The following is a 121,402-nucleotide window of genomic DNA, read 5'->3' as shown; positions in this document are numbered from 1 at the left end:
CTTTCAGCTTCACTCAGCACGACTCAGCAAGAAACAGGCAGGGTAAAACTCTCCAGTTTTCTAAAAAAAAAAAAACATTTTGACAGTTTAAAGGTATTTGGGGAAAATATTCTATGAACTAATAAATCCAAAGCTGATCTTTTTGGATTGTATGTGGAGTTTTTATCTTTTTAAATTAAACCTTTATCTGGCCAGATAAAACACTCATTGATAGCAGGGCCTCTTTCACAAGACTGACTTGGCCAAGAAAAGGCAGCAACACACGAGACAGTGGACAACAATAACAAAAACAGACAATAAAAACTAAAGTTTGAGCCATTTGACAAAATCCAGGAGTTATTGATTTATATATATATAAAAAAACAACTAAAAACAGTTACAAGATTTAAAAAAACAGGCACTGTTTGGAGGATATCCATTGTTGGTTTCTAGACAGATCAGAAGACTTTCAGTGATACCAGTTCTGAAAGTTTCAGTTCAGATTGGAAGGTTCTCCAATCTGTGTGGCAAGAAAAGCTGAAAGCTTTCTTTCCTGTTTCAGTTTGAACACGAGAGAAATTCAAAATGTCAGTTATCTGGAGAAAACCGCAAAATAAGTAGGAACCAACTCAATATGAACCTTTAAACCAGAGTCATCCAGTGAGTATTTCACTTTACACTCAATGAAGGCAAACCAGCTTTAGCATACAGTTCACCGCGGTGGGTGAAATGTATGCTAATTTTTTCATAATGATGGGCCAGGCTGCTTTGGATAGCTTTTTTTTGGATAGATCAGGAATGAGTTCATCAGAGGGACAGCTCATGTTAGACGTTTTGAAGATAAAGCCAGAGAGGCCAGACTGAGTAGATCGGTAGAAGGATGCTGAGGCTGAAACTGCCTTGCAGGAGGGTTTGAGAAGGACCAAAGAGGAGATTTATGGATGGAGTGAAAGACTGCATGAAGGTAGTTAGTGTGAGAAGAAGATGTAGCAAATAGGGTGGAAAGATGGAATCAGATGACTTGCTGTGCTGACCCCTGAAAGGAAATGGAAAAGCTGGGTTTTCTGCAAAAACTGAAGATATCTGTAAAATACCTAATATGTTTTTTTAACAACACTGTGTGGATTTTTTTGAAAACCTAGTAGTTGTGCACAGAATAGAAAAATGTTTCGTCATGACTTGAGAAGTAGGAGTTGGACCAAAACTCAGACAGAAACTTTGGAGCCGCAGGATGAAAATGAAAATTTAATTAAATAAAGGAAACAAATGAGCTTACGGAGGAAGGCAGGGCATGGGGGAAGTAAGGAGTGAACATGAGGTTAGGGTCCTAAGATGATAGGTACGGGCAGTCAGCTTATATGCAGCACAAGTGAACGGAGAAAAAAAAATGGAGAGCAGGTGAAAGTTATCAGATGATTAGCATTGGCAACAGCTGGGAACAATAAAGGCTGAGGGAGAAGGAGAATAATCGGCAGGGCAGACAGGGCGGAAACGCATAAATCTAACATGATGCCAAGAATGAGTTAACAGAATTCACTCACTAAATCACGAGGTAAAAACAAGCTGACATTAAAGGATGAAAAACTTAAAAGAATCAGTCCAAAATAAACACAAATCACTGGAGATCGTGACATTGTTCCAAATCATGTTGGGTAAAACTGGACTAATCTCACTTACATCTGTTTTAAAAAAAAAAAAAAAGAAATGCTGATTAAATTTCTGTATAACAGTAGGAAGCGAAATAAAACTTTACATTATTTTACGGCCATATTGTACACCTGTTGCAGTATGATGAGCCATCCTCTTAGTTTGGTTTAAGGCTTTACGTGCTAAACCTTGGAAACCACTTACTATGTGACAGCTTAACACACCAAGAGAGGTTATTTTACACGTAGTAGGATGCATCAATACAGTCTGGCTTTGATACATTCCTTAACATTATATGAGGCTGGCTTTTGACACATTGGCTAGAGATTTGTTTCCGGCAAACTAAATGAATGATTGAAGGGGGAGGCCTGAGCTTTGCTGCTTGAATGACAACAACATTAAGAGATGCAAAGAGGTTATTGAGATGCATGATGTGTGAGGACGGATGAAATGGTGTCTCCTGCAAAATGGGATAATTCAGGGGGGAAAAAAAACAAGAGCAGGAAAGAAAAAACAGACAAATGTGTACAGATTTCAGTTCTAGAGCCAAGAATTATGTTAAATGGACATATCCAGTTTATTACACAGACTGTTGCATAAACACAAACTCTAGAAGGCACACACAGGCTCAAATATTAATGTTTCTTTAGTCTCTGTGTTGAGGATTTCCAGGACATTAGAGGCCAACCATGTTCCCTGGTTGAGTGAACATGACCGGTTATGGTCTGTGATCTGCGTCAGTGAGACAGAAAGCACAAAATGGAGATACAAGACGACTACACATCCAACAAACAACGCATAAAAATGCATAATCATCTCTATTACTCCTGCATGTTGCTGCCTGCAGTAATGCAATCACATCCAGACGAGGAAATACCAAGCTATACGCACAATTCCGCATGTCCAGAAAGCGATTAAAGCTTTTATTATTCATTATTATCTAATTAACCTGCGCTATTTGCGGAAGTCCAGACCACAGGAAGATTACATTGTGCAGGTAAAGGATGCTCGGAGGAAGGTAGAGGAAAATTATCAATTTATGTGTGCTCAGGATTTAATATTTGTCACCCAGCTAATATTATTACTTCGTTTCCATACCTAGGCCATAAGTACACATCTGCGCATTATTCTCAGTTAATAATAACACAAATATTCCTTACCTCTTTGCTGTTAGCTCATCTTTTTATTCATATAGGGCCTTGCGAAAAAAGTATCCATGCTGGTTGAACTTGTTCAGATTTTCCAATAAGCCATAACGTTTGTTGTATTATATCAGGATTTTACGTGGTAGATCAGCACCAAGTAGTGCATCACCATGTGAAGCGTAATTTTGAAATATTTTTAATTCAAAATCTGAATTGCTTGATATGCATTTGTATTCAGCTCCCCATGAGCGAGTCATTTGGAGATCCAACTTTTCCAGATGTTGACTCATTCTTCAATGCAAAGCGGGTCAAACTCCGCCGATTGGATCGAAAGTGTCAGAGGGTTCTAATTGGATTTAGGCTGGATCATTCTAACATTAATATACTTAAATCAATTTCATTGTTGCTTTGGATGCATAATTATTGTTGACGTCCTACTAGAAACTGATAGTTTTCCCTCGCTGCAAGCCTTTGGCACCCACTAACAAATTTTCATCCATTATTTTTCTGGATGTATCCATCCATGTTTCCCATCAACTTCTCCATCCTTGCAGGAAAGAGGATTCCCGCAGGATGATTCTGCCTCACAGTGGGAGTGGTCGGTTCAGGGTGATGTGCACTTTCACCACACAAAGCTTTTTGCATTTACGCCATAAAAAGTTCCATTTTGGTCACATTTGAGCAGAGCGCCTTCCTCTACATGTTTGCTGCGTCTCCCACATGGACTGTGGCAAACTGCAGAAGGGACTTCTTATTCAATTAACCAATCAATCAATCAATCAATCAATCAATCAATCAATCAATCAATCAATCAATCAATTAATCAATCCATACAGATTTGATTAAAATTGACTTTAGGAAGTGCCTTGAGATGACATGTATCATGAATTGGGGCTATATAAATAAAATAAAATTGAATTGAACTTCTCATTGCTTTCTTTCAACTATTCAACAGTTTTGGTGCTCTTTCATATACGGCAGCGCGCTTTTCAGATTTTTGAGTAAACACAATCTCAAAAAGAATGCTTCCTTTTCCTCTCCACTAATACGTGCACTACTGTGTTGGCGAGGGGCATGAATACTTTTGCAAGACGCTGAGTTAATTTCTTTCTTTGCCTTTGTTGTTAATCCGCAAACAGTTTCTGCACACGTATTGTATAAATCTCTGGCTTTTGTGCATGATGACTGTAGTAACAATTAGGAGTACATAATTGCCCAACGATTGATTAATAGTCCTGAAATTGCACATTTATCGACTCAGGGCTGATAGTTTCCAAACCGCAGAATCTCATCACTCACCCTTCACCAACAGAGAGTGCGAGCAGATCATCCTTTTAGAAGATTGTTGTGGTTAGCTGAAGTGTCATTGTGAGAAGGAGGGAGAGAAGTAAGAAGATAAAAATCTCTTCTCCCATTAAAGCAGATAACAGAACGATCTTATCTTCGCTCTAAGGAGAAAGGCTTTCTGTTCTCCTCTTGTCATTTTCAAAGGAACGATCAATAAAAGAACTCAACACGATGAGAATGAGCTAAGTGAATTAAAAGAAATCAACAAATATTGAGTGCAACTAAACACAACACAGACTGGAAAGCCCAAGTTCAGTCAGAATGGATGCAGAGCATGTGTTAATATTTTAATTTTCGACTCATGCGATTGTTTCTCAGTTGGGTTAAGGTCTAGGGTTTCGACTGAGCCGTTCTAACACACATTTGCAAAATAATCTCAAAACGTCCTTTTTGTACCTTTGGCCTCTAAAAGGGTTTTTGACCAGCGTCCATGTCCTAAATGAGAAGAAAAACATCCCCAGAGAATGATGCTGTCATCTCCATAGTTTTCTTTCAACAACAGCTTCCTTCCTTCAGCTTTTACACGATGGACAAGTACTAAATTCCAAAAAAGTTAAAAAACAAAACAACTGTTTTGTTAGATAACAATCAAATTGAACCGAAACAGGTTCACCCCCTTAGTAATGGGGAGTCGTTAAGGTCATTGTTGGCCTTCAAATTAAACCGAAACTGGTCCTTGCCTCTGCAATGGGGAGTCGTTAGACTTCGGAAAAAAAAGTCCAGTTGTTTTTTTTTTTTTTTACTTTTTTAGAATGACCCTGACCTGGATGACTGAGAACCTTCACCAACAAGTAATAGATGTTTCTAGCTTTACCACGAAGCCTGTGGATCTCTGAATCTCACCCAGAATTACCACAGGTAACCATCATTTCCAGCTGATGGTTTCTACAATGCTCTGGTAGATGTTCAAAGCTTTAAATGCTATTTTACAACCAAACAATGCTTTAAAATGCTTTACAGTTTTCTCCCTAATTTGTCTGTTACGCTCATTTAATTGAAAATTTTGAATATTTCAATACTAACATGTATCATTCACTGCCAGTGAATGATACATGACATCCTCATGGCAAGGAGGGTTCTTCGAATTTGATCAAAAATCCACCTTCTTTTCAAGATGATTAAATTGGGTTTAAAGCCATGAATCCTTTATTGTCGTCAAGGGCCGTTGATTGGATGTGTCTGTATGTTTCTGGAAAGAAGCGATTTATGGGTGACAAACAAAAAAAAATAATACACAAGAAGACTTTTAAAACCTAAAAGCAACCAAAACACACACGTCTGACACAAAACCATACAACCCCTTGATGTTATTACTTTGCCCTCCAGCAGGTTATATGTTTGTGCTACTACCACATAATGTGTAAGGGGGTGTCATTTGCCACGTGGGTCTATTTGTTTGTTATTTTAAAATAAGGAAATCCACATTATCTAGAATCATGGGAATGGGTGATCAGAGAATTTCACAGATTGCTCCGGCTCCTCATCGTGGAAGACTAAATTCGTGTTTGGTCGTGCATTTTTCTGCAAGCCTGTGCAAAAATGTTTGCTATTCTGCCATGAGAAGGCATATGGATCTGTTTTTTCCATCGTGTTCAGCATATCTTTCATGGAGACACTGTTACAGCTCTGAGGGACTGGCTAAAATATGCATTTTTTTTTCTTTTAGTTTCAGAAGAAAAAAAGATTGTCAAAATACATAATTAACAGGAAGTGTACTGCTGTGCTTGACAGTCCACAGAGTATCTTTGGAGTATCTGTGCAAGGGTCAAACGTAATATGGGTTTAATGACGTAAAGAGTAAAACTGATCCAAATAGTCAATCACTTCTTGGCTCAGGTTCACATCCTGAATCCACGAATAAGACAAATAGAGCACAGGTTACCACCATTTTGTTTGAAACATGGCTCGAGATCTGAGAAAATGTGTAAGTGTTCAAGCTGAGTCTGTATAAAACACAGATGTCGTAGACACGGAGACAGCAAGGCAAGAGGGCTGCTCGGCTGGAGCTTCGAGACAGCATGACCCCGGTATTATGTTGTAACCGTTCAGCCGTTCCTTATTTTTATACTGCCGGGGTGACAGATTGAGTCTCGTGTCACCGGACAGAGCCGTAACACAGCGTGTTTTGGAGAAACTGCAGAAAGAGGGCGTACCGGGAAAGTGCACCACATGTTTTATAGCAGAAATCCAGGCAGGGATTAGCACACCTGTGACTGGTTACACATCTAAAAACTGGAATTACTGTTGCTATTCAGCACAGAGGATGGGATGCAGTCAACCTTCACAAATCATTTCTAGGATTTAAACCCCAAAATGTGCACGCTGAAGGCTGGACAAGGGGAAAAGCTGCAGAAGAATATACCGTTTTTTTTTTTTTTTTTGTTGGTAAACTGTCTTTGCTCTGTTATATATGTCCTCCTCTTTTACCTAACATTAAATGTGAAATACTGCATGATGTACTTAGATATTGGAGGCTCAAATCATACAGTATCCTTGCACCTTAAGAGTCATTTAAAATACCTTGTTTGAGTGTTTCACTGAATTCCTGTTTTTTTTTTTTTTACACAGTCCTGAACAAATGTTCAAGCTTCCACTAAGAAAAAAAGACTACAACTGATTATATGAGCCATGTGATTTACCTCAGCATACATTAACTCGCAACTTCCTTCATTGGATTAATTATGATGATCTATAGAGAGCATAATAAACCTTAATTCCTGCTCCGCTTACATCCATGTGTTGCTTGGCCAGTTTCTGTGCTTGCGGAGTAAACTGCTCCCTCAGGATTCGTGTTTGCAATCCACATTCATAAAGCCTGATCTTTCCATTTGAGTTCAGGAGCTCTTTATTGGAAACACACAAACTTTGTCCAAAAATCAAAGCGCAGGGTCCAGATTGACGACTTTTCATCCTGCAGCTTGCCTCTTTGTTCTCAGCTGTAAACCTCCAGCGCGGCTTCACATTCCTGAGCGACGGCTCGGGAGCGCTGGCCTGCCGCCGACGGCTCACATGGGATGCCAAAAATGAGGCAGACATGTAATATTTTCAAAAGTCCTGCACGTTTTACAAGGAATCAAACACATTCCTGAGCAGGTTGACAGCAACAATTAGGAAAAAAACCCAAGAAATGACCATCGGTAACAAAGTGTTTTGGTAAATAATGGATCTATTTATGCAGATTTCTCCTTCATACACGCACAATCTGTTTACATCTTTGGCGGCTTTTGTAAGAACTGATAAACACCAGATGATTTTACAAAATATTCCGCTAACATTTGAATAAACTTGAACAATTACAAACGAATACCGATTTCTGAGGCTATAGCAGACCAGCTATGTTCTCATGGCTTAGGTCATTGCATGGAGCATTTGGGATCCTATAGAAGACGTACTTTATTAGGATTAAAGCATAAAAATATGTGCATTTTCACACATTTTCATTTATAAATTTAATTCTGCACGATTTTTCATGTTGTGCATTTCTTATCTTCCATTCTAGAGACCTGGGTTTTGGTCTTGTGGTTTACTAAACATGTGGAATGGAGTGCAACATAAAACCATCCTCAAATATTTAGTATATCTCTCCTCTGAGGAATTGCATGTTGAACCACTTACATATATTACTTCATGCTGTGCAGTGAAAAACTATTTACCCCCTACGTATTTCTTCTGATTTAGCTTTTTTGTTGTTGTTTTTGTTGGTTACATGGAAATATTTCAAGTGATTTTTTTTCAGTTATCAGGCAGATAAGATAACTCGAGTAAGTAGAACAGTCAGTCGTTAAATTATGAGTTAATTTGCTAAGAGAAAAATTCTATCCAACCCAAGTATCTGCTTCCACATCTAACAACTGGTTGTGCAACAGTTCTGATTCTGATAATCAATCTAGAGGAACTTTGACCCACTCTTCTTTGCAGATTTGTTTGTGTTATTTCAGCCAAATCGAAGGGTTTTTGAACATGAATGACTTGTTTAAGTTCACAACAACAAATCATCATAATTGCATCAAAGTCCAATTCAGAGCATAACATGTTGCTGTCCCTTGGATCATTGTCCTGATGCATAACCCAAGTGTGCCTAAGAGGCCTTTTTCATCTTGGTTGTACAAAAACTGTTATTCTTCTGCAAAATGGTTCAGTAATTTTGTATTTGACCAAGATACGTCATTGTTGTATTTTAGTATAACCGTATTATTTGCTGTTTCATGTAGGGATAATTTAGCTCAGTTTGTTCTCTTAAGAAGATTTCTGCAGAAAAGTGTGGTTCTACAAAAAAAAAACTTTGGTAACCAATTTTTAATTTGTGGGTTTTCCATAACTTACAAAGGATCAAAAGTATACATACATGTTCAGATGTGTGTGATATGAAATCATGAGACCATGATAAATAATTTCAAAATTTGTCCACCTTCCATGTGACATGTTCCCTGTTAAATTTAAAAAAATCTGTAGAGACATGCAAGCAAACAGAAGCAGATCTGGTCGCAGAACTATCCTCACCCTTAAAAATGTAACTCTGTCTTCTTGAGCAAACAGTTAGCATTGAAATAAATAGAAGAAATAAGCAAATCAATCAATCAATCAATAAATAAACAGCAAAGAATTTACCCTCTGTATCAAACTTTACACATGCATTGCTCTTTGTGATGTAAGGCATCGTTATCTTACTCTGTTATTAGGAATCGCACCACCGTCTGGCTCAGAGTCGCTGTAGTTTCCCAATCGTTTCCACTTTGTTATGAAACCTCCAGATGTTGACGTTGATGTTGAGCTGTTCATGGTGGATTTTATACACCTGTGGTGATGAAATGAAACAAATGTACCTTTAAAAATGTTCAGCGTGTGTCAAACTGAAGGTAGGAGAAGTTATGAAATTATTTATCTGGACTTCATTTCTTGACGGGCCATTTTAAGAGGGCTATGGAGACCAGATCGGTCACTTCTGAAAAAAAGTTTGTAAGCGCAAAATATTTGGCATTTTCTAGGGAGTGCTGTTGCTCCTTTGGCTGCTTTCCTTGAGGATCGCCACGTTGGAGCATCTGTAGCATCCTCTGCCATCAACTTTCACCGTTTACTGTCATTTTGTTTGCCTAATGGTTAACCCCGTGTTGTTTTGGGGGTCTCGCCACAGTTGTTGTGTCGTGTTTGACTTCCCCCGCTTGTCTGCCGGTGTAATTGCCTTAATTGTTTCCACCTGTGTTTTGTCAGCACCATTCTACTTCCCTGTCACCCCTTCTCCCTAATGCATTGTCCAACGCTGATGTCCCTGCTTGACACGTTGCTGAGTCCTAAAAAAAAGAACATGTTTGACATTCATGATGGATTTTCATTTATCTGGGACCTTTTTTTTTAAATAACAAGCCTTAGTTTTAGGAAGTTAATTCACATTTTCTGTCCCTCTTTGTCTCCATGGTTCCCCACGTCTTGCATTTGGGTTTACCCTCTTACCACCATCTACCTATTTCATAAGAAGATTTCGTTCTGGTTCTGCAGGATTATATATTTTTTTGGTCAGAGACAGCTTTTATCCCTCTGCTGTGATGTGCGTGTCCAGGAGAGGGGAATGACATAATCAAATGGTCTCTTCCCACTAGAAATGGTCTTTTAAATATTTTGTCTGAAAATATTAATTAATCTTATGTGATCGCATGATTAGGATTGATATAATACTATTACTACCTGCTCTTGTCACAGTCGGCGCCCTGAAAGCATTCAGTGTCTGAGGCGACAACAAGCTTAGCCTGATCTGCACGGACAGCGCCGGGTTTCAAGTGTTTTTAATACTGCTTGAAGAGCTGCGCTGCACTTCACTGAGCATGGAAATAGTCGCATATCACAGCACTAAAGGAAACTAAAGTGGGAGAAAAACGTGTCTCCTTCCTCGCCCTGACACAGCTGGCCAATCTCAGCGTGAAGCTGGTGTGAATATCTGATTAAACGGTTTGGGAGGTATGAAAATGGCCAGACACAGAGCTGCAAATCCAAGACCATAAAGTTGCAGAGAGAGGACAGTGTCTGTTCTCTGTCTCTATTCCTATTTGTTATATAGCCACGCTGATGGACTTGTATGGCAGGAAGCACCATGAAATACTCTCTGGCTCTGTGAACCTGAGGAATAAACCTTTGTAAATTAACTATTTTCTTTCTTTATATGGTTTTGAGTTGATAGTTCTAAGTTAAATTAAATTATTTTAGTTTCCTTGCTGTGGAGGAATTTAGCTGCATTTTCTTCATTCCTCCACATCGATGAGATTTTAAGCAAGAATGGTGTGGTTGAGGTTAGGGTTAGGGCCACAATGTCTCGGTATAAATTAAGTCAAGAATTTGACTAGGCCACTCCAAAACCTTATTTATTTTTTTAGCCATTGTGAGATCAAGTGGTGTGCTTTGCATCATTTTCCTACTACATGACCCAAAAACCTTTCAGCTTAAGGCAGTGAACCAATAATAGTGCCCTTCATGCTTCATGTTCAAGTTAAGCATGTCCTTAAGCAGAACAAAACGTCTTCTCTAATATATTGGGGGGCATTTGGCTCAATGCATCCCTCTGGGTCCCTTACATAGGAAACTCTATACCGTTTACCCCAATAAACTACAATGTAATTACAACATAATAACTGGGATTGCGTCGGTACATCCGGTAATAACGAATGTCAATGTGGTTTGACCGCGTCCCGGAGAATCTAAATACTTTTGTAAGCCTTTCCAGACAGATATATGTCAGAGGCTTTGTTTCTCATTTGTTCTTGAAGTTTAGATTGGTGCATGGTGAGTTGCTTTTTTTGCTTTAAGTTATTTCTTGATTTTACAGGTTGGGTAGAAATTAAGCCTGCGTCTACCTACGAAACAAACCAAAAACAGGGATTATTCTCATTTATTTTAAGATTTTAGACAGTGTGTTTGTGTGTGACTTAGAGGGCTACATAAGTTTGGGGTACCGTGTACATTTTCCACACGTAGGTTGATTTCTGTTAAAAGCACTAAGTAGGCTGGTGCCACCCATGTAATGCTTTGAAGAGTATTTTTGTTAGATAAGGACGTCATGTTTTTCTTTTCGATGTTTTGAATTAGAATAGATGCCATTTAGGCCTTGTCTTTTGCTCCTTTCTTTGATTTGGCACAACCTAACGGTCTCATTCTTGCACATATTAAACAACCTGTTGAGTTTCTTTTGAAAGAGAAGAAATAAAATCTTTTTTTTTAAACTTTGAGGAGACTGAAAATGTTTTGTGGTTGTTATGTTACTGGCCGCCCTCCATATGCTTTCTTGGAAGGGGAATATCTCATGATATATATATATATATATATATATATATATATATATATATATATATATATATATATATATATATATATATATATATATGTCTTTTAATTGTTGGAATATAATTGTTTACCTTATAACATGATGAGGTTGATTGCGGTGCAGATCATCGACTGAGAAAATCTCCCATCTACAGGAACTGATTAGGTTCCATTTCATGGTTTGATTGAGCCATGGAGAGATTTTGCCGTTAGTCAGCAGTTTGGGTTAGCGCTGTGATAATCCTACATAAACTGATGAGGCTCAACAGGAGGAAAAATAAGTCTGACTTGATTGAGGAGGAAGCATTTCTCATTGATCAATCAAGATTACAAACTATACCACCTGGACTCCATTGAAGGGGGCTATATTGCCACACTGTGAGGCATTTAGATATATTTGGACCCATAAAGGGTTGAAGAAAAAAATTGACTGGTCTAAAAATACCCCAAAATAATGTGGCCTCTTGACTCCTGTGACAAACCGAAGCCTTTTAAACCAATAGATGGAGCGGTTGATGTTGTTTCTGAACATGAAATGCCTTATGTTCTAACAACAAAAGACTTGATCTAATAATATACTTTTATGACACAACAAAACATTTAACAATTAACCATACATGAACATTACATTGTAAGACCATATAATATTGGGTTGCTTTTTTCCCGTTAATAAATAAAATCATAATTTGAAATGTTTTACTACTGTGAAGCATTTTGTGACTGTGTCAGTGAAAAATGCTATAAATAAAATGTAAAGTTTACTTACTCACTTTTTATATGTACTGAGTTTACTTTTGGCTGATATCTGAAAAATTGAAGCCTGACAAGAAAAGAAAACAGAATAAATCTTTGAGGGGGACAGATACTTTTTCAGGGCAACATATCTGTGTTGAAGCAGAAACACTGTATTTAAAGGTATAGTTGGTAATCCTGTTCAGAAACACGTCTTGTTATACTGGGTAAAATCGTCCTTCCATCTTGAAAGTAGTCAATACGTTTTGTATGCAGAAAAAGGTTTTTAAAAAAATCAATCACTATGGGAGCTGGATGTCTGTAAAAATTTTGACCAATCCCTGCCGTTCAGTCCGCAGGGCAGGGATTGGTCAGAGTTTAGATTTTGCTCTGGTATAACCTTATCTACTGTTTTTTCATCATTCTGATGCACTCATTGAACACCAGTGTCCTTCCTTGGTAGTTTCAGCCTGCTGGCTGTGCATGCACACTTCTAGTGTTTATGTATCTGGTTAGCTTAGCGGTAGCTTAGCGATTAGCTTCAGTGTTAGCCGTTCATTGTAGCTCCACTGCTCACACCGTAGATTTTTAACATGGCTGGCTGCACCAAGAAGCAAACTGTGTACAAGTTTATGAGAAGAAGAGGAAGGCCTCAGTAGAAAGAAATAAGACCAGACTGGATTTGGGAGATTTTTTCACGTGATTCCCCTTGAGGATTGGAAGACGCAGGTAAGACCGTCTTGCGCCAAGGCAGTTACTCGAAAAGAGTACTTACTTGGGAAACTTCCAAAAAAAAAAAATCACAGACTCTACCTTTAAATTAATCCAGATAAGAGGCTCTTCAGGAGGCATCTCTAAAAGCATAAGAGTCCTCACAACTGTTGCGTATCTGCCACACGATTGCTAATTTACATTTGGGATTATAATGATTAATGTAGCAGTTCCAGCATAATCCTTTCAGGGCACTGTCTGTCACCCTGTTGCACATGTGCAGAGGGATCCGTTGTGATCAGAAAGCTCGTGTCCTGGGGGGGATTTCACAGACATCCAGACCATGGCTGCAGTAAAACATCTGAAAGCCCCTGAGCCGGTTCACTGTCTTCACCATGACCCATCCTGCACAGCCACTAAACACTCTTCATACCTGCTAAAACCATACAGAAACCACATGAAGAGGGAGCAGGTGCACCGTTTTATTTCAGGACGAAACAGAAAAGAAAAAGTCTCCTGTTTTTGTCTTTACATGGCTGGTGGTCAGAGCAGATCCCCTGCTGTCACCATGTGGGGAGGCAGCAGCATGAAAACCGCAGGCCGTAAAACAGGTGACCCCTCTCAGCATACCTGGGAACCAGAAGCCAAGAGGAGCAGTGCACAGGTTGTATTTACACAGGTGATGCTTCAGACATTTCAAACAAACTTCATCGATTTTTAAAGCTATTTCACGTCTTGCTTGAGTTTTTGATCCACTGTGGTTGCATATCATAGCATCCCTGTGACGTAAGATGACAAGAAGCATGATAAATCATCAGCAAGAAATGGCTGGCAATCAACGGGGTGTTTTGATGATTCAGTGTTTAAATGTGAAAAAGAAAAAAACAAATCTAAGGTTCAGAGAACAGTTTATCTGGATAGTACACAGTGATCAGAGACAGGTCTCTGGTTTATCTAGATATAGTGAGAGCAGATAAAACAGGAGCTGCAGAGATTAGCCTGAAGACGTAGAGATAACAGCTTTAGGCAGTAATAAGATCTAGTGTCCTGTCCACTGTAGCGTGCTGCACATCTACGACCATATGATGAACAGTTTAATCATTATCTGAACATGTATGACACAAAGAATAAAAACTGTGATGTTTTAAATACATTATAAACAAATATTATCAATTTAAGATCAATTTTCACTATTTGCAGAAAATGAACATCCATTATAGCAGAGAGTGCAGTCGTGGGAAATTCCATCCATCCATCCATCCATCCATCCATCCATCCATCCATCTACCCACTATTTCTCCTAAGCAACATTTTCCAGCTCACTCTGGGGGATTTCAATGGGTTTCCGGTTTCTCAAGCAAGTTTTAAAGCTAATTTGGGGTCTGTTCCCAGTTGCATGTCCCTAGAAATCAAACAAACAAAAAAAGAAGTTCCTATGTTGATCAGAAACTCTGGAAACTCTTTCCAAAAGCTATGGAGAAGCAGCTTTTACTTTGAGCAGGGGGAGTGGTGGCCTAGTGGTTAGAGCGCTTGCGCTCTGAGCAGGTTGCAAGTACCCGGTTCAATCCCCGCAGCCTGCACTCTGGGTCCCTGAGCAAGACCCTTAACCCCCAGTTGTGCCGCACAGTGCCAGCCCACTGCTCCCTAAGGGGATGGGTTAAGATACAGAAGTGAATTTCTCCATTGTGAGATCAATAAAGTTCAATTTATTATTATTATTATTATTATTATTATTATTATTATTATTATTATTATTATTATTATTATTATTCAAGTGTGCGCCCAGCCACCGGATGGAGGACGCTCACCACCGCTGCTTGTATCCAGAATGATCTTCTTTTGAGCCACATCTCGTGAATAAAGGTGAGAGTGGGAATGTAGGTGAGCCAGGATATTGAAAGCTTTGCTATTTGACTCAACTACCAAAGACTAAAGGACCTGCTTTATTCAGTCCCTCCAGGATGTTGTAATGTTTTTTGTGATTGTTGGGGCCTAAAATGACAGATTCTTGTGATTTTTTGCCATAACATGGTCTTACAAGAAAGTTGAAGTTGCTATACCTTCATGAAATAGCACCCTGAAAACCTTATTGTGCGTATAAGGTTAGGTTAAGGTTAAGGCGTATAAGGATAGTATGTGAGTGTTGGGAGGCACTCCCCCACCACTCTGCCACCGTTGTTGTGATTGGGAGTGTATGGATGAAATTATTTTTAACGGGTTGTGCTCAGCTGCAATGTTGGAGAACAACCCGTTGGGTTTTGTCTATCTGCATGCATCTCCACTCCACCCGCCCCGCCTCACACTTTGCCACCATCCCCTCCGAGCCACCCACTAGGCAGCAGCTCGGGGAGGACGTCAAATGAAAGGGGCCGTCTTTTATTCGTACATGGCGCCAGTCAATTTAAAACACGGACATTTTAGTCAATCAAAGTCCCCCGAATGCCCCGGAAAACACGTTAAAAGTGGAAATGAAAGAGAATGTTGGTGAGACTTGCAGAAAAGTTGCAATGACTGGTAGAAAAAATTGAAATTGTGCGGAAAAATTGCGAATTATTAATGAATTCAACTTAATAATTGCGATCCCAACATTGCAATTTCCTGAAGGGACGGTTTACTGCAGAACAGCCAACAATCTATCTCTACTCCCATCCTACTGTCACACGTGAGCAAGACACCAAGACCTTTGAACCCTGCTTGAGGCCAAGCCAGACCCCTGACCCTAGAATTAGTAACAAGTTTAAAAAACAGGTGATGACATAACATATGGGATCTAAAAAGAGTCGCACTCATGAAAGGTTTTGGCAATCAAATAAACGAGAATAGGATCAATTTTATCAACAAGTGCATTGGAAAAATAAACGCAAGTTGCCAAAAAAACCTTCAGTGAAGTAAATTTCCTATTTGAGGGTTCAATAAAATACACTTTTTAAATCCCAAAAATCAAAGTTCTGCAAAGACTGGGAAGGTTTCACATAGTTGAAAACAGTGATCCAGCCATATCAGTTGCTTTTGGGGTATCATCAGTAGTCACTTAACCAGTAGAAGGTACCAACAAGCCGGGAGCGCAGTTCCATAGTCATTCTGTTGGCTAAAACAAATCACCCCAAATGACTGAATGATTTTAGACTGGTGGTAGTCACAGAGAAACTGTGAGTATGAAATGCTATGGGCCATATGCTTGACTCCCACCAAATGTACCCTAGAACAAGGCGGGACCAAGACTGACCTTACAAAGTCACTAAATCATCATCCGCGCTTCCACAAACTGTTGATTATGTTGCTTTTATATGACATTATAACAGTAAACGTGTCCTTTCTGTGAGGAACAACTTCCAGCATAGGATCTTAATAAAAGTTGTTTTCCGTCCCAGAGCGTACGTATTGTCTTCCTGATCAATGCGCCGTTGCAATGTGATATGAACAGAGACAGTACATGTAACCCACCTGGAGCTTTGTCAGCACATGTCTATAAATCCGTCTTCACTGACCCCATGTTTTAAGGGCAGTTCTCTATATTCGACCGGTGGCTGGATACGCCTCCCGTGAGTGACTGATGTCTCTGTTACGCCGATGTTGGAGTCGAGCAGAATGTTTACATGACATTTATTTTGAATAACAGTACAAGAAAAGCTTATCGATGGAAATGCCAGAATCATCCGAATTGAGGTTCGTCAGGGATAATCTTAAAGGAGGACGGAAGCTGCGGGGTAAATTGATGTGCACCCAGATCAATAGTTGAGGGGATTCAGATCTCTACAGTGAAACCTAATCGCCGTGTTGCAGCTGCGCCGGGGACGTTGTTCCCTCGGCTGATAATCTGCGTGGAGACAGACGGAGAAATGTCGACATCAGGGCGTTTGAGAAGAAACAAGGAGAGTTTTGAAACAGTTTTTCTTGGAGACGTCAGCTGCCTTATCGCCCTTACATCTCAGTGGTGGTGTTGTGCTCTCAGGGAGCTGGAGCCAAATTTAGTTTTATCTTGAAACAAAACGCAATGAATAAATAGGCGGCTTTAAAGTTCAACAAACTTCAGGGAGGTTTCCCAAGAGCCTAAAACTGTGGGACACATGGACAGGAGATTATTTGACCAACATGGTTCAAATCACGATGAGGAAGAGTTCAAATTCAACCCAAGTTATATATTTTTCCACAATAAACCTAGAATCAGAGGACACTGTGATCTGTCAGTGAAAGGCTGAATATCATGACGGGAAGAGTTATGTGTGAGTTTCAGCTGTTTAAATCGACCCCTTGTGGCACATAGCGGATCTGCATGCTCTTAGAAGGAAAAATGAAACATAATATTGCTAAACAGATGGAAAAAAAAGACATGTTTGTGCTGAAAGAAAGATAAATAATTCATAATCCTAAACCTGGGAACACCTGCACATGCTTTGTTTGGAAATCAGATTGTGTCCGGCTATTTCTCTAGAAAGGTTTTGGGGCGATATTTGTGGTATACTAAATGGACAGGTGTTTCCAATACTAAGACCCCCCCCCCCCCACACACACACACACACACACACACCACCACCACCACCTTGATTTACATCCAGAAACATTGGAAACATATTTTCCTATAGTAAAGTCCAGCAGAGCCATGCCTCAATCTTCAGTGATCAAGTAGAAATGCCTTCTCTTTACAGTCACTGTCTGATCTCGTGTTAGTTGTTGTTCCGTTGGTTTCTCACTGGAATCATCTTATGTCTCATTTTGCATGAACTGTGGCTCTTTGTGGCCATTTTGCATCTGTTAGCGGTTGTTTTAGATCTTAACTCTGCATTTTTTTCTCTCTTTGAGGTTAATTATGTTTAACTTTGATCATTTGGAGTCACATGTTGCACATGTTGGTTCTGTTTCTAGTTCGGTTTTTAGGTCATTTGTCGTCACATTTGTTTTATTTTTAGCTTTTTGTCTCTTTATCTCATCATGCACAGCAATTGCAGATTGCATCTCCTGTTGTTATAGGAATACCCTTGATTTTTCTTCACATTTTGTCACATTACAATCACAAACTTTAGTATTTTTTATTTGGGACTTATGTGATAGACCTGCATAAGGTGGTGCAAGGAAAAGGAATAACTAGTTTTCACAACATTCACAAATTAAATGTTTTGCATATGTATACCTCCCTAAGTTAATATTATACAGAGCCAGCTTTTTTTGCAATTACAGCTGCATATCATATCCAGGCTTGGCCATGGAGAGGCTGACATTTTGGTCCATTCTTCAATGCAAAATAAACTAAGCTCAGTCAGATCGGATGGAAAGCGTCTGTCAACAGCAATGGTTTAAGTCTGCCCACAGTATCATAATTTGAACTAGGTCTTGGACATTCATACACATGAATAAACTTTGATCTAAACCATTTCTTTGCAGCTTTGATTGTATCTTTAGGGTCATTGTCCAGCTGGAAGGGGAACTCCTCCCCCAGGCTCAAGTTTTTTGCAGCCTCTAAGATAATTTCATCTGGCTTTTAGCTGTATTTACATACATACATCTCCCATCTTTCTTGTTCTACTGAAGAAAATAATTTCCATAGCATGATTCTGTCATCATTAATCTTTCCTCACGGGAATGGTGTGTTGAGGGGGATGAGCAATATTTGCTTTTACTTTCTGCCTCACAGAATTTTAATTTACCCCCCCCCCCCCCACCACAAAAAAAAATCTATCTCGGCCTGACCTCACCACCACCCATTCTTTCCCTGTCTGCAATAAATTTACTGGCTTGTGGCACCCTGTCAATAGATTATCCCTCCTGAGCTGTGGATCTGTGCAGCTCCTCCACACGAGGTATAGTTTACCTGAGCTCCCTCTAGTGGTAGATTGAGGTAATTGCAATAAAGACAACTGAAGCATGTTTGCTATATATATATATATAAACCAGTATTCAATATCCCACAAATTCCATGTAATTGAGAACCTTGTCAGATCATTAAGTTGGTGCGAACTGCACAGGAGAGGAAGAAGAGATGCATGCCTTTCTTGATGTATCATATATATTAAAAAAACATTAAATATCTTGATGGTTATGGTGTTAAAGTGTAGAAATGTAAAAAGGGATCCAAGAAAATGAAAACCTTGGATCCAAGCTTTAGGTTTTGTTTTTTTGTTTTTACTAAAGAAGCCCCTGCTCCTTGACCCCTGACCTGACGGATTCTCTCAGTAATCTGCGTAAAATTATTCCAAACAAGGCAGGCTCTTATCCTTCAGTGATGCAAAATAAGCACTTTTTTTAATAATATGGGCAAGCAAACAGCGATGGGGTTCCACTTTCATTAAAAAAAAAGGAGAACAGTGTAGTCCGGATGATGCAGGCTGGTTAATGCCGCTGTTGCAAAGAGGCAGAGTTTATGTGAGATCAGAGATGATGATGAGGGATCAGGTTCTACTGCAGAACCATCAGGAGGAATAAAGCGGAGGCTGGACGTGACTCCCTCCTCTCCGCTCCTCCTCTGGCTCCGCTCCTCCGCAGTGCACTTGCAGCTCAGCCGCACTTCGGACAGGACTGTCTCCTCAGCCCACACCTCCTCTTCCTCCTCCTCCTTCCTCCCTCCACCACCACCACCACCCCTCCTCTCCTCTTTATATCACTTGTGCGTGTGCGCTGGCCAGAGTAATAGTGGCACTGCTGGAGGCTGCAGAGACACTTTCATCCGACTCCACAGTGCGGAGGTTTCCTGGACAGACGAGTCACGGTGCGGAGTCTGAATAATAATAATAAAAAAACAACAACAATAATCCCTTCCTCCGGAATTAAGATGAGCACTTCTGCTGAGAGGCTCTCCTCCACATAGCACCGCATTTCTCTGCTCCAGATCTGTTTCATGAGACTCCTGCACACGAAGAAGGATGACTGCCTTACCGCTGGTGATTCTCTGCGCGCTGGTGAGTGGCTGCTTTCCCTTTAATCCTAGTTCCCGACTTCTGAAAGGACTTAGTTGTCCACCTTTGTCATGCATTTGTGAGAATTTATTGTAAGCGTGCATTTGCTGCCGTGCACCTATAAAACGCACCTAGGAGGGATGCAGTCAAAAAAAAAAAAAAACTTGCCACCAAAGTTTTGCGTAAACGTTTCCCTCCGCAGCAAGGACAGATCCTGCAGGTGTCTCATGCAGTTGGCCGTTCATTGAGTTCTGCAGCAGGGTAGTCATATCGCATTCGGCTGTTCGTGCGCACTCAAGCCTCGCCGCTGCGTTTTATCCAGGGAAGCAGAACGTAAACAGTGCTGCGGGGGTTTCTTGAGAATTGAAAATGATGCATGAAATGCTGGACTACATCCAAAACACCCAGTAGCAGCCCTGGCGTTTCACGCAGGAGCTTTGACACAGCAAGAATTTATATCTCTCCCCTGTACTGTAATTTTGGGAGAGCATGGGAAATGTTCCTGCTTTTTGCGTAAAAGTCCCCGGGCTTTCGGGATATAATGAAGAAAGTTAACAATGAAGCGTGTAATTGGGAGCACATCTTCCCCGCTCTCTGGCATGTCCACAGCAGCTGGTCTAATTGGGCTGCAAGGCTCAGTCATCATGTGAACAGCCCTGGGTGTGAGGGGACACTCTGTTATGACAGCTGGCGCAAAAGAGTGGCACCAGTCGGTGCACTTTGGTAGAATTAAATTTAGAAATAAACTCACAAATTGGCCATGAAATTGAGGAGAGTCCAAAGCAAGCACGTCCCAGCTGTGTGGCTTCGTGGCCTAATGCAGGTTGCTGCAGCTGGATGGCCAATTTTAGTTTATTTTTCAGCTGAATTTGACTCAAATTTTGTTTTTGACTGCCTGGAAATTCAAGTAGATGACTAAGAGCAAAGCCCGTGGGGGGAGGTGGACTGCATCTACGTTATCTCTTTCTATATTAAATTAAAAACTGAGACCTGTGCAGAACTGTTGGAGACTAACTAGCAGAGGCGCAACAGCGAATGGCGAGGTTAGAAAAAAAAAAAAGCGCAGAAAGAGGGAAACACGGAGCAAGAGAAGCAGAAATGAGAGACAGAAGGGGAGAGATGCTGGTTGCTTGGTACATCTGTTTCTGAATGAAAGCAGAGAGAGGAGGGGAGGGACCAATGAGAGACAGGGAGGGGGGGGGGGAGATGTCTCAGCAAATGTGAATTAAGTAGAAATGAGGCTTTACTTGTTACGTAATAAAAGCCGCAGACATGCAAGTGTTGTAGGATAATCAGACTTTTGGTTATACTTCAACTGGTTTCAAATTTTTTAAATTTATACTTTTTTTTTGAGTAAGCTCCAGTTGTTGTGCCAGTGAGCTGCGTGGTAAAACGGCAAGAACAAGACTAGACTTGGAGGAGTAAGACGCTAAATGATATTAGACAAGATCAGCGAGCGTGCAACAATTTTAATCTAAATGGTGCGTCAGTGCAGTTATCTGTCAGAATAAATATACAGGTAGAGTCAGTTCACCGACCATAATGCTCCAGCTTGACGTGTTCTCACACAGTTACAAACAGCTACTTGTTGTTGGAACTGAGCGATGGAGTTTACTACGTTTGTGTCATGCAACATCCGAAGGTGACAGAGGAGGAGAATGTACTTTTTTAATGAATGCTCCTCTAGAAATATTTAAAAAGTGTTTGTGTGCACCGGAGTTAATCAGAAGCAGAGGCTAACGTTCACAGCAGCTCTCACCTTTGGACATTAAATAGGATGGGCATGTGTATAATGTGCACACACGACTTTATGGCTCCTGCCCCGGCCTTAGTTTGTCTCAGGTTCATTATTAGAGCTGATGTGCCTTCGGGGGATCTATTAAGCTCTTCTAGATGGCAGGTTTGGGCAAAGTGTCTCCTGTGTAGGCAGAGGCGCAATGATTTACGACGAACCCCGATAGCTGTTAAATTTAAAGAACAAGTTGTCCACCTGGAAGCCATTTTTAAATCAGCGCTGCGAGTTTTTGCCCATGTGTGATAACAAACGACTGACCCTCTGTCCCCAACTGTGCCAGGCGGCGCTGATGCTGGCGTCCAAGACTGAACGGGCCTTGAATGTTGAGTGTGACTCGGGCCAGTTCACTGACAGCGGGGAGTGCTGCATGGAGTGTCCACCTGGAGAGGGAGTGGTGAAGGAATGTGGCGCCACTCAGACTGTCTGCGCTCAGTGTTTGGACAGTGAGTAATCATTTCTCCTGGTTTGCATCACTTTTGTACATGCATGTACGTCGGACTCATCCAACCCAACAGGTTTTCTGCCCTGTCGGCGATAAATCTGGTCCTTAAAAGCTCCCAACAGACTTATTGCTTAATGCTTGATCCTGGCTAACCGCTGCTTTTTGATCGGCTGCAAATCATTAGGACCCAAACAGGGATCGTGGGGCAGTACAGTTTCCGGCCTTTGTTCTTATTGCAAAGGTGAGATATGGGTGTCCCAAAGAAACCTAAAGTAAGGCGGCATGCAAATTCTTTACTGTAACTGCAACAAAAAACACTTCTAATACAATGCCTTTGAAAAATATCAATACACCTTGAACTTCAAATTTATTCTAATAAAATTCAAAGCCCAATGTTTTTTATTGCCAAAGAAAGTCAATACTTTCAGGAGGAGTGAATGCTGCTTGTCAAGACTTGATGCAATCTGCCGGGTTACCTTAGAGAGGAAATGTTTTTAACCAATCTGATTGACTTTGAATCAAAGTGCAAAGTGCCTTGAGATGACATGTGTTGTGAATTGGTGCTATAGAGATAAAATTAAATTGAATTGAACTTTAATTTGTTGCAATACAGCTGCAACCATTGAGGGTAAGTCTGCAAGCTTTGCACATCTTGAAACTGATTAGACACACAAGTCTTCTTTGCAAAAGTTCCGGTTTAGTCAGATTAGATGGAGAGTGAAACTGAAGTGAAAACATCAGTTTTGAAGTCTTACCACTCATACTCAACCTGGACTTTTCCTTGATCATTTTAACTTACATTTGTTTTCATCTAAACCATTTCATTGTAGCTCTGGCTGTATGTTTAGCGTTGTCCTGCTGGAAGGTCTTTTGCAGCCTCTAACAGCTTTTCTTCCAGGATTTTCCTAAATGTAGCTCCATCAACCATCCCTGTCCCTACTGAACAGAGGCATCGCTACTTTTTGTTTAAAAGGAACTCTGCATGAGTTTTGATCAACTCTACTGTATGTTTCTTCTGGCCACCCTTCCTCAATTGCCCAATTGGTGGTTTGGTTCCCTCCAATGCGATCTTTCCCAGAATAGAGGTGCTATTTTTATGATGTTCTTTGCACAAAGAGACCATGAAACAAAATATCCATGTTAGTGTCGTTTGAAAACATTCCCACCTACTTGTTGGAAAACTTGTTGTGTCCACTGTTGAATTTAGACTTTATTTTTAATTAAAACCATAGGCTTTTATAAATTTAGCCTGTCAATTATGATTCAGAAACGCAAGCAAACCGGAAAAGAACAACAAATGTCAAAAACAAAGATAAACTAAAAAACTACAAATACCAGGCATTTTAACTACTGCCGTATTTATTCAATAAGCAGTTAGCCAGTTTATTTTTAAGTGACTCTGACTGCTGACTAGTTGGTCAAATAAAGAAATATAGTTTTTCATTCAATGCAGTTTAGCAAAAATCTGATAAATTTGTAGGACATATGCTTTGGTGCAGAACTGGGGATATTCTTATTATCACTTCATTTTTTTATGGGATTTAAAACTAGTTCCTAGTTTATTGAACAAACACAATTTATTATGCTCAATATTTATTTATATTTAATTTCAGATCGAAACAAAATTTATGTTAATCAGTTTGTATTTGTTAGTCTGCCAAAATCTGCCAGATCAGACGTGAAAGAAAAGGGGAAATTAATACAAACTGAATGGTAATTTATATATATATATATATATATATATATATATATATATATATATATATATATATATATATATATATATATATATATATATATAGTTCCCTCCAATGTAAAGTACACAAACTTGGATTTTCTCACTGCGAGGAATCATGTATAAAAATACATGATTCAAAAGTCAACGGACATATCACCCTGCATGCTAAAGCAATTATCCATTGCCTGTTGGAGGATGTGGGTTTTCTGCAGCTGCTGACTAAGATTCAGCTTTTAATATGCTGTGATTGAAAAAAAAATTGCTTAAATTAAATCAAAGGCTAAATATTTTCAAAACAGAGCACATGTGCAGAATAAAAGGGTTACAGCAAAGCCGCTTCACACATTATGTTAAAGGTGTCTGTAGTTACAGAGTCTTTCTTCCAAATCAAATCCAAATTGTTTTTTCTGCCAGAGCCAAAACAAGTTAGTGCTGTCCAATTTTCTATTTGAGTGAAGGGAGACTTTTCTTTTATTAAAAATCTCAAGATAAAGTGCTCGGATTGTTTTAAGTGGGTCCAAATGTGCCGACAGCTCGACTTAAGATGCAAACCATCGGGTCTCACTGTATGGTCCAAAGCTGGGAAACCAGCCAGTTTCAAACACAAGTAAAAAAACGAAGAATCAGAGCTGCACATAAATGTTTTCTGCCCGATTCAGGAGTCACAGTGTTGCATCCCAGCAGCTATCTTTACCCTGTGTGCTGTTTCTGTCTAATTTTCAGTAAAACATTCAAGTTTTGGTCACAAACTTCTCTTCATAGAAATCAGTTCATGAATAAACACAGTTCCATGTCGTGCAAATAACAAAAGGTTTTTTTAGGATCCAACCCTGACTCAGTAATGTCAACACTGTTTCATTATGAGTCGAGCATTTCTTTCTTCCCTTTAAAATTATTTTTACATTTATTTTTTTTCTAAATCAGCCTCTATTTTCAGATTTTATTTCGCAAAACAGGCGTAACGCTCTTATTTCTCACTTGATGTATGTCAGCACTTGCAGCAAAAGGTTCAGGGATAGGCGTTTATTTCTCAGTGTGCCACGGGGTAAAAACTAAAAAGGATACAAACGCTGTGAGCCAATTTCACACAAAACAACCTCATCAAAGTCAATGTTAGAAAAGCGAGAGGCATGAAATTTAAACAAGAGCACTGCAGTGAAAGAAAAGGTTTAAATTAAAGCAACTCTTCTTATGCTTTTGCACCAGTGTGGCTGGAAACCTGGCTAAACGTTAACAGGCATCGTTAAACAACACGTGTGAAGATGTGCCTGGTCAATATCTTTGCTGTGTCATTAGACGTTCACTTTACTAGTGCACGACGATGAAAGCAATATAAAGATAAAACATTTTCACCCATTTTTCCTACGCTTTGGGGGCGCCTCTCAGGTATGCCCTCGATTTAAATTTTTCACACCGAACCCCGCCAACCCCTGTCACGTCTCCTTTCCTCTGCTGTACTCCCTCTTCACAGCCACCATCCCTTCCCCCCCCCCCTCCCTCCCATGCAGTAACTATGAGTCATCCTCTGTATTAGCGGATAAGACGGTATTAGAAAAGCCAGGCACCAAAGGGCACGATCCGCTCATTTATCATGCATACTGTTACATCAGTCTATCTTTACCCATTTGATCCAGTTAATTAAACCATATTGAAAAGCCTATTGTGCCTCCAATAGTGAACAATTATCCTGCTCTGCTGTACAGGAATGGCACTCACTTGCTGATAAACACTCAACAATTAAGCCAGAATACCCGCGAGGTTGTACCCAATTTCCGGCGTGAGCGCGTTTTTCTATACGGGTGTTGTTTCAGTTAAAGCAGATATAGTCTTAATGTGTGTGTGTGCGTGGCTCATAAGAGTGTGGACAATGCCAAAAAAAAGGTGGCTTTATGCTGAGGTTAAAAGCTGACCTACTCTAAAAAAAAAAAAAAGACGGACAACATAAATACATTATAGGATATACCAAAATGAATAAATAATGAGAAGAATTCGACAAATCCATTTCCTGTTTCATAGTAAGTATGAACATATCTGTATTTACCATGAGTCCCCCTTAATGTCCCACTTCCTGTTGGTTAGACCCCCCCTCCCCACCTAACAGTATTCTTCCTGGCTAGGGATGTGCATCAGTAGCCCTGAAATATTTATTAGTCTCCTCCACTTCTCTCTGCGGTGGAGAGAAGCAGGACGACTGGACCTGCCTCACTTAGTGAAGCATGCGGAGATGTTTGGGCTGAAAATGGGCCAGATTTCTAAGAGAAAAGCATGACGAGACTGTGGATCTCTGGGGATTTCAAGGGGAGGAAGGAAAGTGGAATCACAGGCATGTCTGGTTGAGGTCCGGAGCCGGGCATCAGGAATTGCTCTAAACTTTGGATGAAGATGAACGATGTGAGGAGAAACAGAAATTCTACTTCAAAGCCGAAGAAGCAGTTTCCATGCCCGGGAACAACATTATTAAAACAGGATGCAGACGTAAACGTTAGGAGTCTGAGAATGTCCAGGTCGTGAGACGAGACAATATCACTTTATTTTAAATCAGTCCCATTTTAATTCAGAATAATTTATTAATCCCAAAAGGGAAGTTAACCATTAAAGTCACTCAAAATCTACAAGTTTCCTGGAATAGTTGTTACAGAAGGTCATGGCCATGGGCAGGAAGGATCTCTTGTGGTTATTATTAATGTAGATTAATCAAGATTATTCAAAATGCTGATCATTTTATGAAGCTTCCTTCATTGCACAACCTCCAGAGGCCCGAGAACAGAACCAGTCTTTTTTTTCCTCAGCTTGTTGAGCTTTTTTTTTAAGTCCCTGGCTCTGGTGATACTGATCTCAGAAGAGATTGCACTCTCCACAGAGGATTAATAAAAATTCTGCAGCATCTTGTTACAAACACTGAAGGACCTAAGCTTCTCAAGGAAAGGCCGTCGGCTATGTCTCCTCTTGCAGACGGCCTCGCGGTTTTGTTTCCTGTTCGATTTGTTGTGTGGGTAAACACTGAGCCTCTTCCCCATTTCTGACAAACCCGATGACTTCAGAGTCATCGGACTATTTCTGAGCACGACAGGACTCTGGTTGGTACTGAATGTCTTCGCTGTGAAAAAGAAGTGGTGAGGGCACGGCTCCCTGTGGCGCTCCTGTGCTGCTGACAAGCTCTGCAGACACGTTACCTTTCAGCCTCTAAAGCTTTGGCCGTGTGTGTCAGATAGTCATTGATCCAAGCAACCGTGGAGGCCCCCAACTTGGTCTTCTGGAGTTCTGGACGTAGTAAATCAGGCATATTCTGTTTTTCTGTGTGCTTGAGAAATCAATTAACATAACACTCTTACTAGTGCCTGCTTTGTAAGTCTATTTTGTAACGCCTATAAAGCACAGTACTCAAGTTCTCAAGTAAGACAGCAAATAAAAACTAAACTAAACTAAAACAAAAAACAAATACATTATACAGGTAACAAAAGAAATATACAATAATATTTTTAAGTCACGGATGGGAGTGAGGTTGTTAAACCAGGTGTATGATGGGTTTTCAACACAATCTAATCAAACTGCAATGAAAATATTAGAACCCCCATTCGTTTATTTTCAAATATAGAGAATAAGGTTTTAATACATCTCAAACCTTGTTTTGAACAATATGTAATCAGCACAGAGTTATTAAGTCCAGGTTTTTAGCGGTCTAAATAATTTAGACTTTAAACTAGATGCAGTCCGTGTTCCTTGAAACAAAAGATATTGAAGTCGCCTTTCATCCGGTGCCAGCGAGAGGCTGCAAAGCAGATGCTAACTGGATTCAGCACTGCTAACAGCTAGCAATGCAGAATGCTACTTATGTAACATGGTGCTTTCAGCCAAGACGATGAACACTCTGTAGTTGTTAAAAATAATTGATTAAAATGTTTTTTTTTTCTATCCTTTGTGACATACGTGGTCATTCAGTTTTTAAATAATTAATCCCAACATCGATACTTATCTTAACTCTGGGGTTCATTTCCAGACCCATCATGTTCCATGACAGAGACTGGGAGCACAGAAGGATACAAGGAAACACATTTGCTAAACTCTCTATTACCCATTGGAAGTCTTGCTCTCTCTCACTGTCCAGCAGCCGAAATAAACAGTCGTTTCTTGACATGTCATAAAATAAGATAGAGCCTATTTTTGACATTATAAACACCTCACTAGCTTTATTTACATGCACAAAATCTATTGATTGGATTCAAATGTATTCGGACTAAAAAACTAAAAATAATCAGGCACACAATCAATTAATCCGTGTATGTGCACCTATTCAGAATAAAACCACTCTGACATGCGCAGTTATTAAATTTCCCTAAAAAAAGAACACAGAAGAACTCTTTGCTGAACAACAAAAAATGGCAAACAAAGCAGTTTTATATGAATTTGTTTGTCTTCCCAGCGCCCAGGCTGGACTTGCACCAGGTTCTAATTACGGTTGAAACGTTACTGAATAAATAATAATTTTGAGCTCTTTTAATGTTTCAAATAGAAAGGTTGTATCTGGAGCACAGATAGTTTTGCTTCCCGACATATTCCCACCCCTAAAAGCATAAATACGTTTACGTCGGGCGCACGTGCACACTCAGGTCAGTGTTTACATGTGTGCTGACTGGATTAGCAATCGGCATAAACCACTCCTCTTATTCGGATTGCAATTTACTTCCGATTGAGTTTAATCCAATCACAATATTCCAATTGCCGTGTTTACATGACCCATTTTTATTCCGATCAGCCCTTTATTGCAGTTACCTTTGTCCATGTAAACGTAGCTATTGCGACTTAAAATAACTAATAGTGAGTCTACTTCAAATCAGTAACAGCAACAACATGGTTGCACTTAGGTATGGTACGTTCAGAATAAAAATCAGATTTTTTTTGTTTGCATCCAACTGCTCTGTGCTCTGGGTCGATCAGTAGGAAGAACCGACATAGTCTGGTCACCAGACAATTTCTGTGCTTTCATCAGGGCAACTATACTGGTGACACTTTAAGCCATGCCTTCACCTCCATATCCAGAGCTAATATAGCCAAATAAAAAATGCTGGAAAAATCTAGATGGTACTTAACTAAACAGACTTGCCTTTGGAGATACCTTTTAGTAGCATTTTAGTGTTTCCTACTTAGTATTAATGATTAAATAAGAATCTACAGTCTTCTCTCCCCTGTTCATAAGTTTTTTATTCAAAAACACCTGTTTCAAATCTGGAAGGGGTCAACCAATGAGGTGGGATGATAATTATACACAGAAAAGTTTAAAAAGACGAAGTCAGCTGCCAAACAACTTTGCAGATGTTGATAATTTATCCTCTCTGAGCAAAAGGTCAGCAGTTCATGTGGGAAGAAAATGTTGCCACCTCTCCTCTATAACTCGGACCCTGACATTTTGCGGAGCGGCAGGAATGTCCAGCGTCACTAAAAGCTTCCACTCAGAAGAGCTGATTGTGAAGATCATTGAGCAGTTTCAAGGCCATCCACAGCTACATTATTAATGACACTAATGGGACCAAAAAAAAAAAAAAAAACACGAGTGTCAGAAGGGGAGGGTAGCAGTGGGCTGCTGAAGTGGCACATTTTAAGTGCAACACGCCCCCCCCCCCCCCCCCCCCCCCCCCACCCACAGCCACGTCTCGCTTTACCATCGGCCTTTTTCCCGGCTAAACATGAAAACTCTAAAACGCCGGGCAGCCCGGTTCATCACTCAGCTGGGGACAAATTAGAAAAAAAATCTCATATTTTATTAAAGAAGGCACTCCCCGTCTGAATCTTGATGGCCTTTAACTCTCTTCTTTTAGCTCCGGATTAAAGTGCTGACGCATAAATTGGGTAGCGCACACCTCCTCCGCCACTGCATATGGTCACATTTATAAATGTTTACACACATGCACTGTAAAGCGGGGGGGGGGGCTCATGCATGCGAGCTAAAACGAGCGAGGAAGCAGCCTGCACGCCGCGGGATAATTGATATGAATGAGAAAGGGAACTTTACCGGTTCAGCTCGACTGCAAAGAAAACAAAAGCTTTCAAGCTCGACTAATTCAAATAATCGTTTACCTTGGAGGTCTGTTGTTTATCTGGCTCTGGATCGTTCGGTCACTGTCACCCCCCCCCCCCCCCTACTGCTTCTGCCTCCTGATTGCAACGGGAGCAAGGCGTTGCGACGAAACAAAACACCGTATTTGACGGTACATCAGAGAGGGGAAACCGGAACTCGGAGAAGTCTCCAGTTAATCTATTTTTCCCCTTCCTGACCCTTCCTCCTGTAGCCGTCAGCGCTTTGATGACTAAATTATGATTTTTAGATTAGGCTTGGACTTTGAGCACCAGACCACCCTCAGAGACTGTTTCTGATTATGTCGCAGCGAGCTGCCCTCAGATGCATTCGAGCAAATCTAGCGGTTGCCTGTGCGTCGTCCCCTCTCCTGCCCACCTGCCTCGGAATCGTGACTCCCGTCTGCTCCTCTCCGTCTGCCCGTACGTTTTGACAGGACCAGGCTCTGCTGCTGTTTACAAGGCGTTTAAAACTTCAGCCGGTGCCAACGTTGAATTGCCAGGGAGGTTTACAATAGAAAAAAACCAAAGTGCTGGGACATTGCTGCAGGGGTTTTCACACTGACAATACGCTGTTGCTCAACGGCGCAACCTTCAAGCAAGTTCTCATGCAAAAAAAAGAAAAAGAGGGACAGAAACAGTACACTATGGAACATGTGCAAAGGCAGATAGGAGTTGTGCAAACGTCCCACACATCAGCGCAGTCATGTGCTTTCGTTTATGGCTCAGTAAATCTTGATGATTTATGTCACTGGGGACCAAACAATGAGATTTCAAACCAGTGTAAACGTAGCAGAGTCCTTGTTTTGTAACGTCAGAAATGAAATCCTGGTGCTAGTCGAATGGTTTAAATTGCTGTCTCATGGTGTCTTGCTGTGCAACTTTGACGCTGAACCTCTGGCTGCACGTATTTTCTCCGGGATCAAAGTGTCGTGCTTGGCACTGTTCCTCTCTGGACCGCAGCTTTCACAAGGTGACCGCTCTCATGATAAGCATGTCAGAGAAAAAGTAAAAAAGTAAAGTGAAGCCGCTCGTGTAATGAATCTGAGCTGCAGGTTTTTCTTTTCTCTTTCTTTTTTTTTTTTATCTCCCTCCCGTCAGCCTCTCGGCTCTCCTTGCATCTTATCCAACCACTAAAACACTCGTATGGGACACAAACACTTTCTCTCTGACTGTATGCATAATTCAGCAGGCATCCAATTATATCTGAAAATAATGCTATATGAACATGTAATATTAATAGAACCACGCAGTGCCCCGAGGAGCTCGTCAGCGTAAGACTAAGCTGACTCGAGGTCATCACTTCCTCAGTGATGAAATCTTCGAAATCCTTCTGACGCCAAATGTTCCTGGAGAGCAAATCTGAAGTGTGCGGAGTCGCTGAAAAAGCAGCAGGCAACTAGTCCCAGCAGCTTTTACAAAAAAAAATGAAAGTGAAGAAGTTGTGCTTCAGAATAAAGGTCTCTTGGACACATTCTAATTTTTTATTTCAGTGGTATGTCTTACAAAGGAAAGGAAAGCAGAGTCAGTAAATGTATGGCAATTGTTACGTAGTCCTTATAGCAGTTACAGAATGACATTCATTGACATTTTACGCAGGTATTAATAGTCCCCACAAGATACTCTCTGCTGGGTTAAGCTTTTACCGATGTATACTTAACACTATACCCCGCATGCATTATGCCAAGACTTTCCTGGATTGCAGTAAATGTTAGCTAATTACTGAAGTGCCACGCATTCAGACTCCAGATGCCTGTAATTTATGCGGAAACAATTTTTGTTTCATACAACATAACAAGTTTCTCATAACAAGCGACGATAAGGTGGCAAATCTTTTAACATTGTATTTTGCTGGTAAATATATCTAAGCAAAAATCTATGGTATTTCAAAGCTCGGGAACGTATAAATTGACTTATGTGGAATGACAAATTTACAAAAAAAGAACAAGTTCTTACTTCTTCCTAATATCAACAGTACCAAGTGATCTGAATTACTTTATTCCAATTTATGCTTTTCTAAACAACTTTTTTTTTTAGTGCAAATTACTACTGCTAAACATTTTTTTTGGCATAGCATTAGTTGTTGTCCCATTGTCTCATTTCTAGATTAGAAATTGTAATAAAACTTTTCATCACCGGAGCAAACTTTGACAGTTTCTAATGAAACGGTTCGTCCTTGTAGCCCAGTCTACTACAACCTGGATTAAAAGACAGCTTTCAGGCACGCAAAAGTACTTCCCAAGCAAATATGACGCAGTGATCTTTTGTTGGTTTTTAAGTTGTTAAAGAAGCAGTTCAGGGTCATTGGCTCTTACAATCCACTTCTCTGTTCGTTTTTTTTTAAATTTGCACACCTTGTAAACACTAAACAGTTTACAAACTGGAGGACGGTGAAACAATCAGGCTTTGCAGGAAGATGGCCTAACCTTGTATTTAAAATGTGGGTTTTATTCCAGATTTGAAGTCTCAGTGTTCACATACAGTATACTCGGCTTTACTTGCTGTTTATGACTGAGACTGTGGGTGTTTACTCGGCGCAGCACAAACACGTTGGGATCGATATCATAATGAGCACCACAGGCTTTTGACTCGTTACCCGACAAGAGCACCTTTCTTGTCCTGGAGCACAAATCATTGAGAACCCTGTGGATCAATGTGTCCTTCCTCTTAATAAATGTGCAGTAAACATGATTAATGCCATTAGAGTCACTCTTTATCTCCATTTTATCTTCTCATATTTCATTCGCCGTCCTCAGTCTTTCCCGCATCTCCCATTTCCTGCGACTGACCCACCTGTTCGGTCTCCTTTCACTCGTCCTCTGATCTGCAGGTGAGACGTACTCGGAGAACTACAGCCACACGGAGAAGTGCAAGCCGTGCACTCAGTGTACCGGCCTGATGCGGATGGATACGCCCTGCACCGACTCCAACGACGCCAAATGTGTCTGCAACTACAACTTCTACTTCAACGCAATCTCTGAACGGTGCGAGCCGTGCACGGTGTGCCCGTTGGGACAGGGCGTTTACTCCCACTGCAGCCACTACCACGACACGGTGTGTGAGGAGTGTGTGGACGATACCTTTTCTGACCGGGAAAGCTACCTGGAACCCTGCTTACCCTGCACCATCTGTGAGGAAGATATTGAGATTCAGACGGCTGAGTGTACGCCCACCAGTGACTCCGCCTGCCACAGTAAGTCTGACACCGCCTCTCTCCAAAACTATTAAAACAGTTGCAAACACTTTATATCATACGATTGCACTGGCTTATGTTGCCGTTTATAAGTGATTTAGATCCGAATTTTTGTCAGGTGTTTATTAAAGATTGTTGTTTATGGCTCTTTTGAAGGGATCTGGTGAATCCGTTCATTTCAAAGTGATTTTATATTCGTTTATTTTGAGGAAGAAAGACTGTGGTCTCAATAAGGGGGAGTGGTGGCCTACTTACTGGTCAGAGCAGCACGCTTGCGCTCTGAGAAGGTTGCGAGTACCCGGTTCGATCCCAACTGCCAGCACTCTGGGTCCCTAAGCAAGACCCTTAACCCCTGATTGCTCCCCAAGGGGATGGGTTAAGATGCAGAAGTGAATTTCTCCATTGTGAGATCAATAAAGTTAAATTATCATTAATTATATCCAGGGAACAACCCGTGGTCGCAATGATTGGGGATAGCAGGGGTATCAAGATTTGTATCAGAATTAACTATCTTAAACGGTATATTGAAATTATATCTTGACCCGGACTGGGATGAGTAAACTTTCTTGTAAATATTACACTTAGTTTGGCTGTTTTTAGCATCAGGAATGTGCTTCCAGATGCTGCTGAGTGTTCCTTAGCCTCAGATCAGCCAGCTTGAAGCGAGTTGCAAGCCAACCACCGAGAATTAATCTGATTTGACCTAAAAGCCGAAATAAAATCTGAAAATAACGTCACAACACAATCGGAACAAGTCTTACTCTTTAGCGCTGTTCGTTTTCTAGGGATGCATTGAGGTTTGCTGGAATTCCTTTTGTATTAAAAAGGAAAGCAGCAAGTGTAAGTAGTCTTTTTCTGATTTCAATGAAAGAAAGCAGAAACCGCCTCCTGTTGTTTAACTGCTGAATGTTGTTGTAGGGTCTCCGTAAGGCCTGAAAGACCGGACCAGAGCAGCCAGTTTGTTTTTAACGCACACCAGGCGTGACAGCACCTTCACCCAAAGCCATCGGACGTTTCCAGAACCACAAAGAGCTTCAAGCTATCACAGATCGGCTTAGGAAGCCTCGCGTAGCTCTGAAATCGCACTTAAACAAACCACCAGCGGCGACCTCCACATGCGCCAGTGTGATGATGCGTGGTTAAAGGTCGGGCTTGGTCAGCTGGAAGTTGAAAGATTTAGCATTGAAAGGTCAAAGACTGCTGCAGCAACAACACAGAGATGATCAATAACCAGCGCAGTCACGAAAACGGTGCCAAGCTTTTTGTGTCCAGCAATAAAAGGTGGCTCACAAACCCAGAAAGCTGTAAATTCACACGGGTCAGGGGAGGTGTGAAACTGACCTCAGGTTTGCCTTGGGTGGCAGTGCGGATGAAAAGAAGGGAACTATAAAAGATAACTCCCCCTTACTGAACGTTTCATGGATCGTATGCCACACTCGAGCCTGAGCTCGGCTCTGCTGAGGTAATAAAGCTTGAAAATCTTTCAACACTTCATTGTCGACCTGCGAAGGGCCACACGAATGGTTTAAATTCCGCTTTTAATTGACTGTAATGGCACTGAATGGATGTTGAGAAACGGCGCGTTGAAAGATAAGATCAGGAAATGGAGGGAGAGCAAATAAACATCCTGCAATCTGTGCCAACATTTAGCTTTATGTAACCTCTGGTTCACTTTTCACCGCATTTTATGCTGCACACCGCCCGATTCTACACATACAGTCAAACCTTCCCTCATGAAATAGCTATGTACATTAGCTACAATGCAGCGTTTTGCTGCCCATTTGGCGCCCACCCAGGCGGCTCAACTTTGACCTGCCGCATCCCGGGGTGATGGCATCACAGCAGCCGTGATGGTAGATGCTAGAGATGGCATCAGAAGCGACCTTATGAAAGGAAAGTCCTGTTTAATAGTGGGCGCGATCCCGTGGGGACAATGACTGCAGACACACATGGTGTGATGGTGTTACCAAGCCTTCATGGTGGTCCTTGATAGAAACAATTTTTTTCCTGCAACGAACAAAAAAAAAAGGAATGAGTTGCCCATCTGGGTCTCCCTTCCTGTCTCTGTCTTTTCATCTAATCTTGGAGTCTTTCTCAATCTTTGCACATGCTGCAATGAAGATGTGATGGGGTATGTTCACAATCCCCCCCCCCCCACACTTCATAACCAGCTGTCATCAAGTGTCGATTACACAATGCAGCGACGGGGACGGAGCGAGACAATGGAGCGGAGATGGGAAACGACCAAGAGATGCAGCGTATGCGCTGTGCTGGTATTCTACGCCGAGGAGTCGATACGAGTCCTGGGATTTCTTCTGCTCGTGCTCAGGTTTCGCTGAGTGACCTCTACGAGTGCACACACACACACACACACACACACACACACACACACACACACTGCTCGTACAAGCTTTAAACCCTTTGTGAGCGCTCAGAATCGATACAGTCGATAGCAGGCCGACACGACACAGAAACACGCGTGCTCTTCCTCCCGCCGAGTTTAATTTAACTGGTAGATTTTTCATTAAACCCGCAGGTGTTGCGCACATGTGAATCTTTTTTTGATCGGCGATGGAAAAAAAAAAAAGGGTCTCAGAAACTCACGGTGCCGTTCAGCCTTCAGTTTATGTTTCTTTGGAAACGTTTCTGCCTTCATGCGTTGGAGTGTTTGTCCCAAGGAGAGAGGGGGTGGGGGGGGAGATTGAACACACAGATAAGGCCAGACTTCTCTCTTTATTAGAGAGTCCATCACCTTCTCCCCTCCTCCCATCCCATCTCTTCCCACAGCGGCCCTCGAGTGGACAGGCAAGTGGAGTGATGGAAGCTGTCCAGTGTGCATTCAGTGTCTCCGCCGCAGCAGTATAATTACTCCTTCTAATCAGAGGACTTTACAGCAACTCCTCTGTTCATCTGCACCCCCTCCTCACGCTCTTCTAACACTCTGCCTCTCTGTCTGCGCTCCCCTCCGCTCCTTCTATTAACGCTCCCGAACAGAAGACAGAGCGCTCACTTGAATGATTTGTGGCAGGAGTGTGTGTGCGTGTGTGTGTGTGTGTGTGTGTGTACGGGTGTGTGATGCAGGCCGGCCAGGCAGTTGTGATAGAGGCCCGTCGGAGACAGAGGCAGAGTGTTTGGCGGCTGATAAAGAGGTCTTTGTACATTTGCTGCGCCTGATAGTTGCTCATCTCCACCCTGGACTGGCAGAAGCCAAGACCCTGGGGTTAAATTCACCATAAAGACCTCAGTGGCTCATAAAAATTAAATAATTTTCCTCTTCCCCTCTTGTGTCCACACCCCAGTGATAAACACATCCCCCCCCCCTCTGCCCACGTTAGCGGTAACGTCGTAAAATCCAGCGCTGGTTTTATTTTCTTTCATGAGAGTTTTAAATCCGCCGAAGCCAAGCTGGGATTGCTACAGGTCCGCCGCCTCCTTTAAGCCCCTCGCTCTGTTCCAGCTGAGGAGCGCCTGCCGCCTCCGGCCCGTGCTTTGCTCTGCGGCCAGCTGTGTTTTAGTCTTCAGAGCAGTGAGATATAAAAATGGACTGAGTAGCAATAAAAACGCAGCGTCCCGCGCTCTAACCTTCTGTGTTGACTCAAGCTTGTGTAAAACATGTTGGGAGGAGGTCAGTGGTTTTGGTCAAAAGGAGACGATGTGTGTGTCTTGATGCAAATATTTACAATAAGTACAAAAGTTTTAAACCATCTCTGAAGATTTCTTTATAGAGGTGATGCTTCATTTAGTCTTTTCAAATTCCTCTAATAAACAGTTAAATTTTTGCAATCCACATTTTAAATTGGTCAAAGCATTCTCACTCCAATTCATTCTTTGGACTTTTTGTCTCCCTAAGTGCCCCAGCCTTCTACCTTATTATGAAAGCACTTGAGTGTTTGCTGCTTTAGGTCAGAATAATCAATGTAATGTGGGTAAGGTCAACTTTTTTCTGACGTTTTCCTGTTTTAATGTTAATCTATGAACTCACAATGAATGAAATCCTGTCCATAAAGTCACAGGGAACAAACTGCACATGGATCTTTTAATCCAGACGTCCAAGCTTAAAAACTAACCTGGAAAGCCAGACTGCTGACGTGCAGCACTCTCTGTTCTGCACATCATCAGTCTGGGTCTCTTCCCATCGAATACGTCTGGGGAAAGGAGGGACATTCAGCAGAACTATCCGAGCTGATTGGACAAAGTGACACCTGGTGGAAACCGTGGATTTTCACTAAACAGATGTTATAGCAGCAGCAACGCGCGCATCCTTCTGCTCTGCCACGTTTATGTTGGTTCGGCTGTGGGCTCATCGCAGCTGGTATGTCCAGCCTTAAACCACACTGCAAAAAGAGAACTAAAAATAAGTAAAAGTTTCTTGAAATGAATGTATTTCTCCTTGATTTGAGCTGGTAAATAAGATTATTTGCCAATGAAATGAGTATTTTTACCCCTAAAATAAGATAATTAGATATACTGCACTTGAAATAAGATGATGGAGATGAATTGTTCCTATTGTAAGTGTAAAATTCTTATTCCATTGGCAAATTATCTTATTTACCTGCTCAAATCAAAGAAAAATACTCTCATTTCAAGAAATATTTTCTTATTTTTAGCTCTATTTCTGCAGTGTGGGCTCATCGCAGCTGGTATGTCCAGCCTTAAACCACACTGCAAAAAGGAACTTAAAGAAAGTAAAATGTTTTTGACATTGGTGTATTTTTACTTGATTTAAGCAGCTAAATACAACTATTTACCAGTGGAATGCAAAACTCTTATTCCATTGGCAAATAGTCTTATTTACTTGCTCAAATCAAGAAAAAATACACCCATTTTAAGAGAATTTTACTTACTTTTAGTTCCCTTTTAGCAGTGCATAACACTGCAACGTGATTGCTCCGAATCGTTTTTGGTTCGGTCTCAAACGGTTGAGGTCATAGCTGTGAAAGATAGATTCCCGTGTGTTCGTGAATGCATAAATACCGTGAGAATTCAGGTTGCAGTCAAGGCTGCCTAAAAACTATGCCGGTGCAAAAGTCCCAGAAACACACAAACTTATAATTCAACCAAAGCAGGCCTACAAAACACACCCTGTCCAAAATCTCTTACCTTTGGGAATGCAATTCAGCTTTCTATTGAAATAATACAATTTACAGTGATAAAGAGATAAATGGATGATTTTTTTATTTATATTTTTCAAGATAAAATAAGAGTATGAGAACTACGAATGGTCAAAAGAAGGATCTTGTGGGTGTCTTATCATTTTCAATAATGAAAATTATTAAAAAATTCATTAAAATCCTGTCGATATAGAACACGTTTGCAAACTGGACATATTTTCAGCATTTCCAATTTGCCAGCTTGTTCTATATTGACAGGATTTTAATGAGTGGCTTATTCTTATATAAATTATAACTGACACCCAATGAAGCACAATCTGGCTGCCTGTTCGCAATTAATAAATCCTCACGAATTATAAAGTAACAAACAATAACATTTATCTATTGTTTTGGTGCCAAGAGGCTACGAAAGGAAAATAATAAGGGCTCTGATCTGGAGAAAAGATATATTTATTGCTACCTGGGTTGCTAAAAGGATAATTTGTAATAAATATATTCTTACCCTGCCAGGTGTTCTCCTAGTGAAAGAATAAATACTGTTCAACAACCATTCACTTGGTTTAAATTCCAGTTTTAGCCTGAGACATATTACCTTTAAGTAGTAAAACTGTGAGCTGATGCAAAAACTAGGTTAGCCTTTAGGTAGCATTAATCCACATGTCACAACAGGAAATCAAGACTATCTAAAGAAACAAACTAATCTGAATTAATTTAGGTGTTAGTTTATCTACCTTTACTCTAATTAAGTGACAGGAGTCAAAGGTTTGGATAAAAAGCAAGTCTTTACAGGTTTGACTTCCTGATACAAGACTCAACCACACATATGTTTTAGATATATTGTAAATGTATAAATATTTTGCTGTTTACCTCCAACCTGTTAGTTTTTTTTTTGTTTTTACCTAGTGTGTTCAAGCCTATATTAGTGGGGCCAAAACCTTCTGTCCCCTATTGTAGTTCACACTATGATTGATGAAAGTTGAATAGTCATTCTCCTTAAAAAAAATACACTGCACTTAAAAACTTTTGAAAACTTTTTCAGAAAGCCAAAAATAATTGATGATGGAAATTGCTTTAAAGGTTTTTGGAGAATCAGGACATGAAGAAATAGGCGATGCATCCAGTCTTTTGCACAACAGAGCTGTGGGAGGAATACTCACTGAGTGCTTGCAGAAACACAGGATGAAGATAAGCCCGCGTGATAAAGCACATACAGTAACTATAGACAGGAACTTCTCTCACAAAGTCCGCATGAGATTTGACTCTCATGCACACCTTCACGTCCTTTTTTTTCACACCATCCATTCACAATTTATTCTATTTGCAAGCTCATGTTGCATTGCTAATACCATTACCCAAAGCGGCATTAGCTGGATGATGTATGGCAGAGCTGAGGAAACCTGACTACATCCGAGGAAAGGTCAAGAAACGCATGTAATACAGACGCCCGTGTTTCGACTTCTCTAAACAATCCCTCCTTTCAGACGGATTCAAATCAATAGCATAGCTGTAAATAGCTCTCTGCATTCTGCATGTTTCTAAGTATGGCATGCACATGTGCTGACTTATTGCCTTGTGAGAGATGTTTTCCACTCTGCAGGAAACCAAGCCACTTTATATGAGCAACGATTGCCCCGTCATCATGGCACTGACAGACTTTTCAACAACTTAATTACACGCAGAAACCTTAAAATACACGTCTATATAAACTATCCCATTGGAGTATTTAATGTGGAAGCATTTGTAAATTATGCAACGAATCAATGTGGAGAAGCTTTACTGTCTGTTATGTCAGTAAAAACAGAGAGTAAGTGCAGGCAGCAGCTGTAATGGTCCACTAAGTATATATATTTCCTATGCGCCACATAAGTCATCACAGTAATCATTTATACAGCGTTAGTAATCCTAAAATTGATTATTTTTCATGAGAAGGTCCACTCAAATTGTATAAAAGGATGATGGGGCTTTAATGTTGGACAAAACTTGGAGCAAAGCTCCTCTGTTGCCATTGCCTCGGTCTGCTAGTAGAAGACAGCGTTTCGTTCTAATGTGTAAACAGTGTGCTGATTCTTCCTTACGTGTTTTGGGTACAAGATCAGTGAAAACTGTCAAACATTTGATGTTTATTCAGGAAAAACTGGGACATTGTTTCTCAAAACGCAGTTTCTTCTTAATTATTTAGTGAGGAATAATGAAGAAAAAGCACAATGCCTAAACCAAATAAGTTTCTGCTCTCCCTGAAGTTAACATGAACTGACAGATCAACTTTATAATCTTGCAAGCTCTTGTTAAAATATGTGTTGTTGCTACATATTTTAATATGAATAAATGGGAGTATAAACATCCATCCATCCATTTTCCTACATGCTTATCCCTATTGGGGTCGCAAGGGTCGCTGGTGCCTATCTCCAGCTGTCAGTGGGCGAGAGGCGGAGTTCACCCTGGACAGGTCACCAGTCTGTCGCAGGGCGGATGTAAACATCCAACCAATAAAACTATTTAATTTGCAGCTATCATATTCAGCAAATAAAATCCACAAGTGGACTTGTTGGTGCTGAATTCAGGAAGGATTCATTCAAGAAAAGCATCACATATTATAATTCAATTCAGTCCAAATACATGCAATGTATAATCCAATGTACTATACACTTAGCTTGAAGTGTATAGATTGAATTATAATTATAATTTAATAAATCCTGGAAAATATTTTCTAGTAAACGAAACAAATTAGTTTGATCAATATTCCATTGTGATCTTGCATTTTGGTTGATGGGATATTGTGGAACTAGAACATATTGGTAACTAATAGTAAAAGTTGGTTAAAGTATTAGAAATATTGTCTAGTAACACAAAATGCATGTGTTGATTTAAAGGGACAATTCGACCTTATAGCAAGGTATCATCAGCATAAGATGATTTCAAATGTTTCTGCACAACTGCAACTGTTATGAGTTTTCTATGGTAAATGCCAGCATTTAAAAATTAGGATAACCATGTTTGATATCCCATTTTGGTTACTTCATTACCAAAATTGTACACTATTTTTATTTATTTATTTTTTACAAATGCATTTTTGCTTTTATGCCATTTTCAATTTTTTTTAGAAAAAGGCCTAATACTAATAGTATTTTTAGCGTTAGAATTTAACATCTAAGTCTCTGGGATTGTAACATTTATGTGGTAGTGGGCTGATCCTTACAGACTGTCTCTGTCTCACACAAAACCACAGAGACAGGGTTGCACCTTTTGCTAGTTGGAACTGGTAGGTCACTAAGCCACAGATGATGGAAGGCCTACCATTAATCCAGCTGTTTACAGAGGCTTTTGCTATGTTGACCCTGCACTGGAGTCTGCCTGTAGCATGTTGGATTGTCAACAGGCTGTAGTGTTGGATGTTTCACACTTTTAATACCTGCAAATATGTGCTGATAACGTAGGAACTTCTACAGGACTAAACGTTTTTTCATATGTCAACTCTAATATAAAATTGTTCTCAGAATTTGTCCATGCTCATTAGAAGAACATTAAATTGGAGAAATATGACTGTAAATAATTTTTGCTTCACAAGATGAGATTTAGTTATTAATATTCAGGTGAATAAAAAATTCACATACTCCACCCATGTGTACAGTTTTGAGGTTTCATTCAACTGGTGATGATATAACTACAACAGCAACATTGCATTTTATAAAGCAGATATTCAATCCTGATAGTCTTAACAATGCTCAACAACCCCAAAGGTATTGAGGCCAGGGTCTCCCGTTCTTCAGCCTTGAACGAAGCCCCGGGGGTCGCCACAGGGTTAAGGTGGTGAGGGCCCAGCACAAAGCTAATGAGGAGCAGCCTGGGGTTCTGCTGGGAGTTAAAGGCTCAGATCTGAACCAGGCTTCACATTCTCCTTCCCCAACTGTCAGCTGAGCTCAAAGAAGTTTGGGTTTCAATCTGCTTTACTATTCCCCGAGGGGACAGATGATCATGTGAACTTCTGGACCCATCTCAGAATCAACGCAGGGTTACTAACGCTGTTCCAGAAAATGTAAGCACCACAACATTACTGTAGGAGAGAACTGATTAGGACTAATGTCTATTGGTGTGGGTGGGATGCAACACTGAGATGGGAAATTACACTGAGTCATTAAAGGAGCACAGAGGGGAAGAGGAAATCTTTGAAACCGACTTCTTTGCAGTGTTTATTGTGATAGAAACCAGACCCCTTCAGTAGCAAAGTGATCTGCCAGTATCTCTGGTTTTAGCACAGGCTTCGACCAGAAAGATGACCTCCATAACGCCCCACAGTTTTTCAAGGATCCATATGGCCTTAATGCCACGCAACACGCAGACATCACACAGATCAGTATGTGATGAGAAGAAGCCTGGCGTGCATGGCCCATGCCAGGTCTGGTCCGGGCTGGTGGATATCATAAATTTGCCACCCCCCTCCTTCCCGTTGGTGCTGAGAAACATTCCTTCTTCCTGAGCACAGCAACTTTTCCAGAGCCCATCTGTGTATCAGAAGCAGCTGCTGCATGTGTGCAGTGCATCAGGCATCTGGTTGGGGACTAATCACACCCAAGTCAACAAGCTCTGCGCAAAGTGTCATCAAAAGAAGATTTAGACTTTCACAAGAACTGTTGAATTAAAATACATTTAAATATATTAGCGTGGGAGGCATTAATCTACTCTGGATGCTAAACTGCTGTTCTCTATAATGACAAGAAACATTCAAGGCGATGGCTCTTATGGCCTTTTGGGAACTCTTGACTTTCCTTTATGGGAAACAGAACGGTAGAAATTTGGAGATAATTGGACGTTTCAGTTTCATTTATTGGCATAACTGGTAAAGATGTGAAAAGAGCCTTGAAATAAATAAATAAATAAATAACCGACCCAGGGAAATTGTTGGAAAATTCAACCTTTAAGTTGAGTAATTTAGGTTAGAGGGAAAAATGTTCATTAAGAATTAATTGTTACTGAATCGATTGCTGGTGCCCTTGCTGTCAATACTTGTGGAACCCGGATTTTCCAAAAGGACACTTGGTCATCTTCCATAGCATTTCACAGAGAGAGGGATCTTTGACTATTTCATTTCCAGCCCAGTGTCCTAGATTTTCTATTCTCTAAACTTCAGCTGACAGCACAGGCTTTCCACAGGATTTAGGTGAAGGGATTCAGATAATCATATATGAAGGTTGACTTTTGGTCAGGTGAACCACGTGCTTGTTGATTTAACCGTATGTTTTGGATCCCTATAAAGTTGCTCTCCTTAATGACGACCGATTTTCAGGTTTCTACTAAAGGACACTAGAGTTTTATTCAAAGCATTCTGGTACTTCAAAGATGGCGTGAAGCCTTGAACTTTAACAAGGTTCCCAACGCCTTTGTGAGGGAAACAGACCCACAGCATCACAGATCCCTTTCCATGCTTAACAATGAGCATGAGATGCTTTTCCACATATTTATGTTTGTGTTCAAACTATCTAATTTAAACAAAGCCTATGGATTCAGTTACATTTGTGGTCAATGATTGGTCATGTTTGCGTCACACTGTGGTACAATTATAAAAGATTAATTCATTTTGAGGTATTTTATACATCTTTACAATAGGTCTCACTGCATATGATCCACTTGCACTAATTGGATGTCCTTGAAATCTGATCAACCCTTTTCAATGTGTTTTGTTTCATACAGATCCAAACCTTCCGACAGACACTACTACCTACGATCCATTTGTATCGTCCGTCCCTGATTACCCCATGCTGGATGGCTCGAACAGCCCGTTGCCAAACGGAGAAACAACCACGCCTAGTGGCGGTGCTCCACACTTTCTTGGCCGCGGCCTCAACGAAAACCTCATCCCGATTTACTGCTCGATCCTGGCTGCTGTGGTGGTCGGCCTGGTGGCGTACATTGTGTTTAAGAGGTCAGTGAAAAGCTTTTCTAAACTGAATAACTGTGACAAAATTGAATTTTGGCACCATAGGAACTAAATTATCTATGACAAAAAGGGTGTACAGTGATGGAAAGTATTGTATGGTAGTCCTCAAGGGCATCCGCATATTACCACAGATGTCACCCCAGGATATATTGAGTAAAAAAAACCTGTAAAGTGTTGAAATATTTGAATTTTACTGTGGCTGGATTGGCTTTGAACTGTTTTTTTTTTTTTTTAATGAACCCTAATTAAGTTTTTCTTTTTAAAGCCCCATTGTGTTAGATTTACACACTGGCGCACCATGTAGTGGCGTGCTAAATAAATTACAAATAATCTCGCCTTTAAGCACCAGTTAACTACAACAGAATGTCATAAATGTGACAATGTAAACATGTCCTCCATGTATTTGGTACCAGGCTACTGCTAATAGCTAATAGTTACAGTCATCGTGTGAAATGTTTTTTGGCACTGCTTGTCTGCTTGTTTTTTTCTAATGTTGCTTTTCTGTGAGTCACGTTTTTTTTTGGCTCGTTTCTGAAAATGCAGTCGCTTTTTTGCTGTCTAATATAAGCCACTATAAACACGAGTAAAGAGACAAGCTTCTGCTGTGTGAACGGGTTGGCTGATATCCCTCCGCATAAACACATACTCCCTGAGATGAAATGGAGACAACAAAACGAACAAACAAGCTGTCTCTGCCGGAAGGACAGAGTAGTTTCATCTGGGCCACACTGCCCTGTTTCTAACATAAAGCCAAAATAAATTTCACTGTTATATTGAATTAATTTACCTGTCCAGCAGAAAGCCTGCAACCACTGCATCCATTTTAAATCCCCCCTCCCTCATGAATTGTCAGCACTCCATAGCTGCGCCGATATAGACTCTTGTTTTCTCCCGGTTATTACTTATTTTTCTTTTCTTGGTTAATTTCTGTTTCCTCTCTCTGAGCAAAGACTACGGATGGTCCTCCATTTCAACAGAAAACAGTGAATAGAACAATCTACGATCGTCTTTGCTTGTTTACACTCCGCTGACAGCACCTCTTCATATAGAAGAGAGATAGGGATAACGCGTATGGCTGACAAGTTTGTCTCCTTTCATGCTGAAATCAGAAATAGTGACGCAACCTGGCGCCTCCCATTGGGTGGCACCAATGGGAGGCACCAGGCCCCATGCATTTATAAACTACTAATTCTTAGTTATGAGAACGGTTTGATTTTTAATTTAATGTTATTAGACTTTGCCAGAATATGTATTTATAACAGCAATACTTAATTTTTTTGCAAATTAAAAGCCAGATTAGTTACAGACTGTCCTTTTTAAAGGAAGGGAAAAAAATGAATACATCTCAGAGATCGCAGATTACCGCAGACGTGGAGCTACACAATCGATCCAGCCATAAGACGAATACATATTCAGGTTGAAGCCCATTCAAAGCTAGTAAACAAGCTGATTAGATGCATTGATTGTTTCAAACATGCCAACCAAGGGAAATTTAAGTGCCATATACATCTGCTCCATGTGCACCCTTTGTCACAGACAAACTAAAAACTCTGTGAGGTTGACAGATAGTCATTTAAAAGCAGAGGCGTTAACTGCACTAACCATAACCCTAACCGATTTAAAAAAAACAGTTAACACAAGTAACTGCAGAGAGCTGCTTAAGTTTAGTAATACACTGTAAAAGTTATATGATTGTAGTTTTCATTAAGTCTTAGATAAAACGTGAAAATATTCTGAATTGAAACTTTAAACTTTGTATGTATGAATCATTTTGATGCCACGTTGAAAGGGATCAACAAATTACAATATTACATTTATGTATAAAGATTTTCAGATAATTTTGGTTACTGGCATCACCTCAGTGACAACAAATTGATAACAAGCTTTTTTGTAGACTATGAGTGTCTGAACTGATCTTCCTTTGGTTGGGCAGGCTCTTTCGTAGAGCAAAGGTAAAGAGCTTTATCAGCAGTAGGCCGGCTCGGAGCCGAGCCACCGATCCTCTGCATCGACGGGAGTCAGTTGAGTTGGTTAACTCATCTGATGCCTGCTTTACGCCTACCACTGGAGGTTTTCCAGGCAACTCCATCTGAAGTTTAGACCACACTGGAAAGCCTTTACGCCCCACCTGGCCAGGGAACGCCTTGAGTTCCCCCTCCCCTCGAATGAGCTGAACAGTGTCTCTGAGGAAAGTGATGACAGTGACAAAAAAGCAAAGGCAGTTGCTGTTTCATGACAAATAACCTGAAATTAGTTTAACCCCCCCCCCCCAAAAAAAAAAAAACAACAACAACATCTGTGTTGTTTGTGAAAGTGCAAGTTATACTCTGTGTTCTTACAACCAATGCATTTTCTGACACACATAGCTGATGGTCGATATCTCCCAGAGTGCAGAGATAAATCATTCTTAAGTTAGTATTTAAGTATCTTTAATCACTACTTTTTTAAATGACGATGTAGATTTATGCCTTAAAAGGATGTTGTATTGACATTGAGGCCAAAAAATAACTAGATATACACTGAACTTGCTGTGCCTATAGATGTCTCTATAACAGAGTTATTGCTCCTTTAAAGGTATATCTAAATCATGCAAAATGCTTATTTTTACAATGATAAATTGCATTTAAAATACATTTCATGCCCATGAAAAGTTTATTTGTAAAGCTGAAAAAAAAACAAAGATTACTGATCTAGACAGCTTAAAAGGACCTTAATCAAATTTCATAATGAATTAAGTGCTATCTTGTTTTCTATTCATTCACAGGTGGAATAGCTGCAAGCAAAACAAGCAAGCAGCTAATAACCGTGCCGCTACAAACAACCAGATGGTAACGCCAGAGGGAGAGAAGCTGCACAGCGACAGCGGCATCTCAGTAGACACTCAGAGTCTGCAGGAGCAGCAGCAGCAGCAGCACGCGCAGGCTGAAGCCCAGCCCCAGCCATCACGCTCACATACACAAGAGCAAATAGGTAAGCTTTCATGTTTGCACCAAAACGTCAGCATTAAGGAGGCAGTATTTTCAGTAATTCAGATGAAAGCCTAATAATAACACCCTGAAACAGAGTTTTTACACCTTAGCGTGTGCTGACGCTTTTATCAGCGAGGCTGTAGAACGCTTTTCTCTTTGCCTTGATACTGCTAACGCTGGAAGTTGTTTGGCTGTGTTCCAAAAGAATAATGCGCTGGAGGTGGCACTTCACTTCGGAATACCTGGCATTGCATCAAAGAAACCTAGGCTCACCACGGAGTGACTACATCCCCTGTTTACTTTGTAATGTTGAAGATGGCAAAGAAAGTCATCATCAATTACGTCAAGATATTCCACAGAGATGGGGTATGGGCTTTCTCAGCGTTCTGCGAACCATTTTTTCTGAGCAGAGAGGTGTTTCTGTGGGGGACTTAAGGTCACGCAGAATATATCACCTTGGAGCAGGACTGATTCATGCATCTGTCTGCCAAATGCTGATTGGTGAGCTCCGCGTGATGAATATTATCGGGGAATTTCAGGAAAATAAGGGAGAAGACCTTGTAGGCACGTGATCTCTTTTAGTCCAACCATCAAGATTTGACAGATATTTAAAACAGTTTTGGTCTTGGTCTGTGTACATGAGACACGATGCATAAACACAAGTACATAGTGCCAATGTCTGATGTATATCTGTCTTTACTAGTTTATATTTGCCTCCTGGGATCTTACAAAGTATTTTAAGGTCCGATTCGCCATCAAGCCAGACAAAATCGAAAGAGGTTTTTGTAAGATGAACTCAGCAAATGAACTCTGGCATGGAACCAACATTATGCACTTTGCTGATCTATTATAAAGCAATTTACGATGCACTCAATTTGCTTCTATTGGTGGAGTGCATTAAGAGGGATAAACAGAGAGGAAGTTTTCAGTACTGTAGTTTGTTAGTTTTCTGCCATTTGCACATTAGAGATTATGCAGCAGAGCTGAACACATGCATGTAAAAGCCCCTATACTTATCTCTCTGCAAACCACACTTGGGGTTGTTGTTTTGTGCAAAAACCATTGCAGAGTGCAGCATTGAACTGTTTAGTTTCATTTCATCATGGTTGTTTGGCTCCTTTAAGATTCTCTGCTTGTGTATTGATTTTACATTGTGTATCTCCGAAGTTGATTGAGTTACATTTCTCATATCATACCTTAGTTTTGCTTTGGATTCATTTGTTCTGTGTTTTGTTTCATATTATTTTTTGGTCATTTGTACTTCTTTGTAGTTATTCGTGTATCGTTTGCACAAATTTACTTCCTATCGGGTTTATTAGGTTTAAACCTCTTGTTTAAATTGAGTTATTTGCACTTTTATTGGCTATTTTAGGCCACCGATCTCTGTGTTTTTGTTTCATTTCATTTTAGCTAAAGTTATCTACCTTGCTTGACATCCCTTGTTTAAAGGACAAAAATCATTATATTTTAGACCCAGAATTGTACAAATCTTGAAAGCATATCAATTTGCCTTCCCGTTCTTTTTAAAGCAAATAAATTATTTAAAACACACTTCTCTGACACAAGCAGGGCCTTGGAGTCAGGCCCGCCGACACAGGAAAACACTAACATATACGTGTAATGCAGTTACCTCTGTAATGGCACGGCCTTGAAGTCCGTCACTCTCCATGGCTGCAGACAGATTACGGATTATTTTCAAGACTGAAAAGGCATTTATAAAAGAAATGTGCCGAGTGAATGAGTGGTCGTTCATCGGCAAGAATAAAAGGATGTAGTGAGTACTTTTACTATCGGGAGGATTTATACTGGAAATAAGGGTGGACAGTAAAAGCAGGTAGGAAGGACAGTCTGACCACTGGAAACAGTTTTTGCCCACGGGTTAAAGGAGCAATAAGAGAAATTTCATTATTTTAGACAGAAAGAACAAACAAAATTGTTTTGTAAAGAACTAAAGGTAGCTTTTTAGATGGACTATGGTTAAACCTTACACACTATCTCTCAGTGATGTTCTCCAATCTCCGGTTTGCATAGTCGGTGCAGCTGTGCGTACACGTATATGCATGTGTATGCATGTACGTGCATGTGAACAGCTGCCACTCAGGGCTTACCCACTCCCTGCCCATACAATGCCACCGGCAGGCGCAAAATGGCGGAGAGCACGACCAGCAGATCAAAGCTTTCTCATGCCAACAGTATTAAAAAGTTATGAGTTACTTACTTCTTCACTAGACATGTTCTTCTGAAAGGTGATGCTGTTCTGCAGTGAATTTATCCTTTACAAATAGGCTCCTACCAGCCAATGGGGGAGAAGGGGAAAGGAGTGCAGAGTTCTGGGGCGAGTTAGAGAAAGACGTGGCTTGGTACACGTCTTGTTTTGGTCTACAGACAGTGCTCAAGCACCACCCAGTGGTGAAATATTGCCCCTTTAAGAAAAAAAAATCGTAATATAGGATATAAGTGAATCAACAACTTAAAGTAACATAATACCTTTTAGTGCCTTCAATATAAAAATTTATATGGACACTAATCCTCCTTTATTCAAGATGGTGTTCATAAGCGCAACCATATCATGTGCATTAACTTCCCCTCCGGTTCATCTATTTCCTTTAAACGCGCACACTAAAATAAGCACCCCCTAAGGATTACTTAAACTCAGAGATAGACTTTAACACTTCAATCGAAAAAAGGCAGAGGCATGATGACAAGGTACCAGCGCTGGGCTGCTCTACCACGCGAGATCCAGGAGCAAAAAGAGGCAGAAACAAGGACTTTACAAGCTCTTATATCCTGTGCTCACCTCTCCAGTACAAACCAATTTATAACTTATCCACCCCCAAAGGGGATGGTGTGCCCTCACATGATACCAATAGAGGTTATCTATATTTTGCGTATGTTTTCTTGTGAGTGTTGGAACTGTCTAGATAAATGCACATGTCTAAACCACACATTACGAATGTTTCAATAATAAAACCCACTCCATCCTGTTTGTGTTTGGTCTAAAAACATCCTTCCTTTCTTCCAGTCAGCAAGAACAAAGCGAAGCAAAAAAAAAGAAAAGAAAAGAAAGGAATTTATAGTGGAGAATCAGCTTGGCACTGGTTGAAACAATGTCTGACTGGTTAACCCTGTCCCCTCGTTAACTTGTTGGCTCATTAGCCGGTGTTACGAGATGGGAACCAGCCTCGGTCTCTTCGGCTTTCCAAGTCGGATGTAGATTCGGTGTTTAGCAGGTGATAATTGGCATTTAGCACCACTTGTCTGTGTGAAAGCGTTTAAAAAAAATAAATAGGAAACGCTCATGTAGAGGCAGGCTGTAGATTCCTCCACAGCCAACTGGATCAATTAAAACATCCATAGGGCATAGGGGAGGGGGCGGGGCACAGCGTTAGCACTATAAATCTATTATAATCGCATGGGGGTTTCCTGATTCCAGCGAACCATATTTTGCTGTTGGGTGAAAGAAATGGGAACAGTTCCATTCATCACAAGTCAAATAAGCTTTGTGCAAAAAACATAGAGCAGGGGAAAATGTCCCTCACTGTGACTGACAACTTTCAGGAAGGGGCATTCCCTGCATGAGTCACTAGTGAAGGGTGAGAGATCCTTCATGAAGGGTCCTTGGCCTCATTTCTGTCAGCTCATCAAAGAACCATCTATCTCTGCAGCCTCTGTCCCTGCCCCTCACACCCTCCTTTACTTCCTCACCCCACCCTCAGTCATGCATATAGATGGTGTTTAAAATTTTAAACAAGAGCCTCAGCCTTGCTCTAATGCTCTACTGTGCTCTCTTGTCCCGTGTTTGACCTCCACAAAACTGAATGAAAGCTCACTCAAAAACAATTTGAAAGAATTTCGATATAGACAACGTAGAGTACAGATTAGTGTTAAAGCCGTAAAACTGACCGAAAATGTAACACAACTGGGCATCCAGACTAGAATGTAAATTAGATTTCATTAGGGTCCTGGAAAAAAAATTCATCACAGTGTTGAAGTTAAAGCTGCGGAAACTGTGTTTAAAACATCTTTACAATGAATGCAGAGGGAGAAAACCGTCCATTTTAGATCCACCTTTAATTGGGCTGACTGGATATTGTTCAACACCTGCAGTTGAGTTTCAGAATCTGATCTACAAGCAGAATCTCTATCACATCTGTGATTATGCATTTCAAAGCTACTGTAACACGAGGTTGTCTCAATGACAATTCCCTCACAGGATCAGAATGAATGTCAACAGGAAATACTTATTCATATTCCTATACTAATTTCAGCATATTTTCCATTTATTGTATTGCTAATAATTAGAAATCAGTAATTATTGTGAAAGGTCCTACCTTATGAGGCAGGACTTTATTCAAACAGTTCAGGAAATTGCTCTGCGGGACTCAGACCTGACCAGATTCTTGACAATATATCCAATAATGTTTAATCTTATGAGAAAATGCATTTTTGGTACTATCAAACGTTGACGTTGCTTTTCAAAATATGCATAACTTCTGTTAAAATGAAGAATACACTAACATTATGATGATTCCCAGAGACCCACTTACCCACAGACTCTTAACCTTAAAGCCATACATATATTTGCAGCTGGGATTTAGACTAAAGTATTTCCTTTATGCTTAAACCAACCTAAATGGCATGGTCTAAGATTAAGCATGAAATTATTAATTTGTAAGATTGACAAAATACTGTCTAAATAATGGAAAATGGTAGCAATACACACAATAATTTGGTATTATTTACAAATTTTCTCCATTTTCAGTTGTGATATTGTGGTAATAATCTCAGTCAGTGAAAAATATGTTCTACTACCTTTTCTGGGTAACCACAAGATATTTACATATTAATAATGCACTGATGAATGGAAATAAATACACATTTTATTTAATGCTACTGTAATAGTAATAAAAGCATGTCTAATCCACAGGCAAAGTCCTAAATGTTTATTTATTGATTTTTGCATACAGGGAGTTATAGCATTGGAATGACTAGTTTAGGCTTGGCGTAAACACCTAAAATTAATTTGAGATGCAAAAAACCCCCAATTATACCAAATTTAAAGCAAATGTCTACAAACTATTTAGACATTTAGACATAGTTTCATTTGATAAAGGTCATACATATACATGTACGTATTAGAAAAAAAACTTTTTTTTTTTACCCCTTAGTCATGTAAATTTGTTATAGACCTGATTAAACCGCAGAATCTTCACATTTGTAACACAGACAACTGAGTAGCTGTTAATATCACGGTCGCCTCTGCAACCAGGTGCAGTGTCAGCCCCAAGGCCGCTGAATAATGCCCCTAAAGTATGCATTCCTGGTTCATAGATGGTTGTGCAGTGGCAGAGTGATTCTGCGTTGTGTCTCCAATGACGGCAGCACGGTCCCTGTTTAAACAGGAAGGAGGAAAAGTGCTGGACTTTGGCCATCATTGGTCAGAATGGCTGCCGACGCAAAGAGGAAGCTAAAAAGGTCTGGCTTATTAATCTTGGTGCAGATATGATTGAATCGGTGCTAAAAACGTTTCTCTTGGATGGTTCATGGAGTGATCACAGAGAAATGGGGGGGTTGATAAAACTGCAAAGATAAACTCGGTTGTGTTGCTCTTCCCTGACACAAAGATGCATTGATAAAGAAAAGAAAACACCCACGGCACTTTGGGGTCCGCTCAGAATCGTCCCTGCATTCCTGAGGCGTTTCCTGGGCTCCCCTCAATATACGACAGGTTAAGAGGTTTGTGGGAAAATGGAGCATTTGTCTCCCGTCCACATCTAGCTAATGGCTTGAGTTTAAGTGGTTCGGATGGATCCACAACACCACAGGGCCCCCCCTTCAGGGAAGGGTTTGTTTATAAGAGACGGCTTTTTGGGATAAAACTGTGAAGGCACGATTGAGAAATTTCTTTTCCATGACGTATGTCTCTTTATTTCCTGTTTGCAGTGGTGAGGGTGGACGGAAGCCCCCAGCCGGACTCGCCTCCACCCGAAGTCTGAGGACGAGGACGAGGAAGAAGAGATGGCAGGGTTGAGGAACAGAAGGAAGGGGGTGCCACGCAGAGAATGTAGAAACAGACGCTGATTTATAATTCAAGTGGCCACAGGAAAAACTCACACAAGACCTTCCAGTATGCTTGGGGCAACCGTCTGAGACTCTTCATCCCTGCATGTTGAGTCAAACTCTGTCATAAAGTGCGCCTGGACACAAAATCTATGGCAATATCAGACACAAGAACTGCTATAATGACATGCAACATAGTTACTAGGAGCTGCCAGTTTAACCTGTATTTCCCTTTTAACCTCTCGGTTTCGCTTTAATTCTGTGTTCAGCTGCCATGTCATGTTCATGCTTTTTTTTTATTCGTCTTTATTTGGAGGACAGGTTTCCCCTTCCCGTCTTTCTCAGTGGCATCCCACTCTCAGATATCCCCCCCGTCCTTCTCCATAGGATCCACTCTATTAGACGCACGTTGGCATCAGCGATACAAAAATCGGCAGGGGAGCCATGAGTCATCCCCCCCCCCTCCCCCTCGGCTTCTTCTCAAATCTCTTCCTCTTGTATCGTTTAACGACCAACTTTCTTTTTCTTTTTACCAAAATGTTTGTGTCATTGTTCGAGCATAACTACACAGACTCCCAGTGACTCATGTTTTGATGAGACTTCACTTATTCAGTAATTAACTCCTTTTTTTTTTTTGTGTGTGAATAATTAGACAGCTCTTCCTGTGTGTAAAACTCCCTCTCTCGCAGTGCCTCCAGGGATTGTATTTCAGCAACTTCATGTTCATAATGTCCGTCTCATGTTTGTGGCGCGGTGCTTTCGTTTCGCGGCTTTAGTTACACGTCTGAATCAGCGGGCTGCCTTCACGTCGCTCTACAGAGTCTGGATGTGCAACGCGAGAGGAAACTCCCTGCGCTGTGGAGCTCTGCTGACTCACCCAGATGAGTCCTCTGAAAGGGGGTGGGCGGGGGTGTGGGAGGCATTTGTGGAGCCAAAAAAAAAAACAAAAAAAAGGATCCTAGCTGCTAATTAAAGTGCTTAAATGAGTTTGGGACGGTTAAAAAAAAAAAAAAAAACTGCAGGAGAAATCCCATCCACAATCAAGCTGAAAATTGGGACACCCCTCAGAGGAAGCCAGCACTTTCAACTTCTCATGCTGACTCCTACAGGAGGGCATAGAGCCTCAGCTGTGCTGCAGAGTGTCAACACAAGGCTTACCTGGGAGGCAGGTAGTAATTACCTCAGGGTTTTAGCTTCATTTACCCCCTGCCTCAGAGTAACACCGTATTTTCCCCTTTCTAAGTCAGAACCCACTGACATCTACTACTTTCCCCTTGTTGAAATTGAGCACTTAGTCCAGGCTTACTTTTAGGGCTTGGTGGTGTCTTTTTTTTATGGACAGCCTCTTTTATGTGGCCTCCCTTCCTGCTGCTTGCAATAACTGTAAAAGTGAGCTTAGATACCATGTAAATGACACATACTGTAGCCAAGCTTGACTGCATTCAACAGCACTTAGATTGTCCGGCTTTTACGCCGATGTTATGACTGGGATTATATAGACATTTGGAAAATGAAATAAGCATCTTGATTTGGTTGTTTACATCCTGTTGATATGATCAGTGCAAATTCTTGATACACCTTTGGGTAGTGAACCACATTTTTCTTCAATAGGTTTTGTACCACCCTAAATATTCAGCACAAATATTATTTTTTTTTAGCACATACTGCCGTCTCTTAATTTGGTTTCTGTAAAAATTATAGGCAATCAGTATCGTACCTACAGTGAGATCGCTTTGTTGAGCCCTTTGGTTTGGAGAAAATTGTATTATTTTCAATAAACAGTGAAGCTAGTGTCTCTAAAGCCCTTAGGAAAATGGATCTCTGCCACCTTAAAACCTTGGGAGGCCCAAAGACGTCATAGCAGTTAATGTAAATTCAGTTTCATAGGCCGTTCTGTCTCTCACTTTTTGAATTAGATTGTATTTACATAAACATTTATGACCTTTTAAACACAAAAAAAAAATCCTAATGGTCCAAATCCATTGGGCGTTAACGCTTACAGACTGCAAAATGAATCGTGGTAAATAAACTGACTCAGAGTAAGGAGCTGACAGAGATGCAAAAGGAAAAAAATTGTGATTTTAAAGAAACGAAAATGCATTTATTTGCAATTTTGAAAATGTCTTTACTCTGGCTAACCTTCTGCTTGAATCACAGCAAAAGTGAATCCCCCTTTCTTGAATTGTAGGCTTTTAAAAAGTCTTCTTATCAAGCCGCAGCTCATACACTGCAAAAACAGAACTAAAAATAAGTAATATTTTCTCAAAATTAGTGCATTTGTCCTTGATTTGAGCAGGTAAATAAGATTATCTGCCAATGGAATGAGTATTTTGACCCCTAAAATAAGATAGTTAGATATAATGCACTTGAAATAAGGTGATGGAGATGAGTTCTTCCTTTTTTAAGTGCAAAAATCTTATTCCATTGGCAGATTATTTTATTTACCTGCTCAAATAAAGCATAAATCCATTCATTTCAAGAAAAAATTACTTATTTTTAGTTCAGTTTTTGTAGTGTAACCTCTCCACAAACAACAAATTGTCCAGTTTTAACAGTAAACGCTGTCTTAGTGTTCTGAAAAAGTATTGGCCCCAGTTGGGATTTCTTCTATTTTTTTCCAGTGGGTAATTTTCACTATCCAGCACCAGCCCTGATCATTCCCAACCCTTTGGACTCAGTTAGAATCGCTCAGACATAACAAATAAAAAGGTCTTTAATTTGCATTTACAGATGAGGGTGAGAGAAATGCAATAAAGATATCTGTAAGGGGACAAATGCCTTTACACAGCACTATAGTTATAGTGTGCAAAGCTCACAAACAACATTGCATTGCCCTACCTAGACCCTGTAGCACTGATGCATATTTATTTAGAAAATATACAAGGTCTCTTAAAACTAACATTATTAACACTGACTTTCCTAAAAACAAAAACGTTATAGCTTGCTAAACTGAACAAGTCACAGTCATTTTTATGTTGTTTTCTATGTCAGTAGGAAGAGCAGGTTTCAGCTAACCTATATGTATCATAAGGACGTGTGCTTGTCTATAGACCTGGTATTTTTAGGCAAGCAAGATGTTAAGCCTTTGTTTTATAGTGTGAGAATATAAGTTGCAAAGACTTGAATGAGTGTGCCGATCGCCTCATTATGTGTAACATATTGGTTGCTGGATTGGCCATTGTCAAAAAACAGGAATTAATCAATACATTTAATAGGATCTCTAAAACTGACGTACATATTTGTCGTCATTTTTAACAGAAACTCAAAAGAACTGTGACTCGTTTTGCTCCGAGAGTCATTTTCACCAACATTATCCGCGAGGTACCAGCCTTGTCATTTTAATCTCAGCAAAAGTGTGAACACAGACAAAAAAAAAAAACTTTGAAGCAGCGAAAGATGTTTTTTTGCTTGTTAGCGGCGCTCGGAGAGTTTAGTGATAGATATGAAATCTCTCGCGGAGGGAAGAAAACTGTGAAAATGAGTCATTACATCCTGTGTGGCGCTGCACGGATCCATCACATGGTCACAAACACCCCGAGATAATTAAACTTCCTGGTCTCCTCACTTTTGATTCATGAATCACTGCAGCGTAATAAATGAAGGCCAACAAACGTCGGCTGTCGTTTGCAGCTCCGTAGCAGATGTCGCTTTGAACACGTGACCACACACACACGCAGAGAAGTGTATGATTCACTCCTCTATTGAGAGCCGACGTGATTCATCCTGATCCTGGTTGTGGTGCTGACATTAAAGCAGATTTTTGCTGCAGTTCGTGTGAGTGACCAGAGAGTTGATTTTAAAGGAGAAAGAAAACCTCGACACACATTCACCTCAGCTCCATCTCCCCCCCGAGGTCCAATCAGCCCTCCAGCAGTGCACCCCCCCCGAAGCTGACGTATTCCCTTTCTCCAACAACTTGTGAAGTGAGAGACTTTGTGAGATTGCGAAGCCCGGATATAAACAGAAAAATATGCAAGACAAGTTCAAAGGAATAGCTTTTATGTTAGTCCTGCTTCTGTTAGTATGAATCGTTTTGCTCCTTACATTTTCAGTTTGTTTTTTGCTATTAAGAGTACCACGATTTTGGAATGAGTGTTTTTTTTCTCCCAGGTGACATTGTTTAGTAGCACTTATTCGATATAATATGATTGCACTCAAAGAGTGCACCACAGTTCAAGTGCCTGTGTACAGTGTCCAGTGTTTTGCCTTTTTTTTAACTATATTCCTTGTTTTGTTGCATTTTTTTTCCACTTATGTTTTCATGTGCATTGTTTTACATTTTGAATAATAGTGAAGGATTTTCGTGAATTGAAGTCACAAATACGGAGCCTTGGAGACTCAAGAAAACTGTAAAAAACTTGGCACCATTATAGAGACTTACAGTACAACCAGGTTGCCAACGATCACATACTGTACGTTAATATGATATGATTAGTAGGATCATGTAGCATTTTGGAAAACATTAACATGCCACCAGGTAATTTCCTTTTAAAAATCTCATAAGGCTATTTGTCATTAGAAATAAGTGCTACTGTGCAGATTTAATGGCATTTACAGTAGTGTTATCATGTACCTCCATTTTAGAGGCGTCAGGACATGTAATCTGCAGCATAGTGATGTCTGTGGGGAGGCTCACTGTGATTCTCTGTGATTATATTACTTGATACAGACACATCAGGACCTGATTCCCCTCAAAAAGCTGAATGTCATATGTAGTTACCTACTAATGTAAAATGCATTGTGTAGATGTGAATTTCTTAGAATTGATACAAATTAGAACAACATGTTTTAAAATGGGGGACAAGTAACAGAAATGTGTGCAAGTCAAGTGAACATGAATAAAACCACAATAAAAAAAACAAGATTTAATTGCACTACTTGTCTAGTTTTTTTTTTTTTTTTTTTTACTAATGCGTGATTGTTTATGTTCAAACGCACAAATAAATTTGACGTTACGTTTTGTAATCTGTATTTTGCAACATTGTCAGGCCAAAGCGAAGGTGAAACTGAGCCTAGCCTGTCTGCTCCCATACAGTTTAGGAGTGAAAGTAGCTTCCAGGTACTGCACTGGTTTGATGCAGAGCTGTGCAGTTCTGACACAAAGTGATGCATAATGGCCTTGAAGGTCTGCACGCTTTTCGAAATTCTGTCCAAAATTTGTCTGTGCTGCAGATAGCAGAACCCCCCCAACAATAATCAGGCACAGCAGTATTTTTTTTGTCTGGCTGCATGAACTGGAAAATTTTTATAATTTTATAATAATCACAAATGTACAAAGGGATTTATCTCTGCTGGTTGTCTTTAGCCTAAAGGCTTAGATGTGTTGGAGATCTTGGATTTGACAGTTTATGTTCCTTACATATGTGCTCAATATAGTTTTATCACCACAACCAGGCTGTGATGATGTTTTGCCCAAACACTCTGGTGCATTAACCCTTCACAGATTGAGCTAATGCCTCAAACTACCAGACCACACAACATATTCATCTCATCCTTGACGCACAAAGGAGTGTTATCATAGATCCTTCCTCCCCACAGGTGTTGGACTTTATGACTACCAAACAACCTCATTCTTGAAATTGTCTGTTGTTTTTTTATGCAAATATCCTTATGTTTAACAAATTTATTAAAATCACATTACTCAGTTGCACACTTATTAATTTTTTTCAATTAAACTATTTTTATGAACTAATAATGGTACAACATTTATTTTACAGTTACAAATACTTGTGCCCTTATTGCAAAGTTACGGTTATTCTTTGTTATTCATTCATATTTTTACCTTGATCTACATGCATTTGCTGCTGGGACTCAGCAACTTTCCCACTTAGAGACAGTAAAAGGTAATTTCTATTCTATTCAATTCTTTTAAAGATCAGATCGGACTATTTATTGTAAATGAATTCAGCATCTAAAGGGTTTAAACAGAAAAACATTTGGCCTTGTGGGTAATAGTTCATCTGGAAGATTTACTTTACAATTATTGCAATATCATTGTAAATCACCCAGAAAGTGTTAATAATGCATATTAGAGCACACTTTTAGTTGACAAAGTGTTTACACAGCTGAACTATGAACAATGTGCTTCTGATCCAGTAGCTGTACTTTCATAGATGTCATCCATTTATTGCAATGAAATCCTTATTTTAAAATGATTAATAATTATAATTTTGCACCATTTCAAAACCATTTAGAACCAAAAATATTTGTTTTTCAGCTCTACCTAAAGATTCTTCTACCATCTTCCTTTGGAGTCAACAGCAATTGTCTGTTTGATCAGTCAGATTTAGCCAAGTTTTTAAAACCTATTCCAGTTAGCAATAACTAATTTTGATGTTTATTTTTTTTTTCTGCTATTGTTAAGGTTGTACGTGGAGAACCCAAGATTCTAGCCGACACAGAGGTTGCTTTAAAATGCTTGTTTTAAAAGAGAGAAGGTGACATGGAAGGCGGGTAGATAGGAATGGCTGACCAGGGTGGGCAGGTCCAGGTTACAAACAAGCAAAGCGCAGATAAGAGGATAAATACATGCATGCAGTGGTAGAAGATGAGACGTTCTGGCAAGCAGCGGATGAGTGAGGCAGGTAAATAAAGACAGGGTGACAGGTGAGCAGAGTTGGGACTGATTAACTGCAGCAGCAGGTGGAGCTAATTAAGGGGCTGGTAGCTGGGAGGAGAGGAGCATGGAGTGGAGATGAACACTAAAACAGCCCAAAAACAAAAAGAAAACCCCAAATCGTGACAGCTGTGACCTGAAAAATGTTACAAAATCAGCAATGGCTTTGGAGCTCGGTGTACACTGCAAAATCTGAACTAAAAATCAGTAACATTTTCCTGAAATGAGTGAATTTGTCCTTGAGTTGAGCAGGAAAATAAGATGATCTGCCAATGGAACAAGATTTCTGCACTAAAAATAGGAACAATTCGTCTCCATCATCTTATTTCAAGTGCAGGATATCTAATTATCTTATTCTATGGGTCAAAATACTCATTCCATTGGCAGATCATCTTTTTTACCTGCTCAAACCTGGATAAATACACTAATTTCAAAAAAGTTAGACTTATTTTAGTTCATTTTTTGCACTGTAAAAACAATTCTTTAGATATTTTAGCTAGCTTTAATATCATATTTGACTACCTCAACGAGTACTTTTTAGTTAGGGTTTTCTATTTTTGTTGCAATATTTTGAGTTTAATCCATTCATTTATACCAACATTTTAATGGCTATGAGGGCAGGTGACTATCTTCAGTGGTCAATTTGAGAGAGGAAGTGCACATCCTGGACACCCGGCACAACCTTGTATGAAAACACGCACACCTAAGGAACATTCAGAAAAAACAATTAACCCAACATGCAGAGAATCAGAACCAGACCTGGGATCAAAACCATTCATGTTTGGACTGAGGAGACCTACTCAGCTCTAGGACTGTTTTGAAAACACAGACTGGGAAGTGTTTAAAGTGGACGCTGACTTAGAACGCTACACATCATCTGTGCTGTCTATATCCACTTCTGTTCTGATGCTGTCGTACCCACTAAGACAATCAGAGTGTTTCCTGACCAGAATCCATGGGTGGACAGCTCGGTGCGGTCCCTGCTGAAGGCCCAGGATGCAGCGTTCAGATCTGGAGACAGACTAGCCTACAGCAGGGCTAGAAGCGAACTTAAAAAAGGCATCCAGAAGGAAAAGCACAGGAACAAGCAACGCATCGAGGACCACTTAAACAGCAACAACCCACGTGAAATGTGGAGAGGCATCAGAACCATGTTGACAGGACATCAGAACTGTTGGCAGAGATCCACTGAAAGACACCTCTATATTGAGACATTGAACAAAATAAAAAAATTGTTGCTTCCCAATATAAAGGCTCCAGGATGTATGATGAGGGTTGATTTTTGGATGGTCATCCATGATTATCAATGATTTCTCTGAGATATTAGACACCACATTATAGAGAAAACTAAGTATTTTGGTGTTTTTCTTTCTGCAGAAGTGTTTAATCTCATCCACGGCTCCGTCCCCCTCTTTTAAGGTCAGTGGCCTTGTAGTTGGCTCTTTGTAAAGGAGAAAACCGTTTGGAGCGGAATCTGGTCCCACACCTCTTGCTGGTTTATAAAGACATGCTGCCCTTCAGGGAGTCAGAGTCATGTAGAAGTGGAGTAAATCTGCTTTATTGTGAAACTCCCATGCTTTCAGTTGGTTTGATCTTATCTTATGTTGTGGCCACAGTCTGCTGTTGTTTTCTCCATGGTCCTGGGCTGGAAAAGACCTGCATAACTTTCCCATGTGAAAAAAGCTCACAAGCAAGGACAGAGAGTTGTGTTAGATAAGAACTGGATCGTGCCAGTGCGTGCACTCCTGTTTTCTCGATGAGCACTAGTCCCACTTCCTATGTTAACCCTAACCCAGAAGTTAATAAAAGTGTAGTGTGCCCTTTTCCTCTCGCTCTGTTTCCTGACTGCGTTGGGACCGAGACATTCAAATTCTCTATGCCTTTGAATAAATTTCCAAAGACAAAGATGTATCTTTCTCTAATTGATGAGTAGTGTGCTTTCCTTCTTGATAATGATTAATATTCATTACATATGCATTGCTGGCCACGCCGTTTCATCAAAGAGTAGGTTTCAACCTTTTAGTGGTCTTTCCAGATCTAAAGGAAGCAATATGTCCTTTGGCTTTGTGCTGACAGAGATCCAGGGAAGACCTGTTGGTCAGCTTTGCTCTCATTACATTAGTAATGTGCTAGTTAGCTGTCTATCGGTTTTATTACTGTTGTGAATCATGATTAGGGTGGGTTACATTTCCATATACAGTATTTACTCCCACGTTCACTTCATGCCAATTCATTTTCGATTTCATCATTGCTGTTTTGAAGCACTGTGTACTGTTAGCTTTTGCTGCCATGAAAAGAGCAGCTGCTCAAAACATTGTCTGGTCCTCTTTTCAAAAGTTAGTGTCCTTGAGTTTCAATGATTTAAAGTAGTTTGTGTCAGTTTGTGTCTGAGAAATAAGAGGTTAAGAGTGAAGGAATACAGGCAAACAGAAAGCAAGTGTAGAAAATGTCAGCGCAAGCAGAGTGGCTGGAGCAGAATAACTATTTTTCATCGCTTGTCCCACTCTTCTTTGCAGAATTGTTTTGCTTCAGAAACACTGGATGGTTTCCAAGCATTACTGGACAGATTTGCGTGTTTGACTGTTGGCAGGATGTTCTTTCTTTAAATGCTGTTAGTTTATACCAGATGTAATCTTCCACAAATTGGGGATTACCAACATCTTTTCGGGAAATGTGAAAAAAGCCTTTTTTTTTGCCATGGAGCTCTCCCATGGATAGTGTTTTTGCAAAGTCTCTTCTCTACTCTGAATAACGAACACTGACCATAACTGAGGGCTCCATTGCTTTAGAAGTTGTTGTGGGTTCCTTTACGACCTCTTGGATTAGTAGCTGAATACTCCTAAAGCAGGCAGAACCAGACTGTCCAGGAGTACCTTGCAGAATTAGACTCAATTAGAAGCTGCAGACACAATCAAATTTGGCCAGTAGCAGTACATTGTTCTTCCAGAACAATAACTCAACAATATTTTGAATTCACAGGCATTAGGCATCACCTAGAAAAGGTCTGAATAAAAAAGTAAATACTGTCACACTTTCAATGAGTTTGGGTTTCTCTTGTGTCTGTGTTTTCCTAAACCTTTAGCTGGTAATCCTGTTCAGAAACACTTTTTGTTATATTGGGTAAAATCGTCCTTCCATCCTGAAAGTTGTAAACACATTATGTATTCACAAAAAGGATGATAAAATATTTGTTCTCTGTGGGTGCTGTAGGCCTGTAAAAACTATAACCAATCTCCGATTGGTCTGAAGGGCAGTTATAGACTCACCTTCCTCTGTCCCTCAGGTTCCAGGGGAATTGCCTTACTATAGGTTGTCCCACATGCCAATCATTCTGATGTGTTCACATAACGCCAGTGTGCGTGCTCGTTGTTACTGAATTTCTGCTTGCTGATTGTGCATTTCTAGTGTTTATGTATCCAGTTAGCTTAGTGCCTAGGTTAGCAGTTAGTTTAGCAGTTAGCCATTCATTGTACCTACAATGCTCTCGCCGTAGACTTTGAACATGGCTGAGAGTCGCAAGAAGCAAACCGCATTCATGTTTATAAGAAGAAGAGGAAGGACTCAGTAGTAGATTTCCGTAAGATCCCTGTTAGATTTTTAACCTTGGTTTGTTTCTTTTTTTGTGTCTCAGTTCAGCTCTATGTGCATTAATTAGTCTCCTTCTCTCAGCTACTCTGCTTCGATTTGGGTTCGGCTGCTCCATATTTCCTCTGATTAGCTCTTCTGGTTCTTTTATCATTTTTCACCCTTGCCTCAGTGTGTAGGCTCATTGGCTCTCTTTGTTCATCAATCGATCATTCTTTTGCCATGTTTGTTGCTCCATTATGCTGCCTGTTTTTCCATAGCCTCGCTGTAATGTTTCTGTTTTGACATCAGTGAGTCTATGCTCTTTGGTCTATGCTCTTTTTTTGACCACATCACAACATATACAGAATGTATAAATTAATTGCAAGTCTGAGAAAATTAAATAGACTAATAAAATTAACCAACGATAATGGCCTTTTGTGGGGCTTTGTCCATTACGTAAGAAAGTAATGTATGAAAATATCTCCAGAGAGCAACACTAAGCTAAACTACACAAATATACTGGTGGCGGTTTCATAGCTGCTATGTATACTTAACAGTGTCATTCATGTTGCAAATTTTTTTTACAGGAAAGACTTATCATGTACTTTTTAAAGGTTTTTTTTTTTGCAGTATGTAACAACACAAACAACCCAACTGGTTTCTGATATAAGAAATCATTAACTATACTGCAGTGCTATTGAAAGCCACCTAAAATATAATAATTACAAAGGATAACCCATATCTCAACATTTCAAGTTCACAAGTCTCAAAAGTCTGATTTTGGACTTAAGAAGTTCTCTTTTGCACAAAAACAAAAAAGTGTTTCAAGCAAATAAAAATAAAACTCTGAAACCAGAAAGTATGAAGTGATGGAGCCGCAGCCAAACCACAGTTAAAAGCAGAACCATATGTGACTGTCTAAAGGGCCAGGACTGTGGTTCACTACAATTTTATCACCACTTAAACCTCTTGAGGTCCAGGAGGCTCTCTCTCTGTATCCAATTTATCGTCATCGATAACTGCTTCACAGACACTAATTGGCATGATGCAAAGAAATACCACGTACAGCACAACTGTTCATCCAGCAGTGTTTCTTGACTTTGTGGGAAAAGCAGCATAGTTTTTGGTGTTGAACATTTTTACCCCTTTCTGACTGATTTACATATGAGGTCCTGAGTGCAACCAACAGACCGGGATGGATTCACAGACAGACTAGAATCTTTATTTGATCAGCTGGAAGAGACAAAAATCAAAACATGGTTTTGTCACAATGAATCAAGATTTTGGAGTGGCAGATGAAAGCCTTAAAGGATAAAAGGAAAAGAAATCATGCCTTTGCATCAACAATCTGAAAATGTATTTTGGGCAACGCCAATATATTTAATACTGAGTAACAGCTTCTAAAGTCAAATCAAAACCAGCTTCACTTAAAGACAGTTTCACTTAAAGTGCTGTTTATCAGTGATCCAAACAAATGAATGTTCATTGCAAACCATGTATCATAGACACACAATGATGGAATCACATTGAACCTTAGACAGCATCGTGGCATTGTCGGCACATTCTGCACTGAAATTTGTACAATAATACAACAAATCTGATCTATTTTAAAAGCAAACAGTTCCTGAAATCCAAAGCCGATCTACAATTTAGGGTGAAATATTTCTCAGGTTTAGATAAAAGTAGCATTGAGAGTTTTCTCAGTAAAAGAAGTATATGGGTGTAGAACACCCTAGGAAGATTTAAATTTAAATTCACATGGGGTGTAGTACATTATTAGAGTACCAATACATATTTTGCTTTTAATGAACCATTTCAATGTATGTCTCTTTATTGTTTTAAGTTTTTGTAATTACAACACGTTATGTGTTTGAAAAGCACTTTATATAAAGTTTTACATACTTATATATAACAAACCTTGATTTTAGAATCAATATTTGGGATAGGTTTGCTACAACAGGAAAAGATAGAATTGGTAGCATTCTTTTCTTCGGTTTGGTAATGACCGGGGGATCCACACTACATTAATGCGTAGTAAAGCTGTTTATTTTTTCCTGGGATGTTGGCATAAATGTAAAAAAAAAATGTTTTCATCTTGTTTAAAAGGTTAATTAAGTCAAAAGCTAAATGTTCATTTTAATCAAATGAAGTCTCATTATTTATTATTATTTAACATTTTTAAGTTGATATTTTGCTTTCTTTTCCTTCCACAACATTACATTTTAGTTTGTATTCTACATTTCTATAGTTCTCCACTACAGCCTGGAGCCAGTAGAAATCTAGTGTTTCTGTCAGGATTACCAGGGGTGTGATTACTTATAGTAGCTCTGGGGATCCTGCAGTCTGTTTATGCTACTCTTTAATACTGTTCATCCCTAGCCTTTCTTCTGCTAGTTCTCTGGCCTCCTTTCCCACCGTTAATTATATCTCATTCGTGTCACCCATTTGTAATTAGTGCCACCTGCCACTGCTCTCGTTTTCCCTATTATACATATTGTCCGCTCAGCCATTACCAATTGTCAGGTCCTCCGTCTTCATCCATCTCTCTACACAGTTATGGTCATCTTGCCATGTTCCTTGTTCCTGTACTGTCATCCTGTAAGCCGTGTTTCTTTATTAAACTTATCTCTAAATATCAACATGCGACTCCCGAACTCTTATCTGCACTTTTGTCCAGCTCCAAAACCCATGAAAGTTTCACTTGTATTAATAAAAACAAGCCAGTAGGTCTTTAAGCTTGTCCGTCTTGTCATTCTCGTGCTTTGGAGGGGTGTGTTTCATATGGAATTGCATTAACTGTGACAGACTTTGCTTTCTATACATCCAGCACTCACTCTCCACTACTTCTGCAGATCGGTGTGAACATGAAACACTTTTACAATGATATTGAAACACCAGACGGCATGTCTTCAGACTCCTCTGTGTCATCGCTCGCAGCCATTCTCACATTCCTTTGGCGCAGACTGCTTTAGACAGCATCTTCAGACTATTTTTTATGTGTGGCACTTAGCAAAAACAATACAGATGTGCACACCCTCTTCTGGATGGGTGGTAATTACTTGGGAGTATTGCCTTCTTTGTCACAATGTATATACCGAATACTGATGTGTGTGCCACAGACAGTTAGTCACGTTAGGAACAAATGTTTGCACTGTGTACCCATGATTTTTATGTAGCAACATGCACCGAAAAGGGACCCCAGATCATGATACTAAAGTTTTTAAAGGGTGGGACTTATTAGAAAAATTGCACTTTTTAAACAAGAAGAGTTACTTGTTGCCTAAGCAGCTGACAATTCTTGAGAAAGTTGGAAACAACCTGAATGCTGAAACGTTAAAACACATGTGCGCAAAACGTTTTGGACAGCAGCCTTCATTTGTAAGCAATGTGGGCTGACATTGAGAAGTGGGATATTTTTAGGCGGGATGGAGGCAATGTGTGAGCATGCATAACCAGACTCTCAATCTAGATTCTGTTTGATTTCATGTTGAAATGACTTACTGATAAACATACAAAACATCGGGACAAATATACAACGTGCAACACAATCAGCTGCAATCAAAACAAGGAAAGGACCCGTTTCTGCAGCTATCTCTCTGATGTTATCGGTTTTTTTCCCCCCCAAGTTGCTGCTGGATGAGGAATCTACGTGTGAGAGCTGGCAGCAGGCCACAAATACCAGCTCTGCACCATGTATGGGGCGCATGAGGAAGCCATTCAGCACAGCAGCAGTTAACACATAAGCACATAAAATAATCCAGCTAGGACTCTTCTGTCTGCCTGCAATCACACGAGGGGGATTTTATGAATAAAGACAGCAGAATTAATGAAGAGCACGATTCAAACCGACAGAGCTGTAGATGGAAAATGATAAGAAACTGAAGTATGAAAGAAGGAAACCAGCTGTGGGAGCCTCATTTTCTAACACCTCATTCTGCCGGATAAGTTGAGTGAGACACACCCTACAGCGAACCCATATCCGTCAGACTTATTGCGATTTATTACACTGCACTTGTTGCTGTGGGACTTCTAATGTGTTTCATCTGTAGAAAAAAAAAAGAATATAATAGAACAACACTTTGTTGTCTTTGTCTAGAAATCAGACTCTCTCAGCTGAGCAGCAACACATTTATCTTCTTTTTGTTTTGTAAAAACAACATGAATCAAACACACATTTAGGCATGTGTGCCTTTAACTTACAATGACATACAGAAACAATTGAAAAGATAAGCAAGTTGACTGTCTTTTCTGTTTTACAATTAATTACAATAGATTAAGAGAATATTCTCATGAATGTGTTTTTCCCTTCACAGCTCTATTTTTTAATTGTAATTTAATTTTATCACTTTATTTGATCTATAGTTATATATAGATCAATATATATATATATATATATATATATATATATATATATATATATATATATATATATATATATACATACATACACACACACACATATATATATATATATATATATATATATATATATATATATATATATACATATACATATATACATACATACATATATATATATACAATTGTTTGTATATCTGAATATCTGGAGCGTGTAACAAAAGCAATTTCCCTCTGGGATTATTACAGTATGTGTGATTCTGATTCTGATTAGAAACGTCCATAAAGGGACTCATGCCTAATGTGGTTTCCTTTTTTCCCCCCAGCATCAAAGGCGACTAACGGCCCCTCAATGTGTGACTCGTCAGATTTAGTTTACCAACATCCATAGGTTCCCTGTCACTTCATATCAAGATAGAAATGAATGATTATTGTTTTTTTCTTTTTCAACATTACAATTGGTGGAGGTAGAAGTAAAATAAAACCAGCTCTGCACTGCAGGCTGCATCAGCCTAACTTCTATGAAAACTCAGTTTGCCAAATGAAAAGTGATATTTTGTTAAGGTGTAAACAAAACAGAGATTGGGTCATTTATGTGACACAAAGAGAAAGAAAAGAATTAGAGTAGAAATGCCTCTGGTGACAAACAAGAAGCCAATAATTCACCAAGAAAGGCAGCTCACAAAAACTGTCATTACAAGCTTGTGAAGAAAATAAGGGAGTGACACTTTAAAGGATGGTAAGTGCATACTTAAGCATTATCATCTCTTAGAAGACATGAAATAATTAAAGCCAGATAATACAGCATGTGTTAAGTCACAACATATTTCACGTGACACACAGAAACATTGCGCACACTGAAATATTTACCTCCCCCTGCAATATCTGCTGTCGAAGCTGGTGTTTGTTCTCACAGTATCATGACATTGACAGGAAGCTGAAGGCTCAATTTATCTTTACAAGTTGATGAAAGGGTTCAGCATGAGTTGCAAAGTGCACATCACAGATTTATTCACTTAAACGTATTCATATCCCTTGAACCTTTTTCATTTTACAGGCCAATTTCATTACTTTGTCAGTTTTTGGAAGAAAATATAGAAAAACTGTTTATAACCTGCCTGAATAAATTCATAGAGAAACACAATATGTTAAAAGACGTTTTTAGGGTTAATAGATCAACTGCAATGGCATTGATGGAGTTAATTGGGGAAATCATGAACTGTATAGATAGAAAGAAACATGTATTAGGAATCTTTATAGGTTTACAGAAAGCATTTGACACTATTGATCACAATATATTATTATAAAAGTTACAATTCTTATTTGCTGATGACAACACAGAAGTTATTTGTTAGATAGAAGACAACTAGTTTATTTTTTTTTTGCAGCTCTAGTGGCTTGCTTTTTCTGAAAGTAGGCTGACAGGAAGGGGGGTAGAAGAGGGGGAGAGACATTCTGCAAAGGACCACGGGTCGGATTCGAACCCAGGTCGACAGCGTCAAGGACTAAGGCCTCTGTATATGGGTCGCGCTACCCGCTGCGCCACATGCACGCCCCTAATTTATGTTAATGGCAGTTTTTCAAAGGTAAGGGGCTGTGGAACATGGCGTGCCTCAAGAAAGTTGTCTTGGGCCGCTCCTTTACGCAATCTTTACCAATGATCTTCCATCTGTTTTAGATAAGACAAGCATCTCAATGTTTGCAGATGATTCCACTATATATTTATAGTTAGTGGTGGACTGGATAAGGGGGGCTTTTCCGGGCTCGTCTCACTGGGAGGATATCGATGTTGGCACTAGTGCTGGTCTGATTCACCATTTGACACACCTGTGCAGCTCCGCCCCATTCTAATCAGGCTTCACCAGATCCACCTGCACCTCTGGCTATATAATAAGCTGTAAATGTATCATGTCTGGCCTGGGATTGCCTTGGGGTCCCACAGAATGAGCTATAAGATGTCGTTGGGAAACGGGATGTTTGGGTTTCTCTCCTGGACCCTTTGCCCCCGCGACCTGATCTCGGTTGAGCAGAAAACGATGGATGGATGGATGGATGGATGGATGGATGGATTAGTTAGTTTGCGAATTTATAATGATTGATTATGAATTTTACATTGAATTCCAGATATTTATAATCAAACACATAATTGCGTAACAATTTATTCCCAAGGCCCTAAGAAAGTAAGATTTGCTTCGAACAATGTTTTGCCAAGGAAATGGTCTCTTGTTCTCAAAGACACCAATCGTGCTGATGGTATAGAGACCAGATATTGCCTTTGCGAGAGAGAAACAGCCCCTGTGAAGTACAACAATATGTTTAAAATATATTAGAACAAATTAGCTAAATTTTACCTCTCTCTACCTAATTAGATGATCAAGTCATTTTGCAATTTATGATGGATGAAATTAAACACTAACATAAAACGTATAGGCCTACATTTAAATTGAGAGAGCTGACAGGACAGATTTCTGTTCAGCGAGTGAACCTCCTGCCTATTGATGTTTTTGATGTAATTTAGAGACAAATGAACAGGAAAAACAACATCAATATTTAGCGACTTCCTAGAGAATATTGCTGGTCGTTCTGCAACCCTGACAGTATTACAGGCATTACTTTCTACGTTCCTCTTAACCAAACAGACTAACGGTTAGGGCTGGTTATCTTTGATATCAGTAAATACAACAGTCACGCTCTGCTCATTAGCCTGTAAATCCTCACAATTAATGAACTGTATAATACTGACAGAGCGCTTGCATTTTCTCTCTTTGTTCTGTGGATGCCGCTGCTACTGTGGCCAGATGATTTCAGCTTAATGCCGCCTGAACACTGAATATCCAATTGGTACAAAAAATTATTAAAAAATATTAACAAATCATGGAATTATCCATCATGTGGACACATAAGTAACGTAACAGTTTTTGATTACTAAAAAACAAGACTATATTATCAGAAAAGAAGAAGTTATGTTTTGGGGATTTAAACTGTAAACTTTAACTGTTGGCCCAGAAGCTATTACACTGAGACAACAAAGCTTATTGCTGTCAAATAGGAGAAAGATTTTCCAATTTTCCTTTGTTTTTATTTATTTTTTTGCAAACAAACCTTATTGTAGTGTTAATTTTCAGAGATAAACAACATATGTTTTTAATGGTTATTTCGGACCCTATAATGCTAAAATTCGACATAATTACTTTCGAAACTTCACGATGGTGCAAGTCAACAGCTTTAATTTTCTGCTTACACTACCTTCCTGAAGCCTTTTCTCTGAAATCTGTACAACTCAAAGGTGTATAATTATTGCTGAATGAGGGCTGGGGAGGAAAGCTAAATATATGATCGATACAGAGAGAAGAATGAGAAAGGATGCAGGGGATCGAACAACGATACAATAAACATCTAGAGCAGATACAAGTACAAAGGTTGAGAGAAAGAACAAAGTTTTTTTTTTTGCTCTCAGTGGCTAACTTTTTCTATGTAATTTCTTTACTTCAAAACAGAAGGTCAAAGGATGATTGCTGTTAATGTAGACCAAAACACTGACAAAAGAATATAAAAGTAAAGGATAGGGAATAATGTGCTGAGCCACAGCCTTAATATATGTGCTTAATATATGTGTATAACGTTGCTCCTTGTTTCCTTTTTCCTTTTTTACACAGTAGGAAAACGAGGCCATTTAAGGCACAACATAGCAACTTAATACCAAAGGAGCTGATACAGGCGAGAAATATCATTTTACGCTGTGTCTATGAACAATTTCACGCTGTTATCAAAATCGTGCCCAGTAATAAAACCATCAAGGCACCTGGAGAGTGAATTGTTTAGCAGATAAGCTAATATGTGGTCGATATTTTTTACAGAGAAAACAAAATGATATAATTGTTGATCTAGTGAAAGGAAAAGGAAGAGGTCCACAGCCCAATGGTCAAAGGTTGACACAAGTTTCTATTTCACATATTCATTGTTTTTCTTATAAACCCAGACACACCACGGAGTGTGTATTGCTGATAAACTCAACCTTAGTCTCATCTGACCAGAGCACGCAGTTAAAGTTAAGGTTACTGTAACATGTAATAAACACAGATTTATGTTTGTAATTTTTTCGTACTATAAGGTGCACTTAAATGCCTTAAATTTTCTCAAACATTGATTATGACCTTATAATCTGGAGCGTCTTATGCATGATTACCGTACTTGTTGTGCTTAAAGACTGATTTTATGTGGTACAATGCGCTCAAAAATCAGTCAAAATGTGACATTTTGATTTTATTTTTTTTAGCGTTCAGGAGTCACAGATAACAGATAATGAGGTGGTAAGGTGCTTATTGAACAATGATGATTGAGGCTTTGTTTACAGAAATGTGCATTTAAATATTCAGAGATGACAGTGTGCAAAGACAGTAACATTAAGGTGATAGTAAAGTATGAGGGGCCAGTAACAGTGTGGCGATTCTAAAGCGTTGGACTGCAGTCTCCCATCAGGGGGCGATTCAGAATCAGAATCAGAAATACTTTAATAATCCCAGAGGGAAATCATTTTCGTTACACGCTCCAGATATACAAACAACAGGATTCTGCAAGCAGTGCTGTGCAGCTTGCTGTCAGCACTGCCTGCTCTCTGCTTTTCTCTTCACAGGTGATTGCAGTTTGACAGGTGGGCGTGGTGCGCACCTGCAGCTCATTAAGCAGCTCCGGGCTGGAGCTTGAAAGCACGTTGTAGTCAGCTGGAAGACGCCAGAGTGTTAAACCATTGTGGTACGCTTCAGTGGCCACTGTCTCTCGACAGTTTACCTGTTCCCAGCGCTACCTCTTGTTTCCTGTTTCTCACAGATCGCTTCATGCACTGGATCACTCTCTGGACACTCTTCCGAGTTCTGAAGTCTCAAGTCAAGTCCCTGGAACCTCTTCGCTCAGATTTTGCTCTGGCACTCCCCTCGAGCCCCCTTGGTGTTACCAAGCCAGAAAAGAGTTCCCTTTTGCACCCTCCCTGGTTCCTCCAGCTGCTTACTGCCACTGCCTCCTGCTTCGGTGCTGCTCGGACCTCCGCCTAGTCCCATCTACCCGCTCACCTGTAGCTCAGTCACCTGGCTCCCCCTCCGAGACGACCCCCCCCGGCTAGGTTTCCTGAACCCGGCGGTAAGCGCACCCCTCGTTACAGCAGTTTCCCCTCCTAGCCCTGTTTAACTTGTTTCCTTTCTTCCGCAGAGTATCGGTCACGGTTCCCTGATCACTGTCGACCACCCACTCTGTGATCCTACGTGTGATTTCTCGTCAATCGCTCACGTAGTGAGCCTCCATCTCGGTGAACCTCCGTGCCTGTTAATAAACATCTTAAACTAATCTCTGCCTCCCGATTGTGTTCTGCGCGTGGGCAAAACACTTAAAAACCATGACAATATGTATATTGGCAGATCTAAAATTGCCCTCACGGCTCTGGGGAAGAAGCTGTTTCTAAGTTTATTTGTTTTGGCTGTGATGCTTCTGAAGCCAGAAGACTGTAATATCTAAACTAGAAGTGCATTCATGTAAGGCAACAATAAACCAAGTAAGTTAATTCAATATAACATTGAAGTTTATTTTGGCCTCATGTTAGAAACAGGGCAGTGTAGTCCAACTACTCTGTCCTCCCAACAGAGACGGATAGCTCTCCCTCTCAGGAAAGAGCTGTGTACGTGAAGGGGCGAAGTGATGTTACACACTTGGAAAGAATATTTAATGCGCCTTACAATCTGGTGGATCTTGTGGTCCAAATAGAAAAAAGCTTTTTCCTGGTTTACCACGTAAATTATCCATTGCCATATAGAATATACAACATTTCTACAACATTCAGTGGGATTATGCTATTGCAATAAAAGATGAACTAATGTAAAGGCTTAAATACATCTTCTCCAGAGACGGCACCGATTATGGAGGCTTCTGTGAAACATTCTGAGTCACTTCCTCTAAACAGTGAACATGTGCATCCCTGCAGTGGGTATGTAGAACAGTGTTAAATACCTGAAATACCGCTGATGGAAACATTTATAAAAGGACACGCCACTTACAGAAGAAAAATGGCATGTGTACTTACAGTTGAATCGATCTAAAAGTGTGGTCAGGTCATAAATGAACACTAAAAATCTCTCCCTGCATGAAGGAAAATGAAAAAGAAAAATCCACGTGCATTTTAACTGACCATTTAGAGAACATCTAATACATCTGACACATCTAATGGACAATTACCTCTGGTGTATAAAACCACAGGCCAACCACAGCAGCTTTTATTGTTCTGAAAAGTCACACGAGGCAATGCTGGATGTCACAACTCACTTGGTATGCACATGTATAGGAAATAAAAAGAAAAGCTTAATTTCCCCACTAAAATCCTTGTCTGACCATGGCCTATTTGCTGATTCCTTAATGAGGGATAAAGTGGTGATTAAACATGGAGGAGCCATTATAATATATTGAATAAGAGAGAGAAGAGATAAAAAAAAAATGTCTCACAACTTTACCAAAATGTTTTTCTTTAAAGGGAATGGCTCACACCCTTGTGTCTTTGGAGGAAACAAAAAGTTAGACTCGGTGGACACCCACATACTGTAGATCATGAACCCTGGAGCACTGGTGTAAAGGTGCAGTCATCAATCAGAGCTGTGCAGTCATCAACACCACGAGGAAGTGGGAGCGTTGGGAGGCGGCGGGACTCTACAACCCCAGCCTCTCCTTCCCCGAAACCTAGCAGGATATCTTCCTCGACCCACAGTATTTATAACCTGTTACTTCGCCAAAAGTTGTAAGTGTCGTTGTCTGCTCGCCACATGCTGTTCTGACCCGGCCTGGAAAGATTGGGTAACAGCGAGCTTTGCTTGGGCGACAGGTAATGAATGTTTCAGAGTAAAGAGGATAATAGGGATTGTGAGAGCAGAAGTGGGAAAATTTGACACAGAGTGTGTCATGTTAACTCCCAGATGAGGTCATCAATCAGTGCTGCGGAGCAAGGCGGTCTGGTCTGACAGCTGCTAATTCAATAGGAGGAATGAAGGGATAGGTTAACAGAGAATAAGGCTTAGCTGCGAGTGTAACTGAGCAGAATATCTTGTCTTTTCTAGTATTCTTTTTTTCCCCCACCTCTGTGTGTGTCTCATTTTCTGCTCCGTGCCTCCTACCTCTCACAGCTTTTTCCTTTTGAGGTCTTATCAACACATCTGTCTGGAGAAGTTAGTGTTCCCATTCATTTCTTACATCATGTTTTCCTAAAGAGTCACTGGATCCCCACAGAGCCCACTTGCTCGGTGTTTCTCCACGGGCCTCCCTGAGAAAAATCTGTGTAACTAAAGACCTCTGCCTAACCACAACCCCGCGTTAACCTGCGCCGACTGTCCGGACGGCGCTGGTCAAACAAAAACCCGCGTTGTGACTGTACGCGAGCTAATGAGAAGGGGACACGGTGCAGTGGGTTTCACCGGAGCATGGCTTCGCATGAACAGGTTGATCTATAAATAAAGTCAATGAACATCTGTTTGAGTCACACTACCCCATGAAAGTTTGTCACTTTGTGGGATCTCTTAAACATAAACTATCTGCAACAGATGGAAAGTTAATGCTTTCCAAATGGCCATCACGAGAACTATTCAGTAACTGCAACCTTTAAGTGTTTTTTTTTTTTTTTTTTGGTGATGTAGACATGTTCTTGCTGCGCAGAATGGCCAGATGTTTTGGTAGACTGAGATATTCATGAAAGTGTCACTCATACCAACACCCTGATACACAATGTTGTCTGGAAATGACCAGGAATAACACCAAGATCTTTCAACCTGAAATGAAAACAAGAGAATATAAGAGCAGGAAAGGCATGTGTCAAACCCAAGGAATAATGTCTAAACGGCCAGACAAGGACCTTTTTCAGGTGAAGGACTGGGAAAGTTCGCAGTTGCACATGGAACAGCTCTCGTCTTAACCCACATGGATCCACTCACAATTTTGATGGAAGTGCTGCTACACAACTGACTCTGCTTTTTCTTTCTTCCAGCCTTTGATTTGGTCTTGCACCTTTCCCCACCCCCCAGAGCGCTGATTTCTGCATTTAATATTAGGATCTGCTTGACTTCGTTGGTGGCAGAGAAGGCGAACTGCTCTTGTTGACTGTCTAATACCAGGGAATTTAGAAAATCCCCTTCAGGTCCTGTTATAACAACCATTGGCATATAGTGCTAAGTTATGCTAAGAGAGTGTCATTAGAGCAGCTTTATTCTAGTAAAAGCTATGATGTGTGTGACCAAACAGCCGCTTGTTAGCTTTATGACTGGTGGTATGGGCAACAATCTAAAATGTTCAACTGTATAACTCAGGCTCCTCAGACCACAGACATTTACTGCAAACAATGTCATGGAGGTTAGACTGAAGAAACTCCTGAGTGGGTTTATGCAAAATCAGAACAAACTGCTTGAAATATTCTAAAACGGATCACAGAATAAGAAAAACAAATCATGCATAAGAGGAATATGTAAAGTCCATACAGAAAGGGCCACAGCCAAGACTTATAGCTGAGCTCTGGTTGTTGTGAAGCAACAGCAAAAACAGTGCAACAGCACCAGTAATCATTCTGTGTGACCTTATCAGTGTCTCACATGATTCTGGAGGAAGGTCGGACCAATCATTCCTTGCAGTGTTTCTTCAGGCCATTAAGGTTCGTTGGCATCCCACCCCCAGCTCACGTTAAGTCTTAAAAGTGCAATTTATATGCGTTGTGGTCATTAAGGGCATTGAAACATTTCAATTGCTTCTTTCTCAGCCAGTTGATTGTTTGCTTTGATGCTGTGATTCGTTATTGTTCTTATCTCTGACCCAATTTTAATCATTGTTCAGCAGGCCGACAAATGGCGTCACCTTTTAGCTCGAGGATATCTTGGCCTACAGAGGAAACACTACATGACGCACAGGTCCTGTGGCTGCAAAATAAGCCCGTGTGTTCACCCCTCCACCACCATCCTTAACATTTATAGTGCTGAATGTTTGTGTCAGTTGTGTTGTTTTTTAATTTCTTTACATATCCCTATCTATGTAGCTAAACATCTTAACATTGTTCGTATGTAATTTTGCAAGTATAAACCTCAGTACCATGTTCCTCCTGGGAACATCATTAATTCCTCTTTATCTCCTTTGTTTTACCAGACATTAATATTTAATCTGCTCACCTGCATCTGTACAGTCTGTGATGTAGCTCAGGTTTTCGTGGACCTTAGCCTGTCATTTCTGGACGCTCGTGTGTAACTGACCAATCAGCGATCAAAATTTGTCCCAAAGTGAAATACTTCTTACCTGCAGAAGCTTCTCACCCTTTAGCCCCGACAGCAGTGACGAGATTTTACATTATGAATGCATTGCGGTCAGAGGGATTTCATTAAAAAACAGTGAGAGCAATGGTTAAACGCTGTCAGTGGGGAAAGTACGGTTCTGACATGCGATGACCCAAATGTGGGGTGGAATACATTTTATTCCTGTCCCAAAATCTAAAAGGAGTCTAGACAAAAGTTGAAAGACGTAAAACAGAACAGCAATCGACGGGGAGGTACCAGATTTTCGTCTGATTGACTGTAAGTATTTTTTTCATAATTACATTGCATGCAATTAAAGGACAATGCTTGTTTTATGTGTTCTGGACGTATGCATGTTGAAACTTCAGGTGTTGTAAGTGGAATCTTTGCCAGAAATGATCACTTAACAGGACGCTGATTTTGCACAAAGCAGTTAATAGGTGGTGTAAAGTAAAATTTGCAGTTCTAATACAGAATTTCACTGTAATGTCTTGCCATGGATGGCTTCATGGTGTCATAAACAACTTCTACTGCAGTCTGCAGTGACTACTTTAAGTTGCTGATTTATGTTTTAAGTTGGGTATAAGCTTAGTATTTAAACTTGGGCTTTGAAGTTGATCTCTCCATGCTTACCCTGAATCAAATGGAAAACTTGTTTGCACATTCTTTCTTGTCTTCTTTGCCTTAATGTTACTGGATAAGGCAAAAAGGCCTCTGCTATGACTGCTTACAACTTCTTTGTTGTTGGAGGTTAGGTCAGCCTGGGATACACTTCCGCGTGTGCAGAGTTATTTTACAGTGGTGTCATGTTGATTGCAGATGGTAGGCACAGATAGGGAAGCCAATGAAATAAAAAATTCACTTAATGTGAAAGAAAAAATGCTGCTAATGCAGATTATTAAAGATGTGAAGATAGAGAAGGACAAAAACGAGGAACAACACAAACGCCACAAGCAAATCTGACTATGAGCAAAGGAAATAGAGGTACTATAATGAGGAAGGATAATGAGTGACATTTTGCATGTGACACAATTAGCAAATTAGGTCCAGGTGTGAGAGAAAAGAAGGTGGACTGACTGAAACCGACGAGCCACAACAGAGAAACCAAAGACGAGACATAAACAGAAGATGACATGAGGAACCAATAAATGAACACACAAAACCAACGCACCGCAACCACGCTGGGCATCTATGCGACACACATTTCAGATTAAGACGACCCATTTAAACACAAGGTCCATGGCAGAATCATATGGTCTTAGTTTATGATAAAAAGTCAGGAGTGAGTGGGCGCCTTTGTCATTTATACTTTAGAGTTTTGTCAAAGTCAAAACCTAACTCAAATGCCATGTTCAGCTTTTATCGATGTCACAGACATCGATAAAAGCTTCAACAAAGTTGTATAAGCTTAGCAGAAAATAATAAGAATATTGCAACACTCTGGTACTGGAGCAAAACCGATCATCCCAAGAGCAAGACATGAAATAATAGCACATGTCACAAATGCAGACTAATCACTGTCCTCAACCTTAGAGGCTAACTTTTGAGTGGTCTGCAGAGTGGAGTGCGTCTCTTTTTAGCTTCTGGTAAAATATTCACTCCAGTTACAAAGCATTTAGACCTAATTTATACTCAGAGTAAACTCCAACAACATTATGTGCTAAGGGCACCATAATGCCTCTCTAATGCACAACATCCCTGTAACATTAACATGTCACTGTCTGGTTTTAAATATGTCTGTGTGGAGACGGGGGGGGCTTAATGTACTAAAGAGCCGCGCTGCCCAGTGAGAGCTACAGGGCCAGATTTTACAATGCTCCTCAACATGAAAAACGATGTGACTCATTTATAAGCCCGTGTGCTGAAAGGCGCGAGTTAATGCATCAGACAGATCAAAAACAAAAGACCCGAGCTCCCGCCTGCGCCACTGTCCGGAAGACTTGTTGTGTTCATTATAAATGCCGCCCTCAAGATTTCACTCAAACACATTACGTCTTTAGATAGCCCACCATCTCTGTGGTGTGCTTGGGCATAAATGCAAATAGTGCGTTAATGAGCTTGGATGAAAGCACAAGGTTCTATTTCTGTCTATGAGGAGCTCGTTGATAGCAAAGATAAGAGCGTTACTTAAGCAAACTGCACTCTGTGCTTGGCGTCACTCAGATGTTTGTATTAGTGTCGGGCTATAGTTAGCACCGAAAAGGTCGCAGAGGATTTGCTGTAATAAGTGTCATAAATTTTAACTGTCTAAAGACAGACCACATGTGCAAACCAATAAAGTCCGAGCTTTAGGACTTTTCTCTTTAATAACCTCCAATCTCAGCCGACCGGCATGTGTGGAACATATTTGGAAAACTCAGTGGTTCCAAAGGTTTTCGTGCACACCGTTTGGTTTCTTCTCCATGCATAATCTTTGGGATGAGGGAAACTCCTACATTCATGCAGTCACTGATATTGTCCATAGAGCCACGGCAAAACGTAAAAGTTAACAGAAAAGACAAAGGTCTTGCTTTCGGTTGTTTTAAGTTTATATGTTCAAAGTTTATATGTTTATTTCCATCCATCCATCCATTTTCTGCCCGCTTAATCCCTCATGGGGTCGTGGGGGGTGCTGGTGCCTATCTCCAGCGTTCACTGGGCGAGAGGCGGGGTACACCCTGGACAGGTTGCCAGTCTGTCGCAGGGCTATATGTTTATATATAGCTTTTTATTTAATTATTAATTTATTTATCTTTTGGTCACAACATGTCATCTGCATTGTTGATGGCTTTGCAGCTCAGCAACAAGCCCACACATTGTAAACTGAGTATAGCAAACTGCAGAACTTTTCTCTAACCAAACAAAATGTAAAGCGATCTAAAACATAAAATCTGGGACAAATTGGGTTTCACAAACAATGATGATCACTTTAATATTAGTTTAAACATATATTCAATTAATATGTTTGAACAAGACTTGGTTATTGCCCCTTGTGGTTTACTCTACTTGTGTGGCTGTCTGCAAATAACTATCAGTTTACCCCCCCCCCCCCCCCCTCCCCTTCCCCTGCTCTCCACCCCTAATGTATTAGGCCAGAAGACAAATTTATTCTATTACCAACATTTTTGTGATTGCTGATGTTTTATTAAAATGTTCTGATAAATTGACTTTTAGGTTTCCAATAAAATGCTAACAGACATAAATGTAGGAAATGTGTCACTTTGTGTGCAATGACTCCATATTGTTTGTAAGGTTCTTTTTTTGAACTGAATCAGTGAAATAATCAACTTTTTGATAAATGTTTTTTTTTTCCTTTTTTTCCCTTTGATAAACGTTTTAAGTATTTATCGGCATCTGCGAACAAATGTCAGGTTACCGCTACACTTTAAGACATAAATAAGACAAAAAGGTTGCACTAGTTCACGATTATTGTTTCTCCTATGAAATGTCTTTACTTTTATGTAATATTGTAATAAATTTGGGCATTTCACTTTATATGTTTTAGGCTTACAGCACTTACTATACATCATTGACTATAGTAAAATATATCCCCCCAAATACATATATGTGATGTTTATTTCATTTGCCAAATAATTTCACTGTTTCCTTCCATAGAAAACCTCAGAGACAAATTCATAGAATAGAATAGAATAGAATAGAATAGAATAGAATAGAATTTGAATGTGATGTATCCACCGAATGTGGCTGTAAAATAATATCTCACACGTTTGCACGCATTACTGTTGAGACACAGAGGAGAGTGTTTGTCATCAGTATTTGGTTTTATTGCTGCCTTAATGAATGCCAATTTAGAAACAACACAATCCCTTTTGTTCAAAGGTAGAATGCTCCAAACCTGTCTGGATGCAATTTTCAAGGGAAATAGTTTCCAATTCATGAAAAAACAAAAAACAAAATCTGGTTTAAAAACCTTCCCTGGATTAGATTAGCACTAGGTCCACTCAAGCAGTTTCCTAACCACAGTCCTTTTAACTGGTTTTGGAGGTAGATTCCTCGTTTCACTGCAAGCCAGAAAACACTCAGATGTTACAAAGAACTCCTAAAAGAAGAATTTACTAGAAGAGTCTTAGAGGAAAACATGGCCTGCAGTCGCTGGCGGATTGTACAATCTCTATTTTGTTTTTGCCAGGTAAAATCAATTAATTAATTTTATATAAAAAAAAAAACCCTACTAGAGATGTTCTTTTGCTTACTTCATCTGCCTTTCCCTCCACCACTCTTGGCGCCACTTATTTTTCATTTCCCACCAGTATAAGGGAGAAATGTTCCTGAATGAGTCTTTTTAATGCAGCAGAGTCCTCTCACATTGGGACAAAATGCCGCCACGTCTTGTAGATTTCTCACGGACGAAAGGGTCACACTCATGTGAAACTTAACGTTACACGTCTCGCCCGTGTTTGGATAGTTGAAACAACAGTGGGGGGGGGGACTGGATGGACTGGCATGAGAAGAAAACCTCACAGCAGGTGTTTTAGCTCCGGTTGGGGAAGACAGAAAGGAAATCAAGTCAAGTGTCAACCACAGACGCCTAGACAGACCACAACTTTTTGTTCTCAAGGGAGCTGATAGCGAGTTTTTTCAGGGCTTGTTATTAATGTTTTTACATTATTGTGTCAGTTTACCGCTACAAACTTCAGTGTCCTCCATTAGAGTTTGATGTGACCGACCGACACATACTGGACTCTGTACCACATTTGTCCTGCATTGTTTACATTTCAATTGCTGTACTGTGAAATCACTGTTGCACTTTATCCTGCAATTTTACCCTGTAAAAGTTACTTTATTCTGAAATCTACTGCAATTTACTGCAATTTTCAAGCTGTATGCAAACAAAATATCGTTCTGTACGCACCCTGTGCTCACAAAATGACAAATAAAGTTGTCGAAGTCTAAGTGTAAGTCAAAGCTGTAGCCCGTTGTAGAGCAAAAGGGAAAATACGCCTGCTTTCAACCACACACCCAACCCCCTGTTGGGACAAAGGACTCTGACCTGCGGCGCAATGACTTTAGTTTGCTAGATTCTTTAAGTACCAGCGGCCTGTTTTAAATAGAAAAATTAGAACAATCTTAAACCCATGTTGTGCTAATTATTTTGGAAACATTTTATTTATTTTCCTCAGGTTATGTGCTTAATTGTTCACCTTTATTTCATTTACCCCATTGAAAAAAACAACAACATAAAAAGCCAAGAAAAAAACATGAGCCAATGAACATCCAGAGTCATCACATTACATCTCCATCTTCAATAAAGTCTTCCGTGTGCTGCCTCTCATTTGGTCTGTTTGATACACGCCCGTCCACATGTTGCCATTGTGGTCTGTTTGCAAGGCGGCAAGTAGGCTGAAGATTATTCTTTCATTGCAGACGAGCTCTTAGCCCTTTCAGAGGAGAGAGAAACCCGCTGGTGTGGAATAGAGAGCCTTTTAAAAGCTGGTGAATAAAAGCTTTGACATCCCCTCTGCCCTGGATCCCAACGGCCACTGCCATCCTCTGTTTCCTGCAGCTACCGCCGCGCCACTGTTTCCATCAGGGCATGTTGAGACGCAACGAACACAATTAGGCCCGGTGTAATGAAATCATACGGCTCTGGTTAATGGAGATGCTGGTGAGCAGGGTCAGTGATTGCGTTTGTTGGTGCGCGTGCAGAGAACCGAGGCGGCTGCGTGAACCCATGGCCTTGTCTTCCTCAGTGAAACACAGTTGACAGATTAAGCATTAAAAACCTGGAACCTTATTGACTGTGTACATCCTCGTAAAAACAAAACTACTTAGGTTGTTCATCTCGTTAGTGTAAAATATTTACTGGGAGATTGGACATAAATGCCTTAGTGGTGCATTTCCTTGATTGAGCTAATAGAAATATTGGCGTATTTGGTCCAGAATGTCATATCTTTTAAAGCCTTTAAATATAGGGTTGACTTTATTGCTCTTTGCAATAGAGGCAACATGCAAGGCAACCTGCATGTTGCCTCTTTGATACCAGCAATTGAAGCTTAACACAAAGACGTCCAAGAGGAGAGAACTAAAAAACATTTAACTGAGCCTAACACCTCATTACGCAAGGCCTGACCTTATCCAGCAGCAATAGCTTCCAAAATCAAGTAGATTATACAATCACTGACATTTAATTTCAAAACCCATTGCTTCAGAAACTGGTGACCCACAGATTTTGCATCCTGCAGTAGACGTCGCACCTTAACAAAGAGATTGAAGGACACCGTGAGTCGGGAGTTAAAGCCCCGCCTCAGGACATTCAAGTGGCCTTAAAACACAGATGCCCAGCTGTAAATCAGCCAGATAATGTGAAAGGTTCATCTGAGCAGAAGAGGAGGACACAAGACTGTGTTATTGGACCTAATGAGGTAGATATGTAGCACAGCACCTCTGGGTAGCTGTTTAGATGGAGGATCTGGCATCCTGAGTGATTCAATTCTTCCTTCGTTACAGAAAACAATGCACAATACACAGTATGATACACCGAGTGGGGAAACCATAGGTAAAAAGCCAGTTAATCACATGATTTATAAAGTTATTTGAAACTGTAAACTGTAATTCTGAGTTGTGCATATGAGCTGGAAAATTGACTTTTAAATTATTCCCAAATGACACAGAACTCTAGAAATACTGCAGCTTAGAAAAGGTAAGATGCTCCAAAGAAACACAACACAGAATTTACTTGCTTCTCCTTTTTCCACAGCGGGGTTAAATACAGCAGTCTCCACTTTGATTTAATCAAACAGGTAAAGATGTTATAAAGTGAGACTTGGTTATTTTTAACCTAACCAGACCGTAAAGTCCAGGTTGTAATACTGTGTCTGGTGTGAGCTGAAGGTGTTCGTTGCAGCTGCAGATGCTCATTCTGGGAACGGTTCAGTTTTCTCCCAGTTCTTACTGTAAGATAGTAATTCTTAATTGTATAATGGTTGTTGGTCTTGCTTCTTTGAATTGGACTGCAGTGAAATAAAGAAACAGGAACTGTTTGTTCTGATTTAATAACAGACAATGAGAGAAGGAAAGTATATGTGTCTGTTTTATTCAGTAAAGACATAAATAACTGTTTGTAACTGTGTAACATCTAAAAAAAACACCCAAACCGGGACACTAACCCTTTTAAGGATAACCAACACAGACCTCAAATTCTTTGCACATTTTTGAGCGGTCTACACAAACTTTAGTTGGCTCTGCTTTCTTTGTCACAACTTTAATACGAGAAGAAATAAGGAGAGCATTCAAGATCTCTTTTCTGGTCTTCCTGCTGTGAGCAGCGTTTAATTATTTATAATAGGAGAAGAGGTAACATCACGCTGTGTGAGATTCAGACACTCAACAGGGTTTTTCTATTTAAAACAGGCTAAATCAAAATGGAGTTGATAACTGAAATCATATTTAGCACTAATGGTGATTAGTGCAACTATTTCTATTGTGTATTCCTAAAAAATAATGTCGCTCCCTGCTTTAAATTAGAGATATCCAACAGGCTTGTCAGAATGTTCCCTGGCATCCTAATGTACGAAGTGACATTTATGATAATAACAATTATTCATTTTATTTACAAGCACTTTTCATAACAATCAAGGTCATTGTACAAATGACAACTAAAAAAAAAACTACAATTAATGCAAATCAAAAGCATAAGAACGTCAAATTAGCGGTGAAATTTATAAAACCATATGGAACTTTAACATGCCACACTGTGGAAGCTGTACGGTGAAGAATCATGATAGAAACTCCTGTCATACTGTGTTGTACAATATTCACTTGCAGCAGAATTGTATTGGAAAGGTTGGACAGAATTACCAGTCCCCTAAACGCCAAATTATAGGCGTCAGCAAACATATAAGAATCGGACACTGAAAGGAGTCTGTTTTAGCAGCAGTCATAATGCCCAATTTACCCTTAAACACTCCCAGATACTGAAAATAGTAACATTAGTAACAATGTTACAGTAACAGCGACCATACTGAAGGACTTTGTTGTCACTGCTTACCATTGTTGGTAGCGCTCGAACATGGTGCATTTACTGATCAAGAAAATATCAGATTTTTTTTGTTTTCAATGGGCTAATTACTAGTAAGGGTCATTCAACATGAGAATTGAGTTATGCCCGATTTCTCATATTACCATAAAAGCTAATAAGTTTAAGGTTAATTTTTTTTACTATGTTTGAACTACCAAGAGCAAAACAACAAACTCCCCACAAAAAGGTTTCAAAATGTTTACATCAAAAGGCTTTTTTTTTTTTACTCCTAGTTGTTCCCTATCTAAGTACTTCCTGTGTAAACGATACATCCAAATCATCCCAGACTGCTTTGTTTTATCACGTTTCAATTTCTTTACCAACTTGTAACAGTTTGTACAAAGATTGGATGAAACTTATTGTTTTTGTTACTGTTGCTGTGCAACGTTCAGGTCTTCCTGAATAGCAGCAGTATTAGGTTGTCCGTTTAGTCCTCTGGGGTACTAATCAGTTGGCTAACATCAAGGTGGGCTGAACCCCCAACATGGATTCACAGGCTTTCCAATCAAAACATCCTGAGTAACATAGTGCATTTTAAAGATTAGATTACTGCTTTGATCTCTGAAAGCTAATTTAGCTCGCCGTACCAGATCGGTCATGGGTTTAAGTGCTTGTGCAGACAAACACATGTAGAAGAAGATGTTTGTTTTAAAGTGCACATTCAGGCCACGATGATCATCTTTTGAAAAGATCGTCCTCCCAAGGGTTCTCTTGTTTCCTTCTCGGAAATAATAGCTTGTGCTGCATGTACATACCTGAAGTCCTACTCATCCGTTAGATAGAGACGTACGCACCACATCTCCATCAAACGGCTCGAAGAAGCTGGCTTTGGACCAATTACGTGGGCAATTATGTGGCCGCACTTGGGACTCTTTTGTTTCTTTGAATTCAAGCCCGTTTTCAACAGAAACAACAGATGATGTTATAGGTCTTATACAATAACGGAGAACAAAGAAACTAATTTGGCTTTTTGTACATTTGGATATGATGCACTCGAGCGCACTGAAAACAACCGCAAAATGTATTTGCTAATGGTATGTCACCCAGCTTCATTGTCTGCCCTGTTCAAACTCATCTGTAGTCCATTAGGCGGCCTGTTTGGGACGAGTGCTTGAGTTTCATTGGAAAGCTTTTCTGTCGGAGCCTGATTGCTGTAAACGGACTGCTTCCCTTTCTGAATTTAACATACGTTTTAAGAGTACACGGCGTACGTAACAAGTAACAACAACGGAGACAGCGGCCACACATCCGCCGTGCAAATAAAACACAGAAATGAGATCAAAAACAAATTAGGGTTGCATTAAACCTGTCTTGCGGAGACTCGTCGTTCTGCAGGAATCCATAAAAAAACATAAACAGAGGCTTGAGAGATAAGTGGGAAAAGAGAAGAGCTGGATGGAGAGGTAATGTAAGAAGAGGTACCACAGATCTGATGGGATGAGGAGCAGTTTAAGATGATGACACGCGGAGGGTGCTGCTTTCTCAACGTCTGGATTAATCACGGGCTGTATGAAACACCATCCAGTTTAAACTAATGGAGGAGGGAATTTATGGTAACACTTAAGGTAGACGATCAATGAGAGCCGCGCATCCAGCAGGGAGGAGGAGTTGATGGTACCAGCAGAGTCGATATAAGGTTAACAGGATCAGTTACCTTTCAGTGATGGCAGGTCAGCAGTCAGAGAGGAAGAAAGCTGTGAGGTCAATGCCGTTAACCTGTTCCCTTGTTGGAAGCCTTTTCAGTCACTTCATATAAATGTTCACCTGCTCTTTTAAATGACCTGTGCCTTTTTATTTTTACTATTATTGGATTAACAAACTTCTTTTGGAGGAAGACAGTGGTGGTGCAGTCACTGAAACTTTCCGCATCTTGTTAAATTCTTTGTTTCCTGTCACTGTGACCTTATTTGCTGCTGTTTTTTTTTATATATGGTGAGTTTATTATACTCACATGGTGCCTGTTTATTTGAATTTGGTGTGTACATATGCAGCTTACAATGTGTTCTGTTCCACCAATCTGGTTCCTGTGTTAAATTGGCGCTAGTGCTAACTCAGCACCAGTTATTGCTGTGTTAAATGTGCTACGCAGATTGACTCTGGCCCAAAAAAAAAAAAAAAACTGCTACCATCTCAGAAACAAGTCTTAGCTGGGCCAGAGGACAGAACAGGTTCTGTAAAGAGCAAGAGATGGGTTCATTTAGACCAGGGGTGTCAAACTTATTTTGGTTGAGGGGCCGCATTCAGCTTAATCTGATCTCAAGAGGGCCACACGAGTAAACTCATTGCAAGATTAAATAGAACTAATAAATGTGGACGTGTTGTTGATTTTTATATTAAGTTAATTTCACTTTTACACAATATATTATGAATAACCTCAGCGTTTTTAAGAAAAGTATGTGCAATTTCAACAATACTTTTACTCAGTTAAACATTTACTTGTGCATTATGCATATAAAACTGATCACAGTGATTATACAATGTTGAAAAACATTTATTCACATTTTTTGGAACTTAAAAACACTGTCCTGCATGACAAAATACATCAAACAGATAAAAATTAAGCAATGATTTGAATTTTTCCACACCTGAAGCTTAATCTGCTAATTAAAACACAGCGCCCCTCGTGGACAATATAGGAACTGCATATTTTCAATTAAACGAAGTACATGTTTTTTTCAATAATTGTTTTATCATTCTCTTCCTTTTATTTTGTCCACTTGTGAAAGTCATATCTGATGAGCTCTTTGTGGCATCTTATTGCCACGTTGCCAGACAGGACACTGGGAAAAAAAAAAAAAAAATGTTTTTTTTTTTTTTATATATAATGATAATGCATTTAGCCACAGGGCCGGACTAAATTGTTCGGCGGGCCGGATCCGGCCCGCGGGCCGTATGTTTGACACCCCTGATTTAGACCAACGACCAATCAATTTGCTTTGAGTGATATGCATAAAGCTCCAAAATGAGTTTAGCTTCAAACCTAGCTTTTCATTTTAAGCCGAAAGTGTCAGGTTTGGTGAATGCTGGGGAGGACCTAAACGGCAACAGGTCAGAAGCAGATGCATGATGGAAATTGTGTCCATTGATGAAACAGAAAAACTCAGAACATGAGCGAAAGAAACTAAGAAGCATAAACAAGATGTGATTGTGCCATGCAAAAGATGATTACAATAAACAAAATGGAGAACAGCTGAGGGCGAAGCTAAAACAGGGAACTGGGGGAAGGTAGGATAATGGGCACAGGAGAAATCATATGAAAAGACGAGGATCCAACTAACAAAAAGCACAGAAACCAACATTAAGAGTTTAAACCAAAATGCTCAGAACAGGACATCTATTAAGAAACTCACCACAAAGGAATGCATTAATATGGGAAACCCTCAGTGACAACACTGAAATAATATCAGTACAAACAGAAAAGAAAGACACAAACAACTGTGGTCCATGACAAAAACACCACCAGAATATTACGTTTTAACAATAATAATCAAATTAACAGCAGAATCAAATAAGCTCTGTCTCTTTATCTTTTCCATGTTTGAACCGATGCCACCCATAACAGCATTAAAGCAGGTCAATGAAATATGCCTTGGCCTCAAGTCCTTTGGAGCTTCTGACCAGTTATTTTCTGTGATTCAATTAAATTCTGTTCTATTTATAGCGCAGCAATTCAAAACATGTGTCATCTCTAGGCACTTTACAAAGTCAATTCTATTAAATCATACAGATTGGTTAAAAGTTTATTTCTAAGGAACCCCATCAGACTGCATCGACTCATTGATTTGTAGCATTCACTCCTCCTGAAAGAGAAGCCACATGATTGCCGTCTATTGACTTCATCCATCTTCCAACTCCACTCGCAAGCCTCCATGCCCCTGATAAAAATGGCATCTCCTCAGCATGATGCCTTCACCACTATGTTTCAGGATAGGGAAAGTGTGTTTGTTGGAATGGCCAGTGATAGTTTTCTTGCTCACACAAAGTTTTGTTTGTAAACCAAAAACTTTGGCAAACAGAAAGGATGACTTTTTCTGCCTGTTGTTTTCTAACAAGAACTTCCTCCTAATAATGATTCATTAAAGGGGACATCTCATGCTTTTAAGTTCTTATTTTCACATTAAAATCATTCAGTTATGGTCTGTTTAAAGTGGAACTGCAATGCTTTGATCTGAATTCCTCATTAATTTGCCCCCATATTCCCCCTTTTTTACCCCTGTTTTGAGGTGCATCTGCGTCTCTTTAAATTTAAAGGTGGCACTTCACACCTCCAGGTCACAGAGCGTTCCACTCAACCCCATTTGGCCATTTTTGTAGTGTGTTGGGGGACGGTGTATTGAACAATGGAACATTTTGACTCATCCATTGAAAGGTGGCCTGTCATGTTTTCGTAGGCTTGCATTTGTGCAATGTTCGTTCCTGAAGGATGTATTAAACTGTGCTCTTTGAGATGTCTATGACGATGCAATGTAAGGTAATTGGTATCCTCATCCATAAAAAAAGGCCATTGAAAGAGAACTTCAGGAAAATGAAGGAAGAGATATGAAGATAAATAAAACAAGAAATATATCAAAAATAAGTAACATCTAAGCATGAAACAGAAAACAATAAATTATAAAATAGCAAATTCAAAACTAATATCTACCAAAGGCAAGAAAAACATACTATGCTATATTTATGTAAAAGTGCAGTTAATGCTAATGATTTCAGTCCTGATTGAAAGCAGACATCTTAGGTTTTCGGGCCTGGGGAGCATAGAAACTAAATCCTGCCTCGCTTTGTTTAGTTATGGTCTTAGGAGCCCTGACTAGAAGGGTCCGGGATGACCTGAAAGGTCTAGGTGGTTCCTACGTGACCCAAGAACATTGGGAGCCTTGAAGACCATCAACGACGTTCTTTATCCTATCCTTTAACAAGCAAAAAGCCAGTCCAGAGATTTAGCGACTGGTGTAATGTGATCTGTTGTCCTAGTTGTGGCCAGGACTCTGGCAGCAGCATTTTGGATGAGCTGGTGCTGACTCAGTGATTTTTACACAAGCTGCTGAAGACAGCATTACCTAACCTATGGCTATTTTTCCTGTTTTGGCAGAAAACCTTTGATTCTGGCAAACCTATAAGGTGATAGTAGGTTGATTAAGCAGACAAGTGCCCTTTACTTGGTGGCTGTTCTCGTTTGTTTTAGATTCCTCATGTTTCTTGTCCTTTTGCTGAGACAACCTGGGGGTGCAGGAAAAAGGCAGGATTCGATGCTAAACTTATTTAAAGAGCCATCTCTCTTAGTCCTGTCAGTAAACCGGACAGAGTAAGCATCACACTCAGTGGAAAGAAACGTTTACAGTCGGTTATTTGCTAAATCTCAGGTACCCGTTTGCACTGGTGGTATGGGGTCACTGATAAAACCTCTCTTCCCTTTTTTGCAGATGCAAGAAGTCCTGCTTTAGGATACCAGATGCTTGACAATATTGTTGGTTCAGATGTGCAAACCAACCTTTACAGTTGTTATATTTTCAGCAACAATGCTTACAATTTTCTCAGTGATGTTAAACAGTTTCACTGGGAAAACGTCATGGTTTTACCAAACATTTTTCCACATCTTTAACTGCAGAATCGCTTGACGGGAATTTCTTGCAGCCTTTCAACCACAGATTTTCTTCATTTTCTTGGTAAAGGTTTCTCTTGGTCATTAATTGCAAGTAAAGGATTCTGCACGAGTGGGCCAAACCTTTTCTGTGAACCCCTAAATCTGCTGTGTTAGAAGTTTGTTGGTACATATTTTTTTGTGCATTCATTTAAGGATCTCTTTTACTTGGCAGCAGAGTAAAAAAGGACAGGTTGCATATAAAATCTCAGTGTGGCTGGTTCTGGGTGTTATCCTTTTCCCATGTTCTGGGAACAGGTCTCTGTTTTTGCTTTGCCCCAAGACGTTTCCATGGAGAACTTACAATTGTTCTTTTCACTCGGTCCTCTTGTATCTCTTCTGTGCTAATTGTGCTTGTGCCTGCATTTTCTTCCTGGGTGATAAAACGTAGAAAATATATGTTTGGGAGAAGGCAATCTTGTATAAATACATAAATGAAATGCCAACGATGTCATTATGTGGTAAGAAGAGCCTATTGCTCAGGGTTTTTGATAAGAGCTCTTTAAGTCTCACAATATACAACAGGTAAAGTGTTGCCAAATGTTGCATATCAACCTCTGCTGCATGAATATTGCAATATGCATGTGGAAATGTACTTGATGTCACAAGCTTCTATATTCTTTTGAGAAATATTTCAGTATTCGACCACTTTACGAGAGCTGCAAAAATGTCCCCACACCCAAAGAAAAAGTTACTGCCAGACTGTTTGGCCTTTTAAATTCTAAGTTTATGTAATTGGCTTATAAAAGTGTTAGACGGGCAAACGTGCAGCCAGTGGTTACAACTTTGCAAAACCCCAGATGAGGGCAGGACCTGCTTCATATCGGATTCATATCTTAACCCCACAGAGGGGAGCCTTCCTTTCTAAATCCCATTTTAGCGTAAAAAACCGAGAGCTTTTAAATGGTGCTGCAAAGCTGTTTGCTGGTCTTTCAGAGTCAGAGGTCAGAGGTTTTATTGGGCGATAAATTAAAATCTATCTGGCAGGATGAAGCTCATACTGATGTTCACAATAAAACAACCAAAGCTAACATTCTCTGTCATTTTCTATTTTTATTAAATTTGCTTCACTTTCAAAACAATGATCCCTGACTTTGTGGCTAAAATCTGCACCAAACACATTTTTCTAATAAAGTGAGCTTTCCGTCCAAAATAAGCCGGGCTCTGTTTTGTTCCACCCACCCTCTGCAGAGGAGAAGCAATGAAATTATGTCACTTTGGGAATTTTCTGAAGGATTTAGTGTGGGAAAATTCGAGGTAAGGTTCGTATCACAAATATTTCAGGACTTGATCGACTGAGAAAAATTTAAAAGGAAGCTGGAAATCTACTCACATTACTTTTAAAGCAAGCATTCCCCCCCCCCCCAAAAGAAATTATATGATAGTAATATTTTTGTGAAATATCCAGCTGTTGGCAAAAAACTCGGTCAGTGAACATAATTTAGGTTGTTAAAGTTTTAATGTGCCCACTCTTGAGAAACACAGAACGGTTTTTGCGTCCCTTGAACTGCAAAAATACTTTTCTCTGGAGCTGTGTAATTCACAGCAGGCATTTTCGTATTGGACTAAAGTACTTTTTCCTTTTGGGAACCTTTTTAGCACCTTAATTGTACCTATGATCTTTACACCCAAAATCTCAGCTTCACGCTTCCACGTTGCAGCCATTTAATGCTAAAATGGCAGAATATTAAATTAAAGGTGTGAGCCTCTAAAGAGAAACATTATTGTTGAGGATCTAGCCAGATATTTTTTTTTTACTTTCAATAAAACTTTTCACCCAGTGGGACACTTGAAAAGAACCAAGGAAGTTATTGTGGTACCAACTGTCTCATCGCCTTGTAATTTAGCCTTTTTAATATAACTTATTTTATTAGGTTCCAATTTTAAAGGACCGGTATTGTCCTTAAACATGCTTGTTTATGAGGTAGGTTGATGATGTGCTTAATGCTTTCCATGCATGGATATGCTTTAGTTAAAGGAAAGTTTAAAAGGGAAGCTTGGAGCTGGGGGATACTTAGACATTAAAGCCAGGACGCGGCGTTTCTCAGAGAGGGGTAAACTGTCTGTCTTACTGCCGTCCCCTTGGCTTGGCTTCAGTTTGGGGTGGACTGGGACCTGCCGTCAGCGTGATGAAGTGTGCAGAGCTCTGAAGGTAGGAGAGTGATGACAGGATCCGCTCCCTTCGTGGCACAGACCTGTTGTCCCCTTCTCTGCTGGTGTAGTTAAAAAGAAGAAAAAAAAAAGAAAATCAGATCAAACTCCCGACCTTGCATCGGAGCATGAAAACAGGCACGCTTGGGAGAGAGGAAAAGACGGGAGTGAAGTACATGCATGTCGGAGCGAAAACACAGAAGTGGATGCCTGGACGAACACCGAGGTTATGATCTCATGAGGAGTATCTTGGGACACGTCTTACGTTCGACTGTTGTTATACGACATGTCTAACAAATCCTTGGTTTCCCGCTGTTGATCTCTTCTAGGCTGTAAGCGGCCGGAGCTATGGCATGCCTGCTTTATTTTAAAGTGCAATCCTTACATTACAAGAGTTTGAGCCGGCCAGGGGCCACTCTGGAAATGCCATTAAGAGGTGTCAGTGAGCTGAACCAGCCTATGCAGTTGTGGTGCTTCAGAGCTCTTTCTAATGACCAGAGTGCCCTGAGTCTGCTCTGTAATGAACCGAGAGCTACTTAATCTCCTGGATTACTGTATAAGGTATCTTTCATCCCAAGCGGAGGTGGGATAAATGTTAAGCAAATCTTTATGAAGGACTACAATTTGACAACCCACAGAGACCAGAGGGGACAGCTACCTGATGCAAAAACATTCAACTGGGCTTGTAAGGTCAAACTGCTTGTGCTTCCAATACAAAAAGAAAAGACAAGAAAACCCTCAAATATATTATCTTCAGTGCAGAATGTGCTTTTGGGAAGGTTGCAATTAGAGCTAAAAGACCACCAGGGTGGCTGCAGCTTAAACATACAGCTGCAGTGCAGTAGAGAGCAGTTCAGCTCTAGCAACAATAAATAAACGAGTGAGGTAAATTGTAATGGGAATCTGTAAGGGGGAAAAATATCCTTTCATTGGAGAGACAGGGAAAGGATGTTTACACCCTCCTAAACTGATTTAGAACAATGGCAGCAAGAAAAATGTTGTCCTCTTTGTTTGCGCAGCCTACAGTTTCTGTATACTAATCCCCACAGCAAGAAAATCTTTTAAGATTTGTGATGTATGGCGGGGAGAACCCAAAAGTCTTCAGAACGGTACTGTAGGAATTGGATTCCTCACACCAGAACAGAATAACACAAAAAGATGAGACATATTCCAGTTAGAAACGTCTGGAGGTGAACATCCGACACGACGGCGGTGTCGTAATGGGAAAACAAAGAGGTGTGAGCCGTTCAAAACTTTAAGTAAATAGTTTGTACTTCACAAACAAGGATTTTAAAGAAAATTGATGTTGAAACATCTTTACACATGCCCACTATTGATTTTTGCTTCGAGCAGTTAAAATGAAATAGAAATATCATTTAATCTCCCTCATTGGGGGAATTCAGGAGTTACCTGCAGAAAATTGAAAATGGCAAATGAAAGATGCAGATTAACATAATGTTAAAAATATAAAAGCAAAAAATAGAAATACGGACAGTACAGCAAGTGCAACTTTACATTACAAGAAAATAATACTCTGTCATTAAAAGTACTCAGATTCAAAGAAATCCATCCATTTTCTACCACGTCTATCCCTTGTGGGGTCGCGAGGGGTGCTGGTGATCTCCAGCTGTCAATGGGCGAGAGGCGAGGTTTTGCCCTGGACAGTTCGCCAGACCATCGCAGGGCAACACAGAAAATTTAGAGAGGCCAATCAACCTAGCAGTCATGTTTTTGGACTGTGGGAGGAAGCCCGAGTACCCGGAGAGAACCCACGCATGCACAGGGAGAACATGCAGAAAGACCCAGGGTAGGACTCAAACCCAGGACCTTCTTGCTGCATGGCAACAGCACTACCCACTGTGCAGCCCTGATTCAAAGAAATGTGAAGGCTAATCAAAAAAGCACAAAATGTGTGTTTATTTTTGTGCCTTTAAAGCAATAGATTATTTACAAGGAATGGAAAAACTGCAAACAGTAGGGATGTAAATACCAATTTAGTTTGTTGGGAGCAGGGATGGTTATAAAGGTTTACAGCTGCTGGGAGGACGGACGTGCGATAATGAAGGAGAATATACACCAATAATGTTATGTTTTAGTTTTACCCCCCATTGTCAGATTAGTTTTGTCCTATTTTCTCTCAACAGTAAACTTCGGCTATCTGGAAATGCTGAGAATAAAGTAGAAATAAGATTTTACAAAAGACAGCCGCAAATACATTCTGAGAATCCCTATTTATGCCCAGAGTATTTCTCTTTGTTCATTGCGAGATGTTATAATGAATATAATGACCATCTACTGGTATAATCTTCTGATTTTTCTCTTACACTGAAAGTTGCTAAATATTATCTTTGATGTCTATGTCTCATTTTGGGTCGGTCTCGAATGGGCGAGGCGAGAGCGGGACCAGATGGATTCTTGTGTGTTTGCGATTGCAGAAATACCGAGAGAATTCAGCTTGCAGGCAAGGTTGGAGGAGCTTATGAGCAGCATTGGAGAACTTACCGATGACATGTGGCCCTGGCACACCTACATGTTCTGGTCATTAGAAATATGATGGAGGAGTAGCAGTGCTTGGGGCTGCAACCTTATCATGCTCACATTTCTGTAATTCCTTTGGCTTTTGGTGCTATGGCTAGTTCCTGCCACTCCTCTATCTGCAACCAAAATGACCAGAAGAAGCAGCTGAAACCAAGCTGTGTTTGTAGAGATAAATCTACCAAAGAGATGGGAGGCAGAAGACAAAGAAGCGGTGCACGCAGCAGCTCCAAAGGTTAATATGATTTTACAGTAGTCACAAATCTCAAATTCCAGCCTTCACACTCTCGCTGGGATCAGCTCTGAGTAATGACTAAAAATAACACAGATTTTCGGTTAGTCTAGAAGATTACTTCTGACTGCACTTCCCGAAATATGCACAAAAGGTGCAGTGCCAGGTTAAAGGCATTGCACTAAATTGTGTGCTTGGCATTGCTCTTTATAGAAAACCTGCATCCTCTTATGCTGCTGTGAGGATGATTAAAACACTCATGTTTTCTCCTCTGTGTCTATATGCATATATGATACATGTGTCGTTATTGTGACAGCATGGTCATGAAAATAAGATTCCTGTTTCACTAAAATTAGGTTTTGGAAGATCCTCCAATGCATGTAGTTCTTAATCTGGTTTGAAGAGGCCTTAGTCAGACTGCAGCTCTGTGAGTTTGAACCTATGTGTTGTATTTATTTGACCTTAGTGAGATGTTGCTGTACCTTTATTCTGATGATATTCATCTATTAAGAAGTCCTGCATGTCCCACATTCCATTAATGATGAAGATTAACTAATTTAAACCAATACTGTAAATCTTGCTTCCTGGTTTCATCTAATTATTGCAGACAAAAATGCAACTAGTGCATAAATTGGCTCGCAAATCAACAGTTTTCATGATCATTCACACAGTAAAACTAAAGGCAAAAAAATAAAAAATACTTTTAAATAATTAAAATTTCTCTTGCTTTGCTTTTAGGCACTAATGTGTGCAAGCTTTAGCAGTAGGCAGAGGATTTCAATTACGGGGAGAACTCTTCTATTTATTTCACAGTACAATTACAGTGGTGCATTTAAAAGACACACTAATGAGACTGCTCATTTTGAACTTTGATTGGAGAATGCAGTTTACATTCTCCATCTAGAAAGCTAACCACACATGTAAAGCCTGGCTAAATGTCCTACTGCTACCGAATGTCCTCTGGGAGTCATTGCAATTAAAACTTGTTGTTTCCTAACTTGATGCAAGAAGACTAAAAGAGAACCTTTGCAGAATTTCATGTCTGAACTGCTTATTTAACTAATCACTGTTTTTCTATGATGGTAACTCTACCTACTGCCAGATACCTCAGTCATGATTGCTTGATTTTCTTTACCTTTGGGGCCCCATCAGGAAAGAAGAAATCCCAAACTATTAATATGTTTACTTAAACCCAAGAGTGCTGATTGATACGTTGATTCATTGAGTCAGGGGCCAATTACTGGAATCAAAAGATCAGCCCTATCTAAACAGTGTAAACAATCCATTACCACTGAGCCTCTCCTTCCTTGCAAGCGCGAGTACAAGTAGCATTCGTAAGCCATATCCTGTTGTGTTCAACTGGTCAAAAATCTCCCTCTGGCCCAAAGGCAACCCTTGTAACGACCTGAGGTGACCTTCCTAATGGACATGGGCCGTGGTTGTTCATCATGGCAGAGAAAATAAAGAGGAAGGAAGCGACAACTCAAGAAGAGTTGATGTTTCCCACATGTCAGTTTCAGAGGTGCTTGTCTTCAATCATGGCATAGCCTGGAGAGATATACCCATGACAAATTTTAAAACAAACCAATCACTCCCATTTTTGATATGGTGGTTTTTAATAAATGCTGGAAAAAGATGAGAAAATGCTTGATGTGATGCCTCACCCTGAATAACGAGATGCGAGACTTGAGTCCAGCAGATATTAGACAATAAATGTATGAACGTCAGCTCAACACAGTGCCACGGCAAGTGTTAGACACAACAAACCTTTCCAACACACACACAAGAGCAGCCCTCTGGGTGACGACAGCTAACTATGCAAGCAGATACTATCAGAGTAGGTCTGGAATATTACCATTGGTTTCGACATGGTTCCCCCAAAGCCTCCCATGTCATAATAAGCATGTTTTCATTGAATCAATCCCATACCAGTGAACTAGTACCAGAAAAGTCCCATTTAATAAAGGGGCACTGAAATGGCATAAATGAACTGACATAAACAATTCATGACAAATACTTCAGCGCTGACAAAATGACTTAGAGGAAATGGACTAGATTAAGTTTAACAGGCAATATTGCACCATGGCCTCACCACCATGCTGTACGTGCAGGGAAAAAAAATAAAAAATCACTCCTCACTGTTAATAACCTCACAGGCTTTCTGCCTAACTTAATAAAAACTATCACATATCATTAAATGTGATATGACCCTAAACACGTGTAGCACGTCGATGTAAAAAAAAAACGGAAATAAATTTACTACTTGTGCACTGTTTACTGAGATCCAGAAGAAATCCCACTATATTTTATGTAATCATTCATAGTAAAGCCATCCTAAGTGTTGAGTAAGTGTAAGTATTCAGCTTAAAAGATGAGGATATTTTTGTGACCAATCCAGCTTTATTTATAAAGCACGTAAAAAAACAATTTGTTTAACCATCATGGAGTACAGTAAGTCCTAAAATATATCATACCAAGACATGAATAATAATAAAATAGAATGAAAAATAATAACAGCACAAATAAAGCATACAATAAATGAAATTGCTCGAATAAAACCAGAAACAAACCAACTCACCCTGTGTCAAATGTCTCTGAAAATAAGTCTGTTTATAAAGGAGACTTGAAAACAGCAGGAAGCCTGTCTGATACTCATTGAGAGCTGAAAACTCACTATCTCCTTCAGCTTAGGTTTTAGTAAAGCCAGCAGAGGCTGGTCATCTGATCAAAGGGCCTATGGTGAAACAAGTCAGAGGGGTACGGAGGAGCCTGGTCAAAACAATATTTGGCACAGAAGCCTGTGGAGAAATAACAGAACAGGTGAGATATGTTCATGATTGTGTGTACGGGTTAAAACACGAGCCGCGTGATTCTGAACAAGCTGCAGACGTCAAAGAGAGGCCTGGCGGATCCCAGCATAAGTGACGCACAAGTCAATTCCAGAAATCTAGTCGAGTTGTGATAAAAGCATGCGTTATAATCTCAGGGTAACATTTTGATGAGAGAGGTTTTAGTTTGTCAACCTAAAGTAACTGAAAGAAACTTTTCAGTTGAACTTAAAGCCAGAATTCACAGTTACACCAAGATTTACAACTATTGCTTAACAAATGGCTTCAGATCACAGATGAGTTACAGTTGACTGAAAAAACTTACGTCTATTTTCCTTTTTATTGACGCTCAGGGAATTCCTGGACAGACATGTTTTTATGTCGTCAAGAAAGGTGAAGGTCTGTGGAGCAAGGACTCAATTTTGCCTTAGAGAGTATAAATTTAGTATGAAAAAGGATATGCTCCCTTGCAGATTCCTTCTGTTTTTTCTTTTTTTAATTTAATTATCAAAGGAAAAAAATCTATAAATCAACCTGGCACTATGTAAAGTAAATGCTCCCTGAACCATATAAATGTTTCTCCATCCATGGCAGCAGTTATTTAAGGTCCTGCCAAAACATTTCAACCAGATTTAAGTCCAAACTTTGATTAGGACACTTTTTCTTATCCTTTCAAATGACGACTTTATGTTAAGCCTTGGATCATTGCCCTACTGTAAAACCTGATAAGTGGCAAACTTATGGCCAGATATTTTGCCCCAGCATTTTATGGTTAAAAGCTGAATTCAGGGTTTGGTTACAATGTTTACAGCATAAGAAATACAAACAGTAGGTTTTTGTAATATGTAAAGAAAGAAAAAAAGGGAGCTTGTGAGTTGTGATGGTGCAAGTATACTTATTTGGTGTCAGAGCGGTGTGGCTGTCCACTCAGGCGGTGAGGTTTTCATTGTGCTTGGGGTAAGAAACTGCCTGTGGCATCTGGTTTTTGTAAATAACTCTCTGTGGTGCTGACCAGAATCTAAAAGTCTAAACAGTTTGTGTGCAGGGTGTGTGGGGTAGGCAGAGATCTTAGCTGCCCTTTGCTTGACCCTAGGCCTGTACCAGGCCTGGATGGAGGGAAGGTCAACCCATATGATCCTCTCTGCAGACCTGATTGTTAATTGCAGTTTGGACCTGTCCTGGTTCATGGATGAGCCAAACCACATAGTGATGGATGAACACAGGACAGACTGAATGATGGCAATGTAGAAGGTGATCAGTAGCTCCTGTGGAAGGTTGGACTGCTTGTGTTGCCGCAGGAAGTACAATCTCTGACCCTATTCTCCTCCCGAACATAGTCTATTGTCTTGTGTCCGGAAAAAAAGTGGTCCATAGGAACCAGAGGGGACAGTGTTGTTGAGGATGGTGAGGGGAAGCAGTGTGGAGGGTGTTCTCCAGAAGTCCACCGTCATCTCCGCAATCTTGAGCAGGTTATTCCAAAAAAAGTAAAAAAACAAAGCAACTGGACTTGTTTTCCGCTTCCTGGAGAGGAATTGAAACGTCTTCAACTACGGAAAACAAGTCCAGTTGTTTTGTTTTTTTACTTTTTTCGGAATGAGCATGACCTGGATGACTGAGAATCTTCACCAGCTTGAGCAGGTTAAGCTTCAGTTGGTTCTGATTGCACCAGTTGACCAGCCTTCCTGTCTTTATGCAGACTCGTTACTGTCCTAAATCAGATGAATGAACTTCAGGAGATTCACAGACAGGTCCATTGGGGTCCAGGCATTATTTGTATACAGAGAGAAGAGCAGTTAGGAAGGAAAACATCCCTGGGCAATGACGGTGCTGATGGTTCTTGAGTAGGCAGCCCAGGTAGATTGCTTCACCTGTTGCTGCCGGTCAATCAGGAAGCAGGTGATTCAGTGACAGGTGAAGGCCAACACAGCATGCTGGGTGAGATTCTGGTGGAGGATGTGTGGGTTGATTGTATTTAAGGCTGAGGTGAAGTCCAGAAACAGGATTGTGGCATACCTCCCTACGTGGTCAAGGTGGTGCAGAATGAGGTTTAGTCTCAGGATAATTCTAAGTAAATTAAGTAAACTTCATATAGCACCTTTCACATGATACAAACTAAAAAGGGTCTCATAATAAAACACATCAAAACACCACAAAAATAAAAAAAAACATAAAAGAAAAGATAAAATCACTACACATGTAATGTCATACAGTATAAAACTAGTTAAAAGCCAATCTGAATAAATGGGTCTTCAGTTGTTTCTTAAAAGAATCGACAGAGTCAGGACAACACAAAGTAGGGAGACAACGGTTTCCACAATCTTGGTGCCACAATCTCCAAAAGATTAATCCCCTCTGGTCCTAAAATATGTTCTTGGAACATTAATAATATTTGACTGAAGGATCTCAGACAGTGAAAAGGGAAGTCCGACTATAGAAGGTCAGAGATATAGATTGGGGTTTGCCCAAACAGGGCTCTAAAGGTAAAGACAGACATTTTTCAATAGGCTCTAAAATGTACTGGTAACCAATGTAAAGAGATTTAAACAGGAATAGTCTGCTGTTTCTTTTGTGCGTTTTGTTGAAAGTCTTGTAGCAGCGGTCAAGAAACGTGTTTTTCAAACACAAACACAAAGCTGTTTTGGGAGACAAGACAAGAAATAATTAAATAGAATGATAAATTCATCTCTAATTCAGCTTTTCATACTAATATTAAAAGTTTAGAAATATTTATTAGATGAAAGAAACAGTTTCTGAATAATCCAAGAGAAAGGAACTCCACTGACATGAGTCAAAGATGATACCAAGATTTAGAGGTTTGGTTTGACAGAGGAGCTCAATACACCAATGAATTGCTTGATTTCAGTTATCTGGTACTCATGGGAGATAATTAGGGTTTCAGTCTTTTCAGAGTTTATCTGCAAGAAGTTGTCTCACCCACTGTTTGATACTGCTGACAGTTACCCCACACAACAGAATATTGGAGTCTGACATGAACTGGGTATGTTCTTCCAGTGAGGTAGGAGTTAAACCACTGTAGGGCTATACCTGATCAAACTACATTGTGGATCTTGTTAATCAAGCTATTGTAATTAACAGTATCAAAGGTAGATGTAAGATCCACTTACAGTGGATTCTCCTGAGTAAGCTGACATGGAAATGTCTCTAAAATCTTTAAGTAAGGCAAATACTGCTTCCAAAATCCAGGCTGTATCAAAGATCTCATGTTTTTCCATCGAAGAAATTAGCTGTTCTGCCATTACTTTTTCAAGAAGCTTTGACATAAAAGGTATGTTGGAGACAGGCCTGTAATTGTTAGACCATGAAGGATCCAAATTGCATTTGTTTTTAAAAGAAAGGCTCAATGACAGCATGTTTCAAGGAACTTGGAACCACACCTGTTTAAAGGGAAGTATTGTAAATTCTTCAATATAAATGCCAATAACCTTTATTTTATTTATTTTTTAGCAAATTTTCATTTTATCAAGTAAAACCGAGATGGTATCTAGAGTTACTGCTTCAGGTAATCCACTTTCTCAGTCTTTGAATGTGTTTGATCCACAGTTATGACAAATTGATGGCCAAATACTCCAACATTATTGACTTTCATAACAAATTTTCTTTTTTAAAAACGAGCGAGTAAATTGTATCATCTGCTGCGCTGTAAGCAAACTGCCAAGGTTCCATCAGGGAACCTGTGATGTCCTTCAGATGCTTCACCACCAGTCGCTCAAAGGATTTCAAGATCACAGTCATCAGGGCAACAGGTCTGTCCTCAGACCATTACACTTAGAACACCATGTTTGACTGTTGGAATTAAATACTATATTAGAGGAAATAGGATGCACACCCTCCAAAAACCTATGCGTTTGTCTTGTAAATCCACCAAACATTTTTCCCAAGATATTTTTTAAGGAAATTGTCATGATTTTGTTTACCGATGAACTTCAGGACACACACACGGGACTAAAAGTTTGAGAGTCTTTATTGCAAGGTTGATGGTGGAGGTCTGATGAGGAGCTGGTTGCACAGAAACTGCGTGAAGGACCGGAGACAGAGAGTCCACACTTGCTTGGTGTTGCTCGGCTAGTAGGCCTCGTAGCACTCAGGTTAGCAGTTCATAGAAGACACCAGGGCACAGAGCTGAACTTCTCCAGGGCGGCTAGTCAGGTTAGCAGAACTAGAGAGACACCGAGGCTCAGAGCTGAACTTCTCCAGGGCGGCTAGTCAGGTTAGCAGAACTAGAGAGACACCGAGGCTCAGAGCTGAACTTCTCCAGGGCGGCTAGTCAGGTTAGCAGAACTGGAGAGACACCAGGGCACAGAGCAAAGCCTTTCCAGGAACAAACAGTGAACGAACAGTCCTTAGAGTGACTGGCAGGACTAACCTTAACAACATGAGCAAAACAAAGCTTCCAAGGCAAAACGGGGACTGGCATGGAGAGGTGAGGAATGATGACGGCCCAGTGCTGAACTGAAGACAGAGGGAGGTTTAAATAGAGAACTAACAGGTGAAACCAGGGTTTGACTAATTAACCAGCAAATGATAACAGGTGTGACTGACTGCTGAGGAGGTGAGGTGAAAAATTGACAGAAAATAACTGATGACTGAAAACAAATAAAATTAAACCTAACTCAAAAAAGATGAAAAAATGAAAATAACAGAAAAACAAAGCCCAACCCAAACTCAACCATGACACTACCCCCCCCCCTCAAGGCCGGTCTCCGGACGGCCTAACATACCAAAAAACAAAACAAACTACAAGGTGACCGAAACAGGGTGGGAGGAGGGTGGTACGGATGGTGGGCTAGGGTCAAACCAAACAGATCAAAGCAGGGTGGGTGGAGGGTGGTACGGATGGTGGGCCAAAAACAAAAAACTACCCACTCAGGGCGATCTGAAACAAGGAAAAACAAAAGCGGACTAAAGGGGTTACTAACAGCCCCTGGTAGGCCAACAAAGGGCATCTAACCGACGCTGACAGGCGAACATCGCCACAAGGCAAAAACGGGCAGAACAGGCGAACATCGCCACAAGGCAGAACAGGCGAACAACGCCAGAGGGAAGAACAGGCGTACGACAACGCCAGAGGGAAGAACAGGCGTACGACAACGCCAGAGGGAAGAACAGGCGTACGACAACGCCAGAGGGAAGAACAGGCGTACGACAACGCCAGAGGGAAGAACGGGCGTACGACAACGCCAGAGGGAAGAACGGGCGTACGACAACGCCAGAGGGAAGAACGGGCGTACGACAACGCCAGAGGGAAGAACGGGCGTACGACAACGCCAGAGGGAAGAACGGGCGTACGACAACGCCAAAGGGAAGGAACGGGCGTACTTAACGCCAAAGGGAAGGAACGGGCGTACTTAACGCCAAAGGGAAGGAACGGGCGTACTTAACGCCAAAGGGAAGGAACGGGCGTACTTAACGCCAAAGGGAAGGAACGGGCGCACAACAGCGCCAAAGGGAAGGAACGGGCGCACAACAACGCCAAAGAGAAACCCGCCGGGGCGTGAGGTAAACGCCGGGGCTTGGGGAAGAGAACGTCGGAATGTGAGGGAAGCAGGAACATCTAAAACGCCTAGGAACAAGAACGGAGGACGTACTTACACGCCGGGGAACCGAGAACGTCCTAACACGCCGGGGAACCAAGAGTCAGAGGACGTCCTAACACGCCGGGGAACCAAGAGTCAGAGGGCGTCCTAACACGCCGGGGAACCAAGAGTCAGAGGGCGTCCAAATACGCCGGGGAACCGAGAACAAAGGGCGTCCAAACACGCCGGGGAACCGAGAACAAAGGGCGTCCAAACACGCCGGGGAACCGAGAACAAAGGGCGTCCTAACACGCCGAGGATCCAAGGGGTCTAAATTTGAGAAGGCCGAGGAACAAGAAGGCCAAAAACTTAACTAAGCCAAACCGAAGGAGCGTGAAACAGCTCATATCAGGGGTCAGAAGCCTAAGCAAGCGCTAGGAACTAAGGAGCACTGGGAGAGCGCAGGACAAAATAAAGAATTTAAACTAAGAATTAAAAAATAAAGGCAAGACTAGAACAGGGATAGCACCACAAAAGAAAAAAATTAAAGCTAACCCTTGAATCAAAACAAAAACACTAAGCAGAAAACTAAAACGATACCAGAAAATAAAAACTAAACAGAGAAACTAGGACCCGAACTGGTAAATTACTGTAAAAACTAGATAGCTAAAGTAACACAAAACTGAAGCTGAAAAACTAAGGTAAAAAAAACAATACTTAAGCAAAATTAGGAGACTAAGGCTAAACTAGAAATTAAGGCAAAACAAGAAAACTAGAACATGAATAAGTAAACTAACGAGAAAACCAGAGAACTAAGGCTACAAATGAGGAAATAAAGCAAAGCTTGGAAACTAAGGCAAAATCTAGAATCCAAAACGGAGCAGGACAAACAAAAGCAAAAACAGAGACTAAGAATTCTGAGGAAACAAGAACCCCTAAATAACTCTAAAATCCCAAAATCCTAAGTAGAACAAAAACTGAAATTGAGCCCAAAAAATAACAGAAGGCACTGGCCTAAAGGGCTCAGGCAAAAACGGCTGCTAAGCAAAAAAAAGAAAAAGTCTTCGTGGAGGTCGTCCTGGACGAGGCAGGCGGCGGAGCAGCATCGCCCGATTAAATCCTCGAGGAGGGCGGCCCCGACGAGGCAGAGTCAAGCGGCCCGGAGACCGCGGTCGGTGGCTCCGGCCGAACAGGAAAGTCAGAGACGGGCGCCGTGGTGGACGGCCCCGACGAGGAAGAGTCGAGCGGCTCGAAGTCCGCAATCTGCGGCTCCGGCCAAACAGATCAGTCGGAGGCGGCACCAAGCTACAGGTCTCGGCGGAAACCGAGGCCAGATGCGGATCCTCCTGGACCTCCTCACGAGGCTTGGGCGGAGGCAGGTCCTCCTGGACCTCCTCACGGGACTTGGGCGGAGGCAGGTCCTCCTGGACCTCCTCACGGGACTTGGGCGGAGGCAGGTCCTCCTGGACCTCCTCACGGGACTTTGGCGGAGGCTAAGCGGCTCCCTCGGAGGCCTCGGGCTGAGGCTAAGCGGCTCCCTCGGAGGCCTCGGGCTGAGGCTAAGCGGCTCCCTCGGAGGCCTCGGGCTGAGGCAAAGCGGCTCCCTCGGAGGCCTCGGGCTGAGGCAAAGCGGCTCCCTCGGAGGCCTCGGGCTGAGGCAAAGCGGCTCCCTCGGAGGCCTCGGGCTGAGGCAAAGCGGCTCCCTCGGAGGCCTCGGGCTGAGGCAAAGCGGCTCCCTCGGAGGCCTCGGGCTGAGGCAAAGCGGCTCCCTCGGAGGCCTCGGGCTGAGGCGGAACAGCTCCCTCGGAGGCCTCGGCTTGAGGCAAAGCGGCTCCCTCGGAGGCCTCGGCTTGAGGCGGAACAGCTCCCTCGGAGGCCTCGGCTTGAGGCGGAACAGCTCCCTCGGAGGCCTCGGCTTGAGGCGGAACAGCTCCCTCGGAGGCCTCGGCTTGAGGCGGAACAGCTCCCTCGTCGGCCGACGGGTCTGTTTTAGGCAGCTCGAAGCTTTCGGGCGGAGACTGAACCAACTCTTCGGCTACTTCGGGCTGTGACGGGCAACAGGCTTCGGAGAGCGGCGCCGGGCTACAGGCTTCGGAGAGCGGCGCCGGGCTACAGGCTTCGGAGAGCGGCGCCGGGCTACAGGCTTCGGAGGGCGGCGCCGGGCTACAGGCTTCGGAGATCGGCGCCGGGCTACAGGCTTCAGAGAGCGCCGAGGTTGGAGGCGGATCCTCCTCTTGAACCTTGACGGACCCTCCGCGCCGGTGGTTACGCCGTCTTTGCCGGGAGGGGACAGATGAGGAATCTGAGGCAATCTCGGGGGTGGCAGCTGGCCAACAGGGCAGAAGGTCGTCTCGGTCTCCGTAGTAGAACTCCCACAGCTGGCTCTCCTCGATGCGTGGGGGTCTGCTAGGTGGAACGATGTGCCTTACTCGAGGGGCCAGCTGTGAGTCATGGAGATGATGACCGAGACGACGAGAGGCTGAGCGGCTTCCTTTCCCGGGTTCCGGGGTAGCCGTAACAACGCCCACGTAAACCACCTGGGGAGTGGAGTCAGTCCGGACGGGTGGCGCAGGGTCCCGGGCGGAAGCCATCTTGGCATACCTCTCCCTCATCTGGCGTTCGCACATCTCCAAATATGCGAGGATCTCCGGGTCGTCAACTCCAGCAGGTAAGCCCCGCATGGCGCCTGAGTTCACCTTTTGACTGGGCCGTACTGTCATGATTTTGTTTACCGATGAACTTCAGGACACACACACGGGACTAAAAGTTTGAGAGTCTTTATTGCAAGGTTGATGGTGGAGGTCTGATGAGGAGCTGGTTGCACAGAAACTGCGTGAAGGTGATGGCAGGAGCTGACGGACCGGAGACAGAGAGTCCACACTTGCTTGGTGTTGCTCGGCTAGTAGGCCTCGTAGCACTCAGGTTAGCAGTTCATAGAAGACACCAGGGCACAGAGCTGAACTTCTCCAGGGCGGCTAGTCAGGTTAGCAGAACTAGAGAGACACCGAGGCTCAGAGCTGAACTTCTCCAGGGCGGCTAGTCAGGTTAGCAGAACTAGAGAGACACCGAGGCTCAGAGCTGAACTTCTCCAGGGCGGCTAGTCAGGTTAGCAGAACTGGAGAGACACCAGGGCACAGAGCAAAGCCTTTCCAGGAACAAACAGTGAACGAACAGTCCTTAGAGTGACTGGCAGGACTAACCTTAACAACATGAGCAAAACAAAGCTTCCAAGGCAAAACGGGGACTGGCATGGAGAGGTGAGGAATGATGACGGCCCAGTGCTGAACTGAAGACAGAGGGAGGTTTAAATAGAGAACTAACAGGTGAAACCAGGGTTTGACTAATTAACCAGCAAATGATAACAGGTGTGACTGACTGCTGAGGAGGTGAGGTGAAAAATTGACAGAAAATAACTGATGACTGAAAACAAATAAAATTAAACCTAACTCAAAAAAGATGAAAAAATGAAAATAACAGAAAAACAAAGCCCAACCCAAACTCAACCATGACAGAAATGTGAAATGGATTTTGTGTTCTTTTCAGAGCAGTGAAACTCTGGATTCCATTTTTACGCAGTCTTTTTCTTTTTCTAATTTTGGCAGGCTGGTCAATCCCAGGAACGTTTTAACGTCGTTCATGTTCTCTACATTTGCATAAGTTGGCTCTGCTGGGGTTCTTTTAAGTTTGAAAGTATGTTTGTAATATTTTCAAGACTGAAATGTAAGTGACTTTGTTTCTCATCTCTGCTTGAATTTCTTTAGATTGGTGCATAACACATTGCCTTCTGAGCTCTATTAACCTTATGTTGTCAGGCAGGTTCTATTTACAGTAAGTGATTATTGATTTTAGAGGTCTGGCAGTGATCAGGCCAGGGTGTGGTTAGTGAAAATGAGCGAATAAAAGTTAGCGATCACAGTAATTCCAGTCTCAACAAAGGAGGAGAGGGCACAATTACTTTGGGCCCTGTAGTTTTGCATAGCTATTTACTCATAATAAATTAAGTCATACCTCGTTTTGTATTTACCGAGGTAATCAGATATAAAGAAAATGGATAACATTTTGCACAGCTCTGTATTCCTGTCCAGTCTTGACAGTTGACATTTATAGTAAGGAAGACCAAAGACCATGGTAGAAGACCAGTGATACTGGTAGTACACGACTACAGTTTCTATCCCATGCAGGTGTCCTACTGAGAGGTTTTCCTGTCAACATAACCTTTAAGCACCACTTCTGCAGGCTGAAGTTGCAGGGGATGTAAATGTAGCAGTACGGACATCCGTCTCCGACCTCCTCAGGCTTAAAGCTGAGACACTAATGCATCAAGTCCGGATGAGATACGGAAACCCCCAACTGGACCTGGTCTGGAAGGCAGCCAGTCTAGTCTTCCAGAGACTTTGCAATTTTTGAATCCAAAGTCCAGCTACTTCTTGCAGCTTGTTGATTTCAATACTCAAACTTTGTTATTTTTTTTCCATTCATACCTCATTTGGTGAAAGCACTTACAAAACATTAACATCTCCGAACTAGTCACGTTCTGAGCAATATCCCCCCCAAAAGTTTTCAAAACAAAGATATAAAGTGACTGCTTCATAACATGTTATCACTGACAGGAGCATATTGAATTTCACCCCAGAGAGGTGCAAGTTCTTAGTGATTTGATGGTTTAATCTCGGAGTTCAGAAAAGTCCTGTAAATGTTCCTTCCCACAGGCTTAGGGTTTAATGACATAGGTGGGAGGAGAAGCCCACCGGGAAAGCATCAAGAATCACAGCCCACATGTGCAAATCTGTGAAGAAGAAGAAAAAAAAAACTGCTGCTGGAAGTGTAAGGGGATGTCTTGATTTCAGAGTGTAGACGTCCAGGAGGCTCCAGCTTTGTGCCATCAGTGAGAGCAGACCTTCAATAAGGCAGAGGAACTAGCTTCTACTTGTAGCTGTTGGTGAAGCATCATGTCAAAACTGTTATACATATTCGCGTGCGCTTGTTGGTGAGGCTTGAGATGGAGGTCAGTCTGGAAGATGTTTATGTCAGTGACGCTGTGGGTAACCCGCCGCAAATCACATGTGTTTATCGAGTCGAGACAGAAGTGTAATGATTTCACTAAGTGAAATCTTTAAACAATAATCTGAATACCCACACACAAACATATACATTTTCTCAAAGAGGTAAACACACAGACAAAGGAACATAAGCTACAGCGCTGTTCTTTATTATACTCTGTTGCCTTTGCGTCACCATTTAAAAATGTAAATAAAATAAAAAAAGATGAAAGAGGAATGACCTGGAAGAGTTTAATCAAAGTTAGTAAATGTGGACAAAACATTTTTAGATCTCAACACTGTGATGAGTCACAGAGCTGGAAAGGACAAAGACAAAATAAAATGTGCAATTGTGATATTAGAAATCGTCTCTTGTAAGGCCGAGTCGAGAGCATCAAAATCTGTGTCCACTTCAGGCTCAATTCAAAGGTCATAAATGGTCCTAAAAGGCTGAAAGTAAAATATTTGGAAAGGGAGAGGTAGATTTTTTCTTTTTAAACAAAGTTATATGCGCTCCAACAGTTCTGATGGTGTTGGAAAACATATAGGACATTCATTTCTAATCTACTTCTTTAGTTGAAATAAAAGTATATAAATTAGAGCTTTGCAAAATAAAGGAATCACACATTCCTCTTACATTCTTAAGGACTTATTTTAGATATGCAATGACAGAGTTCTAAATTAAAATGTGAGCAGGTTTGAATGGTCAAAAATCTTTAATTTGACGATAAAAAAGTATCCTTAGTTTTGCATTTACGTGTATTTTATGACATTCATGTAATACGGAGGCGCTACAGGGACATAGCTGTACCAAAGTACACTGCGCCATCTGTGTTGTACAGCAGGCATCAGGCGACTCCAAGCCAAACTATAACCAGGGCAACATACAGTATGTTTACTGCACATATGCAACACATAGACAGGAAAGCTGTTCAATCTCAAACAGATGTAAATGCAATCACAGTTGAAAAGCCTCTACAAACTTCCTCGGGCGTGCCTTTTATATCCACACCTTCACAGCTGCAGCTGGTGAAGACAATAAAACCCTCGCACCCAGGGCTTCTTTTGCCACTGGAATAGCAGGGGGGGGGGTATAGAGGAGCGTTAACACACATGTCGAATCTAAACTTTAGTTGCAACACAATTAAGTTCAGACACCACAATTTAAATAAATAGGGAGGTAGAAGACCGTAGACTTGTATGCTCATTGTGGTTTAATTTCAGCTTGCAACACACAGTAAAACCATCATTTGTGTAAGTTTATTTTTTTTCTTCAGTCTGTGATCATGCGGAAACTCTGAGCCTGAAGTTCAACCTTCACTTTTAACACAGCAGTACGTCATAAAATCAAGTGGGTGCAGCCCGTTTAACTTTATTCTATATCATATTCCATGCCGGGCTCTCTCCATAGGAAAATAATATCTTAATGGTTTCTCTTGTCAATAAAGCGTTACTTGACTGTAAAATTCTGTTTTACTTTTCTTTACTTGGCAACTAGCAACAAATTTTAGCAGCTTTCTCCGATACCATCAGAGACATCAGGAGACTTTTGATATGAACTTATATATAGTTCTCACTATTCACTTTTGGTGCTGCCGTCCTAAAACACTCACAGGTGTCCCATTTCCTCCCAGCTGTAGTTAGAGCCTCTCAGCATCCAGCCTGCAGATTAAACATCGAGATTGTTAATCTAGATTGCCTTTTCCAGCACTTTGAATCGTCTTGTTAGTGAAATGTGCTTTATGAATAAACTTGCCTTGCCTTTAAAAAATGTATAAATAATATGACTTGCAGGATCCTAAGTGGACTTTAAAGTTGGAAAAACAAGCCTAGATTTAAGACGAGTGAACTAAAATACTAAAAATAATCTGATAACTTTAAGTAACTCTATTAAAGTGTTTCTTTTGGGTGAGTTTTGCTGGTTCTAGATACATTTAAGAGGCTTGGTGTTAGTACAGATCAAAAGACTCGATAAAGGAAAAATGCAGCTGTAGTTCTAAATCTGTTCAGGTGTTTTTATTCGCCTTTTTTTCTCTACCAAAACACTCCTCTTTCTTACCACTTCCATTACAAACATGTGGCCAAATTAGTTGCTACTTTCCTTATTACGGAGTTATAAACAGTGATTCTTTAGCGTCTCTGATGGCGGACTGCTGACAGAGGTGATTTGAGAGGAACCATACTGAAATGTGTCTCAATATCTTGCACACATATTTTTGTCAAATATGATTGCAACATTTGTTTGCTATTATGAATGGTTTGTTATTTGAGTTTTTTTTTTCATGTCACGTTACACTGTATGTGTAAATAAAAGATTTTTGGAATATTGTTTTTACGATGGGGTCTTTGTTAAAAAAAAAAAAAAAAACAGCTGTCATTAAGACAGAGTGACTGCTTCAGGATAATTGAAAACAGAACACAGCTCTCTGTTAGATATACAAGCCCTTCTCCATGCCCACTGGGTTTTTGCATATCTACATTTTTACCATCCAGGCAGCAGCTTTCAGATGGGGGAAATAGAGAAAAGGGGAGAGGGGGGGGGGAGGAAGAGAGGAGCACATTAATCTTATCCACAAATGGAGATGTTATAACAATGAGAGTACCACACTCACCCTAGGGATTCCAGGCATTTGGACAAAGAGAAGTGGATCTCACACAGACGACGCACACAAAACAGCCGACATACTTCTCTGTATCTGTTCAGCCTCTGAACGTAGCTTTCTTTTCTCCTCTGTGTGTGCCACACTGTGTGAGTTCAACTGTAGCTTTTGGATGCCCCTACTGAAACTCACGGCTTTTACAGCGTAATTGGATGTGACTACATATGAGGCAAATTGAGATTGATTGGGATGCGGGTCGATATCAGTAAGTGACCAGCGGTGCAGCGTTGCACAATGTGCCCGCAGTCTTTTGCCCCCTCTTGCTGCGTGTCCCGCTCTCATTTTGAACCGCAACATCTTAACCCACTCCCGGGTGTGTATGGGCTTATTAGTGGATGATGGGGAAGAACGGAGGTGGAGGGGCAGCAGCCATTACAGGAACCACCTGCTTTCCACCCATCGCATTACTCAGCCCCTCAGCCATCCCATACACTCTATACCAACCTCAATAGCATCCACTTAAAAGCCCCTCTCACTCTCTATAACAGAAATCCAACTTTATGAGATTAAAGTGAGTGAGGTGCAGAGGAGAAGCAGGATGGGGCTGGAGAAGACAGGCGTGTGGTGTCCGGGGGGGAAAGGGAGACGAGCTCGCAGATACACAGTCTGTCTTTTTTCCTGCGCTGAGCGTTGTAATGTCCTCTGATAGGCAGTCGTTTCATCTTCAGTGAAGTTGCAAGCAAGCAGCACAGTGACAAGAAAACGAGGAATACAGAGGGGTGATTCAACAGCTGCAAACAAGAGCTTCATGGGAGATGAGATGGGCCATGCACACACGCCTAAAGACGTGTGATGTCCATCCATGATGCTGTGCAAACGGAACCACCCGAGGGCTTTGGAGCTTTCAAAGGAATGTGAGTGACGAGTGGATTTGTGAAAAAAATCTTTGTATTAAAAAGGGAACACTTGGGAATGTCTTACTATGAAATCGTCACTGGACAAGAGTGTGAGAAGGCTAAAAACTAAAAAGTTGATGACTTAAAAAATAAAATAAAATCCCTTTTGAAGATTGCAAAGTGAACACTTACTGCATTATTCATGTCTGACTAAAGCTGAGGAAATTGACGATGACAGTTTGATCAAAAACAACAGAAAGCAGATACATAAATGTCACATCATCTGTCTGACACAGTATTTAGGAAAACTAAATCTCTACAGTCAGGTGAAGGGGTATGAAGGGTGACATTAAATCAACATAACTCTGTCACATTTTCCCACCAGCCTGACTCACTAAATAGCTCAACCTTCAATCTGTCTGCTATTGTTTACCCTGTACATGAGAACTGTTTAGATATACACATGTGGTTTAACTCAATAATGGATATCAAACAAATGACAGATGTAACAAAAATCCCCATTCCCTCAACACAATTTCTTAGCTAATTTGACATCCAATGCATTTAACCAGATTATTTTGGTCCATGAAAGGCACAGGGCTTCTGTGTCTAGTTACTGCCATTAACTGAGCCATTCCGGACATTAATTGTTGTGTATTCTCTATCTTTTTCTTTCCCATAGAAAGTGTTCTTTGCTCAGTGTTTGTGTGTTTAGCTGTCCTTCATGAACAAAATCAAAGATTGAGCTATTAATGTTGAGTGTACTCTTTGTTATTCGCTACCTCAGAAAATACTATTGTTTTACTGGCTTGTCCCTTTCCTGGAAGATGGCATTGCTAAAGCTGTAGCCCCCTTTAACTTTGCATATTTTTTGCATTTCTATTGAAAGTATTCCTGGCTAAGGGGCTTTGTTATGGGCGTAACGGATGCAGGGCACATGTCCCCCACACTTCCTTTATCTGTGCTCTCTGTCCCCCACGCCTTTTTCAGCGGTTCCAACCTATTTATCTGTTATCAACATGCAGTCACGTGTTTTTCTGGTGCACCATGAGCATTTACATGCTAACGCTGGCATCCGTTGAATCACCAACCACCTGCACGGTGTGAATCAGAATCAGCTTTATTTGCCGGATAGGTGTACACATACGAGGAATTTGACCCTGGATTGTACAATGCTCATGACACAATATTGCAGTAATTAAAAAGCAAACACTGTCTGCAGTTTAGAAAACACATATGAACACATTATAAGAAAGTCGAGACAATAATGCAATGGTGCAAAGGATAAAGGATGCAGGAGTAAATATTACTTCCATTGTTGCTATTGTTACGTACATGACGAAGGTGGAAGGTATGTACAGGTGCACATACTCATACAAACATAAATGTTCACAGTATGATGTGTAAAGAGAATGGAAATGCTGGAATACATTAGTATTATATGTGGTTTCATGTCCATGAGGTACGTGGCTCTGGTTTACATCATATACAATATGACAATATGAACTGTATGAACAGCACTGAAATAGAGAAGACTGGATAAATGATTGATATATAACTAGTAAATGGTAATCAATAAACAGGTGGTTGAATAGAGGTAGAGTTACTGGGTTACTGCACAGGATTTTGTTATTTTAAAATTTTTTTTAAAGGTCAGCTGTTCTTTAAAGTGATGGTTTGTGGAAAGAAACTGTTCCATGGTCTGTTGGGTGTGGCGTACAGTACTCTGTAGCGTCTACCGATGGGGGAAAGTTGTAACATGTGACCGGAATGAGATGGACCTGCAGTGATATTTCTTACTTTTCCCTAATTTTGCAAATGCACAGGTCCTGAATGGAGGGCAGGTTGGAATCAATGTTTTTTCTGCAGTCCTGACTGTTTGTTGCAGTCTAGCGCTGTCTTTTTTGGAGGCAGAACTAACCCAATGGAAAAGCAGAGGACAGACTGGATGATGGCTGGTTAAAAGTGGATAAGTAGTTCCTTAGAAAGGTTGAGCTGCAACAGGAAGTACATCCTCTGCTGGGCTTTCTTGATGACGGTAAGAGTGTTAGGTTTCTCGGATCCTCTATATCCCAGGATATAAAGTGGAATCCAAAGAGTTTCCACAGAAGTGTGTATCGGAATCATATTCAGCAAACAAAACCAGAGCCAGAAGTCCCCCAAAGTTGATCCCCTGGTGCTGTACTGTGGCTGTTAGCGATTATGTGGTTCTTTAGTCACTAAGGAGAAGTGTGAAAGGATGATAAATCACTCAACAGACCTCTGGCAAATTTGTCCCCCTGACTTATGAGATGATGGTTATGCCATCATCTGGATTTTGTCCTTTTTTTTTGTTTCTGGACAGACTCACTAACTGATCTTTTGGTGTCAGTTTTCTGTACTCTCCCTTTTTCTCATGATCTGGCCTGACTTGTCTTCATCCTGCTACTCCTCCCATGCTCCGATCTAATTAAGCCTTATAGACCACACCTGGGAGCCTGCTTTTCTGCTGCTCAGGAATGTCATTCCACACAGCTGTTTCCTGCTTTTTTAAACTTACTGTAGACAGCAGATCAGTGCCAGATTATTGGAAGCCTACAGGGAGAAGACGTCCAGTGTTTTTTGTGCCTCTTTATCACGTTTTTCACCACAAACACATTTTCTGGTTCTGCCTCTCTTGCTTAGCCCTCGTCAGACATCTCCATGAGCTTCTGATTTACGGATCATAACCTGGTGTTTTACAATTAGGATTGGTTGATTATTAATCAAAATAGTCACCATTCCCATGTCATTTGTGACAGATGACCACATCCTGAATTATTTCTCCTGAAATGGTTATTTTAACTTGGGCTTGCTCATTTAAGCTGTCTTAATTAAACTGAATTTAAGAAAATAGAATTGACCGAATCTTTGTTGCTAATGATAGCTATGAAATTAAATATGCTTCAAAGTTTGGTTTAATCAATTCAGTGGAGCCAAATCACCTAAAACATGATAGGAAGTAATGGATCTACTTGGTGTGAGATTGGATGAAAGCATGATGTCAATTCTTTCATGTAATCAGCCTAGCTGAAACACAAACAAGTACATTCACACAATGTTTGCCAGGTTAGGTGAGAATATGTAAGAAAGTGTTTGCCTACCTAAGGGTGGTTCAAGATGTGGCGGGGGAGTTTGAAGTCAAACTCAAAAATTTCTAGACTTTTCATTCACAAAAGATTACAAAACACCCTACATTTTTCTTTAAAGGGGCTTAGTCATGTACTATGACTTTACACATTTCTTACTCTGGTTGCATTTAAAGGTTTTCCGATTAAAATATGGCTATTATTAGATTTTTCTGTTTTAGACACTTTGTTTTTGCTGTATTTGTTAGTAAAAGCACTTTTGTGTATTTTTACAAGACCATGTGACTAGAAGTATGATATCCATGTGCAGACTGAGTAAACAAAGAGAAGCAAAGGAGCCAAGAAAGTCAGCAACATCCAGCAGAATGTTACTTAAGAAAGAGATTAAGTAAGCCTAACCCTACAGATCAAGTTGGTCTTCAACCATATCAAGATGTCACTTTACTGCTAGGTATTACAGGATGGTCTACTGGGTGTTACAGTAGCTGCGTCAATTCTTACCATCTTGCTTTCTGATAGTTCCGCAGTACCGCTGGCACATGGCACTAAAATATTTATGTTTGCTGATCGTGCCCGGTGCAAAGTTCTTTTCAGGCTCAAAAGGGACAAAGTGATAACATCTCCAACTCCTTCACAGTAAATAAATGCAATGCCCTTCAGTCATTTTTCCAAAACCAAATAGACACCATTTACAGTAATCTGACTACTACTACCATCCCCCCTATGTGATTCCCTACTTTTCAGTTTCAGCCTCTATCTCAGTTCTCTGCTGTGACCCCTTTCCTCAGATTCTGGTCATCTCAGTGTTCTCCTCCTCTTAGAACTCACTGTAGCTTTCAGCACCATCAACCACAACGTTATTCTCCCTCGCTTAGAATCCTCCCTCCACATCATCATCAACATCCTCTCTTGGTTACAGTCATATCTCTCAAACAGGCAACAATTCATCAGCATTAATAACTGCACCTCTTCCACTGCACTTCTCTCACAAGGTGTCCCCCAGGGTTTGGTGCTTCCCCCTCTACTCTACATCCGGTACATACTACCCCTCGGTTCCATCATCCATAGCCATGGTCTTCACTTCTGCTATACTGATGATATACAACTCTACATCTCCACCAAATCCATTACAACTGGAACTCACTCCAGCCTGGCCAGTTGTGTCACTGAGATAAAATCATGGATAGACTCAAACTTCCTCAAACTCAACTGCGACAAGTCAGACATGATCATCATTGGTCCCAAATCTCTTACCAAAACCACCAACAACTTCAGTCTCACACTTGACAATACCACTTTGTCCCCTTCCAATCACATCGGCAACCATGGGTCCCTGAGCAAGACCCTTAGCCACAGATTGCTCCCTGGTCGCCACTCAGTGTAGGTAGCCCACAGCTCCCTAAAAGATGTGTTAAATGCAGAGACAAAATTTGCCAAAAACCAGCCTCATAGGGTTTCCTCCTCCAGGTTGACTTTCGGATAAACACTTAACAGTCAGAGTGCCCATACTGATGCAATGTGTACTTGCATCAATCCAACCACCCTCTTCTCTACATATATACATATTTACAAAAATATTTTTATTTTCCTTTTAATAACTATACTGCCACATTTGGTTCACTTTATACGGACCAGAGTTTATTTCCCTCATTGGTCCGGACCATTTGTGAAGGCATAAATACAATCATGCAAACCTTGGTCTGGACCAAACAACCAGACTTGACCCTGGGGTTCCACTGAATGTAGAAGTGGTGCGGGAGGGCCTTGATGCAGGAGCACCATGGCACCCTATTCTACCAGGAGTGTTTCAGAGTGCCGATTGGAAAAGGATCACTTGAGGATTGCGCCATTGCACAATAGTAGTGTACTTGTAGGGTTTAAATCAAATTAAAATTGTTGTCCATGGTGTCAAGTATCAAGTAAGATCCTCTGGTGGCTTGGTGCTGGAGCCGCAGGTAATGACATATTGATGTTTCAGAGTAAATGTAGTCTTTTACTTGTAAACTTGACCAGATCCACTTTTCTTTACATCAACTGACTTCCTGTCTGAACGATCTGCTCTTCTCCAGATTGATGTGGGGTCAGTGCGGTGACACTTCAGAAATACATTGCGGTGCACCGGGTTGAACCGCTCTGACTGACTAGAGTTTCTGCGATCAGCTGCGAAGAATTCAGCGGGGCCGCACCAAGCACTTCCACATTCAGTGGAATGCGTGGTAAGGTAAGACTAACTTTTTGAGGTGGTCTTGGTCTGCTTCCAAATAGACTCTAGCATGGTTCGCTTATAGTGTTAATGCAAAACAACCTCAAGCCGACCCATCTAAAGAAGACGTATGTCTCTTTGGACTCGACAAGCCACCATGAACGTAGTAAAAAAATCATACCTGATCCATCCACTGTTACTGCCAGCATGCTGTGAGACTTATTCAGCTTGCAGGATGCATTCTCTGGTGCCATTCCAAAAATGAGAAATAAATGTCTCAATATCTGTGTTGAATCAGCTGTTCTTGACTTTCACAATGATTTAGCAGCTATAGTAACACAAATATGCAAAACAGAGATGCTGCATGCAGTATTTCCATAATAGTTTTCCTTCATTTCCAGGTCTGTGCTACATCCCGCCCAAGTCATTTCAATCCAATGGGAGCAACAATCATCACAAGCAAGGCTTTGTTACAATTTATAGTTCATTTGGATAGAGTACAATGCGAAAGCAAAACCATACCAAATGTAAAAAAATAAAGTCTGCTTTCGGTCTGGACCAAACAAGCAGACCAAAAGATTTTCCTGGTGTGAATACACCCATAAAATGTTTTACTTGAGAGAGAAAAGGGAACCGATGTCAAACATATTGTTTGTGTGCACAAACTTGCCAATTAACGCTGATTCTGGTATCCCTCCTTTCATTGGTTACCATTTTGACTCATAGAGCTGGAATTGTATTTCTTTGCATGTACAGATCTACTTCAATATAAATTCTGGAAAAATGAGCTCAGCCACTGATGTCAGATATTAAACAGTCAGCTTATCATAGAGTTTTACTTGACTCCTTTTCACCACTGACCATGGGACCACATGCTGAGGATGTGAGGGTCAACAATAGCATTAGAGTCCAGTGATAAAACAGCCTTATTTTTACATCTACCAAGGCCGGCTGTGATGGACAGTGCCAAGGTGCAGGAAAGTGCCAGCGCCACACTGTGATGAATGGGTCCTGCGGTGCGTCGTGACTCACTCTGCCTCAGGCGGGCACTGTGCCCACCCCCTCTTCTCCACTCTTGGATGGTTCTGTTCCTTCTCTCCTGCAGCAGATGAGTCAGAGAGGCTGATACAGTATGGGATGGAAACAAGGAGCAAGAAGAGGGAATTAATAAATTAAAAAAAAAAACAAAGAGCTCGCCATCAGCTCTCCTCTCTTGCCCTAAACCCCTGCAGCACACAATGATGGCACACTTAATTTAATTTAGGATTTTTAATCTAAGAAAATGGAGCTTCTGTTATTTGTGTTTTCTCTTCTAGGTAGCCAAGGTTTTTAGCTTTTGGGACTTCAGATTGGTTTAAGGACTTCCTGCAGTGTCAGCCATTAAGGGCTCGATTTATAGTCAAATAGGAAGGGGAGGGAGCGCACAAGCTCATCTTTTATCCAAGAAAATGGGCTAAGTGTGTGTCACAAACTGTGCTAAATGTTACTAGAAAATGGAGCACAGTGATTGTAATGCCTAACACCTGACAGCTACTCAAACTACACCACTATCTACGAAATTATTAATATTCCATTGCCCTACACATATGGCACACGTCCTCATGGCTCACACACACATCAAAAGGAGGTTGTGGCGTATTTCATGACTTCCAAGTCTTTGTTTTGTCTGTCACTCCCTGAACCACTGTTGTATTTTGGCAAAGGAATTTCTAATTTCACCGGTGTTGACTGAATGACAGTGTTGTCCTCTCAGTGACACCCCAAGGATCTGCCAAGAGCAGCAGAGCTCATCTGATACTAATAATATCCACCATTGTTACAGATGATACTTATCAGTGACAGCAGTGGAATCCACAGGTGATTATATTTACATTAAGCAATCACCAAAACCAGAATGTGGAAATATATATATTTAGAAATACAATGACTATGAAAAAGTGGAGCTGCAAACAATGTAATTAAAGCAACTACTATTAGGGTGATTTTCCATCTATAAGCCATCATCTTTAAACCATCACTTAAACATCAGTAGCATTATGCTTGTACTAAATATTTTATATATAATCTAATGGACTCACCCCTTACCTTAATAGACCCTTTATCCTTAATTCCATAACCCTAACCCTTTAAAATCCTTTTAAACATCTTATGTTTATCATCTCAGTGTTTACATTCTTAATGCAGTGATATTTTAATTCTCAACCATCACAAGAAACAGTCAAAACACTGCAGGCAAAGGCTGAACAACAAAGTAACTTTTTACCATCATAACAAGATTTATTTATTTTTTTTTTAAATCTGTGCAAGTCGATCTGATGATCTAACATGAAAAAAAGAAGCTATGTGAAGAAATGAAATTTGTTGTCAGAAAGAAGAAAGAAAGAAATGGAAAAATGGCCAGTGACTATTTAACATTTAGGCGTTAGACTTGCAGAAATGGTGCTTCTTGGATCTAGATGTGAAAAAAAACAGATGGACAAGTACCTCAGACTTGGCACGGGCAAAGGGATATCAACGGAAATTCAAGTTTCTATCACAGCCAAGACATCTGTAAAGGACGTTGTGTAATTACAGCTTCTGCAAATAGCAACCAAGGAATTAACTTCTGCATGTTCACTGACACAAAACTGAGTAATTTCTAAATCAATAAATACAATTAGCTGAGGGGCCTTAGAAACACAAACGATTGCGAAGACAACCCGATATTTAAGCCGGACATAGAGGTAGTGTATTTTAATAGATGTATTTCATAGAATGTGGAAAGGAAGGCTGGGATGGATGGTAGTAGCTGTGGATGAATGAGGCAGGCTGACCAGGTAAAGATGGCAGAGACAGACTTATCCAGATGTGTCCCCAGCGTGGGCAGAGTGAGACACAGAATCCTCGGGAACGACCTGAACCAGGCGGTGCACACAAGCTCTAGTTAAGGTAACTAGTGAAGGCAGGGCAACAACAGGTCCACAGGCTTATAGGCTTCGGCCTATAGCAGCATAGCAGCTATTTTTCTTACTCTGCTGAGTTCTCCTACTGTTCTCCAATTTGCATTTTTTTTTGTTATTTCAACTTTTAACTTTTTGTTCTCTCTGTAATTTTTCTCTTCATAGAAGGTACACCTGGTCTGGTGTTCTGTTAACTGTCACATCATCCAGGGGAGGCAGATCATCCACTATTACCATATAACATAGAAAGGATTCCTGGATCAATATGTGAGCTTCTGTGCTTTCTGTGTCTCTGTTCTGTCTTATCTAACCCCTAGTGGGTCGAGGCAGATGACCGTTCACACTGAGCCTGGTTCTGGTTCTGCTGGAGGTTTTCCTTTCTGTTAACAACAAAACCTAAAATACTCAAATTAACCAAACCTTAACTGGATAATGCTACAGTGAGTAGAGATTCATTAAAATACAGTTTTAGATTTATGTAACCATTATTCTGATTGTTAAAGTGAAATAAATGTAATTATTTTGAATGCCTTTTTGGCATTATGAGCACCTTGTAACTAGACAAACATAAAATAGCAATATATGCACGACACAGACCTGGAAAGGCATATTGTACTGTAACTGCAGATTCTTTGAACATAGGGTGTGATTTCTGAAGCTTTAAATAAAAACACGTTTTATTATATGTCCAAAAAATAAAGTGAACATCTCGTCTCATCTTGTTCTTGTTGACCATCGTGTATTGTCACGTCTTGTACGTCGGTTATTTTCATTACACCCCTGGTTTTG

General features: G+C 40.6%; 1 protein-coding gene across 1 annotated transcript; it reads left to right on the top strand.

Annotated features, from left to right (window-relative positions):
* The first annotated feature begins 19,171 nt into the window (after nt 1-19,171).
* ngfra (nerve growth factor receptor a (TNFR superfamily, member 16)) lies at nt 19,172-54,590 on the top strand. The gene is made up of 6 exons (XM_012878829.3): nt 19,172-19,756; nt 21,829-21,991; nt 32,628-32,990; nt 43,787-44,018; nt 46,798-47,003; nt 52,946-54,590. Exons 1-6 carry the CDS (start codon nt 19,721-19,723, stop codon nt 52,996-52,998), a joined length of 1,053 nt encoding a protein of 350 aa, XP_012734283.2. The 5' UTR covers nt 19,172-19,720; the 3' UTR covers nt 52,999-54,590.
* Nucleotides 54,591-121,402: the final 66,812 nt, after the last annotated feature.

Source organism: Fundulus heteroclitus, chromosome 16, assembly GCF_011125445.2.
Source record: "Fundulus heteroclitus isolate FHET01 chromosome 16, MU-UCD_Fhet_4.1, whole genome shotgun sequence".
Taxonomy (NCBI): Eukaryota; Metazoa; Chordata; class Actinopteri; order Cyprinodontiformes; family Fundulidae; genus Fundulus; species Fundulus heteroclitus.
Note: the sequence above shows the minus strand (reverse complement) of the source record. Positions and strands in the feature narration are given on the sequence as shown.

Excerpts from the sequence above, each read along its gene's own strand:
- ngfra (XM_012878829.3), top strand. The coding sequence starts at position 19,721 with ATGACTGCCTTACCGCTGGTGATTCTCTGCGCGCTG. Across the intron at positions 19,757-21,828 it reads TGGTGATTCTCTGCGCGCTG|GCGGCGCTGATGCTGGCGTC; the intron begins GTGAGTGGCTGC and ends CAACTGTGCCAG. Across the intron at positions 47,004-52,945 it reads ACATACACAAGAGCAAATAG|TGGTGAGGGTGGACGGAAGC; the intron begins GTAAGCTTTCAT and ends TCCTGTTTGCAG.